The sequence below is a fragment of the Phyllostomus hastatus genome, unplaced genomic scaffold, assembly GCF_019186645.2.
Source record: "Phyllostomus hastatus isolate PE091 unplaced genomic scaffold, TTU_PhHast_1.1 phas_contig_40, whole genome shotgun sequence".
Lineage (NCBI taxonomy): Eukaryota > Metazoa > Chordata > Mammalia > Chiroptera > Phyllostomidae > Phyllostomus > Phyllostomus hastatus.
Genome location: NW_025333872.1, coordinates 201,077 through 322,972, shown reverse-complemented (window position 1 = coordinate 322,972; position 121,896 = coordinate 201,077). Strand labels below are relative to the sequence as shown.

The following is a 121,896-nucleotide window of genomic DNA, read 5'->3' as shown; positions in this document are numbered from 1 at the left end:
CTAAACTTACTTCCTTTTTGATGGATCTGCACTGACCCATTTGGGTTTTCCCACAGCTTTCATGTTGTCCCTCTCAGTGTTGTCTCTGATGTCCAGGCATTTCTCATAAGCTATGCATCATTTATTGTTAGTATTGGACACTGTGCTAGGCACTGAGATTACATAAAGAAAAACCCAAACAGGGTTCCTACCCTCATAGAATTTGCTTCCTGGTGGGGAATAATTTCCCAATTCTGGGATTTTTTCTCAGCCTCCAGCTCTCTCCTGTTTTTCCCAAACCACGTGTGGTTTTCCTGAGTTGGCAGAATCCTCAGACTCCAGGGCTTCAGTGTCTGCTCCAACTCTCCTCTGTGCTCACATGCAGAGTGGGGAGGAAACTGGGTTGCAGTTTTCCTTGGCCAACAGGTGTTGCCCGCTTTTGCAATATGCCCAGAAATGCTACAATTCAGGTTCCATGCAACAGATGTTAATTAGCTAATTTTCAAATTTGGCAAACCTACATTTCCAGCCTCACATTCCACTTCATCCCTTTAGTCATTACCAGCCCCAGCCCCTGCCCATAAGTTTCCAAGTCTGTGCCTTTTTGCTCAATTGATTTTCTCATTCAGGAACGCCAGACATCTCTTTCTCCACCTTTGGAAGTCCTACACATGTCCCAAGATCCAGCTCAAAAGCTGTCTCCTCCCAGACTGGATTGACTTACTTTGCTCAATAAAATCCCACCCAAGCCCCCACACTTGACTTGTGCAACACTATTGTACTGTCATCTTCCTTTCTCAGTCAATTAGTTACTTGTCTGTCTTGCCCACTGGAGTCCTTGACTTCTTCGAAGGCAAGAGTCTTTAGAACTCCCATCCTGTCCAGCTACAGCACTTACAACTGGAGCTGGTAAACTAAGGCCTAGCCAAAAATGGTTAAAATAATTGAAAAAAAATCAACAGAATAATGTTTTGTTAAAATTACATGAAATTCAAATTTCAGGAACCAAAAATAAAGCTTTGTTGTAACACACGGCCTCTCCTTTCTATGACTGCTTTTGAGTTCCCGTGGCAGAGCTCAGTAGTTGAAAAAGAGATTTATGGCCCACATACCCTAAGAAATACTATATGGCCCTTCACAGAAAATCTTTACTTTACAATAAATAAAGATTTTACAATAAGGGTTTTATGATTGAATCACTGGGTCCAGACACCAAGATTCTAAGTACATATCCTCTCCAAGTTTTCCTTTCTTTGTGTATTGTAGGGAATAACTATCTTGCCTTGAAGTTGCCATGAACATCAAGTGAAATAATGCACTTAGGAAAGTATACAAGCATCCTATAAAGACAACTGTGTTTATCATGTACTAAAAAGATGATACAGTGATAAAATGGAAAAAAACCCATTATTTTTATTCTCCCCTTCTTTCACAGCCTTCATTTAAACTTGAAATTATAAGAAAAAATCAATTTTTACTATTTTTTTAAAGTTTATTTATTTATTTTTAGAGAGAGGGAAAGGGAAGGAGAAAGAGGGAAAGAAATATCGATGTGTTGGTTACCTATCGCAGGCCCCCAGCTGGGGACTGGCCTGCAACCCAGGCATGTGCCCCAAGTGGGAATTGAACCTGGACACTTTGGTTCACAGGCCAGCACTCAATCCACTGAGCCACACCAGCCAGGGCTAATTTTTTTTTTTTACATTCAATATAGTATTAGTTTCAAGTTGTGTATTAGTTACAGAATAGTGGTTAGACAATCATATAGTTTACAGTGTACCCCCTGTATTTCAAGGACCCACCCGGCACAACGTGGTTATTACAACATTACTGACTATATTCCCTATTTAAGTGACAACAGGGTTACAGGTTCCTTCCTTCCAATCTTTCTTTCGTGTTGCTCCCACTTCCTTTACTTTCTCAGTTGTAACTTCTCCCCTCATTTTCTTTATATAGTATCTCAATTGGTCCTCATAATCTGCGAAAGCAGTGGGACACGCCTGATTAATCCATTTTACAGACCAGAAAACTGAGGCCAATTCCAGTTGGCTGCGGAACTCTGACTCAGCACGCAGGGAGACCTCAAAGGCGCGCTTTTCGCCTTTCCTAAGGAGCAACCGCTCAGCAAACAGAACAAATCTCACCCTGTTGGGCTTCCAAGCTTCGTTCTCTAGCTCCTCTTCAGTGTTCACGTTCCACATTCTTTTCTCCCGGCTCCCCAACCCCATTCTTTACTGCGCCCCCCTTCTCGAGAGCAGGTGGTAGGCTCCGCGCTCAACGCGCAGGCGCGCGCCGTGTAGGCGGGGGCGGGGCGGGAACTTGGGGGGTGGGGTGTGCGCGGGCTTGCTTTCGGGTCGCGGCGGGAGCAGGAGGCACCGCCACTCCAGTGCGCAGGCGCCTGGCGGTTACCGGTCTCGCCATGGAGCGGAAAGGTGAGCGGTGAAGCGGCCTTCGCCACGAGGGGCAACGGCCGCCGGGGCGAGGCCCGGGTCAGCGCCGGGAGCTTGGCCTAACCGCCGCAGTCGGGTACCAGGGCGTGCGGCGCCCCTCCACTGAGGTGGCGCCGCCCCTCAATCCCCGCCTCTGGGCTGCTGGTCCGCGCCCCTCTGCCCAGGCGTCTTTCCACGCCGACAGCCCTCGCCCCTTGTTCCCCACCAGGCCGGCCCGCTTCTTGAGGCCACTGCAGAGCCCCGCTCTCCGCGGGCGAGGCAGATACCCGGCCGCCGGCCCCCTGACCTGGACCGAGCACCCTCCAGTGCACCCCGCCTGGGTGCTGCTTTGCGCCCCGTGGGCCACCAGCCCCCTGGCAGGCTGTCTCACCGAAGCCGCGGCGCTCGCCCCGGAGCCGCCCCTTAGGCAGGCCCAGCACCCGGGCCTCGCGCCCCTACTAGGTCTCCAACCTCACCTTGGTCACCTCCTTTCCTCCGCATTCGCCCTTCAACCATCCCTCTCTCCTGCAGTGCTTGCGCTCCAGGCCCGAAAGAAAAGGACCAAGGCCAAGAAGGACAAAGCCCAAAGGAAGTGAGTCTTGAACCCCAACATCCCGTTCGTTGGATTTCCTCCCACACCTCCTGTTTCACGGGCACCGGGTTTGGGCACCCTGCGGCCCAGCCACATGGCCTCGGGGCCGCCTTGGAGAGTCGCTCTCCATGAACCTAGTGGAAGGGAGCGTCTGTTGCCGAAGGCCAGGCCTGGGTCTCAGCACCTCCATCCCTGCTGGAAAGGGCTGTTGGAGGAGGACCAACCAGAGCTCGTCCAGTCATTACCTCCCCAACTCCGGAGGAGGCACCGCAGACTCCTCTAGTTTGGGCCTCCCAACGGAGCTGGTGGATCATTACCAGTCTGTCCGTGAACTCTGGTCTCTTTTCCATACCTGCTGCCCAGCGTCTTAACTTGCCTCCTACGTCTGCACGGTAGGCCATCAGGGAATTCTTGAATGAATTTGCCGTTTGGTCTGCCAGGCATACGTCCCCTTTTACAGAGGAGGGCAAGGACCTTTCCCCTGGGTTAGTCAACTTCCTGAGCCTGCGGGGCGCGTTGCCCTTGCCTTGCCTTGCCTGCATGAAGTGTGCAGGCAGACCACTGTCTACACAGTTGGTTTCTCTTACTGCTTCGCTTTTTGCCAAACCTCAAAGTCCTCACTCAGAATGCGACTGTTTAACCAACACTGTTGATGATTCTAGTTCGGTGTATGCCACATGTCCGGTTTTATCAGCAGGATGCATAACCTTAGCGCTATTGTGGGAAACACAAAAGTTGAACACAGCCTAGTAGAAACGCCCAGTAGAGGGCTTCTGCAAGTGAGGCTCAGTCTAAAGAAGTTTTCTCTTATACCAACGTTCAATTGCATAGAGTCTTCGAAATTGGAATTTAGATAGTTCGTATTCAGAAGAAAAAGTTATTTTCATGACACTTTTCCATTTTCTTGATGTTATGTGGAGATGCATACCATCTAATTCTGAGCCGGTAAAACGTATTTCAGAGGCTTTCCTAGGTTGCTCTTCTGAATGACAATACCAGATAGGGGTGTATGTTGTTTTGGTGGCTATCTAATGTTTGAGGAGAGCACACAGTGACTTCTATCAATAGAGTTAAGTGGTAGGTGATCTCACCTCTTGCTCCATTTCTGTCATCTGTCTTATGAAATTTTTTATATTGTAAAGTGGTAACCAACACATTTAAATGTGAGCTCATATGTGTCTGTGTTTTCCTCCTGATTATCCATGTATGGATTAGTCATAACCTGGTTTTTAATCCCAGATTGGTTTAATGGAAACAGCAAGGAGCTAACCTGGTTCTAGCATGCAGTGGGAACTTAAACATTACTCATTTTCTTTTCATGCCTCTTTTTTTATATTCTCTGTGGAGCTGATAATGTGTTTTAAGTTATGTTTTATAATCATTTTTCGCTGATGTAGGGAGATGGTGATTTTATTATTTACTGTATTATTTAGCAGTCCTCTGTCCTGGTATCTCCACATGGAAATTAACTTTGATATTTACCTGAATCGACCTATATATTTGGGAGTGTATGTATAGGTGATCATGCACTTTAACATACATATTTATTACTTTGGAGTACCTATTTAGACTATATGCCTTATTTCTAAAGCCAGATTGTATGTACTTTGGACGATCTGTTATTCATTTACTACTGTGAATAGCCTACTTATTTCTGTTCTTAATTATTTCTGGACTTGTACAAAAGCAAGCAAATAGTACAGATAATCTAGCAGTTATTTTACTGAGTATTTAATCCCTTGCAACTTTGACTCCTGAAATATATGTGAATGAACTGACCCCGTTTACTTGTAGTGTCAAAGGTGCTTTATTTTTTTGTCTTCAGTTAATACCTTTTATGGATGACTTTTTTTTTCCTTCCTTTTAAGTAGCTGAAATGTCTTAATTAACTAACTTGGTTAGCCTACTGTGTCAGAAGTTCAGCCCCATGTGATTCAGGTAACTTGACTCTGTTCCATGACTCCTGACTTACAGTCATTCTGTAAAGGCTAGATGTTAGTTACCAGGGGATTGATCAGGGAGAAGGTCTGAAGAGGAAGCATGCCATCTAGTTTGGTTACAGTTAGTCAGATCTGGTTTGAATTTTGATTTTGCTTCTTTTTAGCAATCTGACCTTGGATAACTTAGTTAAGGAAATAGTCTTACGTTTTTAATGTCTGGTAGCTCAGTCATAATAAAAACTGATCAGGATCTGAAGTTATTAAAACCAAGTATTTAAGTGAAAAGTTTTAGAAACTTGAAAGTACAACAGTAGTAGCATCCTGGTAATATTTTCCAGACACTGTACTCTACTAACATTAACTTGGTGGTAATCTGTCTTTTACTATACAGATAAAGAGACTGAGATTTGTACATCACTCTCCTATAAAATTGTAAAGATAGGGTTCCAACCCAGGTATGACATACCCCAGAGCCCTAGGTACTAACCACTGCTATCAACCAAGTGATAATTTCTTTTGGTGTTTCTGAGGACAAATAAGATAGAGGCTGAATGAACAGAGACTTCTGAATAAGGGACCTCTGGGCACCTTAGGTAGCCTTTCATGGCCCACTGCTGAAGGCTCTAAAGGGGCAGAATTCTCTGTCTCCTTTGAGCCTTCAGTTTTCAGTATGTATACCAATAGCTGGACCTTTATCTGTTTGTCGTAAGGTTTTATAACTTATCGCAGTTGCATTGCTTTTAAAATTGTTTTATGGAACATAATTCCAGAATGAATTCCATATTAATTTATTACTTAGGAAGTTAATTTGGACAGTACTTTTCACTGTAGTTGCAGTTGAAGAACTTTGTGGTTTAGTGTAGATTTGGTAGTAAAGTTATTTGAACTGGAGAAGAGCTTTTGCTTATTCTAGTACTTAATTGCTGTATGGAGGCAGAGGGGAGATGGTTTTACTACTTCATTTTCCAAGTGATTGTTACATTAAAAGTTTAGAGGGAAAAATAGTTACAGATTTCCAACATCTTAATCTGGTAGTGAGCAGAATATATAACCTTGGACCAATTTTTAAAAATTAAATGTTTGTTAAAACTACTAGATACTTTTAAACACTGAAGAGTGTACCTTGGAAATTGGTTCTGCATCAGTTCCATATAGTGCAGCATTACTTTTTTTTGTCTTTTTTAAAATACATTTTATTGCTCATGCTATTACAGTTGTCCCAATTTGTCTCCCATCTGCCTCCCACTCCACCAAGTGCTCCCCATTCCCTGCAGCAATACCACTCTTCCCTTATTTCATGTCCATGGGTCATGCATATACCTTCTTTGGCTTCTCTATTTCCTGTACAGTTCTAACATCCCTTTGCCTTTCTGTAACCACCTATTTGTACTTCTGTTATCCCTGTACCTTTTCCCCCACTTTCCCCCTTCCCCTCCCAACTGGTAAACATCCAGATGATCTCCATATCTATGATTCTGTTTCTGTTCTGCTTGTTTGCTTAGTCTGTTTTGTTGTTGTTTTAGATTCAGTTGTTGATAGTTGTGAATTTGTTGCCATTTTAATGTTCATAGTTTTGATTTTATGTTTCTTAGACAAAAGTCCCTTTAACATTTCTGGTAATAATGGCTTGGTGATGATGAATTCCTTCAGATTTACCTTGTCTGGGAAGCACTTTATGTGCCCTTTGATTCTAAACGATAGCTTTGCTAGGTAGAATAATCTAGGTTGTAGGTCTTTGCTTTTCATCACTTTGAATATTTCTTGCCAGTCCTTTCTAGCCTGCAAAGTTTCTTTTGAGAAATCAGCTGGTAGTCTCTTATGGGAGTTCCCTTGTAGGTAATGGTCTTTTTTTCTTATGCTGCTTTAAGATTCTCTTTATCTTTAACCTTTGACATTTTAATTACGATGTGTCTTGGTGTAGTCCACTTTGAGTCTAACTTATTTGGGACTCTCTGTGCTTCTTGGACTTGTATGTCTATTTCCTTCTCCAGATTGGGGAAGTTTCCTTGCACCATTTTTTAAAATAAGTTTCCATTTCTTGTTCTTTCTTTTCTTCTTCCAGCACTCCTATGATTTGAATGTTGGTAACTTTGAAGTTGTCCCAGAGGCTCCTTACCCTACCCTTGGTTTTTTGATTGTTTGTTTGTTTGTTTTTTTATTCTTCTTTTTCTTCTTGCTGTTCTGAATATTTTTTCTTCCTTGTGTTCCAAATCATTGATTTGATTCTTGGCTTCATCCCCTCCAGTGTTGATTCCCTGTAAAATTTTCTTTATTTCACTTAGTGTAACCTTTATTTCTGCTAGGGTCTTTTTTTACGCTTTTGAAGACTAGAATGAGTTTGATTCCCTCATAACCAGTGTTTTGAACACTACATCTGATAGATTGCTTATCTTCATTGCATTTAGCTTTTTTTCTAGCATTTTCTTCTGGTCTTTCCTTTGGGCCATATTTCTTCATCTGTTTGTTTTAGCAGCCTCAATGTGTTTGTTTCTGTGTATTAGGTAGAGTTGTTTTGACTCCATGTCTTGGTAGTGTTCCCTAATGTAGTAGGTGTCTCATAGGGTCCAGTGGCGCAGCCTCCCATCACCCAAGCTGTATTTCAGGTACACCCTTTGTGTGGGCTGAGTACACCTTCCTCTTGTAGTTGAGCCTTGTTAGCTGTTGGCAGATGACTGGGAGGGATTTACCCAGGCCAGTCAGCTGCAAGGACTGGCTGTGACTGACCACTGACCACCAACCTCTGCCCTCTGTGGACGATCCGCTATTTCGGGTGTGAGTGGTGGTGCTCTGAAGTGGTCTGTAGCTCTCCATTGGGGGTGCTGGCCCTTGGGTTTCCTGGGTGGTACAGGCCAAGGTCAGCCCCCACCTGTGTTTTGCCTGAGGCACACCCAGCTTGAGCTGTAAAGCAATCTGAAATGTCTGCTAATTGTGCTGAGCTTGGAGAGTCCCAGGCAAGGCCAAGCTGTGACTCTAACCTGGCTGCTGCTCCTCCCCGGCCTGGGCCTTCCTGAAGCCAGCTGTTGCTTGTTTGTTAGGATTTAGGAAGTTGTAAAGCATGAGCCAAGACCAGCCATTCATATGGAAAAGCAGCTTGGGTGGACCCATGAGTTCAGTGGGGCAAAGTCTCCTAGGTGGGTCAAACAGTGTTAGCCAGGTTGGTGGAGTCTCAGACATGGCACTGGCTTGCCGGCTTTTTGATGGGAGGAGGGTTTAGAAAAGGGATAATGGCTTCTGCTCACCTTAATGGCAGACCCTTCAGTTTCTGCCTGTATACCACTGGTGACTTTCAAACTGCTACCTGGTGCTGGACCTCAGAGGGAGTGAGTCTGAGTAAGTCTGTGTGTGGGTTCTTTAAGAGGAGCTGCCTGGGGCTCTAGCAGTTTCTTCTACTGACTCAGTCCCCACTGGTTTTTGCAGCAGTTTTGGGGACGTAAACATTTTGCCATGTATAGTGTATTCCCATGCACAATGTGCACCCATGTTTTTGGCTCAGACTCTCAGGAAAAGAAATCTTTTGTTTTAATTTTTTAATTCAATTTTTTATTTATTTATATTTAGAAACAAAGTGAATTATCATATCCCAGGCTATTATTTTGTATATGGATATTGTTATTGCTTTCTAGAGTTACACGTTTAATACATAAGCATAAATAAAAGAATTAAAAACATTTATATATTTATGGAATTAGTACTACCCATGCATAATGCACATCCTTATTTTCCCCCTCAAAAATTTGGGCAAAAAAGTACACATCATACATGGCAAAATGTGGTCTCTTCCTGGCACTGGAACCCTGGGCTGGGGGTCTTGGTGTGGGGGTAGGACTCCACTCCCAAGATATCCCTCCCGAATTTTTAGCCACCACACATGGGTGTGGTACCAGCCTGTTCCACATCTGTGCCCCTTCTACCAGTCTGCATGGATGTGGTTTCTTTAATTCTGTAGTTGTCAGACTGCCATTCAACTTGATTTCTAATGGTTTTTCTATATTTTAGTTGTAATTTTGGTTCGCATCCCACACTCAATCCACTGAACATTTAGTTGTAATTTTGATGTGGTCGTGCGAAGAGGTGAGCCGTGGCTGCCTCCGCTACCATCTTGACCAGAAGTCCCTGAAATTCTCAATGTCAACTGTCACATCTTTTAAAAAACTTGCATTTTCAATTTTGTAATTACATTAGAAGAAGGTCCTTGGCAAAATTGCATTTCCAGGTTTGCCCTTTTCAAAACTACTTTCTTGTCCTCTTTTGTTCCTCAATAGGTTTATATATGTTAGTAAATTTTGTTATAGAGGCATAGCTGTGTTTGATTTTTTGAAATTTAGTAATTCCAATGATCCATAGAATTAGAATTATTCTTTTTCTTTTAAGCTTTATTGTGGATTTTTTCAAATATATACAAAATGAGAGAAAATGACAAAATGAGAGAAAATGGCAAAATAAACTTTGTGTGCTCTTCTCAACTTCAGCAATGACCAATGCAGCTAATGTTTCATCTACAAGATCTCTCTGCTCCCCTCCATCTTATTTTAAAGCAAACCTCAGACATCATATCATTTTGTAAGATATGGACCCTTAGTTTGTAAAAACATAACTACAATATTATTATCACACCTAAAAAGTTTTAGATAAGTCCTTAATAGCAAATATCCAAACAGGCATCAAATTTTCTTGCTAATTTTATGTTTGCTTGAATCAGGATTCATAAGGTCCTTACATTGCCATTGTTGGAAAAGTCTTTAGTCTATACATTCTCCATGGGTTTTACTTTTGCCAGATGACTTCATAAGTGGTGTTGTATACCTCTATTAGATGGCACCTACTGTCAGGTTGACTTTTTGTATGTGTGATGTTAGTGTCCATTGATAGTGTGATTGATCTAGAAACTTTTCTAGATCCATTATTTTATTTAGGGTTGCAGAATGGTGATCTGTTATTCTTGGATTTATTAACTGTCATTCTTCTGTACAGGGAAACTTTACCTCATCTTTTTGGTTACCTAAAGAGATGCTTTGTATGTCTGGGAGACAGGAGAAGTACTTGGTACTTTGCAGTTTTCAAAATAATAAGTTGGATTCCTAGTATCCTCCAAAATGACCAGTAAAACTTTGAGTGTAAGTTCACATTTGTGGTTCAATCAGTTGCATTTGTTTTCTTGTATTCAGCTTTATGGAGCCATAATTTACATAAAATTCACCTGTTTAAAGTGTGTACAATTCAGTAATTTTTAGTATGTTCACAGAGTTGTGAAACTATTGTCAAGATCTAATGAGTTTTAACCACTTCCATCTCCTCAAACAGAAACCCTTTACCCACAATGCTACCCCACTAACCCTAAGCAACCACTAATCTACTTTCTGTCTCAATGGATTTTCCTAGTCTGGGCATTTCATATAAGTGGAATCATACGATATGAAGTCTTTTGTGATCAACTTCATTTACTTTGCAAGATGTTTTCATGGATTTTGTAGCATGTGTAGTTATTTTTATTGATTGTCTTGTCCTGTCTTTGGCCAGTGGAGTCCCTTCATAATGGCCCCCTGAATCCATTTGACTAAATTTGAGGCATTTTTGATAGCTTTGTGCATCTGATATGAGTTTGTCTGAATTTACTTTCGTGAGTTTTGTCCTTTTGTACCCCCCCCCCACCCCCCACAGGAAATAGTGCTTTGTCTAAGAACCATTCTGGGAACTTAAGACGCTTATTCCTACTGAGTTAGTCATTGTTTATAAGACTTTTCTGTGATTAGAGCTAGGAAATAAATTGTGTTCTCTCTCTAAAAAAAATGATGCATTTATGTTATACTTGAACATCAAGTGACCCAGGGACTTTTCTTACCCTCAATTTTATGTCTCTATTTCCTTTTGCTTAGACCGAAAACCCCAGTTCTCAACAACAGCATCAGCATGGTTACTTGTTTTCTTTTTCCCATGGTATAAATACCAAATAATCTCAGAATGATGTTGCCAGTACTATCACCAACAATATGATTACTGAAGAAAGTTTATGACTTTTGTTATTGTTCTCATCCTTATGGTATATACTTTCTGGTTGTAGAGTCAAATTACTGAATTTTAAAGTTACATGGGCTAGTTCCTTGCTGAGTACTTATGTTACCACCTAGTTACACACATTTATTTGTTTCATTTTGCATAATCTTTGGCCTCCTGAAAGGTACCTAACCTTGCAGAATTTGGATCATTTGTATTATTATTTTAAAATGAATAATGTATGTAATTTGTGATTGTGTCGATATATTCTTAAAATGTGGCTTATGAAGCATACTGTGGTAAGCGAAAGGGAATGGTGATCTTTAGAATGTGCTGAATGGGCCTCCTCTTTTATATCTAAAGAAGAAAAGACTTCTTAGCTCTTATTGCTTGTCTAGTGGGAAGATGGGCCCAGTGTTACCAGGTCATCAGATTTTTTTGAGAGATTCTCCAGATTGTTTAGCGTTGGCAACTACTTAAAATTTTTTTCATCCATTGTAAACAAAAGTTTAGGTGCAAGATTTGGCTTAGAGCCTGCACTCTGTAATTTCTGCTGTAGAGTCTTCAGGGTGAGGGTCAGGCATTAATAGGCTTAATACTGTCTCAAGCACCCTCTCCTAGAATGACAGAAAGCGCAGTTGTAGAAGATCCCTGTGCTTCCCATGAAAGGATTAACTTTGGGAATTTGAAAAAGATGACAAGAGATCAACTATGAAGATCAGAGTATCCAGTTTTCAACTACTTTAGCAACAAATGATTTCAGAAAGTTACCAGAAACCACAAAATAAGTTAAATATACTTGGTTCATTTTCAGAGAAGTATGGTAGCTCTGGACACCAAAGACAGTTGGCAGGAGCTAGATAAATAAAAATCATGTTGATTTGCCATGACGTGCCTCTAGTTGTGCCGGTGAAGATTAACGCCAGATGTCATTGGTAACTATTGGTTATTCACACTTTTGGTGGCATAAGTGCTTTGGTCAATATTGATATGTATTTTTAGGATAGCTTACCGAGGAATTTGAGAACATTTAATATACATTTTAATTACTTTATAAGAGTTGTCACCAATAGTAGTGAACAAACATTAGTGTCAAAGTTTGATGCTGGTGCCATGAAACATGTTGGTGATTTTTTTTAAAGATTTTATTTATTTTTAGAGAGAGGGGAAGGGAAGAAAACCAAGAGGGAGAGAGGCATCAGTGTGTGGTTGCCTGTCACGTGCCCTCTACTGGGGACCTGGCCCGCAACCCAGGCATGTCCTGACTCAGAATCGAACTGACAACCCTTTGGTTCACACGCCAGCACTCAATCCACTGAGCCACACCAGCCAGGGCATGTTGGTGATCTTTACATATTATTTAATTTACTCAAATTTTAAATTCCTTTTTCTGAGTGAGTAGCCATTTTAAACAAGGCTCCCAGTCCTTGTAAACTTTTGTTTCCTAAAATACTGGTGTAGGCTCATTTTGTAACTGATTATAAATGTAATTTATGGGCAGCAGTATTGTATTTTCTCATTCACTTTGCTTTTAATTCCATTGCTGCTCTTCAGCCTGTGAATGTTCTCGAGTGTCCTTCCTTTCAACAAAGCAGTTTGATCAAAGATGTCAGGCTCTGTCTACACATGAGCTTGCTCCCTTGATTCTCTTATACTCCCTTTCTCTCTCTCTCTCGATGCCTTTGAGAGTAGATTTAACAGGAATTACATTTTGCATTTGTCTTTGCCATATGAAAAATGTGATGAAGTGTCGCAGGTTCGATTCCCAGTCAGGGCACATGCCTGGGTTGCAGGTCATGACCCCCAGCAACCGCACATTGATGTTTCTCTCTCTCTTTCCCTCCCTTCCCTCTCTAAAAATAAATAAATAAAATCTTTTTAACAAAATGTGATGGGATAAATTAGGTAACTTATGCTCAAGCTTTGAGGTGGAAGGATAATATACTGTAGGTGTGCCCTCATGTGCTCTTTACCAAGAGTTTTTTCTTTGAATCACAGGGTCCTAGGTTCTGTTTTGCTTCCAACGCTATTGTTGGTTGAACTTGGACACTGTCATTTGACTTTCTTGAGTCTGAGTTTCCTTATCTGTAGATGGTGAGGTTCTGAGGATGAATTGGGTGTGCTGAGCTGGAGTAAAGTGCCCTGGTGACTGCATCCTTCCGCATGCTTTTTTCCTTACCTTTGATAGGTTTGCCTTTAAATTTTATGTGGCATTTCTTACTATTAGTGATGTATCAAACTAATGGTTTTAACTTATCTGTTGGTATTATCTATTTATGTATCTGTATCAGGTGTAGTTTGGAGTATAGTCATCTAATGATCAGGGATAGTTTATATTTAATTATTTGTATATAACATCTGGTAAACTTAGGCATTCAGATTTTTATTTTGATGTTGCCAAATCCTAGCTGCAGTTTAGAATTACTAAATTTATATTTTTACTTGAGTATGTCTCAGAAGTTAAGTTCAGCCCTGGCTGGTGTGGCTCAGTGGATTGAGTGCCAGCCTGCAAATCAAAAGGTTGCCAGTTCGATTCCCAGTTGCAGCACATTGCCTGGGTTGCAGGCCAGATCCCCATTAGGGGGCATGTGAGAGGCAACCACAAAAGAAACATTGATGTTTCTTTTTCTCTCTTTCTCCTTCCCTTCCCCTCTCTCTCAAAGTAAATAAATAAAATCTTTTTAAAAATTACCTTAAAAAAGAGGTTAAGTTATTTGTCAGTTTGCAGAAGAAAGAAATTGTCCATCGGGAAAAAGTATATATGGGAAAGGTAGTAGGGAGAGGTTTAGCCTTTATGGAGCTCCACTGTCTGTAGGTACTGGAACTTAAAATAATATCTTACTAGATTTTTGCATGAGATCAGGTGTTCCGGAAGGGGTACAAAGATGACTTAAAACAGTCCTTCCCTTCAAGGTATATATGATTTGTTTAAGGAAGGTAAGTATACAGATCTGCTTTTCTTCCAGTCTTAATTTCATTTGCTACGGTTATTGTAGCAAAGTCCCACAAATGGCTTAAACAACAGAAATGCATTGTCTCACAGTTCTGGAGTCCAATAGTCTGAAATCAAGGTGTCAGCAAGGTTGGTTCCTTCTGAGGACTGTGAGGGAAGGATCTTTCTCTCCTTGACTTAAAATGTCTGTCTTTTTACATCCCTCTGTGTTTTTCAATCTGCTTCCAGATTTCTGCCCTTTTTGTTAGGACACTAGTCATAATTGGGTTAGGGCTCATCCTAATGAATTTATCTTAATTTGAAGATCCTGTCTTCAAATAAAGTCACCTTCTGGGTTCCTGGACATTACAACTCCAGTATATCTTTTGGAGGGAGGACACAATTCAACACATCACACAGCCCCTAGAAGACAGTTCTCTACATTAGGAGACCCTACAATTCTTCATTCCTCAAGGTAGAAGGAAACAGAAGAATGAGTTTACATGAAAATTAACTAGTTTATAAAAGTAAGTTGCATAAATGAACAAATACTTGCTTGTTCCTTTCCCCTTATTTACTACATGGCAGTGCTAAAAATTTATGTGTCAGGCAAGCATAACCTTTATAGTCCCTATGAGGTAGATATTTTTCCTACCCTTATTTTACACACTAGGCAAAGAGCTTCTTGAATTGACAGTTTACTTAAAGTTGTGGAGCTCTGGTGAGCTGTGGAGCCACAATCAAACCTGAATCTCCTAACCCCAGAGACCTTGGCTGGAACTACCTCTGCAGTGTCTTTTGTATCTAAAATGTCCTGCTACATTTCACCACCTCTTGCCAAAGGGATTTTTCTAAAGTACTGCTTTTGGAGGGTCACTTGACTGCTTAAATCTCTTGATGACTTCCTTTCACAAAAAATATTTCAATTGTTAGAAACTCTTCACAGTCTAGTTCCAGTAGGGTACTAGTGGGGGTTGGGGGTGTAATGGATTTCAATTGAAGAATGATGAGTAATAGTGAAAGATGAAAGAGAAGGTGGCATGCCTTGTATGTATCCCTTTTCTAGGCATTTGGGTTACCCCAGTGAGCAAAATAAAGTCTGTCCTTGTGAAACTTACATTCTGGGAGTATGGGGAGGAAGATGATACCATGTCTAGTGCTGAAGAAAAGTAAAGCAGGGTGAAGGAGGTAGGGGATCCATGCAGCCAGCTTCTCTTTTAAGATGTCAGGGTCAGGGAAGTTCTCTGAAAAATTAACACTAACCTACACCTGAAGAGAGAAGGTCATAGATGGGTTTGGGTGGCAATGAAAAGTCAGATCATGTAAGGCCTTGTGGGCTATGGTGAAAACACCTGTTTTTAATGTAGTGATTGCCTAATTTTGCTGCTTTATTATAGATCACCAGTTTTTGTTTGAAGTGAGTCTAAAATGTTGCCTGTGGAAACAGGCTGCTGGGATTAGATCACAGAGTGCCATCTAGTGGCCATATACTATAAATGTGGGTGAGCCTTCTAGAAAATAAGCAGGCTCTACAGTTTGTGTTGCTAGCTCAGTCACATACAATAAATGGATAATATGGATGCCTGACAAAAATCTTCATTTATAGATGAAGGTTTCAAATATGAAAGCAAGTTGCAGACATTGTGCCTCTTGACCCCTAAATATCTTGTGTATTCCCTTAGAACAAGGACATTCACTTATATAATCACAACATAGTTATTAAAATAGAAGATAGATTTTTTCCAGATCTGCTGCTTCTGTTGCTACCTCATCCCAGGACCTTTTGTTATGAAGAGCTGTTAGTTTGCTGTAGGCCAGATGTCAAGAAGTCAAAGTAAGCAAGGAGATTTCTAATTCCTTGTCTTTGGATTAATCCAGAGATAGTTTTAATTCTTAAAAATGGAAGGGAAAATAGCAGTCCCCCTTACTTGCAGTTTTGCTTTCTGCAATTTCAGTTACCTGCAACCAACCATGGACTAAAAATACTAAATTGGAAATCCCAGAAATAAACAATTCTTAAGTTTTAAATTGGGTGCTATTCTAAGTAGCAGGATGAAATCTCACCCTGCGCTGCTGCATCCAGCCTTCTCTGCCCAGCGTTTCCAGGCTGTACACCTACCTGCCCCAGGAGTCGCATAGTAGCCATCTTGGTATCAGGTCACTGTTGTGCTTGTGTTAAAGCCACCCTTATTTAATGTAATAATGGCCCCAAAGCCATTCACATAACTTCTATACAGTATATTGTTACAATTGTTCTATTTTATTATTAGTTATTATTGTTAATCTCATTGTGCCTAATTTGTAAACTTTATCATAGGTAGGTATGTGTAGGGAAAAACATAGTGTATATAGTGCTCAGTACTGTCCACCGTTTCAGGCATCCATGGGAGCTCTTGAACATATCCCGGTGGATAAAGGTGAACAACTGTACCTTATATTTGAAACAACTCTATTGAGGTATAATTTACAAACAATATAATGAACTCATTTTAAGAGTGCAGTTTAGTAGCCCTGGCTGGTATAGCTCAGTGGATTGAGCGCGGGCTGCGAACCAAAGTGTCGCAGGTTCGATTCCCAGTCAGGGTACATGCATGGGTTGCAGGCCATGACCCCCAGCAACCGCACATTGATGTTTCTCTCTCTCTCTCTCCCTCTCTCTATCCCTCTCTCCCTCTCTCTCCCTCTCCCTCCCTTCCCTCTCTAAAAATAAATGAATAAAATATTTTTAAAAAAAAGTGCAGTTTAGTGTATTTTGACAAAAGTATGCATTCATATAACCAGCACCCCAATCAAAGCTAGAACATTTTTATCACTGCAGGAACTTCACTGTGTGTGTTGTCTTTGTATCCTGTCTCACTCTCCCCATCCTGGCCCTGGCAACCACTGCTTCTGCCAGTGATCAGTTTGGCTGGTCAACAATTTCATATAAGTAGAATTATGTGTACTCTTTAGTGTCTAGTTTCTGTTCAGCATAATGGTTTTGAGATTCCTTTGTGCTGGTCGCATGAGTTAGTAGTTTATTTCTTTTTATCACTGAATGCTGATCAATTGTAAGAATATACCTGAGTTTGTTAATGTCATTTCTATTGATTGGTTGACATCTATGGTTTTTTTTGGGGGGGGGGTTTCCTTTCTCTTTGGGGCCATTATGAATGAAGTTTGTATTCTTGTGTCAATCTATGAATGGACATATCTTTTCTTTCTCTAGGATTTGAAGTGCTGGAATGTGGTTGAGGTCTGTTTAATTTTACATAAAACTGCCAAAGTTTTCCAAAATTACTGCTATTTAACATTACTACTAACAGTGTATGAGAATTTCAGTTACTCCACTTTTGATTTTAATTTTTATTTATTTTTCCTTGTTGACTAAATGCTGGCTGTGACAAGTCCTTTATCAGATATTTTGACAAAGTCCAGTTTATTTATTTTTTCTTAATTTTTTTTTCCATCAGTGTATTTTTTTGGGTTTTAGGAAATACTTGCCTACTCTAAGGTTGTGAGGATATTTTCTTAAGTTTTGGTCTCGAAGTTTTAGAGTTTTAGCTTTTACATTTATTTCTGGGGCAAGAGAGGTAAGTATATCTTTTTTGTTTTGTTTTCCCATAAAATACAGAGAAGTATATTAAGATTAAAATTTTCAACCCCCATGCACATGCCCTTGAGAAATCAAAGGCATTATATAAACTCTGTTTCAACATATTTATTATAGATGTCTCCTGAATCTACATGTAAATCTTTCCCAGTTGACTTAATTTTATTTTGGTATACTTTAATAAAATATTGACATTTAAGTTATCTTCAATTTTATAGTATTATAAGTAGAGTTGAAATAAATACTTTTGAATATACTTTTACCTACATTTTTCTTTTACGCAAATATTTTTATAGCTTTCTAGTAATAAAATTTCTAGTCAAATGTTTTACCCATTTAATATCTTGCGTTTTGATCTAAACTGCGAAATGCCTTCAAAATATTAAACTTGTTTACTCATATACTGTGGGTATTAGTATTTGCTAAAACTTCATATTGTTAGCATTTTTAATGTTATCTTTAATTTTTGTCAAATGTCAGAAGGGAAAATTGTCTGTTTCTCATTTCCTATAGAGCTTTTTTCCCCCTCTTATTAGCCATCTTAATACTGTTAAAACAACTACCTCTAAAGTGAGGTAGTTGTTAAGTACCTCTAAAATTTTAATTTTGAAGAAAAATTTAAAAGTTAACTTTTAGATCTGAATTCTGAGTACTAAATCAGACAGAAATTTTTAAAGGCTTCTGATGCCCTGCCTCATGCTGTTAATATGTTAGTTGCTATTCCTCTGGCCAGGAAAACTGGGCCCAGATGATGGGAAGTGGTTGCGGGTATGACTGTCTTGCAATAGTGATGGCCAGCATTGGGAAAGCAGCCTCTGAGGCTGAAGCACCCATTCATTTGGTGGAACTGGAAAAATTAGATAGAGAGATGATGGGCCCTAGGAGAACATAAAAATGAAGTCAATAAGAAAGCATTTGCTTTTCATCAAATCAGTAGATAAAATAATTTTGATGTAAAATTGAAAGATGATTATAAACTTATTAATGGCGCCACAGAATTAAGTCTGTCCAAGTCAGAAAACTTCTGAATGCCTAGGAGTTGTCAGTGTGTAAAACAAAATGAATAAGATGCAGTTTGTGTCCTCATGAAAATTATAGTGTAGTTTCAGGTGATGGCAAAGAAAAATTAATGTTGTTACACAAATATTCTGCCTAATAACTGAATCTGACTGACCAGATGTCAAACAAAAACAAAAACAAAAACAAAAACCCCCCAAAAACTCCATTCTTGAGCAAATGTCTACTTTATGAAAGGAAATCTCTGCTTTGGTGGTTTACAAGTAGAATTAGTAACTATACCTTTACTAGATTTTCATAAGCCACAGGAAAATCATTAATCATTTATTTCCATGTCAAGAAAGTATGTTTAATGCCTTTTTGTGTATCTCATTTTTTTAATGCTTAAAGTTGTTAATCACAGGAGCATCCTAAATTTCCAACAAATTAGAAATAACAATACAACTGTGTAGAATATTAATGTTTTTAAACATGACTATAAAATATTTAATAAAATAGATATATAATAGAAAGCACAAGAAGGGTTTCTTTCTAATCCTTTTTCCTAATTTTTTTTTTATCATGAGAAATTTCAAAAATACAGAAGATGTGAAAGACTAGCGCAGTAAACACTTCTATACTCAGTCATTTGGTTGTGTTAGATATGGGCATACACTTTTTTCTTTTTACAAAACTATCTGAAAGTAAGTTACAGATCCCATGACACCCTGTACCTGAAAACTTAGGCTTCCCCTTGCTAACAGCAAGGATGTTCTTTACATATTTTTCTTAGCTGTGATAATAGTATTATTATTAACAATAATTGTTCACTATCATTTTACAGCCAGTTTAAATTCATATGTTGCCAGTTGCCTTATAAATGTCTTGGTGGTTTAAAGATTGTTTCAATTAAGGTTTTTTTAAAAGTATATTTTATTGATTATGCTATTATAGTTGTCCCATTTTTTTTCCTCATCTTTATTCCCCTCTACCCTGTACCCCCCCTCCCATCAACATTTCCCCCCTCTTAGTTCATGTCCATGGGTCGTACATATAAGTTCTTGGCTTTTCCATTTCCTATGCTATTCTTAACCTCCCCCTGTCTATTTTGTACATACCATTTACGTATGCTTCTTATTCCCTGTACCTTTTCCCCCATTCTGTAACCCTCCATGTGATCTCCATTTCTATGATTCTGTTCCTCTTCTACTTGTTTGCTTTTGCTTTTTGTTTTCTAGGTTCAGTTGTTGATAGTTGTGAATTTGTTGTCATTTTGTCATTGATATTTTTTATCATTATCTTTGTCTTAGGTAAGTCCCTTTAACATTTCATGTAATAAAGGCTTGGTAATGATGAATTCCTTTAACTTGACCTTGTCTGGGAACCACTTTATTTGCCCTTCCATTCTAAATAATAGCTATGCTGGATAGAATAATCTTCCATGGAGGTCCTTGCTTTTCATAACTTTGAATACTTCTTGCTAGCCCCTTGCCTGCAAGGTTTCTTTTGAGACATCAGTTGACAGTCTTAGGAGAACTCCGTTGCAGATAACTGTCTCCTTTTCTCTTGCTGCTTTTAAGATTCTCTCTAGCCCTGGCTGGCGTAGCTCAGTGGATTGAGCGCGGGCTGTGAACCAAAGCATTGCAGGTTCGATTCTCAGTCAGGGCACATGCCTGGGTTGCAGGCTACGGCCCCCAGCAACAGCACATTGATGTTTCTCTCTCTCTTTTTCCCTCCCTTCCCTCTCTAAAAATAAATAAATAAAATATTTTTTTAAATGTTGTGGGGGGGAAAGGGTAGCAATTATTAAAGAAGAAATGAACTGTTTAAAAAAAAGATTCTCTTTATCATTAACCTTTGGCATTTTAATTATAATGTGTGTTCCTTTTTGGGTCCAACTTCTTTGGGACTCTCTGAGCTTCCTGGACTTCCTGGAAGTCTGTTTCCTTCTCCAGATTGGGGAAATTTTCTTTCATTATGTTTTCAAATAAGTTTTCAATTTATTGCTCTTCCTCTTCTCCTTCTGGCATTCCTGTGATTCTGATGTTGGCACTTTTGGAGATTTCTTTTTATACTCTGTTCATTTTTTTGGAATTATTATTTCTTCATTCAGTGCCAGTTGAGTGTTTATTTCTTCCTTATGTCCCAGATCATTGATTTGAACCCCAGCTTCCTTCTCTTCAATGTTCATTCCCTGTGGATTTTTTTTTTTAATTTCATTTAGTGTAGCCTTCATTTCTTCCCTTATGGTTTTGCTGTACTCAATGAGTCTCTGAGCATCCCGATCACCATTGTTTTGAACTCTGCATCTGAGATATTGGCTGTCTCTGTTTCATTTAGTTCTTTTTCTGGGATTTTATTCTGTTCTTTCATTTGAGTCATATTTCTTTGTCTACTCAATTTGGCAGCCTCGCTGTTTTTATTTCTGTGTATTAGGTAGAGCTACTTTGATTTCCTGTCTTAATGTACCTGTTAAGTTGTAAGGAGCAGAGCCTTAGGTATTTGTCAGTATGGGGCAACCTGCTTCCCTACTTTGTGGCTCTGTGTGGGGGTAGGGGTCAAAGAGGGGACAGTGCCACTGCCTGGCTGCCCCATTTCCAGTCTCTTTACCCACTCCCCTTATATGACTGTTACCCTGCTAACTGATACCCTGGTGCTGGTTCCCAAGTGGGTGGGTTTGCTTATGTTCTAGGTCTGTGCGGGGCCCTTTAAACAGAATCTCCTGAGAAACCAGAACTTTTTGCCGCTACCCTAACCCCCACTGGATTTTACATTCAGCAGTTATTAGGCTTTATCTTTCTGGTGCTAGAACTCTGGGCTGCAGGTCTGGCCTAGGGCTGGAATCACTTTCTCCCAAGGCCTCCCTGCCTGTTTTTATCCACCATGTGTGAACGTGGGACCACCCCTTCGGCCGCTGCTGCCTCTCCAGCACCACAATGCGGCCTCTCCACCGTGGCTCCTGGCTCCACCGTGGCTCCTGGCTCCACCCTCCTACCTGTCTGGATGAATATGACTTCTTTAAATTCTTGGTTGTTGGACTTCCATACAGTTGGTTCCCTGGCAGTTTTGGGTGTTTTTTATTTTGAGATTAGTTGTGATTCTAATTGTTGTTGCTCAAGGAGGCAAAATCTGTCTACCTAAGCCTGCATCTTGACCAGAAGTCCCACATTTTGGTTTTGATGCCACATTTTACTTGTGTATCCCTTAACCAATTCATAGATAGTTTTACTTTTTGTCTTTTAACCCTCACACCAACTTTATAAGTGATTAATCCACTACCTTTATATATTTACCATTCTAGTGAGATTTACTCTTTTATATGTTTTCTTGCAATCAGGTAATACCCTTTCTTTTTAGCTTAAAGAAGTCTGTTTAACACTTCTTGTAAGGCTGGTTGAGTATTTGCTTGTCTGGAAACAGTTCTGTCTCTTCTTTAATTCTGAATGATAACTTTCCTTGGGTAGAATATTTTTGGTTGGAACTTTTTTCTTTCAGCACTTTTTCAAATTGTGATTAAGTACACATAAAATTTAGCATCTTAAGCATATTTACATGTAGATCCAGTTTATTGGTAGTATATGCATTCCCATTGCTGTGCAGTCATCTCCACCATCCATCCTGTGACTCTGTTCATCTTGTAGGGCTGAAACCCTGTACCCATTAAACGTCTTTGTGTCCCTGCTTTCATTTCTTTTAGGTATATATCCAAAAGTAAAATTGTTGAATTATATAGTAATTCTGCTTTTAATTTATAAAAACACCATACTGTTTTTCATAGTGCCTGTGCCATCCTTAATGTTCTCACCAACAATGAACAGAGGTTGCAGTTTCTCCACATCCTCACCCACCTAGTTATTTTAATCATATGTATTACTTTAGAATGCATTGTTAACAGCTAATATTTGTTAAGCAGTACCTATGTAGAATTATGCTAACTACATTAAATGTCATTCTTACAGCAACTGTTACACCCATTTTGTAGATAAGTCATTTGCGAAGCTAGGGATCTCAAGTGACTCACGGTCACATGCCCTATAGATGATAAGAACAGGGGTTCATATTCAGGTGGTCACCCTCCATAATAGTTGCTTTCTGAAGGCAGACTTACTGAATCAAAGGATGTGAATATTTTAAACTTTAAACTGCCAAATTTCCTCTCAAAAAGGCTTCACCAATTTTAATGCCATCCATAGCATAAAAGAATGTCTACCCAGTCCCTCCAAATCCTTGTCAACATGTGAAATTAATCCTTTTTAATTTCTGCCTCTTCACTAGGCATTAAAAAGACCCTTGTTTTAATGTTTCCCTGTTTTTATTGATTTTGAGGTCTTTTCATGTGTGTACAGATCACTTGAATCTTTTCTTGAATTGACATGTTAGTTTGAGTAAGGTAAACTGCTGTGTGTGAGTTTTGTATTGCTACTATAAGAAATTACTACAATTTTAGTAGCTTAAACGGACACAAAGTTATGTGTCTTCTAAAGACTAGGGGAGAATCTGTTTCCTTGTCTTTTCCAACTTCTAGACGTCATCTGCATTCCTTGGCTTACGGCCCCTTCCTCACATTGTTATCACATCTCACTCTGACCTCCTGGAAGGGACCTCTTCTCAAAAAGCTAGTTTTCCTCCTGATTATTATAAACAGTTCATATTTTTCTTATTGTTTTGAAATGTAGTGTTTATCCATTTCTTATTGTTTTGAAATGTAGTGTTTATCCATTAATTTGAGCCTATGGCTAGATTTCATTCTAAGCCAGTTACCAGTGCTACAGCATTTTAATTACTATTAACTGTTTATTCTATCCTGCTATCTGGACTCCAAGTTCCCAGTCATTCCTCTTTTTTAAAAAATCCTTGGTTATTTTTGCTAATTTCCTTTTCCAAGGGAAGTTTTACAAAATATCCTGTTGATTTCCATTGAGATTACTTTGAATTTATAGATTACTTTCTGGAAAATTGACATGCTTCTTTTGATTCTTCCCAACTAGGAATATTCCGTAGCTTTCCTGTTTGTTTGTTTGTTTGTTTGTATTTAACATACCCTTCAGGTGGTGGGTCTTATTACATTCTTACAGTTTTATTGTGATTGGTATTATAAATTTATTGCCTTTTATCCATTATATTTTTTCTCTTGGTTATTGCTGATATGTAGAAACACTGTTGCTTTTTAAATTTGCATGATAATTTGTGATCTCCTTATTACCTAAAACCTTGTATTGGTTGTACTGATTTTTCAGTTATTTTTATCAAATTTTCTAGGTAAATAGCCATTTTGCAATGGTTGCAGTTCTGGTTCTTGCCTTAAAACTATCAAAGACTGCAAGTATAACTTTGAAAAGTAGCTATGAAACTGTGTTATTATAATGAAGATCTGTCTTTTGTGGGAATGTTTCTATGGGTTTCTAGCAGATATGTTTAATTGAGTGAGTCTCTCAACTTAATTAGTAAGTTTCTTCCTATTTACCAAGGGTTTCAATCTTGAATTTTATCATATGTCTTTATAATTTTTGTATGGTCTTCTGTATGTATGAGGGGGGACCTTTCAAAAACCAGAATTTATATATTTAAAAACTATGTACTTATTCTTATATGTTTAACTTCCGTCTCCTTCAAAGTGCTCTCCATCTGATGGAATACACCTATCGAGATGTTTTTATTTTCCACTGCTCAAAAAAAATTTTGAATTCGTCGATTTTAGTGCTTCTGCCATTTTTTGTTTCACCTCTTCCACATCGGCAACACATTTCCCTCTGAGGACTTTTTCATCTGGAAAAACAAAAAAAGTTACTGGGGGCAAGATCAGGTGAATAGGGAGGGTGGGACAGGGGGTTGTGCGGTTTTTGGTCAAAAACTGCTGAACACTCAGTGCTATGTGGGCAGGTGTGCTCATAAATCACCTATCATGAAATTGGCAAAGTCACTGAAAGAGTCTTCCAAAAAAAAAAATTCACAGAAGCCAAAGGCAGCCTCTCACAGTGCCAGCTGATAAACTGAAACAGATGGGTTCCTAGAACACTCGCCTAGTGGGGGAAGCCTCTGCAAGGGGCTTCCTCCAGAAGATAATTCTGGTTTTTGCGGGGTACCCCCTTGTGTATTAAATAGTAAATAACTTTACTAGGTAATTCTAAGTTTGAATTATTCTTTTATGTTTGCTTGTGACTTGAATACTCAGTAACTGTACCTGAAGTTCATTGGTGAGACTGACGAATAGCTTTCTGTTTGTTTCATGTGTGCGTGTATGTGCGCATTCTTCTGTGTTTTGGATGTCAGCGTTGTAATAGTGATCACAGATTAACTGGAAAGCTCGTTCCACTCTCAGGGTGTACTGGAACAGTTCATAAAAGGAGAACTACCAAATTAATCCTTTTGAAAAATAGTAGTGTTTAACTTAATACCTGTCTGGACTTAATTTCCTTTGTTAGGGGTAGGTCTTCAGTTTTTTAATCTCCATGACTTATATCCTTTTGGGATTTTAAAAAAGTTGTTTTTGGTAGAGACTTGTCTGTTATTAATCTTTCTCATATAATGAACTTTTGATTTGGAGTTTTAAAATTTGTATTCCTTCTATTATTTCTAGCTCATTATTTGTTCATTTAATAGCTTTTCTTGTTTTCTAACTGGCATATGCATGGTTATAAATTTTTCTCTTGAGTAAAACTTGAGTATATCACAGATTGTGATACACACATCACAACATGTAATACACTCACTTTGAAATTTAAAAATCTCATTTCTGCCCTGGGTAGTGTGGCTCAGTGGATTGAGTGCTGGCCTGCAAACCTAAGGGTCGTCGGTTCTATTTCTAGTCTAGGGCACTTGCCTGGGTTGTAGGCCAGGTCCCCAGTAGGAGGCACATGAAAGGCAACCACACATTGATGTTTCCCTCCCTCTCTCTAAAAATAAATAAATAAATAATTTTAAAAAATCTCATTTCCTCTTTAAAACAAATCTGCTGGGATATTTTTATTTTATTCTACAGTATGCCCAATTTAGGAATTTTTTGGGGGTGTGTTTGAAAAGAATGGATATAAAGTTATACACACAAATATACTGATTTAGAACAAGCTTGTTTGTTATTTAAATTATCAACACTTTTCATTTATTTGAATTGTTTATTCTTCATAAAACAAACAGATAAGTAGCTTATAGAAAAGTTTTGTACAGGTACAGATTTTTTTTTTTTTAATGAATTAAAGCATGCAGTTGAATCTTTTCTGCCCCCCCCCCACTCATATTTTATGGTAATGCGCAATTAACCTCAGGCAGTACAAAATTTCTTTTTGTGACCATTTGATGGATAAGGTCAGTAAGATTCCTAACTGTAGGATACACTTCAGCAAAATCTCAAAACAAAATTTCATTACAAGCCATGTGTTGAATTCATGCTTGAACCTGAAAGTAACCAGTCAATATTTTTAAATAAAATATTTGACATATAATGATAAAACAATAGCTCCTACCCAGCTTAAGAAATAAAATCTCATTACTATACACCAGATATCATGTGTTTCCTCTTTGATCATATCCCTACGTTCAGTTCCCCTGTAGAATATTGAATTTCTTGTGTTTTTTTCCTCAGGTGTTTTTTTGTTTGTTTGTTTGTTTGGTTGGTTGGTTGGTTGGTTGGTTTTTTGAGGTATAATGAACATAAAATAATTGTAAGTTTAAAGTGTGCAACATACTGATTTGATACATTCATATTACAGTACAATTACCCTTGTGGCCAATAGTAAACATCTCTGTTGGGACACATAATTTCTTTAGTGGTGGGAACAATTAAGATCTAGTCCCTTAGAAAGGTTAATGCTTGTAGTACAGTTTTGTTGTTTGTAACCACTGTACTGTGTATTAGATCTCCAGGAATTATTCATCTACTTGCAGTTCTGTATTTCTTTATATTTTAACTTTATTTGCCATTTTGTATGTTTTTTAACTGGTTGAAATGATAAATTGTATATATTCTGCAACTTGCTGTTTTTACTTCATCTTATGTTTGTGCAGTTCATTATGGTTCATGTTGCTAGTTCATTTTCACTGTTGGGTATAATGTTTCATTGTGTCAGAATACTGCAACTTATACATTCTCCTCTTAATGGACATTTGGTTGCTTCCCGTTTTTTGATTATTACAGATAAGATTGCACACTTTTCTTCTAAGGCATTCGTACCAGGATGATAGTAACAGCCAAAAAGTATACATAGCCCAAAAGCCCATCAGAATTGGTGAATGGATAAATAAAATGTAGTATAATCCTATAATGGAATATTATTCAGCCACAAAAAAGGAATGAAGTGCTGATATACCCTACAAAATGGATGAACCTGAAAAGTGTGCTGAGTTAAAGAACTCAGTCTTAAAAGACTACATATTGTGTGATTCCATTTACATGACTTGTCTGGAATAGTCGAAGTCATATAAGCAAGAAGTAGATTGTTTCTAGAGTGTGAGGGGAAGGGTGTAAGGATGACTGACTGCTAGTGGGTTTGGGCCTTTTATGGGGTGATGGAAATATTTGAAATTTAGACTGTGGTGTGATTACACAACTCTGTGAATATACTAAAGCCACTGAATTATATACTTTAGATTGGTGAATTTATGACATGAATTATATCTTACTAAATAAGTTAAAAATAGTTTCTAGGGCAGTGTTTTTCAGACCCAATCCACTAGTAGGTTATGAAGCAATTTAGTGAGTCAGTAAAAGAGTTTTTTTTAATGAGGTTGCTAATGTAACTAATTTGAATACATAGATTTATGAAATATGTAAGTGAAACCTCGTAAGTAGCATATTCTTCATGGTAGTTATGAATATACAATATTTAAAAATGAATACATTTTTGTTAGAGACTTTGGTTTTACTACTTATTTGGGTAATGAGTGATTGGGGTGAAGGATGGTTAGAGAGAGGGTTATACCAGAAATGGAATCTAAGTTGAAGGATCCTTAGAAATAAGAGGAAATGCTCCAGTTTGGCTTTATCATCTCTCTGTTCACACTCTAGAGTTTCTATGTCAAGTCTAGCTTGGAAATGTAAGAACAACACTGTCAAACTTTTATGCTGCTTTCTGCTTTCCCAGACATTAGCTTTGGTTCTATTCTGTACCCTAGCCAAGTATATTCCTATTCCTAACAATACTGGTATTTTGGTGAGGTTATTTGATTACTTTGAAAGCATACTGCTATTAAAATTTGATATCTATTTTAGTTTATATTAGATTTTGTAGATAGTACTAGGTCAAATTTTATATGCTTTAAGAGCTTTAAACTACTGGCAATTTTTTCTTCCAAACATGGATAGAAAATATTTGAGACATGAAATAAGTGTGAAGGAGACATGAAATAGGTATGAAGAGTTTAAAAGTACAGACTGAAATATTATTTTTTAGAAGATTTTTTAATTTATTTTTAGAAAGAAAAGGAGGGAGAAAGAGAGGGAGAGAAACAATCGATTGGTTGCCTCACAAATGCACCTTAACCAGGAACCGAACCTGCAACCCAGGCGTGTGCCCTGGCTAGGAATCAAACCTGTGGCCTTTTTCTTTGTGGGATGACACCCAACCAATGGAGCGACACCAGTCAGGGCCAGACTGAAATCACTTTCGATCTCTCCTTCTGTTGTTCAGAGAGTAGTTTTTAGTAAATAAGTTGAAATTTCTGTAGCATCAATGTTTTTATACTACTTTTAACACATCAAGGTTGTGGTGATTTTGAATTCTTTAATTATATCATCTTAATCAGCCTCATTATTTAATATTAACTGTTTCTCTTTTCTAAAAATTTGTCTTTTTGTTTTTGTTTTTTGTCCCTTTTTTAAAGATTTTATGTATTTTTTACTTTTAGAGAGAGGGGAAGGGAGGGGGAAAGAGAGGGAGAGAAACATCAATGTGTTGTTGCCTCTTGCACGCCTCCTACTGGGGACCTGGCCCACAATCCAGGCATGTGCCCTTACTGGGAATTGAACCAGCGACCCTTTGGTTCACAGGCCAGCACTCAATCCACTGAGCCATACCAGCCAGGGCGTGTTTTTTGTCTTTTTAGACAAAGGTTTTTTGTTTTGTTTTGTTTTGTTTTTCTCCCATTTGTTTGATGTTCTTTAATGGACATCATATTTAAAATAAAATATAGCATTAGTAAAACATGGGCAGTTTGAGAAAGCCAAGGCAAAGCAGTGATAAGAAGGAAACTTAATAAATTGTATCCTTAAGATAAAAGAAGACAAAGCACATCATTGAAACAATGTAGGAGTCTGTAAAAAAAAAAAAAAGAATATTCAAGAGCAAAAAAGTTGTGGGAAATTAAAAATATAGTAGAAATTTAAAAGACAACACAAGTTAAGAAGGTCACTCTAGAAAGCAGAAGAGAAGAAAACAAGAAAATCAGTGAAGTTGGCCAGAGAGAGGTTCCAGGTTCAGTATCTGAAAGAATAGTTCCAGAGAGAGTAGACAAAATGAAGGGGATTAAGTTTTTGGTGAAATACAAGAAATTCTATCAGAATTGAATGAGTCTTTAGTTTGAAACTACACAGAAAGTACTTAGGAAGATGGATTTTTTAAAAAAGCCAGTCAGGAAATTTCAGAAAATGGAGGGTTAAAGAGATGATTCTTTAAAAAGAAAAAAGTGCCTTATTTTGAAGCTCAGAAATCAGAAGGCATTGATACTGGATTTGTCAACACTACCACAGAAAGCTAGAAGACAAAAAAGCCATTTATTTTATAAGGATGAGGATAAAATAAAGGCATAAGACATCTTAATAAATTTACCTCCCCTGAACTCATTCTCCAGAAGTTACTGGTAAATATGGGCTATGAAAAAAAATGAAGGATTGCCCTGGCTGGCGTAGCTCAGTGGATTGAGCGAGGGCTGTGAACCAAAGTGTCGCAGGTTTGATTGCCAGTCAGGGCATATGCCTGGGTTGCAGGCCATGACCCCCAGCAACCGCACATTGATGTTTCTCTCTCTCTCCCTTTCTCTCTCCCTTCCCTCTCTAAAAATAAATAAATAAAATCTTTTAAAAAATGAAGGATTAAAAATTAATATTCAGTCAAGTCAAGATGCAGCATAGGTAAATGTGGTACTTTCCTCCTCCTACAGCCACATCAAAATTACAACTAACCTGCAAAACAGCTATCATGCAGGACCACCTGAAATGTACAATTAGAGAATTAAAGAAGAAGCCACATCAAGTTTGATAGGAGGGGCAGAGATGCTGAAAGAGCTGATCCTACACCCATGTGTGACAGATTAAAAACTGGGAGAGATATCTTGGCTGTGGAGGTCCGGTCCTATACCAGGCTCCCAAACCCAGGGTTCCAGTGCCAGGAAGAGAAGCCCCCATAATTTCTGGATGTAAAAACCAGTGGAGATTGAGGCTAAGGTAGATGGAGGGCTACTATAGTGCCAGGCAGTTCCTCTTAAAGGTCCCATGCATGGACTTACTTGGACTTACTCCCTCTGAGCTCCTGTGCTGGGGCAGTAGCTCAAAAAGCACCAGAGACATATGGGGAGTCTGATATCAGGGTGAGAGCTTGGGGAGACTGCTTCCTCCCAGACAGAAGTGCTAGCAAAGGCCATTGTTCTTTTGATGATCCCTCCCTGCACAGCCATCAGATGGATGCCAGATCTGAGTCTCCATCAACCTGGCTCACACTGTTTGCCCTGCCCTTGTGATTCCCTGAGCCCCGCCCATCCCAACTTTTAGGCCCACCCAAGCTGTTTCCAGTGGCTTTTCCATATAAATGGCATGTCTTGGCTTGTGCTTCAGATTTTCCTAAAGTCTCTCAAACAAGTAACATCTGGCCTCAGTATATCCTGTACCTCTTGCTTGGTGGTTGCAGGCCTGACACTAGTAGCAGCCAGCCTTGATTCACAGGTTGGCCTCATCTGGGCACCTCCAAGCCCAGCAAAAGTAGCAGACATCTGCAGATTGCTTTGTAACTCATGCCAGGTGTCCCCAGGCAGAACACCAGCAGTGACTGTCCTTGACCTGCACCTCCCTGGAGGCTCCAGAGCCAGTCTAACCAGTGGACAGCTTCAGACCATGTTGAAGCATCACCACCCAACCACTTCCAAAAGTGACATATTCAAGGGGCAGACTCAGCAGGCACCAGAACCCCACTGAAGTACATCATGGTGTCTGGGGTGGGCCCCTGCACAGCTGATCCCCCATGGTGGTCAGAGGTTGGTGATCAATAGTTGCTGCCACTCCTTGTAGCTGATTGGCCTTGCAGTAAATTCCTCCTGTTGACCAACAGCAATCAAGGCTCAACTACCAGAGGAGGGTATACACAGCCAACATGGTGGGTGTACCTTGAATTCACAGCTAGAGTGATTGGGAGACTGCCACTGGATCGTACAGAACACCTACTACCTAAAGCTACTCTTCCAAGCCTTCAAGACGTAGCTACCCTACCTAATACATACAAGCAAACACAGGGAGGCTACCAAAATGAGACGAAGAACATGGCCCAAATGAAAAATTAGAACAACGTGCCAGAAAAAGAAGTAAACAAAATGGAGACAAGCATTCTACTAGATGCAGAGTTCAAAACACTGCTTATGAGGATGCTGCATGAACTTAGGGGAAGAGTAGATGAACTTAGTGAGAACTTCAACAAAGAGAAAGGAAATATAAAGGCAGAACTAAAAAACATAGAAAGGAACCAGTCATCAGAAAGAATATAGTACAGGAAGTCAACAGTAGAGTGGATGAAGCAGACGGTCAAATCAGAGATTGGGAAGAAAAGGAAACAGAAAACACCCAATCATATAAAAGCAAAAACAAAACAATCCCCCCCCCTTTTTTTTTTTGAGAATAGTGAAAGGAGCCTTTGGGACAACTTCAAGTATACTGATACTCGCAACATGGGGGTGCCAGAAGGAGAAGAGAGTGCAAGAAATTGAAAGCCTATTTGAAAAAATAATGACAAAAAACTCCCAATAAACAAAAGCCCTGGACCAGATGGCTCCATATGTGAATTCATTTTTCATTAAATCAATTGTTAATGATTGAGAGTAGGTATGTCTGTTTTTATCTTGCCATTTCCTTTCTATTAAACAGTTATTCCCCTCCACCACCCTCCACAATGACAGAAAACTTCCTAAGTTGGTGAAGGAAATAGACATACAAGTCCAGGAAGTGCATAGAGGCCCCAACAAGGCCCACACCAAGGCACATCATAATTAAAATACCAGTGTTAAAGACAAAAAAGGAATCTTAAAAGCAGCAAGAGAAAAGCTGTTAGTTACCTACAAGGGAGCTCCCATTAGACTGTCAGCTGATTTCTTAACAGAAACTTTGCAGGCTAAAGGGGTTGGCAAAAAATATTCAAAGTGATGAAATACAAGGATTTACAACGAAGAACACTCTACCCAGCAATGCTATCATTTAGAATTGAAGGACAGATAAAGAACTTCCCAGAAAAGAAAATCTAAAAAGTTCATCACCACTGAACCAGTACTATATGAAATGTTAAAGGGACTTATTTATGAACAACAAAATGGCACTAAATACATATCTATCACCAATTGAATCTAAAAAGCAAAATGAGCAAGCAGAACAGAAACACTCATAGATACAGAGAACATTTTGATGGTTGCCAGATGCACAAGGGGTGGGGGATCGGTGGAAAGATAGAAGTACAAACTGGTTGATACAGAATAGTCAGGGGGTGTAAAGTACAGCATAGAGAAAGTAGCCAATAATATTCTTTATTTAAAAAGGCATGATGTAAATTTCTTTAAAAATATTAATACTTAAATATAAATTAAGTATATTTTAAAGAAATTTAAAAGTTAAAATGAGTTTTTTTTCCTTAGGTGTTGTTTTTCTGTTCATTTTGAATATAAAGATTTTCTTGTATACCAGCATGTGTCAGGGTAGAGATTTGCAGTATTTCACATTGTGGCTTAAAATTTATAATTCAGTTTTGAACCATTTAACTGAGACAAATACTTGTCCAGTTTTATAACTAAAAGCGAAGATAAAGGATCAGTAATAAATAAAATAAAGGAATCAAAATTCTTTATAAATATACAGGGTGTGGTACAAATAATGCCCCCTTTTTATTTCAAAACCATTTATTACAAAATTATAAGCATATAATTCTGTAACATAACTATCACACTCAAGCATACATTATGACATTTTAGATGAAATGTTCAAATTAAAACTATAAATTATTACACCCATATTACCCTACCAGTCATATCCAGTTAGGCCTTATTTCTGCCAGATCCTGTATTTGCTTCAAAAAAAACATTTCAGATATTAAAAACAATAATTTTTAAACACTACTACTCTCATGATACTTCTGAAATTCTAATATTCCAACATTTTCATGTCTGATTGTCATTACTTATATTTCACTGCTTTTCAAAATTTTCACAGTTGTATTTCTTACAGTCATATTTTAATCCTAAAAGGCAAGAAGCCTGAAATCAGACAGTCTATTTTAGAAATTCATCTTAATCTTAAATTTGGGAGTGTTCACTTAAACTTAACTAATTTTACTTAGGGAAGTGGGCCTGGTAGTTCCTTACTAAATAAGTTTCCCAAAGTCATGTTTTTGCTAGGAAGGAACCATGCAGTTTTAGAGCTACTTTTGTATTCCCTGGTAGACCAGAACAGTACCAAGAATTGAGACAGGTTGGAATGGCCACCAGAAATCGGAATCTGAGTCACTAGTCATGTTTGCCAGCGTATTTCTTATGTTCTAATAGCCTTTATAACTGGTTTTGCTGTTATTGTTGCTATTATTTTTTTTGTTTCAGTGAATCTTTTGGAAAGAAAAATAGTGATCAAACAAATTGATGAGAAGATAAATAGAATATTGAAAAATGGGAACTACAACTACTGATAGAAATGCTATGTACCCTGTTTCTTTTGCTTGAAGCTCATCAAGCAGGCAGCTAGCAAGTGTTAAAACCTGAATGTAAATCCAACCCTTTCTGTCTCCTGAACTTCTCAGCATGCAAACATTTTGATGTAACTAAAGATTGCATGTGGAAAAAGGAATCAATAGAAATTTTTAATGCATAATAAAATGAGATAATCATTTTTGCTAAGCAAAAAAGCTGTTCTTTAAACTTTGTAATACCAGAAGCCCATGTGTGGCTGGAGATGCAACTCAGTGTAATACAACCCTTGGCCACAGACTGGAAGGAAGTTGTCCAAAATGTTCATTAGTTCAGAGTGGATTTGTTTTAAAACAAAAATTCTTTCCAAGTTTGCTACATTGAACATGCTATTTTTATAAATAGGGAGAATATTTGTCTTTATCTTGTAGTTTGACTGTAGGAAAATAATTCTAAGTACAGAATAAAGGTTATTCAAAAATGAATCAACAGCTTTATTTTTAGTAATGAAAAATTAACAAGTTATGTATCCGGCTGAACAGAAGGTGCCAAAGTGGTGATACTTCTAAGGGAAATATATAAGATTTAAGAGATTGCATAGAAATGAAGAGAAGGTTACAATATAGAAGGAAGAGCAGGATACAAATTTTTTATGTAGTGTGTAATTACAAATAATATTTTTAAATGAAAGTGCAGCAAAATAATGAAGAAAACCTAATAGTGTTATCAGCAATTATGTTTGGATGTTGTGATTCAAGTACTTTTTTCCCTTTTACTTTTATATACAGTGAGTGGCAAAAGTAGGGTTATGGCCGTTTGTGTGGAAAAAACACTAATTAGTAAATACAAATATAAGAATAAACTGTTTTGCATACTCACAACTGTAAACTTACTTTGCCCCACCCTGTATATTTTCCAGATTTATTTAAAGTCCTGTTTTCTTCTGTCAATTTAGATTGAACATGTTTGTATTATTTCTTAGATCTGAAACTCAGCACCGAGGCTCTGCTCCCCACTCTGAGAGTGATCCACCAGAACAGGAAGAGGAGATTCTGGGATCTGATGATGATGAGCAGGAAGATCCCAATGATTACTGTAAAGGTAAGGCTTTCTGTAAGGAGAGGCTAGGTAAGGCATGATCCATATATATATGCAGTTTCTCATTTGAATATTTGCTCTATCAATATAAAGTACCCCCCATTTTTAATTAAATTATTGGGGTGCCCTTGGTTAATAGGATCATATAGATTTCAAATGTACATTTCTATGATACAAGAACTGTATGAGTATTGCACTATGTGTCTACCATCTGCTTTCTGCTTACTGCATTTTTTCTCTAAGTATAGGAAACAGTATTTCCTTAGTTTGACTTAATTTATTTAAACTTTGTTTTATATTAAATCTGTTTTTACCTTTTATTCTCCTTAAAAATAATAGTTCATATTTCCTTGGAAAATTTCAGAAATAGATTAAAAAGAAAATGCTATCACTCAGAAGTAACCAGTGATAAGATTTCCTTTGTAGGCTTTTGCAAAACACCTTTTTGTTACTTGTTTCTCATAGCGATGATTGCTAAGATGAGTTAAACTGGAGTTATAGATATTGAAACTGTGTCATAAGATTGCCTGTTATCTTCTCTGTTTCTGTGTGAGACTTTCTAGTATTCTTTGGTAGGAACTTAGAATGTATCTTACTATCTAGGAGAGCCTGGTTCTTATTCTCAGCAGACAAAGATAGATGTTAAAATTTCTTTGATTCCTGCCACCTTAGGAAGCCTCTTCAGGCCTTCCTGGGTTTTGTTGTGTTTTAGATAAGCAAATCCTGTTTGTTTAAGTTAAATAAATGGAATTCCTTGATGTCCTTCTTAAAATCCTAAAACTTCAACTGTAAATAGATTTATATGTTTAGATAAATCTATTGGATTACTGAGGGGCAAGAATATTGTGACACATACCTTATTTTTGTTTGAGGTTGACTTATTTTTGTAAGTAGCTATTGGTTGTCTGCAAAGCATCACTTGCTCCCTCTAAATCATTACCCTTATTCACTAAGATTTTTTTGTAACATGAGCTCAATGATGCTATATGGCAATTTGAGTCAAATTTTTCTTCTGTTAAATTGATAGTATAGAAGAAGTTATTTTTTATTTTATAAAAGGTATATAGTTGTTGAAAAATAGGATATGAGATAACCTTTTCATACTACTTAAGTAACTGTTTTCCTCCTGTTATTTCTTCCAGGAGGTTATCATCTTGTGAAAATCGGAGATCTATTCAATGGGAGATACCATGTGATCCGAAAGTTGGGCTGGGGACACTTTTCAACAGTGTGGCTATCATGGGATATTCAGTAAGTGTCAGGGGTCCTGCAAAAGAGTTAGGTCATGGCTAAATGTTTTTATCTGATTTTCCAGAGCCAATCTACCCTCAGTCTAACTAGACTGATTTCTTGATCAGAATTTTGTTGTGGGTAATCTTTGTGTTCTTGATCAAATGACTTTTCTCTGGAGAAGATGACCTTAGAGACAAGACATTGATTAAATTAGTATCAGTACGACACTTAGAACTTCCGTATTCAAAGCATTCAAGTATTCAAGTGAAAGTATGGTATGTAAATTCATAATTTTTCTTACCGGAGTACAGTTGAATTGATTTTTTGATTTACAAAAAAAAAAAAAGATAATAGTAATTACCTACCCCTTTTGCTCCAGAGTGACTTTTTAAAAAAATCAGTTGCCTGTGCTTTTATATAAGGATTTCTGGTACCAAGAATTAATCAGTCAGGCTCAACCTTATTATGCAACGTGGCCAATAAGATGCAACTCTGTTATATGACCCATATATTTATGGGTCAGGACAGGACATTCACACTGGATGGCTGTTGTTGTGTTGATTGTCATTTTTTAATTTGACAAACGTAAGGGAAAAGACATCAGTGCCCCTGACTAAATTCTTGCTGCACACCAGTTGAAAATGGCTGTTCCAGACCAAGCTGTGTGAACTTTTCTTGTGTTTTCTTTTGGTAGCAGATTTGCTCAGCTATCCAGTCTAAAACTATCCTCTACATAGAAAATCACAGGAAGTTAGTTAATACTGAATGTTTACCTAAAAGTGTACCATCTATTTTTGATGAGACAATTATTGCTATATATGCACTTTTTTAATCTTTTTTTTTTACCTGAGTATTTCTTCTGGCTTCTTATAACAGTAAAGTATTATGGCTTTTAGCCTTTTAGCTTTTGCCGGATATACAGGATACTTCAGATTTGGTGGGGTTTCTCCCCTTATTTATTCCCTTTTCATGGTTTTATTCAGATTCATAGAGGCATTAAGAAGGTAGATTTTAACTTAGAGAAAATGTTTGGTTACTGGCATTACCCAAGAACAGATTTTCCTTCTGTCAATTAAGTCTGGCCAGTTAATTGATAGGTACAAGTGATCCCATAGAAGTAGCCTGTGTTTCAGTACAGGGAAATAAGAAGTCAGTATTGCTACTTTTATCACTGTCTCCCAGTTATAGTGAAATTTTAGCTTCCTAGAGTAAGGGAGGACATTTATTTAACCACCTATATTTGTTTCTTAGGGGGAAGAAGTTTGTAGCCATGAAAGTGGTTAAAAGTGCTGAACATTATACTGAAACAGCACTAGATGAAATCCGATTGCTGAAATCAGTGAGTATTATTAGATCATATGTGTGAACTGCAAAGCATTCAATAAAGTTTTAATTGAAAAGATAAATGAAATGCAAATTGTTTAACTTGGCTAAAATTTACTACAAAGTTCCAGTATCTTGTACTGGCTGGTGTGGCTTGGTTGGTTGGCCAGTCATGTAGCCAAAAGTTTGCAGGTTTGATTCCCAGTCTGGGTACAGACCGGAGGCAACCAATCAATGCTGCTCTCTCTTTCTTCCTCTCTACAAGCAATTAAAAAATGTCCTCAGTTGAGAATTTTTTAAAAAAACTTCCAAAATCTTTAAAGATGTAAAGGGAAACAACAATATTTACACATTCTGTGCATGTGGTAGGGAACTGATGGAATATACTGTCACAGAAATTCTGCCTACATACATATCAAAAAAACTTCCAAATACAGCTGTTTATTGAGCATGTTTTATATGCTAAATAGCACAAAGAATGTTTTTCTTTCCTACTGTGGTTAGAAGGAAAGTTGTGCTAAGAAATATATGTATTTTATGTTTTAAGATGTTATAAAAATAAACATTGTAGTTATTAATTCTTTTACACATGGAAACTTAGGTACATTTATCAAGAACTTACTATTTTATACCCTTCAACTTATCATTTTATTTCTTTTGAGCCTTAGATTTTTCATTTGGAAGGTGGTGGTTTAGACCAGGAGAACTCTAAGGAAGTACTTTTCAAAATGCCAGTCTGTGATGGAATAAGGAGCTTATGCCCAAAAAGTAAATTAATGTACTGCTTCCTTCATTGAGAAAGTCTTTCAATGAAAAAAAAATCAGCTGAATAAACAGTGTGGCTGATGCTATGGTTGGTTTGCAGCCTGCAAAAGCTTTTTAATTCCTCATGGCCTGGTTACCCTCAGTTAACTTTGGAGTCAGACCTTGAGTGGTAAAATGGTCGATTTAGAACAGTAGTCTGTTGGATGCATTTCTTTGTGAATTAAGTTCTTTGCCTATTTGAGTTATTAAAATTTTATTGTTTTTCCTAACAGATTTTTATGAACTCTTTCTTGGAGTAATCTTTTGTTACATTTGCTTCAGGTAGACATTTGGTTTATTTCATTGCTTTCCTATTTACCAAATACTGTCTTCCCCACTCTAGGTTCGCAATTCAGACCCTAATGATCCAAATAGAGAAATGGTTGTTCAACTACTAGATGACTTTAAAATATCAGGAGTTAATGGAACACGTATCCTTTTAAGGACCTATTTGAAAATAAATAAATCATGAATTAACTATCCGAAAAAAAAAGAGCCAGATTTGTATAAACAGGATTTCTCTCCCTTCTTAAGGCAAACTGTAATTAAATTCCTTTCCTTTGTTATAAATTTCTGACCAGAGATGTGAATCATGTCTATCTTCATATGTCGTGATTATTCCAGATATTGCTTTCAGCTTTTTTCCCTTTTCAGCCCAATTAAACCAAACCAAAGTCAAAAGAAAAGAACTTTTTCAGAAAATAGCCTTGTATTACTAAGTAAAGATTCTGTTACTTTTATCAATTAGCACAGAAATTTTAATGAAACTAATTTTTCTTGGTAAATACTGGGTAAACAAGAATTTAACATATATTATTATCTATCTAACAGGCCCCAACATGGAAGAGGTTGTACATGTAAGTTAATGTTTAAAAACTAAATCGTTGTGATTGATCACATACTATTATAATGAAAAAACTGACTTGTTTTATGTTTTTATTTGGATTCTTAGGAAGCTGAGCTGGTTTTCTATATATTTTCAGAGCGATATGCAGTGAATAATTGAAAGGTTGTTGTGACAACTAGACTGATAAAGGCCTATCAGATTTTTCAGAATGAAAGAGTTCTCACTCATATTGAAGAGGCTAAAACTGCCTATTCATAAACTTTTAAAACTATAAGGAAAAGACATTTTATATCTCATTCTATTTTCCTGCATGTTTGGCTTCTCTTAACATTCTCACTTACAAGTGATGCTCTTTTTTTTTTTTTTTTTTTTTTTAAGAAGGCCAGCTACACATGGCTCTAGCACTAAGTGGACTATATGGTAAGGGATTGAACAGAGAAGCAAGAAGAGAAGATGAGAAAGCAGAACAGTTAACAATGTGAAAAGATTTTATCATTCTGAAGTTAGTTTTGAGTTATTTCCCTGAAAAAGTGAAGATCGTATCCCCATTCTCTAAGGAAAACTTGCAAGAATCAGCCCATTTTAAAGCCATATGTTTGTCTATGATGGTCACTTTTTAGATGGATGACTTACTGTGTGTTTGGCAGGGGTGGAGGGTGAGGGGCATCAAATAAGGCTAACAAAGAAATAAAAACACACATAGGATCTCATGATGGCCGTTAGTTCTGTTTTCCTATTATTTGATCTTGCACCACATTTCTCTAATTTGGGGAAGTTACAGATAAAATGGTAGAAACATTCTAAATAGTCTCCTTTGTAATACTGAGTGGCTTTATTTGACCCAATGCAAGGTGGCTTTTTAAAAATTTTTTAAATATCTAGTAGATTTGAATTTCAGCCTTCAAGATATTTTCAAAACATTACCAGGTGGTTTCTCTACAGTTTCTGTCCACTGAATTCCTATTTTACTCATTTCTCCCTTTGTCCTCAGTCATTTCTCTCTGCCCTTCCTCATAATTGTCTCTTTGATATCTTGGCTACTGTATAATCTGCTGCTAGAGATTGCAAAGGGTAAAACTCAGAGCACTGAGTTAAGAATTAAGGGGTTCTCTTCTCATCTCTTTTCTCAACAGGCATACTTGCATGAAATTATATACTTAGGGTTTTTTGTTGTTTGTGGGTTTTTTGTATACTGCTTTTTCCCTGGACTAGAAAGTAGACTTCAATATAAACAGGTTTGTTCTATTTCCAGTGGGTGGTGAGGGGAGAGAAGAGACAAAGAAGGAACAGCTAGCTGGTCTATATGTAATATGGGGTGTCAGCCAGTGCGTGTCTTTATTGGCCACCTGTGTGCCCTACTGTGTCTTTAGGATATTTTTTTGCCTCTTTTGCTAGCTCCTCTTGTTTGAAATGCATTCTAAATGTGGATCTTACTTATTTACTATTCAGCCTTTTGTTTTTTCTTGACACCATCCCCCCAAAAATCTTTTTTCATCCATCCTTTTGTCTTTAAGTATATATTATTGATTATTCTGTTACAGTTGTCCCAGTTTTTTTTCCCTTTGCCCCTCTCTGCCCAGTACCCTCCTTCCCTCCAGCATGTCTCCCCCTGGCCCCTTCTTAGTTCATGTCCATGGGTCATACATATAAAAGTTCTTTGGCTTCTCCTTTTCTTATACTGTTCTTAACATTACCCTGTCTGTTTTGTACCTACCATTTATACTTCTTGATTCCTGTCCCCCTTCCTCCCCCTTCCACCTCCCAGCTGATACCCTCCAAATGATCCCCATACCAACGATCCTGTTCCTGTTCTAGTAGTTTACTTAGTTTGTTTTTGTTTTTTAGATTCAGTTGTATATAGTTATATAGTTTGTTGTCATTTTAACGTTAATTGTTTTTTATCTTTTTCTTAAATAGGTCCCTTTAACATTTCATGTAATAATGGCTTGGTGATGATGAATTCCTTTAGTTTTACCTTATCGGGGAAGCACTTTATGTGCCCTTCCATTATAAATGATAGCCTTCTTAGATAGAATAATCTTGGTTGTAGGTCCTTGCCGCTTATCACTTTGAATACTTCTTACCAGCCCCTTCTTTTCTGCAAAGTTTCTTTTGAGAAGTCACCTGACAATCTTATGGGAACTCCTTTGTAGGTAACTATCTTTAACCCTTAGCATTTTAATTATGATGTGTCTTGGTTGAGTCCTCTTTGGGTCCAACTTGATTGGAACCCTCTATACTTCCTGGACTTGTATGTTTATTTCCTTACCAAATTATGAAACTTTTCTTTCTTTATTTTTTCAAGTAGATTTCAAATTTTTTTAAAGATTTTATTTATTTATTTATTTACTTATTTATTTATTTATTTTAGAGAGGGGAAGGGAGGGAGAAAGAGAGAGAAACATCAGTGTGTGGTTGCCTCTCATGTGGCCCCACTAGGGACGTGGCCTGCAACCCAGGCATGTGCCCTCACTGGGAATCGAACCTGCGATGCTTTGGTTCGCAGCCGAGCTCAATCCACTGAGCTACGCCAGCCAGGGCAGATTTCAAATTTCTTGCCCTTTCTCTTCTTCTGGCACCCGTATAATGTGAATGTTGGACCTCTTGAAGTTGTCCCAGAGGCTGCTATACTATCCTTACTTTTTTGGATTCTTTTGTCTTCTTGTTCCACTTGGTTGTTTTTTTGCTTCCTTATGTTCCAAATCATTGACTTGATTCTCGGCATCATTTACTCTATTGTTGTTTCCTTGTAAATTGTTCTTTATTTTTAATTAGTGTATCTTTCATTTCTGACTGGATCTTTTTATGCTGTTGAGGTCTTCATCGAGTTCAGGTTTTGAACTCTGCATCTAACAGATTGCTTATCTCCATTTTGTTTAGCTCTTTTTCTGTAGTTTTGATCTGTTCTTTCATTTGGGCCATGTTTCTTTGTCTTCTCATTTTGGCAGCCTTCCTGTGTTTTTTCCTACGTGCTAGGTAGAGCTGCTATGACTCACTGTCTTGGTAGTGTGACCTAATGTAGTAGATGTCCCGTAGGGTCCAGTGCCACAGCCTCCCCTGTCACCCAAGCTGTGAGTATTTCAGGTACACCCTTTGTGTGGGCTGAGTACACCCTCCTCTTGTAGTTGAGCCTTGTTAGCTGTTGGCAGATGACTGGGAGGGATTTACCCAGGCCAGTCAGCTGCAAGGACTGGCTGTGACTGACCACTGACCACCAACCTCTGCCCTCTGTGGACCATCCGCTATTTAGGGCCAGGGTGGTGGTGCTCTGAAGTGGTCTGTAGCTGTCTACTGGGGGTCTGAGGGTCCTGGCCTTGGGGTTTCCCAGGTGGTACAGGCCAGAGTCAGCCCCCACCTTTGTTTTACCTGGGGTCACCCTTCCTGAGCAATCTTAGAAGGTTGCTGCTTGTGCTGGGCTTGGAGATTCCCAGGCTAAGCCAGGCTGTGAAAGTAATCTGGCTGCTGCTAGTGCCCGGCCTGGGCCTCAACTTAGGCCAGTTGTTGCTTATTTGATAAGATTTAGGAAGTTGTGAAGCATGAGCCAAGACCAGCCATTCATATGGGAAAGCAGCTTGGGTGGGCCTGTATAAGTTGGGTGGGGCAGAGTCTCTGGGAATCTCCAAAGCCATTTAAACTGTTAGCAGGTTGATGAAGCCTCAAATATAACACTAGCCTGCCAGCACCATGGCTATGTGGAGGGAAGGCTCAGAAAAGGTACAGTGTCCTCTGTTTACCTTGATATCAGACACTTCAGCCTCTCCCAGTATGCCACTCTGTCCTACAATTTGCTGTCTTGGTGCTGGAGCTCAGAGGGAGTAAATCTGAGAAGCTGAGTCTGTGTGTGGGTTCTTTAAGAGGAATTGCTTAAGCTCCAGAAGTTTCTTCCACAACTTCAGTCCCCACTGGTTTTTGCAGCCAGAAGTGGGGACTTAGCTTTCTGGCACTGGAATCCTGGGATGGGGGGCTGGGCCTGCTTACTCCTCAGATATCCCTCCCAAATTTTTATCTATCACACATGGGTGAGAGACCAGCCCATTTTGCATCTGCACCTCTCCTACCAGTCTGGATGGATATGGTTTCTTTAATTCCACAGTGTCAGACTTCCATTCAACTCAATTTCTGATGGTTTTGAGTGATGTTTGTTTTATATTTTAGTTTTAATTTTGATATGGTTGTGCAAAGAGGTGAGCCATGTCTGCCTACGCTGCCATCTTGACCGGGGGGTCTCATCTTTTTACACAATTATTTTTGTAAGGAATCTGCATTTTTATAAATCCTGTTGGTATGTTTCACATGTACAAAAGTAGAATAATGAAAAAAAAAAGAAGTAGAATAATGAATCCCCACAGTTCCATTACCCATTTCAGGCATTGTCAACTCAAAACCAATATTGTTTTGTCTATGCCCCCTAATAATTTTGTGACCAATATTAGATATATTATTTCACCCATAATTATTTTAGAATGTATGTCCAAAAGACAGGGACTCTCTTAAAATACAACCTTAACACAATCATCATGCCTAAAAAAAAAATTGAGACCAACCTTTCAGTCATTTGGTATCTACTACATGCTTCAGTATCTCCAAATGTCTCATTTTTTCTTTTCTTTTTTTTATATTATTATTATTTTTTTTAATCATTGTTCAAATACAGTTTTCTCCTTTTTACTCCCAATCCAGTCCGCCCTCCCACCCTCCCCACTTCCCTCCCATTACCACCCTCCCCTTAGTCTATGACCATGTGTCCTTTAAGTTTGTTCCTGGGAACCCTTCCCACTGTCCCCTTAAATTCCCTCTTCTCTCCCCTCCGGTCACCATCAGCCTGTCCTCTATTTCAGTGTCTTTGGTTATATTTTGCTTGTTTCTTTGTTTTCTTACTTAGGTTCCTGTTAAAAGTGAGATCATATGGTATTTGTCTTTCACTGCCTGGCTTGTTTCGCTTAGCATAATGTTTTCCAGCTCCATCCACGCTGTTGCAAAGGGTAGGAGCTCCTTCTTTCTTTCTGCTGCATAGAATTCCATTGTGTAAATGTACCATAGTTTTGTGATCCATTCATTTACTGATGGGCATCTTGGTTGCTTCCAGCATCTAGCTATTGTAAATTGTGCTGCTATGAACATTGGGATGCATAGGTTCTTTTGAATTGGTGTTTTAGTATTCTTAGGATAGAGTCCCAGCAGTGGAATTGCAGGGTCAAAAGGCAGATCCATTTTTAGTTTTCTGAGGAAGTTCCATACTGCTTTCCATAGGGTTGTACCAGTCTGCAGTCCCACCAGCAATGCACTAGGGTCCCCTTTTCTCCACAACCTCTCCAACACTTGTTGTTTGTTGCTTTGTTTATGATGGCCATTCTGACTGGTGTGAAGTGGTATCTCATTGTGGTTTTAATTTGCATGTCTCTGATAGCTAGTGATATTGAACATCGTTTCATGTGTCTTTGGATTTTCTGTATGTCCTCCTTGGAGAAGTGTCTGTTCAAGTCCTTTGCCCACTTTTTAATTGGATTCCTTGTCCTCTTAGAGTACAGTCGTGTAAGTTCTCTATATATTTTGGAGATTAAACCCTTGTCTGAGGTGTCATTGGCAAATATGTTTTCCCATACAGTTGGTTCTCTTTTAATTTTGATACTGTTTTCTTTAGCTGTGCAGAAGCTTTTAATTTTGATGAGGCCCCATTTGTTTATTCTTTATGTCCCTTGCTCTAGGGGACACGTCAGTAAAAAAGTTTCTTCGTGAAATATCTGAGATTTTCCTACCTACGTTCTCCTCTAGGACTTTAATGGTGTCATGTTTTATATTTAAGTCTTTTATCCACCTTGAATTTATTTTTGTATGTGGTGTAAGTTGGTGCTCAAGTTTCATTTTTTTGCACGTGGCTGTCCAGTTCTCCCAACACCATCTGTTGAAGAGGCTATTTTTCTTCCATTTTATGTTGCTGCCTCCTTTGTCAAATATTAATTGACCATAGAGACTTGGGCTTATTTCTGGGCTCTCTGTTCTGTTCCATTGGTCTATGTGCCTGTTTTTATGCCAGTACCAGGCTGTTTTGATTACAGTAGCCTTGTAGTATAGTTTAGTGTCGGGTATTGTGATCCCTCCTACTTTATTCTTCTTTCTCAAAATTGCAGCAGCTATTTGGGGTCGTTTATAATTCCATATAAATTTTTGAAGTGTTTGTTCTATGTCTGTGAAATATGCCATTGGTACTTTAATAGGAATTGCATTGAATGTGTAAATTGCTTTGGGTAGTATGGACATTTTGATGATATTAATTCTTCCAATCCATGAACACGGTATATGTTTCCATTTGTTTGTGTCTTCCTTGATTTCTTTCTTCAGTGTTGTGTAGTTTTCTGAATACAGGTCTTTTACCTCTTTGGTTAGGTTTATTCCTAGATATTTTATTTTTCTTTTTGCTATTTCAAATGGGATTTTTTCCTTGATCTCTGCTTCTGCTGTTTCATTGTTGGTGTACAGAAATGCCTTTGATTTCTGGATATTGACTTTGTATCGCGCCGTTTTGCCAAATTCATTTATTAGGTCAAGCAGTTTTTTGGTAGAGTCTATAGGATTTTCTATGTATACTATCATGTCATCTGCAAACAGTGACAGTTTTGTTTCCTCCTTTCCGATTTGAATGCCTTTTATTTCTTTTTCTTGTCTGATTGCTGTGGCTAAAACTTCCAGTACTATATTGAATAGAAGTGGTGAAAGTGGACAGCCTTGTCTTGTTCCTGATCTTAATGGAAAAGGTTTTAATTTTTTGCCCATTAAGAATGATGTTGGCTGAAGGTCTCTCATATATGGCCTTTATTATGTTGAGGAATGCTCCCTCTATTCCCACTTTGCCGAGTGTTTTTATCATGAATGGGTGCTGTACCTTATCAAATGCTTTTTCTGCATCAATTGATATGATCATGTGGTTTTTTGTCTTTGCTTTTGTTTAATGTGATGTATTACATTTACTGACTTGCGAATATTGAACCATCCTTGCATCCCTGGAATGAATCCCACTTGGTCATGGTGTATAATCTTTTTAATGTATTGTTGGATGCGGTTTGCCAGTATTTTGTTGAGGATTTTAGCGTCAATGTTCATCAGTGATATTGGCCTGAAGTTTTCTTTCCTTGTTGTGTTTGGTTTTGGAATTAGGATGATGTTGGCCTCATAAAAAGAGTTTGGGAGACTCCCATCTTTTTGGATTTTTTGGAATAGTCTGTGAAGGATAGGGGTTAGCTCTTCCTTAAATGCTTTGTAGAATTCTCCTGTGAAACCATCTGGTCCCGGGCTTTTGTGTGTTGGGAGTTTTTTGATTACTGCTTCAATTTCTTTTGTTGTTATTGGTCTGTTCAGACTTTCTGTTTCTTTTTCATTGAGTTTTGGAAGATTATATTTTTCTAGAAAGTTGTCCATTTTATCTAGGTTTTCAAATTTCTTGGCATACAGCTCTTTGTAGTAATTTCTTACAATCCTTTGTATTTCTGTGGTATTTGTTGTAATCTCTCCTCTTTCATTTCTGATTGTGTTTATTTGGGTCTTCTCTCTTTTTTCTTGATGAGTTTGCTTAAAGGCTTGTCGAGTTTGTTTATCTTTTCAAAGAACCAGCTCTTGGATTCATTGATCCTTAGAATTGTGCTTTAAGTCTCTATGTCATTTAATTCTGCTCTGATCTTGGTTATTTCCTTTCTTCTGCTTGCTCTGGGCTGCCTTTGTTGTTGTTCCTCGAGTTCTTGTAGACGTAGGATTAGGTTGTTTGTTTGGAATGTTTCTAACGTTTTTAGGTGGGCCTGTATCGCTATGAACTTCCCTCTCAGGACTGCCTTGGCTGTGTCCCATAAGTTTTGGGTTGTTGTGAGTTCGTTTTCATTTGTTTCCAGAAACCTTTTGATTTCTTCCCTAATATCATTCTTGAGCCATTCATTGTTTAATAGCATGCTATTTAATCTCCATGATTTTGAGTGTTTTTGTTTTTTTTCCTTCAGGTTGGTTTCTAGCTTCAGTCCCTTGTGGTCTGAGATAATGCTCGGTATGATTTCAATTTTCTTGAAATTCTTGAGGCTTGTTTTGTGTCCTGTCATGTGGTCTATCTTTGAGAATGTTTCGTGTACATTTGAAAAGAATGTATATTTAGCTTCTTTTGGATGGAGGGCTCTGTATATATCAGTAAAGTCCATTTCATCAAGGGTATTGTTCAATGCCACAATATCTTTGTTGATATTTTGTTTAGAAGATCTGTCCATTTTTGATAGTGGGGTGTTAAACTCTTCTACTATAATTGTGTTGCTGTCCATATCTTTCTTGAAGTCCTCTAAGATTTTCTTTATGTATTTTGGTGCTCCTATGTTGGGTGCATATATATTTACAATATTTATGTCTTCTTGATGGATTCTTCCCTTGAGTATTATGAAGTGACCTTCTGGGTCTCTCTTTATGGACCTTTTTTGGAAGTCTATTTGGCTGATATGAGTATTGCTACCCCGGCTTTTTTTTCCTGTCCATTTGCTTGGAAGATTTGTTTCTAGCCCTTCACTTTCAGCCTGTGTAGGTCTTTTATCCTGAGGTGGGTCTCTTGTAGACAGCAGATATGTGGGTCATTTTTTCTTATCCAATTAGCTATTCTATGTCTTTTGATTGGAACATTTAATCCATTTACGTTTAAGGTTATTATTGATAGGTACTTATTCATTGTCTTTTATGTATGTGTGTTCCTCCCTCTCTCTCTGTCTCTCTCTCTCTCTCTCTCTCTCTCTCTCTCTCCTCTCCTCCTTAAAGCAGTCCTTTTAGAATCTCTTGCAGAGCTGGTTTGGTCGAGGTGTATTCTTTTAGACTTCTTTTGTCTGGGAAGCTTCTTATTTGGCCTTCTATCTTGATTGAGAGCCTTGCTGGATATAGTAGCCTTGGTTGCAGACCTCTGGTTCTCATTACCTGGAGTATTTCTTGCCATTCTCTTCTGGCTTGAAGTGTTTCCATTGAGAAGTCAGCTGTTAGCCTTATTGGGGCTCCCTTGTATGTTACTTCCTTTTTTCTCCCTTGCTGCCTTTAAGATTCTCTCTTTGTCTTGAAATTTTGTCATTTTAATTATGATGTGCCTTGGGGTGGGTCTCTTTGGGTTCCTCTTGATTGGGACTCTCTGTGTTTCCTGGATTTGTGTGACTTTTTTCTCTCATCAAATTAGGAAAGTTCTCCTTCATTACTTGTTCAACTAGGTTTTCGATCCCTTGCTCTTCTTCTTCTCCTTCTGGTATCCCTATTATACGGATATTATTATGTTTCATATTGTCTTGCATTTCTCTTAATCCCTCTTCATTCTTTCTGAGCCTCTTTTCCTTTTCTTGCTCTTTCTGGATGCTGTTTTCTACTTTGTCCTCCAGCTCACTAATCCGATCTTCTACTTCATCAATCCTGCTTTTCATTCCTTCTACTGTGTTCTTCAGTTCAGAAATTGTATTCTTCATTTCCTCTTGACCTTTGTTGAGAGTTTCTATTTCCTTTTTTCATGTTTATATAGTTTGCAGTGAGATTGATGTAGTTTCCCTCTAATTTCTGAAAGCTCATTGTGAGCTCATTGAACTTCCTGGTAATCATTGTTTTGAACTCACTATCTGATAGTTGAGTTGCCTCTATTTCATTTAGCATTTTTCCTGAAGCTTCCTCGTTTCCCTTCAGTTGGGGGTTGTTTCTTTGTTTTCTCATTGTTCGTGGGTTTCTTCTTTTTTCTTCTTGTTTGTTAATTTGAACTGTTCTGATTCCCTGTAATTATGGTGTGAACTTCTGTGGTAGAATATTTGTGTGTTTCAGTGGTGCAATCTCCTTCCTGTATCCTGGTGTTCACAGCTTCCCCCTACTCTTTTTTGGGATCAGTTGGAGGAGTAAGGCAAAATGGTTTAAAACAGCAAGACAGTATACTATGATATTTACTTTAGCAGCCAGTAGAGAAGAAATGGGTTATCCTTTGGCTCCTTATAGTGTTAACCGTGATCCTCCATCCCACTATCCATGTTTTAGAAAGGATGGAAAGAAGGTAAGACTCTGATTGGGGCCGAGAGGATTGTTAGTTGGATCTAGAAAGCTGTGAGGCTGTGGGAGGTCAGCTTCTAAGGTAGGGTTGGACTAAAGATTAGTATATAGGAGTAGTGAGTTCAAGAATAGAGACAACCCCCACAATAGTATAGTTCAGAAAATTGCAAAGTGGGCTGAGATCAGGTAGGGGGCATTGAGAAGCATTTACAATTGTATAGACTAGGTCTTACTAGCAGTAATAGTAAAGTGACAGTCTTGTGGCAGAATCGATGAGGTCTAGATAACAAGAATAAAGAGTATAGAAGCTTGAGAGGTGTGTTAATGGAACACAGATGAAGGATAGTAACTTATCAACACCTTGTGACTGAGATACTAGGGGGAACCTATCAAATGACAGTATAACCAGCCAAGCAAAGAAGATTATACAGAAAGAAAAAGAATACCAAAATATTATTAAAATAAAAAATGTCGGAAACGTGAGAAAAAGATAATACAAATTTACAGTAACTTGCAAGATTGAAAAAAAAGGAAAGAAAAGCAGAAGATGTAGTGCAGGAGAGAGAAATTTGGAGTGGAAAGAATAATATTAGGTTGAAAGGAAGAGAAACATAAGGGATTGCGAGATAAAAATAATAAGAATTGAAAAAAAAGTCACATAAAACACAAGATAAAATAAATCAACCAACAGCCAGAGAAACCAAACAAAACCAAAAAAAAAAAAAAGAAGAAACAAACAAACAAAAAAAACCTCTTGTTGGTTTTTAACTGGCCAGACCAGTTTTTCTGCTCTTGCTGGCTTCAGCTGGCTGAGAGGCCTTTGAAATGCTTCTCTCTCTCACAACCAGATCTCAGCAAGTCTGTCAGGTACCCTGGGCGTGTGCGGGCCCCCCACCCCCCACACACACACACACAGGCGCGCCAGTCAGTCTTCTCCACGACGGTGCGCGAGCCCAGCCGTTTCCAGCTCCGTGTTCCCCGCTGAACCGCATTCCGACTGGATGTTGGCACCTCTCCCAGCTGCCCCGGTCGGGCTGGCTGGAAATCTCAGAGCCACCACTGCAGTTACGCACCCAGCACCACGTCCCTCCTGGGATCGCAAGGCGAGATTCCGGGATCGCAGCGCGCCATTCCGGCCTCCCTGTGGGGCGCGAGCCTAGCGCGGCCGGCTTGTGCTCTCCACCGATCTGCACTTCCGCCGGGCTCTCATTTTTTTCTTTCAGTTTTTTTTATTCTTACTTGAGTCAGGGTCCATGTCAGGTCTTTGACAGTTTATTATTTGGCACATCAAGATGTTTCAGGGTCATTTTGTACATTTCCTCTCCAAACCTAAAATGATCCATTTCTCTAAGAAGCCCTAATTCCATTTAGCAGGAAATGGTGAACAGAATCTAAACATTAGGAGGAGTACACTTTGCTACTGGTTTGATCACTGCCATTAATTACTTTTGTGATTTCTTGATCTATTGTGAAGAGCAATGCTGTTATTTATTTTCTCTCCTCCCTTTTCTAGTCACTTAAAATTGACCACTGCAGCTTACTCCTGTGGGTTGTGTGAGCTGGTTGGTTGGTTTTTATTTTTATTTTTTTTCTGTTTCTTACTTTGGATAGTTTCTACTGCTATACCTTCAAGTTCACCAATCTTATTCTGCAGTTCCTTACGTGCCATTTATCCCATCGAGTATTTTTTTCATCTCTCACATTGTGCTTTTTATCTCAGAAGTTCAATTTGGGTCTCTTATTTTATACTTTCTGTGTCTCTACTTTTCAATAGAATACAGAAACCCTGGCTAGGTAGCTCACAGTTCATTAGAGCATCGTCCCAGTACACCAAGGTTGCAGGTTTGATCTCTGGTCAGGGCACATACAAGAATTAACCAATAACTGCATAAACATGTGGAACAACAAATTAATGTTTCTCTCTCAAATCAATAAATTTTTTAAAATTATATAATACAGCTATAAATTAAATTTTCTTGTCTGCTAATTCTAATTTCTGTTGATAGTCCTGGGTCATTTTCAAATGGTCGAATGTACTAATTTTCAGATAACATTTTCCTGCATCTTTGCTACCTGGTAATCTTTGAGACATTGTGACTTTTTACTTCCTGGCTGCCAGATGCTTTTTATTCCTATATGTCTTGAGCTTTGTTCTAGGAAGCAGTTATGTTACTTGGAAAAAGTTTGATCCTTTTCAGTTTTACTTCTATGATTTGGTAGATGGATCTGGACCAGGTAGATGAATCTTTGGTAGATTGGGTAAGTCTAATCACTACCCAATGCTCCATGACTACAAATTTTCTAGTTTGTTTTTTTTTTAATAGAAATATATTTGACATATAATACTGTTAGTATTCCTCTACTGCTATGTTAGGTGTACAACATAGTAATAATACACAGTACAGCATCATGTTAAAACTGGAAATTTGTACCTTTTTTTTTTTAAGACTTTATTTATTTATTTTTAAAGAGGGAAGGGAGAGAGAAAGAGAAACATCAATGTGCAGTTGCTGGGGGCCATGGCCTGCAACCCAGGCATGTGCCCTGACTGGGAATTGAACCTGTGATGCTTGGTTCGCAGCCCGCGCTCAATCCACTGAGCTACACCAGCCAGGGCAAGTTTGTACCTTTTGACTACCTTCACCCATTTCCTCTAACCCCACCTGTGGCAACCACTGATCTGTTCTGCTGTCTATAAATTTGGGGGGTTTTGTTTTGTTTAGATTCCACATATGAGTGATCTTTCTCTGTCTGACTTTCATTCAACATAATGCCTTCAAGACCTATACATGTTGTCACAAATGGCGCAATTTCCTTTTTATTGCTGAATAATGTTCCATGCTGTGTATATACCACCTCTTCTTTATCCATTCATCCTATTCATTCCTTGATGAACCTTTAGATTGTTTTCTTTTCTTGGCTGTTGTGAATAATGCTGTAATGACATGGGTGTGCAGATATTTCTTTGACATATGTTTTCATTTCCTTCAGATAAATACCTAGAAGTGGAATTGCTCATTCATATGGTAATTTTTTTCTTTTTTAAGGAAATGCCATACTATTTTCCACAGTGGCTGTACCAATTTACATTCCCACCAATAGTGCACAAGAGTTCCCTTTATTCCACATCCTCACCAATTCTTGTCATCTCCTGTCTTTTTGATAATAGCCTTTCTATCAAGTGGAAGGTGATATCTCACTGGTTTTGATTTGCATTTCCCTGATGATTAGTGATGGTGAGCACCTTTCCATGTACCTGTTGGCCAGTTGTGTATCTTTGGGAAAATGTCTGTTCGGACCCTCTGTTCATTTTTTAATCATATTGGGGGTTTTTTCTGTTGAGATATATAACTTTTTTAATATGTTTTGGACATTTGGCCTCTTATCAGATGTTTTCTCCCATTCTGTACATTGCCTTTTCTTTCAATTGACGCATACAGAAGATCTTTAGTTTGGTGTAGTCCCACTTGTTTATTTTTGGATTTTTTACCTTTGATTTTGGTGTCAAGTCCAGAAAAATCATTGTCAGACCTATATCAATGAGCTATTGCCTATGTTTTCTTCTAGGAGTTTTATGGTTTTAGCTCTTATTGGTTAGGTCTTCAATTTATTTTGAGTTAATTTTGGGATATGATGTGAGGTAGATAGTCCAGTGGTTCTTTGCATGTGGCTATCCAGTTTTTTCAACACCATGTATTGAAGAGACTGTCCTTTCCACGTTGTATAATCGTCTTCAATTATTTGACCATGTATGTGTAGGTTGATGACAGTTTTTCTAGTCTGTGTGATGAGAACACATACTGCTGGCACCCTGTGAGAATGCTGGGCGCTGTTTCTTCTGATCCTTCCAGGTGATTTCCGTCTACGTCTGGTAGTTTCCTCCTGTACCTGTTCTGATGAATGCACTGCTAACTATGCGACGGGGTCCATCTCCAGATCACCAGGGTTCTCTTTTTCTGCGGCTCTCTCATCTCTGGTACTGGTACCTTGTTTTATGAACTATAGCTGCCTTAGCCTCTCAACTCTGTATGTTTAACTTAAGGGGTCTGCATGGAAAATCTCAAGGCAGTAAGATGGGACAATTATAGGCTTCAGCTCATTTTTTACCTTCTCCCAGAGATCACGGATTTCATTTCCTGATGTCCAGGATCTTAAAATCTGTTGTTCTATGTATTTTGTCTGATTTTTGTTGTTTCAAGCAAGAGGGTAAATCCAGTTTCTGCTACCCTGTGTTGACTGAAGCAGACGTTCCTAGTTGTTTGTATGTTTAATTCCGACCAGTGTTCCAAAGTGGCAGCACCGTTTTACACTTCTGCTAACATTACACTTCTGCTAACATAGTATGAGAGTTTTAATTACTCCACATTCTCACCTACATTTGGTCATGTTGGTCTTTTTATTTTATTCATTCTAGTGAGTTTGAAAGTATTTTACTGTAATTTTGATTTATGTTTCCCTGAGATAGTCATGTCCCTTCAATCTTTAATTTAGAACAGTTCTTTCTTTTCAAGGCATTAACTTTTTAGGAATCCAGGCCAGTTGTTTTGTCTCTTGATTTGGATTTGTCTAATTGTTGCCTCATAGTTAAATTCAGGTTAATAATTTTTGCCAGGTGCACTATATGGAGGTGTTTTTGTTCTTCTCAAAGGGCACATGATGTGAATTTGTGCTTATCATTGGTGGTAAGTTTGATCAGCAGGTGTTAAAGCAGTCATTTCCAGATTTCCCTGTGTAAGTGTATCTTTTTCCTTAAGCAGTCCATGGGGTGATACTGTGACAATTTTTTCCAACAGTCTTCCCTTTAGTAGTCTTAGTGCCCACTGATTCTTAACCCGAATCAGTTATTACTGTAGTTATTATAAAATGGCAATTTTCTATTTCTGTCATACTTTGTATATTTATTATATGACTTTTTCTCTAAAGAGGATATTTCTCCTTTCCACTTATATTCACACTTATTTTAGTATCTATTTGGACTCATTCTGTTTTTAGTTTTAAGTTAATTTATAACCTCACTCTTTAAAATGTTCCCAACTTCGGCTAGTGGTATCCTATTTCTTCTTGAGATTTTTCCTCTTGGTACATCAAGGGTCACCCTGGATTTGGCCATTTCCTCAAGAATCTGGGTTTTTCTTTAGTCGAGAATCTTATGTAAAACAAAAGTCTGGGACTAGATCATTATTACATTTTCATGTTTTGATTTTCCAATTTATGTAGAAACTTCTAGAGATGGACGATACCAACTTCTTGCTACTAAAATCCCTGCAATGTTCTGCATACTACTAGACTTCAGGCATTCCTGCTGTGTGCCGATGCTCACATGTAAGGACCCGTAGCGGCACCGGACTCAGACAATTTTGTGAACTACAGAGCATAAAGCAAGTCAGTTTCCTCTGTTGTTTAAGATGTGGACATTTCCGTTTTGAGGGTTAAGTTTTGGTACATTAACTTTTGTAGTTAAAGCAGAATTTCTTTTTCCTTCCATAGTTGTATTGATAAACTAACCTACAAGAATTTTTCATTTCTTGGATGTTTTCAGTTATTGAAGCATTAATTAACCTTGGGATTTCAGAATACTGGCAGCTAGATTTTTTTTTTAGTCAAACACTAAGTTTTTATACCTGAAGAATAATATAATAACAATTTATTTGGTGTGGGACACATTTTGCTTCCCTTTTTCCTCCTTAACAAACATCCAGATATCTGCATGGTGTTTGAAGTTTTGGGCCATCATCTACTGAAGTGGATCATCAAGTCCAATTATCAAGGGCTTCCACTGCCTTGTGTCAAAAAAATCATTCAGCAAGTATGTATCTTAGTATTGTCTGTGTGCTGATTGTTTTATATTCTTCAGTGTCAGGAGTTTCCTATTTCCAATAGATGTTTTGTTTGAAAAACTAGGGTTTTTTGTTTTAATTGCTAAAATCATTTTATTCAGCCCCTAAGGTTAACTGTATTTATTCTGTTTTTGAATTTTTTATTATAACCATTTTCCCTCCCATTCATCTTCTGTAATAATTATCAGAGGGGAAGCTCTGTACAGTTCCTGATTTGGGGGAACTTGGAGCCCTTATTCAGAAGTTCTGGTTGCAAATATTGATTCTATGTTAATAAAGAATTGCTGTGTCAAATTGTTATATCTTTTTATGTAACATTATTCATGTGCACTTTCTAATATTATAAATACCTTTCAGTGTTCAATAAAGACGTTCACTATCAGGAAATAATCAATACTTCAAAGGGTAAACAATTTGGATAATGTGTTTTGGTGGAAAGAGCTCCAGACTGGGAAGCAAGAGACCTCAGTCTTTATCAGCAAGGAAATTTGAATTAAAAGATATCTAAATCTCTTTCATAACCTACATTTCAATACTTAAAGGGCATGTTGACCGTTTATTCTTAGTCTTTGTAATGTACTTAGTTAACGATATCTCTGAATAGAATTAATTAGCTTTGTAAAACTTGGAAGAGCTTTTTATTATAAGTAAACTCTTGCCTTCATTCATAGTTCCAGTAATCTTTCTGAGAAAGTTCCTTTGTGCTTTAAAAAATACTTTATCCTCTGTGGAAAACTACCACATCATTTTTATATTTTTATTTTTTAAATGTTACATTGTGATTTCTTCCTTCTCCAGAAGGACTTATATTTTGTGTTCTCGAGTCTCCTGCTCTATTCCCATTCAGGTGTTACAGGGTCTGGATTATTTACACAGCAAGTGCCGGATCATCCACACTGACATTAAACCAGAAAACATCTTGTTGTCAGTGAATGAACAGTACATCCGGAGGCTGGCTGCAGAAGCAACAGAATGGCAGCGGTCTGGAGCTCCTCCACCTTCCGGGTCTGCAGGTAATAGCTGTGGGGCTTTGCTCTCATTAGAAGTTAAGTTTCTATTTATACTCTATTATCAGGCAGTTAATTAAAGTACCACTCATTCATTTAACAGTAAGATACAGTAAGTGCATATGTGGAAGAAGTAGTCCCAGCCCTCCAAAGACTTTTTTCATTCTCAGGATTGCTCCCATATTAGGAGAAGACTGTACATATTTTTACAGTTGACCCTTGATCAACCAGGGAGTTACACATGCAGACCCCCATACATTCACAAACTCACTATGTTAAATCACGGCCAAAAGCTTTTCTAAAAGAAAAGCTTTATTGAGCCATATGTTAGCCCGAAAAAGGACTGCGTACTGGGCCATATGTGGAAACCCCCAGCAGCAGGTCTAGATGAAGAAGACATGTCCACCATCCTGGGATTGACAGAGCTCTTTTATGCAAACGGATTAGGGGAAAAAGATGTAAATTGTTTTGAAAAAATTTAGCTGTAGACCCAGGCTCAGTTGAAGCATCATCCCAGAAATTGAAAGATCACAGGTTCGATTCCTGGTCAGGGAACATGCCTAGGTTGCAGGTTCAGTCCCCAGTCAGGGCACATGTGAAAGGCAGTCAATAGATACTTCTCTCTCACATTGATGTTTCTCTCCTTCTCTTTCTCCTCCCTTCCTCTCACTCTCAATAAGCATGTCCTCGGGTGAAAATTTAAAAGAAAAATGATTTTAGCTGTAAAGGTTTAGTTCTGAGATAGGTGCATAGCCCAGAAAGAAGAATTGTTTGCTCTTTAAGATCTGTTGTGTGCGACTGTCCGGAAAGAGCATGCTTTAGTAAGGTTCAGGATGCATGGTGCCTGGTGGTCAGCTAGCTATCAGGCTGTTCTCTCAGAAATAGCCGCCTGGAGGTTAATTGCAAGTTAAAGCATACATTCAAGAATGTCACCAGTCTGTTGGTTTGGGCTTGCAGTCAATGATTAACCTCTCGTCTCTTCCTTTAACCCTCCTGCCTGCTGTAATTAAATCTGGCACATCTTGGATTTTTTTTTCTTGCAGTTTACCACTTTTGACTCCCCCAAAACTTAACTGCTAATAGTCTACTGTTGACCAGAAGGGTTATTAATAACATACAGTTGATTAACATGTGTGTTATATACTATACTATATCCTTATAGTAAAGTAAGCTAGAAATAAGAAAATCATTAGTAAGAGAAAATACATTTACAGTATTTATTTTAAAAATCCTCAAGTATGTGGACCCATACAGTTCAAATCTGAGTCAGCTGTGTATATATAAGCTGATTCATATTGTTTCAAAATGTTTTCTCTTATTATTTGGTGGCCATTTTTGATGTATTTACCTCTTACCATGATGGTACATGCTCATTTATGGATCAGGAGCAAGATAATGTTGCTAGTAAGGACTTGAGCTTAAGCACTGACATGAACAGACCTGGTTTGAATCTTGGCTTCATCATTGGCTGGGTCACTTGGCTTCATTTTTCCCCCATGCAGCAATTACTGGGTTTAAATTTCATGTGAAAGCAGTTGACAGTGTACCTCACAGTGTTGTGTGGTAAATATATATTGGCTACCATGGTTATGGTAATTTTTTTCCATTCAAGGTACAGATTTCAATTTTAGTAGTTTAATTATGTTGAGGAGATTTCTTGGTCCTCAAGTTGAAGTATCAGTTATCACAGGCTTCCTTTAAAAAGGAAAACTCAGGAAGGGGGAAATGGGGAGTTTTTGAACATAGAGCTTTTGCGGGGGCTTTGTTTTTGTTTTTTGTGTGTGGTTTTTTATTTTTTATTTTTTTCAAAATGAAAAGATTCTAGAAATTTTACACAGCAGTAGTGCATACAGTTACCTCTACTGAACTATACACTTAAGAATGGTTAAGAGGGAATTTTACGTGTTTTTATCACAATTTAAAAAAATTTTGAAGAGAGATATAGATTCTACCACCTACCCAGGCTAAACTAATATCCATGATATGCTGTGTAACAAACTACTACAGCTCTTGCTGCCACTCTGCTTTTCAAACTGACAAGGGTTAAGTGGAAACATAGAGATGAGAGTCCTGCATGAGGGGTTGTTGCCTGTCCTACTCCATTTTAAGCATTATGAAGGAATGGGATTTTAGCAGCTTTAATAGTAGAAACCAGAAATAGGGACTTGACTCTCCATATATTTATGCTATCTGAGGAAATTAGTTTACTTAAACTTACTTTGTCAACTTTTTATGCATTATTTTTTCTTTTAAAAAGGCAATGTTGTTTCTACCAAAGTTGCTTAAGTAATTGTTGCTACAATATAAACTGTAAGTTTTGGTATGGTATCTATATGAGCATTGGTTTATATTGCCTGCTGAATGCTAGGAGTCTTACTTGGTTTTCTTTTCTTTTCAGTCAGTACTGCGCCCCAGCCTAAACCAGTAAGTATAAGGTGTTTCCATATTTAATTCTGATCTATGGGCAATAGGCAGGGGTTCTTCTGTTATGGATAATCACAGTTTTAGAATTTGAAAACCAAAGAAAAAATATTCCTGCGCTTCTATAATTTTCTTCAGTAAATTCTCATGCATCTTCCACAAATTGGTAGTGGTTCAGTGTCCATAAATTTGAGTGTGTCTTCGAGTACACCAGCCCCACAGACTGCTCAGAGGACCACTTTTGTTGTTGATTTTGTTTTTATTTACTTTAATAAGAGTGTACACATATTTTAAGTTAATGAAAATGTTAAGTACTATGTTAGGGAAAGAGTGGCATTTGACTAGGAAGTAATTAAAGTTAACAGTTATCTCCAACTAGGGGTAATGGATTAGCCACCTGAAGGCTTTATCTGTTTGTAATCTCCGCCCAGGCTGACAAAATGTCAAAGAATAAGAAGAAGAAATTGAAGAAGAAGCAGAAGCGCCAGGCAGAATTACTAGAGAAGCGAATGCAGGAAATTGAGGAAATGGAGAAAGAGTCGGGCCCTGGGCAAAAAAGACCAAACAAGCAAGAAGAATCAGAGAGTCCTGTTGAAAGACCCTTGAAAGAGAACCCACCTAATAAAATGACCCAAGAAAAACTTGGTATAAATAGAGCATCACAAAAATTACTTTATAGCAAACTTTACTATTATTATTGTTATATATAGTGGTTTCATGCATACAACACATCTCTGGGGGTGTCCTTATACAGTAAGAATACAGAATTTGTCATAAATGTTAGGCAGGGGATATTCTAATGTAATTTCTAATTTTTCTCAGGAAATGCAGTATAGACTTCATTTAGCAATTGGGTAAGGATAAGAGGATCTTTGTCCTTCCATAAATAGGTTTTAGATGTTCAGTCATGTTTTTATGTAACCATGTGTAAGTTCTAGAAAGTGTTTTGATCTCATGGTGAAATTTTTCTGTTCTTTCACTCCTACACATACATATACACCCTTTTTGTCTGTTTGTTCCTTAGAAGAGTCAAGTACCGTTGACCAGGATCAAACACTTACGGAACGTGGTGTAGAGGGTGGTGCAGCAGAAATTAATTGCAATGGAGTGATTGAAATCGTTAATTATACTGAGAACAGTAATAAAGAAACATTGAGGCTTAAAGAGGATCTACATAATGCTAATGACTGTGATGTCCAAAATTTGAAGCAGGAAACTAGTTTCCTAACCTCCCAAAATGGAGACGACAGCACATCTCAAGAAACAGACTCTTGTACACCTGTAACCTCTGAGGTGTCAGACACCATGGTGTGCCAGTCTTCATCGAATGTAGACCAGTCATTCAGTGAACAGGACATCAGTCAACTTCAGGAAAGCATTCGGGCAGAGATCCCCTGTGAAGAGGAGCAAGACCAAGAACATAATGGACCATTGGACAACAAAGGTACCTATGCAGACATACTTCCCCAGAACTCCTTCCCTGCATAACATACTCATGAGTTTCTAGACTAAAAGTACCATGGTGTTTGTCAATAGCTTTGTAGCAGGTGTCCAGGTTACCTTCAGTGTGTAAATCTGTAGATGACTTCAAATATTATCGGTGGTGTAAATAAATGCACAGCATTTCAACTTGTTGCTATGAAGGTTTTAATTCTGGAAACTCAAGGCGTTACTATACTCCTTTTATCTTAGAAAGGTTGTTGTAGGTTCCCATTGGGATCCTGTGTGTTACCTCAGAGTTTTATTAACCTTTAGGTAGTTCTGTGTTTGTTGAACAGTCTTGCTGATGATGCCTGTTGTCTATAGGAAAATCCACTGCTGGAAATTTTCTTGTTAATCCCCTCGATCCAAAAAATGCAGAGAAGCTCCAGGTGAAGATTGCTGATCTTGGAAATGCATGTTGGGTGGTAAGTTAAACTTGTCTCAGTGCTTTGTGTTGAAGTGACTAGTAATGGCTGAGAATTTGGACTTAGTTATGCTAACAGAAGAAAACATCTTCAGTTCTATCCCAGATTTCCAACTAATATTTTAATGAATTTTTTTCACCTCTTTCTTTTAATGTTTTTTTATGGAAAAGTTTAAATATATTTACTGAGGTAAATATAGAGAACAGTATAATGAAACAATCCTGCACAGGTTGCATTTGTGATCAGATCACCCTGTGAGGTTATTTTTGGTCCCTGGACTTGTCAGGTTTGTTACGTTAGAGGATCCCTTTTTTATCCACATGTGATTTTCAAATAGCTTGATTTTTTTTAAATACTTTTGCTTATCATTCATGCATGTGTATAGTTTAGAGACAGTTATATAGGTTTGGGTTCAAAAATCTGCTCTGCCTTTTCCAATTTTTCTCTCTCCACATAACAGTATTTACCTTCATGTCCCTAATAAATGACTTGGTTGTATTGCTCCCAATTCTCTTTTTCAGCCTTAGGTATTATTTCTTCCTCCTGAAAAGTAGGACTAAACTACCACCACCTCACCCATTTCCAACTTCAATATTACTTTTGGCTAGGTAATCACTCCATGTTTACTATTATTATTATTAGGACTCTAATGCTATGCTCAGCTTAGCGGAGTATATATTGTGTTACAATTCCTTTTGCCTTTCTGCCTAGCACTATATTTCATTGCTTAATTGTCTTTGTACACTTAATCGCTTTGTTCTTCCCCATTTTTACACCCAGTGTTGTAAATACTTACACTTTAATACATATAAATACCATGATATTCTTTCAACTTCTTTTTTCCTAAAGAGCTCTATCCTGGAATTTAGGAGTCTTCTAATCTGTGTTCACCATTTGGGTTGCCGTATAGGCCTGCTGCATTTCTGCCATTTGGGATTTTCTTCACTGTCATCTTGGAGATTATTGTTACTCTTTCTTCATATCCTGTTTCCTGTCTTTCTGATCTCTCTTGGTTTGGTTTGGTTTTGGAGTACATACAATTTTAGTAGCTTTCTAAGAAAGGGTGTGTGAGATTGGGCAGGCAGAGTGGGGAGCCTTGAATCAAATCTGATAATGTTTTTATTCTGCTTTTACAGTCAGTCAGCTGGGTGTAAATTTTTAGGTTGAGAATCATTTTCCCTCAGAATGGTTGTCATTTCTCCATTCATTGTTTTAGTTTCCATCTTGTTGCTGCTAAAGACCAGTGCCATTCTGGTTCTTGACTTTTTTGTATGAAACCTTTCCCCCACGGAAGTCTGTAGGACCACCCTTTCACAGCAGTGTGCCTTACAAGGCCCGTTTTCATCCATTATGCTAAGTACTCAGTAGTGAAACTGTGGTTCTTTGGTTTTTCCTCATTCTTGATTTTTTTTTTTAAATTTTCTACTCCTTGGTCTCTGTTTTCTGGTTCTGAAATCTCATTAGTCATATGTTAGGTGTCTGTGCAGTTGCTCTCACTTCTTACCTTTCTGTCCTATTTTCTGTAATTTCGTTTTTTTTGCTGGGAGATTTCTCAAATATGTTTTCAGCCTTTTTTCTCTCATTTCCCTGTTATATTTTTACTCTCTAAGAGTCTTTTGTTTTCTCTGGTTGTCTCTCAGAGAATATTAATTATTTTTCCAATTTTGACATTTTCTTCCTGTAAGGTTTCTTGTTGCAAGAAGTTATTGGAAAGCCATTTGGAGGCTCTGCCTATGTCAATCTTGTCGACTGTTACTCTTTGTTTGTTTTAGTTTTCAATTACAGTTAACATGCAAGATTATATTACTTTCAGGTGTACAACATAGTGGTTGGACATTTGTATAACTTATAAAGTGATCACCCTGATAAGTCTAGTCCTACTTGGCACCATACATAGTTATTAAATATTATTGACTGTATTTCCTCTACTGAACCTTGTATCCTGTGACTGTTTTTGGAACTGGCAGTTTGTACATCTGTCAGGGTGTTTCATTTCATCCAGTTAGTATCTCTATCTTTCCTCACTTAGAGTCTTCCTCAAATCTCCTACCCAGAGAGTAAATGCCTGGCTGCTACCATTCTGGAAGCTGAGTTAAGCAAGAAAATTCAGGATTCAACATAAAATACATGCAGTTACTTAATTTCCCTGTTTTCAGAATGCTGCTGTCCCCCAACTGTGCTGCTTTGTGTCCTCCAGAGACCCTGTTGTACCCACTCCAGAGAAAACCTCCAGGTGGTCTGTAGGACAGGGAAGGGGCTGTTAGAATACATCAAGCCCTGTGTTCTGGAACTCCATTTCTTTAACAGATATTTTAAAGTAGTATCCCTGTATTGAACCCACCTTTATTTCTACTTCCAGAGGTACTCGATACCACCAGATCCTTAGCCTTGGAAGAGGTGTACTATGGTATATATCACATGCTTTTCAGCTTTTTTTGTGGCTTATTACTCAGCTTTCTTGGATCCACTAAGACATTCACCAAAAATCTCTCTGCTTTCCAACTTTTAAATTTTATTGCTCTTCTTTGTCACTTTCGGTCTTTGTCAGTTAATGCCTTAAAAATTAGCGCTGGAGAGTTTCGGAATGAGTGGAAATGTGTGTATATACCCAATTCACCTTCTTTATTTTTGCTAATACTTGACCTCAGTGGTTACTTCCAGGTTCTTTAAGGCATTAGTGAGGCACGTGAAAAAAGACAACCACTTTAAGCAGCATGTCCTTGTTTTGTAAATGTGTCACTTACAGTTCATTTCCACTTCAAACTCAGTGTCAGAACCCTTCATTTTCCTTTAAAACCATTTCCCTCTCTTAAGTCTCTTCATCTCTGTTTTTGTCAACAGACAGCTGACTGTATAGGCCTCTGCCACAGAGTTGCTTTTGGCTTTTCCTACTCTCTCCCACATGTAGCCATTGAATATTTTTAAAATATATTTTATTGATTGTGCTATTACAGTAGTCCCATTTTTTCTCCCCTTTATTCCCCTCCTCCCTGCAGCCCCCATCCCACCAGCATTCCTCACCCTTACTTCATGTCCATGGGTCGTACATATAAGATCTTTGGCTTCCCTATTTCTTACATGATTCTTAACCTCCTTTTGTCTGTTTTCTTCCTACCATTTATGCTTCTTATTCCCTGTACCTTTTCCCTCATTCTCCCCATCGCCCTCCCTGCTGATAACCCTCCATGTGATCTCCATTTCTGTGATTCTGTTCTTATTTTAGTTATTTGCTAAGTTTTTTTTTGTTTCTTTTTTGAGTTTGTTTTTTAGGTTCAGTTATTGATAGTTGTGAGTTTGTTGTCCTTTTACTGTTCATAATTTTTTATCACCTTTTTCTTAAGTCCCTTTAACATTTCATATAAGAAGGGTTTGGTGACGATGAACTCCTTTAACTTGACCTTGTCTGGGAATCACTTCATCTGCCCTTCTATTCTAAATGAAAGCTTTGCTGGATAGAGTAATCTTGGATATAGGTCCTTGCCTTTCATGACTTTGAATAATTCTTTCCTGCCCCTTCTTGCCTTCAGGATTTCTTTTGAGAAATCAGCTGATAGTCTAAAACTCCTTTGTAGGTAACTGTGTCCTTTTCTCTTGCTGCTTTTAAGATTCTCTCCTTCTCTTTAATCTTGGGTAATGTAATTATGATGTGCCTTAGTGTGTTCCTCCTTGGAACTCCCAACTTCTTTGGGTCTCTCTGAGCTTCCTGGACTTCCTGGAAGTCTATTTCCTTTGCCAGATTGGGGAAGTTCTTCATTATTTGTTCAAATAAGTTTTCAGTTTCTTGCTCTTCTCTTCTCCTTTTGGCACCCCTATGATTTGGATGTTGGAACATTTAAAGTTGTCCCGGAGGTTCCCTAAGCCTCTCCTCAATTTTTTTTTTTAAATTCTTGTTTTCTTCATTCTATTCCTGTTGAATATTTATTTCTTCCTTCTACAAATTGATTTGAGTCCTGGTTTCCTTCCCTTCACTGTTGGTTTCCTGTACATTTTCCTTTATTTCACTTTGCATAGCCTTCACTTCTTCCTCTATTTTGCAGCCATACTCAGTCATTTCTGTGAGCATCCTGATTATCATTGTTTTGAAATCTGCATCTAATAGGTTGGCTGTCTCCTCATTGCTTAGTTCTTTTTCTGGAGTTTTGATCTGTTCTCTCATTTGGACCATATTTCTTTGTCTTGGCACATCTGTTATGTTGCAAGGGGCGGAGCTTTAGGTATTTACCAGGGCAAGGCAACCCTGGTCACTGCTACATTGTGGTGCTGTATGTGGGGGAGGGGTCAGAGAGGGGACAGTGCCTCTTGCTTGGTTCTCGTTGGGTTTTCAGTCCTTCCCCCTCTTCCCACAAGCAAATTGGGCCCTTCTGGTGGTGATTCCTGGGTGGGTGGGTTTGTGTATGTTCTGGGACCCTATGGGCCTCTCCAGCGAACTCTCCTGTGAGGCTGGGATTTCTCCCACTGCCACAGCCCCCACACATTTTTCCAGTCAGAGGAGACTTTTTTGAGGCTTTTTTTTTTTCCTGAGCTGGAACCCTGGGTTGCACAGTCTGTCTTATTCCCCAGTTGTTCCTCCCAGTTTATCTGCATTTGAACGTGGGACTACCTGGTGCGCCAGCTGCCATCCTGCCACATATGCTCTCTGCCTCTGCTGCCCATGTCTGCCTCTCCTTCTAGTCTGAGTGAATGTTTCTTCTTTAACTCCTTGATGGTTAGACTTCCAAACAGTTGATTTTCTGGCAGTTCTGGTTATTTTTTGTTTTTAAATATGTTGTCCTTCTTTTGGTTGGGCAAGGAAGCAAAGTGTATCTACCTACACCTCATCATGCTGGAAGTCCCTGAATTTTTAAATTGTGTGGTTTTTTTTTTTGTTTTGTGTGTGTGTGTGTGAGAACATCCTTGGATTTAATTCTTCCCACTCCAATTTCTACGGCCTTGTTCAGATTTGCATTACTAAGCCTATGTCTCACTCTCCACCAATAACAAGATTACTAGAATGATGTTCTCAGAAGGGTAGGTATTAAGTCTTTGACTATGTGGTGGATTCACCAGTGGTGCATGTTATCCTGGACTTGTTTTTTGAGAGATTTTTGATTACTGTTTTAATTTCTATACTAGTGATTAGTCTATTCAGATTTTGTATTCATGATTCAGTCTAGGAAGGTTGTATGATAAGAATTTATCCATTTCTTCTAGGTTATGCAGTTTAGTGACATACAGCTTTTCACGAGCTTCTGTATTTTTCTGGTATTCATTGTAACTGCTTTCATTTTTTATTGTATGTATTTGAATCTCCTGTCTCTCTCTCTCTCTCTCTCTCTCTCTTTAAGTGAGCATTTCTAAAGTTTTATCTTTTCAGAGAAATAGCTCTTAATTTCATTGGTCTCTTCAATTGTCATTTTAGTCTCTGTTTTATTTTTTTCTGTTCTGATTCTTATTATTTTTTTCCTTTAGGTTTAAGGTTAGAATATGTATTTGAGATTTTTGTTTCTTGGGATAGACATACCTCATTTTTCTTAGCTTCATAAATGTCACATTTTTTACAAATTGAAGGCAAGACCCAGCACCAGCAAAAAGGTTAGAATTTGTTTTATTGTGGTCTGGAACCAAACTCACAGTATCTCCAAGGGATTCCTGTGTTGCCATAAACTTGCCTTTTATTGCTGCTTTTGCTGCATATTCCATAGATTTTGGTATGTCGTATTTTCAGCTGTCTCGGTGTTTTTTGTGATTTTTCCTTTGATTCTTTTGTTGCCCAAACAAAAGACCAAAGTTGCTGAATAGCATGTCATTTAATCTCCACATATTTGTGATTTTTTCCAGCTTTCTTCTTGTAGTTTATTTCTGTTTTCATACCATTGTGTTCAGAAAAGATACTGGATATGACATCACTCTTAAATTTATTGCGACTTGTTTTCTGTCCTAACATACATTCTATCTTTGGACTGTTCCATGTGCACTTGAGAAGAATGTGTACTTTGTTGCTTTCGGATGGAATGTTCTGTCTATATCTATTAAGTCCATCTGATTTATGTGTCATTTAAAGCCAGTGTTTCCTCGTTGACTTGCTATCTGAATGCTTTACTCATTGGTGTAAATGGGGTGTTCAAGTCTCCTACCACTATTATGTTTCTGTCCATTTTTCCTTTTAGTTTGTTACTTGCTTTATATATTTCAGTGCTTCTAAGTTTGGTGCATATATGTATTGTTAATAATTTATTTGGTGCATATTGTCTTTTTGATGGATTGTTTCCTTTATTGTTACATAATGTCCATTTTTGTCTCTTGTGACTTTTTGTAGCTTGAATCTATTTTGTCTAATGTAAGTGTCACTACATTGTCCTTTGGATCCCATTTGCTTAGAGTGTCATTTTTCACCCCTTTGCCTTGAGTCTTTGTTTCTCTTTTTCACTGAGGTGAGTCTCCTGAAAAGGCAGGATATAGTTGGGTCTTGTTATTTAATCTATCAGGCTACTCTGTGCTTTTCGATTGGTGAGTTCAGTCCATTTACATTTAAGGTGATTGTTGATATATGAGAAGTTAGTACTGACAAATTGTTCCTTGTTCAGTTGTGTGTTGTTTGCCGTATTGAAGTAGCTATTGTTTTTAATGATTTTTCCCCCTGTAACCTTTATGCTGTAATGAAGGTCTTCATACCATGTTCTGTATGAGAGTTGCAGTTTTTCTGATTCTGTCACCTTACTTGATATTTTATGTATGTTTGCCATTTTGTTTCTAGTAGAAGAGGTCCTTTTAACATTTCTTGTCAGGAAAGTCTGTGGTGATGAACTCCCTCAGCTTTTGTTTTGTCTGGGCAAGCCTTCCTTTTTCATGTCTACAGGGTAACTTTGCTCCATGTATTATTCTTGGCTGGCAGTTTTTGTCTTCCACTGGTTTTGATATGTCATTCCACTCCTGGCCTGTAGAGTTTCTGCTGTGAACTCTGATGACAGACTGATGAGAGTTCCTTTGTAAGTTACTTCCTCTTTCCCCCTGGCTGCCTGTACAGTTCTTTCTTTACCATAGACTTTTGACAGTTTAATAGAATGTGTCCTAGAGAATGTTTCTTGCATTGAGGTAATTAGGTTTTCTATGACCTTTATGTATGTTCAGCTCCTCCAGATTTGGGAAGTTCTCATCTGTTATTTCTTTAAATAGGCTCTCTGTCTCCTTCTCCTTCTCCTTCTCTCCTTTTGACATACCCATCATCCTTACACTGCCTTTCATGATGAAGCTGGATAGTTCTCATAGAGTTTCATTTAAAAAAAATCTTAGTTCTTTTTGCTCTTCCATATGAATTATTTCTAGATTTTTATCTTTGAGCTTGCCAGTTCTCTCTTCTACCAGGTCTACTCCATTTCCAATGTATTCTTTATCTTATTTTGAGTTTTGCAGGTCCAAAGCTCCTTTTTTGTTTGGTTCTTTTTTAGAGTTTCACTGTCTTTTTTTAAAGCACTTCTTTTGCTCATTAATTTTATTCTTGAGATCATTGAACTGCCTTTCTGAGTTTTCTTATATCTCATGTAGTTTCTTCATGACAGCTGTTTTAAATTCTCTATCATTTAGATCACAGTGTTAACACGGTACTGCGTTTGGTTTCTGGACAAATGTCATTTTATTTTTGTAATACTGCGTTACCATGATTATTCATGGTGCTTGGTCCCTCTGCTGATGCATTTGAAGTAGTGAACACTTTTCTTACTCAGTACAACTTTAATTTTAGCAATTCAACGTGTTGGTAATTAGAGGCCTTTTTTGTTTTCCAGTAGGTGGTACTGTAGCACAAATTTTTGGTTTCTCTTACGTGAGCAGGCTCTGGCTATATATACTAGCATCTTCCACCCTCCACAGCTTCTGCCAGAGCTGTCACAGTGTGTCTTGGGAGGTATTTCTTTATAGCTGCTTCAGCCTCCCAGGTCACTGGTGCCTTCCAGAGTTGTCTCAGTCTCAGACACTGCCACTATGCGGGCAGAGCCAAGGTCGCAGTCACTGCTGCAGCCAGGGGAGGGAGCCAGAGTTGCTTGTGCTAATGTTGCTGCTGCCTTTCCCTTTACTGGAGGCAGTGGGCATAGTCATGAGCCCCTTCCCCACTGCTCACTGGGGTTGTGGACTCACCTGCCACTGCGGAACAGGGTATCAGGCACCATCCCTCCTGTTACCCCAGTTCTGCCTTTCCTTGCATTCCGGTCCACAAAGATGTACAGATGTGTGGATCTCATGCATCCTAGTGCTCTGATCAGAGGAATCTTTGTTGAGTTACAAATATTCCACTCATTGTAGGTTAAAGGGGGAAGACCCAGGGTATGCCTTACTCTGTCATGATGCTAGTGTCGCTCAAGAATTCTGCATAGGTGCTGTTTTTTAAGCTTCTTGAAATTTGAAACCTAAATCTTAAAAAAAATTGTTATTCTCTAATCCATGTATATTAAGTTTAGTTTCATATATTTGCAAAAATAATTTGGAGTAGACTGTTAAGCAAAGTGCTATTTGGAGCTATTAGCTTCAAAATGATACTTTAAAAAACTACCTAAGCCCTGGCTGGTGTGGCTCAGTGGGTGGAGCACAGGCTGCAAACCAAACGGTCACTGGTTTGGTTCCCAGCAGGGCACATGCCTGCGTTGAGGGCCAGGTCCCCAGTTGGGGGTGTAAGAGAGGCAACTACACATTGATATCTCTCTCCCTTTCTTCTTCCCTTCCCCTCTCACTAAAAATAAATAAATAAAATCTTTAAAAAGAAAAAGGAAAGAAACTAGCTAAATAAAAACTTTGGGTCAGGGAAAACTTCAGAGAATTTACTTTAATCTCCATTATTAAGCAATACTGACTTGTTACTTTTTAGAATAAATAAATTTTTTAAATACTGTTTCCTTCTCCATTTACTCAGCATAAACACTTCACTGAAGATATTCAAACACGTCAGTACCGCTCTTTGGAAGTTCTGATAGGATCTGGCTATAGTACTCCCGCAGACATCTGGAGCACAGCGTGCATGGTAATGTTTCCACCTTGACCTTCACTTGCTATTTTGGAATGACATACCTTGTGCTGTTTGTTCGTTTCAGTAGACCAGCATATTAACAAAGCGAAGTTTTTTTGTGTGTGGCATATCACTGGTACTCTTAAGTACTGTGTCTGGAGAGGTCTGAATTCAAAAGCTAGTTGTAAACATTTAGCTTTCCATTTGGTTCCTGCCAATTCCTGTTAGGTGAAGAAACCAAATGCTTCTTACCGCAGTTTGGAGATTAGGGATTGTGTGGAGGGGGATTGAAAACAACTGCTGTGAGGTGGTGTTGCTTTTGATTGGGTTACAGATGCCCTTGCCCTTCCACCTCTGCTCTTATTTTCAGATTAGGGAAGCCCCTGGAAACCATTTCCATCTGTATAGTTCAGCAGTTACTCAGAGATCTTTGTACCTCATTACAAGTGAAGCTCAGTCATCAGTGGATTCATAAATTACTGCTTTGTCCTTGGCAAGCAACTACTCAAGTGGAGTAAATTTAGTTGATGCCAAATGATTTCCAACAAATAGCTTCATGGTGGAACGTGTTATATTGTTCACTGAGATGGAGCGTACTCTTCCCTTGTTACTGTGTGTTTACTTGTCTCCGTTCTGCTGGGCTGTAAGTGCCATGCCGGCAGGAATCATGTGTGTCATATGTAGCAAAGTGTCTGGTCAAGGCCCTGGCACATTCTGAGTGGATGTTTACAGTGCAGTTCTGGTGCAGACTTCACAAGTTAAGGGCATCGTTCCCCACAAGGCTGTGTCAATTCAGATACAGCCAAAAGCTCTGAGTTTCATAAGCCACCTGCACTTCTAACCAACTGGCTACAAATTTGGGGATTCCAGTATCATTTCAGATTCAGTGATTTGCTAGAATGACTGACAGAACTCGAGCTCATCATGAGTCACGTCATTAGCATAAATTTAAGTGTGGCCCAGGGTTCCACAATGAATAGCAGAAGGTACTCTTGTCACTTGGAAATTCTAAGAGTTTAGAGGCTCTGTCCAGGACAGAAGAAAAATAGACTAATTCTTTATTATACAACAGTATTTAATGAATATTTGCAGACCATCAAATAAATGCCCAGTAGAAGTCAAAATGGTGGCAGGGCAGGTGCCTGACCACAGAGGCCTGTCGGTCTAAGCTGGGACAAGGATCAGTTGGCTAGGAGGGTAGACCCATCAAAAGCCCACAGAAGCTGAGTGAACTGAGCAAAAAATAAACTGTCATTTTAATAAGTATGTAGTATTTATGTATTCATAGTCAACTCTCAGGAAAACTTGAAAGAGAAATGACAGGTTACAAGCCTCTACCTATTTGAATCATAGATTTCTTGACACCTGCATTCCTGAAATTCCAAAGGTAATGTTGTTGATGGTTGTGGATGGCGAGAAAGGCATTTCACAGGCCCACGCACAGGAGACTGGTGTGGCAAGATTTATCCAGGTGGAGATAGAAGACTGCCTTTGGGTTCCCATTGTCCCTTTCCCGTCCCTTCTGCCATGGAAAAGTCCAGCTGTGTCTGTAGCAAGACCAAAACGAGGCCAATGTGCAAGAGTTTCTGTTTCAGGCGGCTGCCAAGCAGTCTCGGTCCCTGTGTGGGCAGCTGAGTGCTGTTCCCAGCTGCGCTGCTGCACCCGACTCTTACCCTGAGCCTGTGTTTACACAGCAGCTAGACCCACATGGTTACTATGGAGAATGTGCAAACAGAGCGAGTGTATGTTCCTGATGAGGGGGGCTTCCTGGTTAAGGTGGGTTATATTATCTCGGGATTGGGATGGACCAGGTGCTTTTTCAAAATAACCAATCAACTTATTTATCAAGCTTCTGTGGGCTTTTGATGGGTCTACCCCCCTAGCCAACTGATCCTTGTCCCAGCTTAGACCGACAGGCCTCTGTGGTCAGGCACCTGCCCTGGCACCATTTTGACTTCTACTGGGCATGTGCTGTGCATGTGCTTACCTTCACTTGCCCCCCCAACAAACTGGTACTGGAGTGGAGAAGGCCAGGGTGTCAGTCCTCAGTGGGGCAGTGCTGGGATCACCCAGAGTGTATGAAGCTGTAACTTCCTGGTGGAGCGCACAGGCTCATGCTCCCCAGCCCATTAGACTCAAGAATGTCTGATTCCCATTGCTGCCTTCCTTAGTAATAACTAGCTACTCATCTACACTAACAGTAATAGAGTTAAAACCATGTTGTTGATATGACGTGAATTTATAAATCATTTTGTTACGGCATATCATTGACTTTTAAAGTGGGCTGCTGTTTGAAATAAAGTGAGGTTTGGTATTGCACACACAAGATGAAGGAACATTGGAATAAAATCTGATTTATTTTGTGCCATATTTTAAAGCTTTGAATTCGAGGGGTTTGATTTGAATTGATTCATTAGAGTAAATAAGTGAGAGATACCACCAGCTACAAAATGCAGCTAGTTTATAGATGGTATCTGATCTATTTTGATAATAACTGGTTCTTAATAGTAGGTTGTTTGAAGGCAGTAGGTCCTGCTTGCTAGTTAACATAGTTTTTACTATGTCAGGTTTAAGAAGTGAGGCAAAAAACGATAAAAGAGGTATTAGCCTTGCTCCCTGTTTGGACCAGCGCACATGCAAGAATTTTCTTGACCAGGGAAGGAAAGCATTTATTTGACATGAGACAATTAATGAGAACTGGAGCGTCATTTCCCGCTCCGCCCCACCCCACCCCAGGCTTCTCTCATTCTGGTGATGTAGAAATGTTGCCTTAAATTTGGCCACAGCCAGAGAATAAAAATAAATTGTGGAATATCAGAAGTTCCTGGAGAGATGGATCCTTCATCCATTGTAATGAATTGATAGGTTGGGACCCTTTCTGAGAGGTAAAGGGACCAGTTGTGAGATCACCTACACCATTGGAGACTACAGAGTTTAGAAGGGCAGTTCTGTGAAGAAAATCAAGAATCAATAAAGAGTAGGTGTTTTTAAATTTTCCAAACATTCTGTGAATCTTTAAGATAGAATATTTCACTGCCCTAAAAATCCTCTGTGCCCTGCCTATTCATTCCTTTCCCTCCCGCCCCTTCTCCTCAATCTCTGGTCTCCACTAATTTTTTTCTGTCTCTATAGTTTTGCCTTTTCCAAAGTGTCATATATGTGAAATTATATAGTATGTAGTCTTTGAGGTTGGTTTATTTCACTTTGTAATGTTCATTTAAGCTTCTTCCGTGTCCTTTTGTGACTTGATAGCTCATCTCTTCTTAGCACAGTATAATTCCATTGTTTGGATGTGCCAGCACACTGGATTTTATAACTGATTTCGCCTGTGTCTTTCACTGTCACTGTCACCCTGAGTGATGTAGAATGTGGAACAGGCTCCTCTTTGATCAGTGTGAGACGGGCACAGGAGTGGGGATCGGGAGCCCTGGGTTTTGGGATGGGCTTTGCCTTTACACTTGGTCCCAGTTTTCTCATCTGTAAAGGAGGGGTGTTCAACTAGGTGTTTTATTATCCAGAGGTTCTGCTAACTTTTTGATTCTAAGGCGATCGTTTGGTTTTGTGTGGGTTTTGCTGTTATCTTGTTTGTAAAATTGTAACTACTAGCAACTACCTTATGTTTTGAAAATAAAGTTCTCCTAGAGAACTTTTGATGTAAGTACCTAGGTGGAGAAGATGAACAATTTTAAGGTTTTAGAAATGTTTCTGTATTTTTTTATGAATTTTAATTTCAGTATCTTTACTTGAACTCTTACTACGAGATTTTTAAAAATTAAAGTACTAGTTTCCAAAGAGATTAACAGATTTCGAGGAATAAGAATCACAATTTGTGCCCTGGCTGGTGTGGCTCAGTGGATTGAGTGCCAATCTGCAAACCAAAGGGTCGCTGGTTTGATTCCCAGTCAGGGGACATGCCTGGGTTGCAGGCCAGGTCTCCAGTGGCGGGGGGGCACATGAGAGGCAATCACACATTAATGTTTCTCTCCTACTCTTTCTCCCTTCTTTCCCCTCTCTCTAAAAATAAACAAAATTTTTAAAAATCACAGTTTGTTTCTGTTTGCTGAGGGACTGTAAACCTCAGGATGATTGGAGGGTAGCACAACTCTGCTCTATCAGTGTGGTTCAGTTTCACAGTGACCTACTGGAATGTAAAACAGGCTAAGCCTTGCAAGAAGCCATAGAATCCCTGACATTTTAGAGGTAACCCTAAAACTTCTGGTTTTATGGCTCTGCTCTGGGTGGTAGTACAGCCCAGGTAATACCATTTTGAGAAGGGCTGTCTTGTTGTGAAGCTGCAGAGTCTGACACTGGCAAGCCACCGAGCCCTAAATGTGGGTCTAGACTAAGACTGTGCCCCGACTAAATCCCCCCACTGCTCTTGAGATTGTCTGGACTACTTAGTGCCATTTATTCAGTCAGAATTAACCCACAACTAGCACTTGACTTATAACTACACTTGTATATTAATAAGGTTCTTTTAAAACTATTTTGCTGATTTTTTTAACCCATTATAATTAATGAAAAGTTAATATAGTTCTGTCACTCAGATGCTGTCTTTTCATACTGCTTGGCATTTATTCCACAGGAAACCATTTTTTCAGACATTCTTGAACACTGTTTATATGAGGTTGTCTAGTGATGGGAGACGTGTGCCTTTCTTTCCTGGTTGGTGAATGCTAACCTGATGGTCACATCAGTGATGAGTGGCTCCTGATTCCATTTACACTTGATTTTTTTCTGATATTGTGTAGGAATCTGTAGGACTAGGAATTGGGAGCCCTCTATCTGGGATAGTTTGAGGAGTGCTTTCCAAAGCGAAACTTTCAAGTGTACTTTTTGCCAAACACTAATGAGTCATAGCTAGAAAAGCATCCAAATTTTTTGGTTTCGATATTGGATATAAAATCTTAATTTCTAAGCTATGTAAAATTATAATGTAAGAAAATTAAACCTGCTTTTCTCATGAAAATTTAATAACTTAAAATCACCTTATCCAGATGTGTCCCCTCCAAGCAGAAGGAAAATTCAAGATATGAATTACTGATTTGGCACAGGGGTGAGGCTAGAGGGTATGGAATAATAAACACATTGGTATTAACTGAGTTTTTGCTATTTTCCTGCTCCATTTTATTAAGATACAATGTAGAAGGGAAGCTCTTTAGGAATAATTTCCTAGATACTTTTTAATGATTATCTGCAGGTTACTTAATATTGCCAAGTAAAAATAAGCTTCCCAAAGGACTTTTTTTTAAATGCATTCATACACTGTCCTCTTTTTCTTAGGCCTTTGAACTGGCCACAGGTGACTATCTGTTCGAACCTCATTCGGGAGAAGAGTACACTCGAGATGAAGGTGAGTCCCCTTAACCGGGGATGTTTGTGTGTGGTAGTTACACTTCCCGCATGTGGCTGGTAACATCAGTAGTTGGTACTGAAGGACCTAGTCCTTTTAGTGGGCTAAGTATATATAAATCCCAGAAAACATAGAAATATAAGATGTTTTATATTAGATATTAGGTATACTAGAGATTGTATAGTAGATATTAGAGTACCTTATAATAGGATAAGAGGAGGCCACAATTAGTTAAACTAAAATTCATATTCTTCTAAAACATCTAGTTATCAGTAGTGATTCACAATTTACTCTGTTTGAATCTACCTCTTTATCAACTTGTTGCTTAGTTATACCACTAACTTTATTTAGAAATCAATAATTTTAATATATAAACCTACTACTATTGAATGCAGGGACTATATCTTACTTTGTGTATATAAATTCTGCAACATTTAGCACTCTTTTGTCCCCTTTTTGAAAATACAAGCCATATATTTTTCTTTGTAAATGCTACTAACATTTAGAATTCCATTTTAAAACAAAATGTTATATCCCTGGCTGGTGTGGCTCAGTGGATTGAGTGCCAGATGGGTTGCAGGCCAGGTCCCTGATTTGGGGACATGTGAGAAGCAACCAACCGATCAATATTTCTCTCCCTTTCTCCCTATCTTCCCCTCTCTCTGAAATTAAATAAATAAATAAAGTCTTTTAAAGTGATCATTATTTCCATTTTGTGGTAGCCAGTGGGAAGAGCCGAAGCAGTCAGTTGCTTTGTCTGGGAGGCTGTGAAAGCCTACAGCTGAGTGTGTGGGTTTGTTTTTATTTTTTGTTTGTTTCTTTGTTTGTTTTTTCCTATCGTGGTGGCATCCCAGTAACTAGAAGAGATCATGTGAATGAAAAACTATTAAATATTTTATCTTTCATAGAATTTAGGCAGCTTTTGTTTTCAGGATTAATGGGATTACTTGAAGAGAGTAGTAGCAATGTACCCTCCCATTGTAGAAAATAAGTCCTTTGCTTTCTGTGCTTTCCTTGTTGCTTTGGGAAATCAGGTTTTATGCTCTGTAGGACAGGTGACAAACACAAGGCCCGTGGGCTGAACGGCCCTCCACTTTGTTTTATCTAGCCCAGCACCTTGTTTCTACCCGGTGGCAGCCAAGCTCTTGCTTAACTGTTAAGGAATAGTTACATTTATACAGTTGTAAAATTACACTCAGCCCTTTGAAGTCAATCATGAGGCTCATGTGGCCCCTGGTGAAAATGAGTTTGACACCCCTGCTCTGTAGGAACAAGAATGCTTTCTATTTCTCAGACTGGGTCCTCTGAGATAGTAATTGGCCGCATTGGTAGGGCCTACTGATATTCCCAGCAAGTACTCTTCAGAAAATGCTGCACTAATTCCCATAGCCAAATGCCTGTTACAGTGGATGGGGTTTGGACATGTTTTCTGTACATGAGCTCTGTGTAAGAAAATACTGTGATTATGGCCTCTGTATGCATTTTACTGTCCCTGTTCTCTGCTTGCTTTTTTCCTGGGTTGTAGGTTTAGGACTGTAGATTTATATTGTTTTAGAAATACCCTACTATACCTGTTTGGAAGGAAAATTAATTTTTTTTCTCTTTACTTCCCTAGACTGTAAATAGGGTGTGTGGTCCAGAAACACATATAGTGGCTAGAATTATATTGTGTTAGGACCTTGTGCTACCAAACCTGAAATTTGAAATCTGTAAGAAAAGTCTCAAGTAAGGTACAAGGGGGAACCCCATCTACCCTAGATATTTAGATCCTAATTTTTCCTTCCTATACCAGTCAATACTAAGTCTTTAGATGAAACCTCAAACTACTACAGTTTGGTCTGTAAGAGCAAAAACCAAAAGTGAACCCTTATTACTCCTGACTAGTATATGCGGTTTGTTGCAAATTGCAATATGACTGGGGCCTAAGTAACATGTGCTCTGTTATCAGTGATGTTTCACAGCCCTGGCTCTTCGAAGAATACTGGATAATCATTTTGCCTATAAAATATATCAATCCAGTGTTTAATTGATAAGCCAATTAATCCAGTAAGTAATTGACAGGTTGTTGGAATTAAGTGTAAATAACAATTTCAAGGGAAAAATAATTCCTTGGTATAGGGAAAATATTAAAAGAACAAAGTTTTCACTTGGAAGTTTACAGTAAGATAAACCATAGTCTCACAATGAATTTATACAAAGATGCTTACTTGTAAGTCCTGTCTAAAATTGGCAGAAATTTCTTGGTAGCCAAGTGCTTGTTTACCAAGCCATAAATTTAATTAAAACTGCCCAAAGGTTATAGGGAATTCATATAATAAAGCCCTTTTAAAAAGACACAAGTTATTTACATGAGAAACATGACCTGAAACCTTCACAAATTCCCAGCTGTGTAGCTGTCCAGCATATTATTCCCCTAGAAGATACATTGTTAGAACTTTGTAAGTGATTTATTTTTGACAGTGATGAATCTATAACTACAGGATTAAATTCATTTATAAAGCTCTTATGGCTAGGAGCCAGCACTTTTAAACCCTCTTCATATCCTTGTTTCTGTCACCTGCCTGTAAGCGTGGCTGCTGGCTGGTCGCAGGCTCTCTTCCCAATGCAGACTGCACGTGTCCCCATCGGTGTTCACAGCCCGCAGGTATGCTGTGACCGTTACCGGGCACTGCATGGCTTGGACATTTCAGTGGCCTACAAATAGTCAGGTGGCTGTGCTTTAAAATATTGGTGCTTGGCTTACTTAAAAAGCATGATTTATTTTTAAAAACACGCACACAACTCTGTGCTAGACTGAGATGTGGGTTTTTATTTGCATTTGAGCTCTCCTTAGCCCTGTAGCTTCAAGGAGGCCATTTATTCTCTGAAGTTCCATTTTCTCATCTTTAAAATGGTGTATAAATCTTTTGCCTGTTGTACAGGGTGATTGTGAAAATTCATATAATCGTATGTTAGTGCTTTAATCATCATGAACATTTTATAAATAATAGTTCTAGAATGTCTAAAAGCACATTGGTACATTTTTTACCTTTCCTAAAAATCCCACCTGAACTTAGGAATATAGACAAAATAGAAATAAAAGTGTAGATAAGCCTCTAAACTCCAGAAGGGACATGCCAGCAGCTGTCAGGTAATCGGCCACCTGAAATAATTCTTGGCCTTCCCAGTCTCCCCTTGAGCCACCTTAGTTTTATTTGTAGTTACTTTTAAACAGCTAGTCCTTGAAAAGCTATTCATAGAAAAACCTCTTTTGCAGCCTGTCCTTGATCCTGTTCTTCTTACCCTTCTATTTTAGACCACGTAGCGCACACTAGAGAGCTGATAGGCAGAATTCCAAGGTGCTTTGCCCTCAGTGTGAAATACTCACAGGACTCATACAGCTGCAGAGCCTCACACCAAAACTGTTTTCACTTACTGTTCAAATGCCACTGGAGTGGGCACCTGGTTTTTTTTACGGTTTTTGGGATTCTGTGTTAGATGGATAAAGTCGTCTTTGTCCCACTTAGGACAGAAAGCAAGCCTGAAATGCTTTACAAAGAGGTGTGAGTGCTGCACTTGCCGCCAGTGTCTAGAACTGTATTTGTTACTCCTCTTATGTATGTCTTTTTCCCCCCTCTTGAAATGTTTAAAACACAGATCACATTGCATTGATCATAGAACTTCTGGGGAAGGTGCCTCGCAAGCTCATTGTGGCAGGAAAATATTCCAAGGAGTTTTTCACCAAAAAAGGTAAAATAAATGTGTACGTGTGTTCCCAGACATTAAGGAGGCAAAAGTGTTTAAAATTCAGAGGTAAGTACAGCTGGGTACATGTTCCCGGGACCTACAGAAGGATGGTCTGTTCAGCAGAGAGATGAAGTAGTGTGTCCAAGAGCGGAAACTGGAGCCAGACCGTGTGGCTCAGCTCCCGGCTGCTCCAATGGTTAGGTGTGGCCATTGACACACCTCAGCTCTCTGATTTCTAAATGGGGACACTAGTAGGGTTTATGTCATATTAAATAAGTTATTCTGTGGATGGTACCTGCACAGAGTTGGTTGATGATGCCTACACAGCACTTCTGGAAATGGGCACATTTTCGCTAGCCTCTGGCCTAAGCACTGCCTCTGTCAAAGGGCAGGCAAGGGTTTTGGTTTAAGCTTAAGGGCAGGACTGCATCTCACTCACTTTGTAGCCCCTGACACCCCCACAGCCACTTAAGCGTCAGTTGTGTGAATTAATTTGGTGCCTTGTGGTTTCCTAAGTTTGTTATCGCTTAATTAGTGAAGGAAACAGATAAAACTCTCACTTCAGATTTTTTACTCGATAATATGTGTTGGCATATTTAAATACGTATTTCTTCTCCATTTCAAATAATAAGTTTAAAAGCTGAAATGTGGAAAACCTGACTTAGAAGGGACTAGAAAACTGGCCTTCTTTTTCTCTTTTTGCCGTGGTTCCCTTTTCCTCATAACTTGTGCAGTGTTGCTGAGAAAATTATTTTTCTCAACACTGACAACAGGCATACTCAGAAATATTTCTTAATGTTCCTCTTTTGGGAAGGAAGACAGTGAAGTGCTTCATAAGAGTTCCTGCTTGTGTGCAAAGTCAGAGTAATGCCGTGCCTGTCCCTGGTAGGGAATTAAATAGGCACGCACTGCCCACAGAAGAGGCTTGGGTAAGTGTTGTGTAAGATGAAATATTAAAGCAGCATTTACCTTAATAAGCCACTGATAATTGACTTAATTTTCTTAAAAAATTGTTAACATCAAAGACGTGAAAAATAATTGATGTTCTGGAATATTCACTTTAGTAAATACCTAGCTCCTGACAGCCCTACCCAATTTGACTGGGGCTAAGATCCTGGAATAGTGAAGTGAACAAATTTTCTTACATTTTTAGGCCATCGTGAAAAATGGAGGCACTTATGTCCAGGACATGCAGTAGGAGGAGAGGTGCTTTGTAAATGGAGGGTTAGATTCTGATGGCAAAATTTGGTTCTTTATAGAGTACCTGGATTTCCACAGTCTTGTCACTTATCAGTGTTGGTCAGTTTCTTTTGTGCTGTTTTTAACCATAGGTGACCTGAAACACATCACGAAGCTGAAACCCTGGGGCCTTTTTGAGGTTCTAGTGGAGAAGTATGAGTGGTCTCAGGAAGAGGCAGCTGGCTTCACGGATTTCTTACTGCCCATGTTGGAGCTGATCCCCGAGAAGAGAGCCACTGCCGCTGACTGTCTCCGCCACCCTTGGCTCAGCTCCTAAGCCCCAGCCCAGCACTGCAGCAGAGATCACAGGCTGACCCTCAGGCCCACCGCCCCACCCCTCTGAGCATTTCCCCCTTCCCTGTTCAGGGTGAAGCTCTTCCTTCAAGGGTTTCTAGGGGGTTTTTTGTTTCTGTTTTTTAATCTGACATGTTCATTTGGGTTTGCTTCCTTGACCCTGTGGAGATTCCCCCACGGCCATTGGGCATCCTAGATGAATTTGGCCTTGATTGGGCTTTGCCAAAGACTAATGGACTAAAATACGGAACAGCCTCTCGCCCTGTACCCTTGTCTTTCCATTAGGACATCCTTTAAATTATAAGCAGCCTTTTTAAAAAGAGCTATGAAGATGTATGAGCTCATCCTTTTATTCACTGACTCTAAGAGTCTAATTTTCTAGTGCATATCCTGCTGCCAGCATAAGGATGAGAAGGGGGAAGGGGATATACCTCTCTGTTCATCAGAGACATTAAACGCGCTGTGTCTGGGCTGCATCATCTTCCTGGATTGTTTCTGTTCTCTATGTTCACGTTTTTTCCTGCGACTTTTAAGCTACTGTCTTTTTTAAATGAGCTGTCTAAACACCAAATTTGGGTACCATTTTGTCACTGTTTGAAACACTTGTCATGTTCTTTTCACTCTTTAATAACTCCAAGAGCCTTGAAACTTTGTCTGCTTTTCGATGGAAACCAAAACAGAACCATTGACTAGTAATTTCTTCAGAACCTCAGATGTTCTGCAAACAGTCCTTTCCTATGTGTCTCCTATTACCCTAACAGAGTTATTTTGTTGGGCTGTTTGGGTGTTTTTGTTTTTGTTTTAATCCCTGGCTGGCACTTGACTCAGTTCACTTGTGTTTCTCGCCCCATAACAGAGGAGTGCAGGCTGACTCCAGAAAGGAGATCGGGACCTCAGAGATTTCCCATCTGAGAAGAAAACGTCTAGAGTTCATTTTTTTTTTTCCAAGCAATCCCAGACTTTTATTTACAGCTTTCACTTTGTCTTGTCTAAACTTTAGCTTTGAAGCAGTCTCCCTCTGTGGCTTCGCCATTTTGGTTTTCTCAGAGGCCTCAGGTCCTAAGTAAAATCCCAGGATAAAAGAACTGAGGGGAGGGGTGGGATGGCACTTCCTATTTTTCATTATTTTGGGCGGGGGGGGGGGGTCTGTTTTTAGGTTTTTGTTGATTGGTTTAACATTAGCCATTCTCTGCTGCTATTTCCTTATATAATGTAAGTTTTTAACTGCAATTTTGAAATGATTGAGATGTACTTGAGGCTTTTTCTTCTTTTTTTTTTCTAATGAGAAAAGGCTTTATGAATCTTAGGATGAGTCTCTCTCAGGCTTGCCCTAGACTACATATTCCTTGGGTCATATTGAAAATCAAAAGGGGCATGACAGAGGTCACAGCCACCTGTTCAGCTCGGACCACGTGGGCCTTGGGGGTACAGTGTTCCCCAGAAGTGGCCACAGGACTCTGATTCACAGAAGGCCAAGGAGGTGCACCTTGAAGCTCTACTAGCAAAGCTACCAATGAGACTTTTGTGTAGCCAACTTTCCATACAAGAATTAGAATGTAGATTCTGTCAGTCATCCACCAACGGTGGCAAAGGAAAAAGTACAATTATGCAATCCATTTAACTCAAACACGTTACCCTGAGTGACTGGCCAGCCATTCATCGGATCCTTGATTGGGTAGTCCCGAAATCAGACATGTTCCTATAGAAAGAATTTTAAGTGAGGCTGTCTATGCACCTATCAAGAATAAAGAGAAAAAAAGATTGCATCAAACAACGGCAGGGAAAATCCTTCAGCAATTCTAATCCACTTAGGGTTTTCAGTGATATATATATCTGAATATATATATATATATTCCGTACACACACACACACACACCCACCCAAAGCAATAGCAGACCAGAACTGAATTCTACGCCATAAAATCACAATTGTGGAATTACAGGAATTATGGGGATGATATTAAGGTGAAATAACCAAAACACAAATAGAAGGCCCCATTTTAACAATTGACATGAAGAGAACTTTTAGAAGGAGAAACAATAACTTCATTTTGGAACCATTTCTCATGAAATAAGGGCTTTCCCCATCATTTAAAGAGCCAGATGAATTAGAAGGCGTAGAAAGAGGCAGCTGTAGAATTTGATCTTCCAAGCACCCCATGTACCTTTATTGAATTTAATCATAATACTGTCAAATTGCCATGATCTCACTAAAGGGTTTCTATTTGCTGTCAGTTAAAAATAAAATCCTGAATACATTTTTATTCTTTCTACTGGATGCATTGTCTGTTTTCTTTGTAAATGCAATACAATAAACGATTTAATAACCTACATGTTATCAGAAGCTTTGTGTTCACTTATTGCCCAGTTTGGTCTGGCCCAGGTTTCAGAGTAGAAGGCATTGGTTCAGTGTGCTTTTTGGTCTTAAATATGCAATGAAACTATACAACCTGAACACATGCTATCTTGTGGGGTTTGTAGTGTCTCTTGTCTTTTAAGTTGAGGTTGGGTGGACTAACAGTACATTTTGGGAAATTCTGAGAGAATTGTTATTCCCTACATCTGGCAGCATTTGTCCCAGAATATTTTTGGTATTTTTCCCCCCTCAGGTTACAATCACTGTATGTACAAAATGGCCAAAATGTGTGAACTCTGACTAAGTCACTGGCATGGTGATCACGTGTACACAGGTTTCATACATTCGTCTGATTCAGTCCTTGAGGTAAATCCTTAGAGATGCAATGGCTGGGCCAGGGGAGTAAGCACAGTGTAAGGCTTTTAATAAATGTTGCCTAACTTATGTGGAGGAGAGTTGGACTACCTTGCCATGACCAAGGGTGTTTGAAAGGGCCTGTTGTGACCTTGCTCATTTTGTTCCTGATAGCAAATTTGCCCAAAAGGACTGTGTGTGTCTTGCAGCAATTTTCATGTTGGGTCACTAGTAAAGTCAGAAACTTTTTTTGTGGGTTTTATTGCCCATTTGCGGGGTAGTGGGGGGGGGTTGTTTGTTTTATTCTGGGTTTTTTTGGTGATTTACCCAGGTTACCCGGCTTTCTTTTGGTGTGCTTCCCTATTTGGTGACTTGGCAATGCATTTTTGTCTTTCTCCATCATATTCTCTAGTCTTTGCTTTTCATTTGTATTTGTGACTTTTTTAGTGTTACTCACAAAAAAGTCCTTCCCCATCCCTGAACTACATAAACTGTTCTAGTTCATTTGTTTTCATTATGCCATACTTAACACATAGTGTATTCATATTACAGTGTTGACCATAATGGAACCTGTTTTAAAAACAACCTAAAACTACTAAATCAGGATTTATTAAACCAGTATATTCACCACACTGACAATCTAGCTTTGTGGTAAATATATGGGCACAGAATTCAGAGGGTTTTGGGAAACTTAAGTGCTGTCCTGGGAGACTTACCGCTATCCCTAAAGAACCAGCAACCTGGGCTGGAGTGACAGACCCTTTTGCCTTTTCATCTGCCCTGCGTGTCCATGCAGAAACCATTTAGTCACCCCGGAAATGGCCGGGTAACAAAGATTTCATTACTGCCCATTCCTTTTTTCTTTTTTAATCCTCACTCAAGGACATTATTTCATTACTCTCACAGAGAGAGGGAAACAATGATAGGCTGCCTTCTCTGATGCTCCTTTACCTACCAGGGATTGAACCCGCAACCTTTCAGTCGAGAACGATGTTCCAGCCAACTGGGCCGTACCAGCCAGGGCCATTCTTTTATTTTTGAAGCCTGTCAAGTTCCATTTTGACCTTACAAGGCAAATGATTCGCTCTTAGACTACTGTAGCGCAGAAAATTGGTGATTTGTTGATAACTTGTATTTGCTCCCAAAATCGGGTCTTTTTAACATCGAAGAAGCTTTGTATTTTGCCCACCAATTTGGTGCCTTCGGAGTTATCAAGGCGTTGGTAACAGCTCTTCAGTTTTCAAAACTGTATGAAGATAACATACGAACCTTTGGCCCTACTGCGGAGGGATGTTTGTCACTGCTGGTATCTTGTTTTTAAGAGTTGTAATTTAAAAATGTATGTGATTAAAACTAAATGTACAATAGGCAGTTTCTTAGTCTTTACACAAATATTAATCCACACCCACTCATGAAATCAGAAATATCCCAGTGTAAAAGCCAGAAAACTTGAGATGTTAAGTGTTTTAAAAGTTTTAATTAAGCAGGTTTACATCAGTACCTAGTTCTGTTACCCACTGCAGCATTCCTTATAAAGGGAGGTGATCAACTTGAGTTTATACCCTCCCAAGTTCACTTTTATCACAATCTTCTCTCATCCATAATTCGGATCTAACTTTCGCCCATTTTAACACAGTAACAAGTTTTGTCCTCCAATTGGCAGAACTGGACTGTGTTACACAAGGTACATCAGCTGCCTACAACTTGAGCTGTGTTCTTAGAAATTATGCCCCTAAGATACTGCATTGGTAACTTTGGATTTGTTTAATATAGAGGAAGGTGCGGTCACTGGAGAACTAGTGGACCCTCCTGTAAATCCTCTTGAGGTTAGATAACAAAAGTAGAGGGAGTTTTGAGGGTTAGGGCTCTTCTTTCATTTTCAGCAACTTTATTGTAAAACAAACATCCATCAGCGGCATGTGAGGATATGAGGATCTAACATTTGTTCCAATAAAGCATTATAGTAAGTGGCCATTCTAGCAGAAAATTAAAGGAGTTAATTATGACACAAAAAATAAGTTACTTGAAAAACAGGACCCCACTGATCCCCACCTGTTACACACTTGTGTAAGAGCACTTGTAATTCCCTTGCCTTGAATGTGGGGTTTATCCTAACAGGAAGGTAAACATGACAGGATGTCACTTCTGAGATTGGGACATCCAAGGGCTGTGGCTTCGGCCTGCACCCTGTTGACTCGCCTCGGAGCCCTGGCTCTGGGGCAGCAAGGTGCTGTGTGAGTACCACTGTGGAGAGGCCCCCAGTACAACCTGTGAGAAACACCCTGCAGACAACCACTGGGCTCAAAAACAAGCAACGCCTTAATTGCAGCCCTGCGAGAAACTTTGAGGTAGAGACACTTGGCTGAGACTTGCTGCATCCTAACCCACAGAAACTGATATGTTTTAAACCCACTGCATTCTGGGTAATTTGTTATGCAGCAACAGTTAATACAAAGATGTAAGGTAATGAAAGCATTTGGGGTATCCTTCCAGTTCACATTTCAGGAGTAAATGACTAGTCCTTCCTCTCTGGGCCATATCTGCTCAGGCATGGTCATTGTTGATAAGACGGGTATCAGAACCATCCCTACCCCCCAGCCCAAGACAGGCAAACCAGAAATGAATAAGGAAGGAAGGTAACTTGGTTAGAGGAGTGCTGGTTTTATTGAGTTTCTATATACTTCAAAAATGAGATGTGAGGTGCCCTTTAGGAATTTATTTAAAGGTAAAGCCACTTGAGAGAGCTGAGAGTATCAACAAAAATCATTACTATTATAGGACAGGTTGAATTCCGAGTTTCCTTGAACATAAAGCTAAGGGGGAGACGTTGGGTGGTGACTCACTTGCATTTCGTTCCCCAGCACAAAGCAGCTCGCTGTTCCCAGCAAGAGCAATGCAAGCTGCTGGCAGGTGCACCTGAAGCCCCCAGAAGCTCCTGTGAATCACCATAGTTGCCATTTCAGTGAGAAATATTTTGACAGTAGAGAAGCTTTTAGAAATGTTTTTATTTCTTGCCTTCTATAAAAAGTAAAAGAAATAAATGAACAAATATAGCTAGAAACTCACCAAGCTATAGAATTTGTGAAATTCTGCTGTTTATCAAGCTTGCATATAGTAGGTGCCTGGCTCTGAAATAATCTTAACAGCACAAGAAAATATGAATAGACTCATGGATATGGACAAGCGTGGCAACTATAGGGCGGAGAAGGGTGAGTATAAGGATAACACATGGTAATGGAAAAAATGCAATAAACTCACTGAGCCACTTTAAAAAGATGAATACAATTATTACACCTCATGCTAAAAAGTTCCCATTGGCAACCGGGACAGCGCTGGGAGGCTCTCGTTTCTCGCCCATCTGAACGGGAGCAGAAACCCTGCACTGACTGGACGTATGGTCAGAGGGTGTTGGTTAAAACATAATGCCCTACGGCCCCAGAGTAAGACACCTACTGTGTGCCATGCCCCTGACTGCTGCTGGGTGAAGCTATCAGATCCATTACAGCTTTGTTCGGCATTTACCCCCTCTCACCCATGAGAGAACAGCGCCCACGTTTTTTCTCTCCTGAGTAAATGACTGAAGACCAGGAAACACCTGTTCCTCAGGACCGTTCACTGCAGACAGTGAACAAATCCCTGCCCTACCCACCGTCCCCCAGGGAGGGAAGAGCCTGGAGAATGAGGCATCTTGGCATTTGCTACAATGCGGTATTATCCAAACTGAGTTCCCCTCTGGGTGCTGGCAAAGACTCACCATTTAGTGTGCCAAATCCAAAGTGTTTTACAAGAAATGTTTTCAATTACTGTAACAAACTACTTGAACACATGTAACAGATTTCTGAATCTGGTAGCCAGTTCTGATTGGGTCAGTGTGGGCACTACACAGAGGTGTGATTTTGGGTTCCAAAGGGAAAGAAGCCAATTTAGTCTCAAGTTTTTAGACTCTATGTTCACCCGATCTTTATTAGACTTCCCGATGGGTTCAGGTTCTGGTGGCTTCTCTCTTCCTTACCCACCTCTGAGCATCAGTAAGAAAACAAAATGTGAGAAAGGAGAAGCAAAGGAACCCCTAAACCTCAACCTGAAATGATCCACCTTGCTTAGCTGCCTCTCGTTCAGACGCCCTGCAGAGCCGGTGGCCGTCTTTGGTGTGCCTTCAAAGGACGTGTCCTCGGTGAATTGGGCTGTGGGAGTCTCAGACCCGGAGGGCCCTAGGCTCGGACTCATTCCACCTCCTCCTTTCACAGAGGAGACCTCAAGAGGGAAAAGCGATTTGCAGGCATGAAGGGATAGGAAGAGAACTTGGGTCCCCAGTCAGGAGAGAGGGACCTGTGTCTGCATATCGTTGATGGGGGTCTCTGCACTTCGGCTTCACCTGAGAGTTCTCTGTGGACAGTAGGCAGCCTCGTCCCGGAGAGTGCCAGGCTCCAGTCCTGCAGCGAGGGCTTCGGGACTTGCTCTAGCAGCCAGGGTCAGGGATGCTGGGCAGGAACTAGGTTCATCTCAGGAGAATACTATTCCCTCATTTTCCAGTGTCAGGGAAATAGACGACCTGTGATGTTTTTTTAAAGCCACAAAAGAGTTTAAGATTATAAAATTTGATACTTTTAAAGCCAATAAAAATGAAAGACTTCCCTATAGATGATGCTCACATTTTGATTCATTTCCACTCAGGCATGCAATCGTCCTCACTAGTGTATAAGACAGTTTTCAATGTCCCTCGAGAAAAAAAATTCATGTCCATTATAATGTAAATAAAATGTAGAGCAAAAAGGGGGAACTCAGTAATTCCACTCCAGATTCTGTCAGAAAGTTATCTATGGCAGCAATCCAAAATAGCCAATAACCAAGGTCTGGTTTAACAATTAAATGGCACATGAGTGCTGTGGAGTTGGCAGCTTTTAAAAACTTTCATAATGAACATCGGGAAAATATCTATATTCTAATAGTTTGCTACTCAAAGTGGGACCCCGGTTCCAGCACCCATCACTGCCAGTCAGAGCCTGCACTTCAACAAGATCCCCAGCTCTTCGGGTTCTTATTAAAGTCTGAGGAACATCTTGGGAGGGGGGGTGCACTGCAATACTGATTTATAATTATCCAAAAAAAAAGTATATCTATGTGGTCACAGATTGGAAGTTAATTTGCAAAATTTAAAATAGATTACAGTGAGATACTCCTCCCTACCCACACAAAGTGCCTGGCCTGCAGTATGTAGATCCCTAATCACTGACAGCTATCAAGGAGTTGATACTTTCCTGGGCTTTACTTTTCTTTCTTTTGTTTTTCTGTTTTTAAGATTTTACTTATTTATAGAGAGAGGGGAAGGTAGGGAGAAAAAGAGGGAGAGGAACATTCATCAGTTGCCTCCTGCATACACCCAAAAACAGGACCAGGCAGGCAACCCAGGCGTGTGCCCTGGCTGGAATTGGACTGGCGGCCTTTTGCTTTACAGTACGACCCCCCGACAGAGCCATGCTGGCCAGGGCTGTCCTGGGCTTTTCTTTTTTCAAAGTGCATTCCTTAATTTTCTGGTTAAATCACATTTTGAAAACTTAAAAGACTATAAGGATATTAATATGTTGTGCTTCTTTTTCAACCATACATTAAAGCTGCTTAAATCTTGTTTTTCTTTTTGCCTCAGCTATCAGGAAGCATAGAGCTGAATTTAATAACTCAGTGCCGTAATTCTATTAGCCTTGCTTTCTGGAATACTTGTTTTCCTTTTATGACTTTTGTTTTCTATTTTATTAGGTTTTTCTAGTATATGTCTTACAAATCACTTCAAATGCTTTCTGAAAATCAGGGTGCAAATGACAGTAATGAGTTCTAAAAGTTGTTCTTTTTTGCCAAACTCCACAGAAAGATGAGTTTATGAAGCCACCTGCCCGTTTTAAAATCTTTCTTCTCTCCCTGTTCTTTTTCCACTTCTCAGGACACAAGTAAAACTCAAGCATTCCTGTTAGCCCCTCAGTGAAGGGCTCAGATGCCAGCTAGCTCCTCCCATTCCCTAGGTCATCCCCAGGCCACCTCATGGCCCCTACAGCTCAGTCTCATGAGTCTTTCCGCCTGACAATTCAGTAAGGAAGCAGAAGCCACAGCCCATCCAAGGTCACGCAGACCACCCCACAGTGGAATTACTCACCGACCCTGCAGCTGCCTCAGACTTCCTCTGCAATGAAAAAGAGAAGGAACAGTGCTTGTTTACAACCAAGCCTTGTTTTCAGGAGAATTCCCCAACAATTCCTCTTATTCATTCTCAAGAAAGCTTGCACTCTTTGTTCACACCGTTTATCAGGTTGTAATTCCATGTAGCTAGATTGTCTCCATTATCAGAACCTAAGGTCCAATTTAGACTTCTTCCCTCACCACTGCACCCCCAGGGCTGGAAACTGTCGGTGGGCAACTGAGCACAGGAGCTGATATTGGTTGGGCAGATGGATGATGTAAGAAGTGGAGATACTAGAAAGACAGATGGGGGGAGAACTAATATTGATTAATCCCCTATAATATGCAAGCATTGTTAGTGTTTTGTGTGCACTCTCTAATTTCAGCACAATCTTTTATTTTTCTTGAGATATAATTCACTAATATAAATTTTATTCCACTTGGTTATTTTAAGGATATTCACGAGGGACTTCGGGCAAGATGGAGACATAGGTGGACGCACCGTACCTCCACGCACAACCAAGATTAGAACAACAACAATTTAGAGCTAGAATAACACTCAGAACTGATAGAGAATTTATCTGAATGGAAGTCGGACAGCCAAGAAGTTGAAGTAGACCCGTTCATCCAGACCAGTAGGAGGGGCTGAGAGGAGGAGTGGGCGCGCGGCGCAGCACGTGGAGGTCAGGGAGAACTGGGCACATAAGGCAACCGGGAGCGCGTAAGCCTTCTGGGACACAGCGGTGGGCCCTGAGTATGCAAGTGGCGGCTGGCAGACCCAGTGAGGTGGCATTGTGGACCAGGGCAGAGAGCACAACCCAGGATCCCAGAGAAGGGACTGAAATCCCAGGAGAACAGAGCTACTGCCATTGTTCCCTCCCAGCTCCACCCCCACATAAACGTCACAATCTAGCGACTGGGGTGCCCAGCCCCGGTGAACACCTAAGGCTCTGGCCCTCACCATAACAAGAGTGACCAGACTGGAAAAAAAAAAAAAGGGGAGAGAGAGAGACATGTCTCCAACAGAAGAACAGATCAGTCCCCCAGGACTCATCCTTTTGAGCGACCAAGAAATAGCCAATCTATCAGATGCACAGTTCAAAACACTGGTGATCAGGAAGCTCATGGAATTGGTTGATTTTGGGCACAAATTACATGAAAAAAAATGCAGGTTACCATAAAAGAGATGAAGGAAGATGCACGCAGAACCAATAGTGAAGGGAAGGAAACTGGGACTCAAAACAATAGAGTGTACCAGAAGGAAGAAAAAAACAACCAAGCAGGAAAGAATGAAGAAATAAGAATTCAAAAAAATGAGGAGAAGCTTAGGAACCTCCAGGACATCTTTAAACGTTCCAACATCCAAATTATAGGGGTACCAGAAGGGGAAGAGGAAAAGCAACAGATTGAGCACATATGTGAACAAATAATAAAGGAGAACTTCCCCATTCTGGCAAAGGAAATAGACTTCCAAGAAATCCAGGAAGCTCAGAGAGCCCCAAAGAAGTTGGACCCAAGAAGAAACACATCAAGGAACATCATAATTACATCAGCCAAGGTAAAAATGAAGGAGAGAATCCTAGAAGAAGCAAGAGATAAAGGGACAGTAACCTACAAAGGAGTTCCCATCAGACTGTCAGCTGATTTTTCAAGAGAGACCTTACAGGCAAGAAGAGGCTGGAAAGAAATATTCCAAGTCATGAAAGACAAGGACCTATATCCCAGATTGCTCTATCCAGCAAAGCTCTCATTTAGAATGGAAGGGCAGATAAAGTGCTTCTCAGATAAGGTCAAGTTAAAGGAGTTCATCATCACCAAGCCCTTATTTTATGAAATGCTAAAGGGACTTATCTAAGAAAAGAAGATAAAGAAAAAAACATGTATAGTAAAAGGACAGCAAACTCACAATTATTAACAACCACACCTAAAGCAAAACCAAAAGAAACTAAGCAAACAACTAGAACAGGAACAGAACCACAGAAATGGAGATCACATGGAGGGTTAGCAAGAGGGGAGTGGGAGGAGGAGAGAGGGGGAAAAGGTACAGGAATAAGTAGCATAGAATGTAGGTTGAGAATAGATAGAGGGAGGGTAAGAATAGTATGGGAAGTGTAGAAGCTAAAGAAATTATAAGTATGACACATGGACATGACTAAAGGGGGGGATATGGGTGGGAGAGGGTGTACAGAGTGGAGGGGAGTGAAGGGGGGAAAAAATGGGACGACTGTAATAGCATAATCAATAAAATATATTTTTTTAAAAAAAGGATATTCACTCGGTTGTGCAAGCATCACTGCTACCTAATTCAAGGACGTTTTTGTGCAAGGAGCTCTGTGCCCATTAGCAATCGCTCCCAATTTCCCCCTCCTCCTAGCCCCAGGCAACTACCACCTTGTGTCTCTATGGATTTGCCTGTTCTGAACATTTTTTATGAATGGGATCATGCAATATATGGTCTTTTGTGTCAGGCTTCTTTCACTTACTGTAATTTTTTCAAGATTCATCCATATTGTAGCAATTTTCAGTCCTTCATTCCTTTTTATGGCTGAATAATATTCCATTGTATGGATTTATACATATTCTTTATCCACTCATCAGTCGATGCACATCAGGGTTGTTTCCACGTTTTGACTATTGTGCTTCTATGAACATTCATCCACAAGTTTTATGTGAACATGCATTTCCAATTTCCTTGCATATACACCTAGGAGTGGAATTCCTGGGTCACATGGTAACTCTATGTTTAGCTGTTTGAGGACAGCCATTCTGTTTGCCACAGCAGCTGCAAAATTTTACATTTTCACCACCAGTGTATGAGGGTTCCAAGTCCTCAAATGCTCACTAACACTTCCTTATCCTTTTTATTATAGCCTTCCTAGTGGGTGTGAAATGCTATCTCATTGTGGTTTTGAATTACATTTTCCTAATGACTAATGATGTTGAGGATCTCCATGTGCCTTTGGACATTTGTATGTCTCCTTTGAAGAAATGCCTGTTCAAATCCTTTGCCCATTTAAAAAATTATGTTATTTGTATTTTTATTTTTGAGTTATAAGAGCTCTTAATATGTTCTGGATACTAGAATTTTAATTATGATTTGCAAATAATTTCTCCCAATATGTAAGTTGTCTTTTCACTTTCTTTTTTGAAAATATATTTTATTGATTATGCTATCACTTTCTTGGTAGTGTCCTTTGAAGCACAAAGTTTTCAGTTTTGATGAAATCCAATTTATCTATTTTTCTTTCGGTTGCTTGTGTATTAGTTCCTATATCTTAGAAACCATTGCCTAATCCAAGGTCATGAAAATGGACATTTATGTTTTCTTCTAAGAGTTTTATAACTTTATATCTTACATTTAGATGTTTGATCCATTTTGAGTTTTATATATGATATAAGGTAGGTAGTCCAACTTAATTTCTTTTGCATGTAGATATCTGGTATCCCCACACCATTTATTGAAGACTGTTATTTCCCCCATATATAGGTGTTGGCATCTTTGTTGAAAATCAGCCCGAGATGTTGAGTTTATTTCCGGACTATTTATTTATTTATTCCATTATCATTTATCCCCTCTATGGACTCTCAAATGCATTCCATTGGTCTGTGTGTCTGCTCTTTTGCAGGTACCACACTATCCTGATTACTGTAGCTTGGAAGCAAGTTGTGAAATCAAGACATGTCCACCTTCTCACTTTTTCTTCTTCAATACGGTTTTGGCTATTCTGGATCTCTTGTATTTCCATATGAATTTTAGATCAGCTTGCCAATTTCTGCAAAAAGCCAGCTGGGATTTTGATAGTGATTGCACAGAATCTGTAGATCAGTTTGGGGAATATTGCCATCTTAACTATATGAAGTCTACTGATCCATGAACATGAATATTTTCATTTATTTAAGGCTTTAATTTTTGTCAACAATGTTTTACAATTTTCATGTATAGGTTTTGCACTTCTTTGTTACATTTTTTCCTATTTTATTCTTTTTTATTCTTTTTTATGCTATTGTAAAGGAAATTGTCTTACTTTTTTTTTAGATTTCATTTATATTTTAGAGAGAGGGGAAGGGAAGGAGAGGGCGAGAGGGGGACAAACATCAATGTGTGAGAGAAACATCAATCAGCTGCCTCTCGCACGCCCCTGTCTGGGGGCCTGGCCCACAACCCAGGCCTGTGCCCTGACCAGGAATCCAAAAGTGACCCTTTGGTTTGCAGGCTGGCACTCAACCCACTGAGCCACATCAGCCAGGATGAAATTGGTTTTTTAATTTCATTTCAGATTGTTCATTGTTAGTGTATACAAATCCAATAGACTTTCAATATATTTTTAATTTATTATATTTTTAGCCTCACCCTAGGACACTTTTTAATTGCTTTTAGAGAGAGGAAGGGAGAGAGAAACATCAATGCAAGAGACAAGCATCGATCAGTTGCCCCTGCAAGTGCCGAACTGGGGATTGTACACACCCGGACCAAAGATGGAACCCACAACCCAGGTGTGTGCCCTGACTGGGAATGGAACCCACAGTCTTCCTGTTACCGGACGACCTTCCAACCGAGCCACACCAGCTGGGGCACAAGTCCAACAGATTTTTGTATGTCGCTCTTAAATCCTGCAACCTTGCCAAAGTTGCATATTAGCTTTAATAGTTTTTTTTTCACGGATTATTTAGGATTTTCCATATACAAAACCATGTTATCTGTTAAAGGGTATTTTTACTTCTTCCTCTCCAAATGCAGCTTCTTTTGTTTCTTTTTCTTGACTAATTGCCCTGGTTATAAGATCCAGCACAATCTTAATAGAAATGACAAAAGCAGACGTGCTCATCCTGTTCCTGAGCACAGTCTTTTGAAGTAGGTTACTGAACTCCATGGAAACAAGGCTCAGATCAGGGAACTGAGAGTCAGAGACATTAAGTAACTTCTGCGAAGTCACACAGTTAGTTAACAAGGGGCCAAAATTTAAACCCAGCTCTGACTCCAAAGCCCGTACTCATTTTCCATTGCTTCCTTAACCCCTAGAGAGTAGATTAACAAGTACATACTTGTGCATGGCTCATGTCCACCTTCATTGTTTCATTTACGCCACACAGTAACTGAGGCAGCAGAGCAGCGGTGAGTGCCCCCATTTCACTGGAAAGAACACTGAGGAAAAGCGACTCCAAAGAACTAGGATTCATACAATAGTTAAGATTTGGAAGCAGCCCAAGTGCCCATCAGTAGATGAGTGGAAAAGAAAGCTGTGTTACATTTACACAATGGGATACTACTCAACCATTAAAAAAATAGGAAATCTTACCCTTTGCCATGGAGTGGATGGACCTGGAGAACATTATACTAAGTGAAATAATCCAGTCAGAGAAAGACAAATACCTTCAGAGTTCACTCATATATGGAATCTAAGGAACAAAATAAACAAGCAAAGTAGAAACAGACTCAGAGAACAGACTGACAGCTGTGAGGGGGAGGGTTAGGGAGCTGGGTGAAAAAGGTAAAGGGATTAAGAAAAAAAAAAAACCTTCAAGACACAGACAACAGTGGGGTAATAACCAGAGGTGGGGGGTGAGGGAGGCAAAAGAGGGTGAAGGGGGATAATGATGATGGAAGGAGACTTGACTTGGGGTGGTGAACACACAACACAACATACAGATGATGCATTACAGAATTGTGCACTTGAAACCTGTATAATTGTATTAACCAGTGTCACCCCAATAAATTCAATTATAAACAAACAAACAGAATTGGGATTCAAGCTCTGCTCTCCTGACCCAACTTTGTGCTTTGACAGAAGCAATAACTACTTCATTGAGTAGCCAGATGTGTTCAGGAAGATTATGTGGGTGTTTTCTAACAGGTAATAAAAAGAATAAATTGAATTCTGTATGATAGTGAGAGGACTAATGCGTACAGAGGAGGAAATCTGAAAAGATCCAAGGCAACATACATGGGGTACAGAAGGAGAGGAGGGAAGGGAGGAAAGGAACGTGAATTGACATTTTGATGAGTGAAGAAAGTGTCAAAGGAAGAAAGCCAGCCATCTCTTTATAAGAAAGCACTTTAAAGAGAAATTAATATGAATAAAATTTCTTTCTAGCTAAAAGAATCCCCTCTGAGAAAAAAAGAATACAAGTGAGTAATATAAAGATGCTCCACACACGTGTCCAGGCGGATTTAAGGGTGGCCCTCGAGGCCCAGAGCCAAGCAGCCCCCTGTGGAGCTCCTGGGAGAGCCCCCTTGACGCAGAAAGTTGTGCAGGTTGCTGGGGTCCCCACCTCCATCCTTTCCTCACAGGGCTGCTGTGAGGGTTACGTAAAAATGTCCTCTAAGAACAAACCTTACATCACTCCTGCACACAGAGGAGCTCCACAAACACTAGTTCCATTTCCCTTCCCTTTATGGGGTCAGCAAGGGACCCAGGCCTGAAGCATCCCCAGGACCCTCCAGTAGAACTGTATCTCTCTCCTCCGTCCACCTTGGTCCAGCTCATTCTGGTAATTTGGTTTCCATCTTTAACCACATAACAGGTTTGTGAATCTCTCTTCTCCAACCTCCAGAGAAGGGTGAGATGTTTCCAGTTACCTCCCTGTGGAGAAGTGGGCCCCGGGCTGAGCCACAGAAGACCTGAGTGCCATGCTCCTCCTTGCTCCCACCTTCTGGGAACCTGTAGGTGGTCTCCCTTGAAGGCTTCAGGTGCTTCCCTGGAAAGCCTTTGGTCACAGGGGAAAAGGGAGTTTGGCTGTGTCTTCTTGTTCAGGTTCAAGGGTGATATGAAGACAACTCTGGGGAATGGAGACTGGAGAGGTCTCTGGGGTGTGACAGGCCCCTCATAGTGGCCACCTGCATTTCGGGATTCACAGGGTGTGAGACGGGCCCAGCCCTATGACAAGGTGATAAAATGTGTGCACTGAAAGGTTAGTGCCTCAAGATAGAGGAAGAGCCCGTGAGAAACAGGAGCCCTGGAGGAAGGGAGGCCATTGGAAGCGGTCAGAGGAGGCTTCCCAAAGGGTCTGCCAGTGTGTCCAGGGTCAGCTGCATCGGACTTTTATGCTTGAGGGGTAGGATTTGGAAGAGAGGAAACTGAAACAGGATGGGCACATGGAGAGCCCCAAAGCTACCCTCACCCCAGGGAGTGCAGTCCAGGAGCTGTCGCTTCTGTACCGTAACCTGCCTTTCTCCTTCCCCCACAAGTCATCCCTTCTGCTCACCTGTCATCCCCTTAGCAAACCCCCAGGGTTACTTCAAGAGCCAGCCTCTGGCCCGCTTTCTAGGGGGAGGCCACACCTGGCTCCCCAGGTGGATCAGGACTCGCCCCGCACACCCAGAGAATGCAGGGGACAGGAGAACACCCTTTCACCTGGAGCAGCCTCTGCCCCACAGGCCTGTCACCTGCCGTATTGCAACCCTCCACTGGACTTTGGCCTTTGAGACAAGAGCTGAGTCCGATTGGACTTGGTGTCCCCACCTCTTGGCCAGAGGCGAAGTCTCCGGGACTGGCTGAGAGGAAGCCCCACCTCCCTGGGGGAGGACGGGTTACCTTGTCCATCGGCCTTGTAGTCGTCAGGGAGCAGCTTGTCCTGCCGGTAGCCCAGCACGAAGGCCAGGAAGGAGAGGATGAGGGCGTCTCCAATGCTCAGGATGGCCAGCATGAAGGCCCAGCGGATGGTGCAGTGGCCCAGCGTGTACTTGCCGGTCTGCTCCCCACACATGCGCCGCACCTCGCTGGAGTCCCAACCATCTGGGTAGACCAGGCAGCCAATCATCAGGCCTGTGGCTGAGGGGGTGGGGACAGATGTGTCAGTCCAGGTGTGCTCAGCCTGCCACCTCCCGACTCACATTGCTGCCATCTTGTCACCTCCCTTCTCCTTGTGCTAACAGCCTTGAGAAGCACGAGGGGCAGCTCCCACCATCCTTCTTGTAGAACACAGGGGAGAAAACGGAGGCTCCAAGAGCTAAAGCAGCTTCCCTGAAAGCCAGCGGACGGAGAAAGAGAACAGAGCCAGGCCCCGCAGCCCCGGGCAGGTTCTGCCTCAGTGACAAGGGGTCCGACCAGGCCCTTGGCCATGCTCCTCACTTTGGACTTAAGGAGGCGCCACCTACCCTTGCTTTGAAGCCCCCAAAACCTGGTCCCGGCCCAGAAAACCCATCACTCCTAAGATGTATGTAATCTTCTTCATATTTCAACGTCTCTGAAACAAGTGTTAACGAGAAAGTTTCAGGCCATAGTTTAATTACGAGTATTGGGTTGGCCAAAAAGTCCATATTTTTTTTACATAAAATTAAAGACACAGTTTTCATTTTCACCAATAATTTTATTGATTTGGATATTCTGAGTATGTTGACTATCTCCCACGTGGTATGATTCTGATTGTTCTCAATTAATGTCTCAACAATTTGATCACTATCTGCTTCAACTGGTCTCCCCGACTGTGGAGCATCGTCCAGTGAGAAATCTCTAGCACAAACCTTTGCAACCCACTTTTGACACATTTGATCAGTCACAGCACCTTCTCTGGACAGCCTCTGCCCTACAGGCCTGTACAAATATTTTTTTGTGTTTCAGTTGTGTTTTTACCTTTCTTGAAATAATGAAGCATAATATGCTGAAAATGTTGTGTGTTTTCTGCCATCATCAATATTAAAATGGCTACATAAAAATTCACCAATTTTGCCCTGGCTGGTGTGGCTTAGTGGATTGAGTGCGGGCCTGTGAACCAAACAATCACAGGTTCAATTCCCAGTCAGGGCACATGCCGGCATTGCAAACCAGGTCCCCAGTGGGGGGTACACGGGAGGCAACCACAAATTGATGTTTCTCTCTTTCTCCCTCCTTACTCTTGCTCTAAAAATAAATAAATAAAAATCTTTTCTAAAAATTCACCAATTTTGATGTTTTTTAAAATGCATGCTGATATGACAGCTGTCACAATACAATCTAACAACATTGTTTCAAATAAAGTTAAAGACAACTAAGCATCTAGAGCCATCTTATGGAAAAAAAACAAACAAACTTTTTGGCCAATCCAATATTTTCCTTTTTACAGCACATAGAGTACCGGTGTGCCCTGCAACCCGGGTATCTTAGAGTCAGTGAGCACAGGACTTATTCCAGCCGAGTCTCTCACTGCTTTCTTGGTGAACCTTCCATTCAAGCCATTGCATCTCCTCATTCTTACCCAGGACAGCACAGCACAGCTGCCCATGCTTTCCTGAATCTAAGAATCCCCTGGAAGGTGTGTTTAAAAATGCTGATTCCTGAATAGGGGTGGGATCAGGAACCACTTTTTTTTATTCTCACCAAGGACACACCCACTGATTTTAGACAGAGTGGAAGGGAGGGGAGAAACATCAATGGATTGCCTCTCACATGCGCCCTGACTAAGGACCAAACCCACAGCCCAGGCGTGGGCCCTGACCAGGAATCAAAACCACGACCCTCCAGTTTATGGGATGATGCTCCAACCAACTGAGCCACACCAGCCAGGGCAGCAGCTGCGATTTCAAAAGCACCACTCCGGGTGGTTGTCTCAGAGGGAGCAGCCAGGAACTCTCACTTCAAGCCCTGCTCTTTGCTAACTACCTATGTGACTGGGAGCAAGCTACTTACACTTTTTTTGTCCCTGTTTCCTCATTTGTAAAATAGGGATAATGACAGTACCCATCTGTTTAGACTGCACTGAGAGTCAGACGAATTAATATTGGAAAACTGTTCAGACCAGTGCCTGGCACACGCCTGGCACTCGTGAGTGTTACTCCCATAGTGCCCCCCACGCTTTCATTGACTTGGTATTCACAGCCACAAAGTCCATTTCCCCCTCCCCCACTGCTCTCATGCCTCGTCACCAAACCACCACCCCAGCCTCGCTACACAGACAGGTGACATAATCCTGGGGTGTGACTGCAGGAACCCTGAGCACAGCCACCATGTGGCTAGGGCCGCCTTCTTTCCCTCCCAGGCCCTGCTTCCTCAGGCAGAAGGGTCTTTAGTCTTGAGGCTGTGCCTTCCCAGGAGCCCCTTGGAGCAGCACCTCTCAGGACCCAGAGTTACCTAATGGGGGCTTCGCTGGCTCCTGTGAGGAGGGTCAGCAGAGCACACAAATGCTCAGGGAAGTATGACGATCAGGGTTCCGTCTTCCTTTCAAGTCTATCAACCCTCCTTTGATTGTTTTATAGGAGGAGCTCATTTATATTGTTCTTTTATAGATCACAAAGTACTTTGTGTAGCATTTTGCTCTTGACCCTAACAATAGTCCTGTGAAGTAGGCCATACACAAATGTCCCATTTTACCGACTACAAACTGAGGTCTCAGAGAAACTGTGACCGGCCCAGTCCTCCAGCTATGGCAGAGCCAAGACCTGAGCTTGGGACTCCTTTCTGGACTTCAGAGTTAATTTCCTCTACTCCCAGACTATGACATCTCTCCAAAGAGCTGAATGTGTTTAGTGGTGACACTTCAGACTTAGTGACAAGCTCAAAAGTGTTTCAGCAAGATACTCAGGTAAAACCTGTGGGCTTCCCCTCTTGGTATGAGAACAGCCTTTGGTGCCCCGCATGGCCCCTGGATTAACTGGGGTGGCGGGGGATGGGGGAAGACACACACACACACACACACACACACACACACACACACACACATGCTCGTGCACAGGTGAATGTGGACAGGAGCCACCCTCTAGACTTTTCTCCCCAGCGCTTCTCCCCTTGGCCCCTTCCCCTTCCACACTGTCTCCCTATGGCGGCTCGGGGAAAGAGCCCAGGGCCTCGGACTTGGAAGCAAGTTGTCACTATGGGCACCACAGCCCTCTGTAAGCACCCCACCCTTCTACCTCTGGTCCTGGGCACTGTGGGGTCAGCCCCATTTGTGGTGTCTCGGGGCTCTAAGTAGAGGCCAGCATGGTATAAGGTATTAGGCAAGTTTACTTACCCTTCGTGACTTCCATACTCTCCTCTGTAAAATAGGGATAATAACACCTGACTCAAAGCAGGGTTATGAGGATTCAGTGTGATTATGGAAAGTTTACTACAGTGTCTGGTACATGGTCAGTGGCCAACTAACATTAGCTGTTGCTCTTGTTATTGGCATTGAAGTCAGATGGACACAACCTGGGTGGGTGTGGATGTCATCGGGGCTGTTCACACTATTCCAGGTGCACAGGAGGATTCCACTTCCTTGACCCCCTCCCTCCCTTGAAGTTAGGCAAGGCCATCTGACTTCCTTGGCCAATGAAATGTGTGCATTTCTAGGCCGGACCATCTGACAGGTGGGGAAGACCTTCTAGAGCTCCCTGTCCCTCTGCAGTGACAGATGATGCTCTGTGAGCCTGGGCTTCAGTAGAGAACAGTGAGGGCAGAGCCCCCAACTGACCCTCAGGGAGTGCATACCATGAGGGGGACATAAACCCTAAACCTTAATTTTAAGCCACTAAGATCTGAGAGTTGTTGGTACTGTGGTATCACTACAGCCGTCCTGACTGATAAAGTTGGGTTTTGTGATTGTTATATTTCCTGAGCACCTGCCCTGTGTCAGGCACTGCACAAAATGTTTTGCATGCATTACATCATCCCAACCTCACAAGAACCCTGTGAAAGGAAGTGCTGTTGCTACGTTATACAGATGAGGTCGCCAAGACTCCAAGAGACAAGCAACTTGCCCTGCCAGTGTTTGTAGGAGCTGGGACCATCCTCGGCCTGCCCCTGGCATCCAGAAGCTCATCTGTTATTGGTAAGGCACAGCCCACACGGGTCCAGTCATCAGTCCTCTTTCCCTTCTCCTGCTCCCTTTCTTGGTCCCAGGCTTCTAGCAAGGTAGAGCTAACTGGTTAAGGCCTCTTCAGATAGATGCATCCCCCAGCTGCTGGCTGTGGGACACACCACCTCCTGCTCCCTCCCTTGGCTCATCTTCCCTTCCCCAGCGTGGAACAGTGGAACATGACACCACCTTCGCTCTCCCTCAATGTAAATGTTTCATGCGATGGTCCCTGGCCACCCCGGCTAACAGTGTCTCCAGTTCCATGACCCAAAGTCTGGCTCATATGGCCAGGTGACCCCTCCCCCACCCAGGCCCTCCCAGTACTGCCTGTTTGGCAAATGACACCTGTTGTGAGAGGTTGGGGGAGGGGCAGTGCAGAGAAGGAGAGGGATGGTTGTGTTCCCAGCATCCTACAGCTCTGATGTCAGGGCCAGCTGGCAGCTCGCCAGGGTCTGTTCTACCCCACTTCATCACGGAACTGCTAAATCTTCATTCCCCTTCTTCCTCCCACTGCCCACCAAGGCTCGTTTCATCCCTACCCCAGCCTTCCCCTCATCGTACAGAGAGACTGCCGAAGAGAGGGTTATGGGGATGCGGGCAGCTCTAAGGCTGGTGAAAGGCTTGGGTACAAGATTAGAAATCAAAGGTTCTGTCCCTCACTACCTGTGTGCTCAAATTAACCCCCAGAGCCTTATGTGTAAAATGGAAGGAACGCCCACTTCACTGCTTCGTGACGAGGCTGCTGACACGTCCAGGTGACATGTGCGAAGGCACCCAGCAAATCATCACACTACATCAGTGTGCTGCGACTCTGCCTCCGTTCTCCTAGGTGCTTGGTTGCCAGCTGATCTGCTATAGCTTGGCCAAGTCTTACCAGCTCTCTCAGCCCCAAATTCCTTATCTATAGTTGCGGGGGGGCGGGAACTGTAGCTCTCTGGGGTTTCCTCCAACTCAGACATGGATCTTGAGATTATATGTTAATTGTCTGGGATTCTGATCCATGTTTCATTCTGCCAGTTCAGGATAGCACTGCTTTTCATTCTAGTCAACCGCAGCGAAGCAGTTCCACTCTTGTCTGCAGTCCCCAGCACTGCCTCGGACATCTCCCTGGTACGGACAGGCTATGCACAGTCCTTGGGGTGGGGAGGGACCAAGGGCTGCATGACAAAGTCTTAGGCCATCTCTTCCTGGGCTCTAGAGAGTAGGACCAGCTGGCCCACTGAGGCCTGCCTGGGGAAGGAGCAGGAAAAGGGGGCTGCGGAGGTCTTTCCTCTGCATACAAGTAACCACCCCCTACGTGGTTTTAAAGACCCTAGACAGTACCCACCTCCTCATCACAAAATGTCTCCCCCCTACAGCCTCAAGTATGGAACCCTATAATAAGGGACAAAGACTTTCCTTCCACAATAAAAGAGAGAACTTAAATGCAAGTTCCCGTGGGAGAGGTCACATGCAGCAGAACATCCTAAATCAGTGACTGACCTTACAGTCTTCCTTGAGAGCAGTTTGGAGGGGGAGGGAGGGGGTGAGGGCAGGACCCTGGGGATCCTTAAAGGAGAAAGGACAAATGCACAGAAGTGGGTGATGTGACATCCAAAATGTGCTTGACTGGCATCACTATTTTGCCACGTGGTTGGGTCGCATTCCCACATAGCTGATAATGGAAGCTTTCTTTTTCCTTCCTCCCAGAGTAGCAACAGCCTCTGGTGTAATAACCTGGGAGTCAGGACACCTGACTTCTTCTACCAATTAGCTGAGTGCTCCTGGGAAAGTCACTTGCCCTCTCTGGTCCTCAGTTCCTCAACTGCAAGATAAGGCAGTTGAACAATTTGGTCTCTAAGGTCCTTTCCATCACAGCCATTCTAAGAGTCTCTGCTCCTCAGAAGCTTCGGCAGAACACTGAGTAGAGCCGGGCTAAAGGAGGACAGCTGAGTAGGAGACCCAGAGCTTCCACAGAGGACGGGATGGTGCAGCTGCACCTGTGGCCTGGGGTGGGCCCCCCACCTGCCCGCCCACTATCCCTGCTCACCTGCAGCCAGCTGCATCCACGCGCAGATCTTGTAGACTGTGGCAGTGTTGCAGACGAAGAACAGGCTGAAGCAGATGATGGAGCCAATGATGAGGAACATGCCCAAGGCCACAAAGAACATGGCAGTCTTGAAGGCTCTAGAGGGGATGGAGGAGAAGTCCAAAGGGCCACCCTTGCAGATGAGCTCAGAGGAGAGCACGTTGCCCACACAGTAGGAAAAAAGGCCGAAGTAGCCTGCCTGGGGTGTGTTGACGCTGTCCCCGATCCAGTAGGGCTGGATGAACAGGGCCATGACCAGCACGGAGAAGCAGATGGTGAGCGTGCCCCACATCACGCCGACAGCCCTGGCGTTCCGCACATAGTTGGTGTGGTAGATCTTGGCGGCCTCCTGGGCAGGCAGCAGCTTCACCATGGTGAGGGCACGAGCGCCTGGGCTGAGGCCTGTGGGCTGGAAGTCGGTGTCTGTGCAGATGGGGGCCCAGAAGCAGGTCACCCTCAGCCGAGTTTGGAGAGGAGGCTGAGGTCTGGGCACAAGATGAGAGTCCCTCCAAGGTAGAGGAAAGAGAATAAATAAATGGGACAAAGATGATCTTGGCTTCTTCAGGGAAGCTTGCCCAGGTGCCTGTGTCCGCTTTAGCCGGCCTGTCTCAGATCTCCTGTCTCCTCTCAAGCCCTTGGGGGTTTCGGGCCTGCAGGCACCGCCCCGCCCCCATTTTCTGCTCAGGGCCCGGGAGAGCTCCGCCCCCTTGGGCCGGCCCCGCCTCCCTCCCTCCCTGACCTGAGCTGCTTCAGCACCGCGGCCAGCTCCCCCACCCCACCCCTGACCCCCGGAGGAGGGGCGGGCTGGGCGGCCTTGGGGTGCAGGGCGGGGCCGACGTGGAGGGAACCGAGGCCCCTCTACACTCTACCGAGCGAGAACACGAGTTGGGAGGGTGGGACTGCAGCTGTCCTGTTCCTCCCGCTAATTCCTGCCGTAAAACCGCTTCCTGAGCGTTGTCCTCATCCCATCCTCTCCCGACTCCGCCCCGGACTGCTCCATGGTCGCCCTCCCAGCACCTCTAATCCCCCCGGAGGCCAGCAAAGCTTCTTCTCATTTTATCTTCAGGTCACTGGTTTCTAGTTCCTATCTTTCAATAAACATTTCTAAGAGTCTACTGTGTGCTAAACCCTATGTGAGGATATCATTCCTAAGCAAGAACCACAGAGATAAAAAGGTTAGGGCCCCTGCCCTCAAATACTGCGAGATATTTACGTGTAAGTAAATATGCATGGTATTTAAATCTATATTATTTAGGAATACATTATTTTATAATAATTTATAAGCACATTATATATTTGTATTTATATATAAATACATTACTATATTATTTTATAATTATTTATAAATGCATTATATATATATATTTGTAATGCAGGTTGATAACAGAAGCAACTACAACATACACTTTCCTTATGAGATTTCTCAGACCTTAATATATGCTTTTTGTTTGATATAATGTCTTTCTCTTCTTGTTTATGTTTTTGTTGCATATTTCTTCCCCTTTTTTTTCAAAACATACATCTTTCTCCCGATTTTATAGGCAAGTAGATAGTGTACAGAACTAGGAAAATTCATGAAAGTTACAAAAAGTAAAAATCACTCAAAACCCCAACAACAGGAGCAAAGGAGAAAAAAGGTGATCCTTTTAAAAAAATAAGAAAAATTATTTATTTCTGCTCTCTTCATACACCTTGTTGTTCAGAAAACAATCTTACATGCACATGTGAGGTAACTCAGTCTCACATGCTCTGTTTAAAGGCAGAGCACCACAGGTGAAGCTGATTGGCTGTCCAGAGTTCTCAGCGTATGGGATCTAGCTTCCTGATTTTACATTAATTTCTGAAACTCAGAACTGTTATCTCCAAAAAGTGTTAAGAGAGTTGTAAAACAATAGTCACTCTATTCAATATTATAACTGTAGAAATGGAGTCTATTCTCTTTAAGAAAGTAAACGCTGAGGAGAGCATGCCACTGAGCTTCACTGGGGTGTCGGTGCAGGGTGCAAGTCAGCAGGGAAAAGCGCTGTGTTAAGCTTGTCTCTTTTATACCAAGAAGACACTTTAGTCCGAGCTTTCATGTGTGTCCCATGTTGTCTACTAGATGCTTCTTTTCTGCTGCTTTCATCCTTTTCCATATTTCATACCAGAGGATTGGTACAGCCTTTAAAACGACATTGATAAGAACAAATCCCACATCCACAGATTTCTTTGCAAAATGTACTCTAACCCATCAGAGAGCCTGGCAGTTTCATTCTCATCAATACTCCAGCCATGGGAAAACTCAATAGGACACAGACAAATCCACTGACTAGAATAAGAAACCCACTGAGTTTTGGAATGTTTGGAGCATTGGATTGGTCTAAGATAATGAAACCTAAGCCTCCCATTGTAAACAGGAAGCTGGATGCAAGTCCTCCCGTAATATATTGTCCATTGCTCAGTAGGCCAAGAAAGCTACTGGTCTCTTATGCCTGTGTTCATCAGTCACAGAGCCAACATTTGAGGGTTCAACAATAACATTATAAATTATTCCTCCAGTGATGAGGAAGTAAGATACCACCACCAGAGCATACACGGTCATGGCTGAGGGCATGTTCACCCAGGGCGGCTTCTTCAGGTTCAGGTTGGGGTATTTCAGCACTAAGAGTTGAACTCAGTACAAAGTCTCCATGTTGGTGGTGGCAAAGGCAGCTCTCAATCTCAAGCCACAAATGATCTTTAAAAGATAGGCCCTGGCTGGTGTGGCTCAGTGGATTGAGTATTAGCCTGTGAACCAAAGGGTTGCCAGTTTGATTCCCAGTCAGGGCACATGCCTGGGTTTCAGGCCAGGTCCTCAGTAGGAGGGTGTGTGAGAAGCAACCACACATTGATGTTTCTCTCCCTCTCTTTCTCCCACCCTTCCCCCTCTCTAAAAATAAATAAAAATATTTTAAAAAGAAAAAGATAGACTTTGACTTTAGAAGATTGGATTTGAATCAGCTCTTATTAGCTAAGTGACCATCCCTGGATGTAGATTCTTGAGCCTCAGTTTCTCCATATATAAAATGGGGATGATAATGTTTTCTGTCACATAAGGACAGGTAAAATATTATGTGTAAACTCTTTAGCCCAGGCCTCACATATGAAAGTGCTCAAAAATGTTGTTATTATTATTATTACTATTACCTCTGTTAACATTTTTATGTATTTCCCTCCGTCTACACATATTGCTTTACACAGCTGGATGATAATGTATATACAATTTAGTATCTAATTTTCCCATTTAGTATTACATCATTAACATTTTCTTATATTACTATTCTTTTCAAAAACATTTTAATGTTTGCATAAAAAGGAAAATAATAATCATTTCCCTTTTGGGGAGGTGTTTTGGTAATTTCTGGTTTTTCACCATTAAAGCAAACCCTGCTGCCCTGGCCAGTGTGGGCTCAGTTGGTTGGAGGGTTGTCCTACAGAGCAAAGGATTGCAGGTTCTATTCTCAGTCAGGGCACATACATGCCTGGGTTGTGTGTTCAGTCTCCGGTTGGAGCACATGCTAGAGGCAACTGATCAATGTTTCTCTCTCACATCAATGTTTCTTTCCCTCTCTCTCTCCCTCCCTTCCTCTCTCTAAAATCAATAAGCATGTCCTCAAGTGAGAATTAAAGAAGAAAGAAAGAACACTGCTTTGAACATATTTATGCTGTTACCTATGTTTCCTCTTTCTCTTAAATCTCTGGTTTTGTGGCCGGTCTTCACCATCAGACTGGAAGTTCATCAAGAGCACAGCCAATGTCTCTGCCATTAGACTGGGAGCTTCCCCGGAGTAGGGGCTATTCCCCATTTAGAAAAGGCCTCAGGCTGTAGCCAAGCTCTTCATGGCTGGTGGACGCCCTCAGTTTGTCCTGCCCAGCATCACTCCCTGGCCTCTGACAGTAGCCTCTCCTGCTTCCTGAGGTTTGGGAAGGCAGCCGATCATAGGGCATGCAGACCTAGGCAGGGATGGGGAATCTGAATTAGTGGTGAATTGACATAAGGAAAAAAGCTGTTGCATAGCCAAATCACAGCAGCATCCTCAAGAAACAATCCATGAGCTCCTGCTACTGGGAGTTTCAGGCCTAAAGTAGGTCACCCTGTTCCTTTTTCAGCTCTGTGATCCACCCAGTGTCCTTCTATTCCCTTCCCTTTTGCTGTCATTAGCCAGAGTAGGTTTTGATTGTGCCTGATCCAAATATTGGCACCAGAGAGCGGGGTTCAGGCCCAGACTTCAGGCCAAAAGCTCTGAGATTCCCGTTTAGGTTCAGCATTGGGAAAACAGCAGCCCATGGCACACAGAGGGAAAAAGCTTATCAAGTTGTGAGCTGCTGCAAACACCAGGGATCACGCACCCTCTGAGGTTCACTGTGTGGACTTGGCCATGGACCGACTTGTGGGGAATGAAGAAACCAGGAACACAGAATGGGATGGCTGCTTATAATGGCACTGAATAATGTCCAGCAAGACAAGCTTTAATGTCTAGATTATTGATTCAGGGAGTTAAATGAACTTCAAGACCTTTATGTGATATGGCTCAGAGAATCTGTTAAGACTGGTTGCTGCACAGTGTAATGTTATTAAAATATTATAAGGCTCAGGGAGTGTTAGAGTATGAGCAGCAAGGCCTCGAACCCATCCCATGTTCCTGAACAGTTAGACCAGGTCACCTGAGGAACTGGGGGATTCCTTACCTGGCCCCCTGACTCCTGACCAGGGAGAGCTAAGCCAAAGCCCCTGGTGCCCCTCTTACTCTCCAAATAATAAATCAAAAACAGTGTTATGTCCCCCCAGGGAATTGTAGAAATTAGTCACTATGATTCCTGTGGTGATTCCTATTTCTAGCAGGCATTTGTCACATTGGTTGTTTTTGGTTTTGCTTAATCGGCATCCTAACCTCCTTCTTATGTGAGGGTGATACCCTGCTGTGTGAGTCCTGGGGGGGCAGGTGGGCCACTTTTCTCCCTGAGGAAGCTCCTTACTCTGCCCACTCTGGACAGTTCTGATGGCATGCTGGCACTAGTTAGCAGTGGACCTCTGTGGCATGACTCCACCCCGCTCAGATGGCCCCGAGGACAGCGGGGAAGGGAAATCTGCATGGATGGTAGAACTTCAAGCTCTCTAACTACCCACCCCCAAAGATCCACATCCTGTCCCGCAGAACCTGTAAAGTTTGCCTTATTTGGAAAAGAGTCCTCTGCAGACACAACTAAAGATTTTGAGATAAGGAGATCCTACCAGATTATCTGGCTGGGTCCTAACCAAGGACAAGTGCCCTTCTAAGAGATACACAGAGGAGAAAACAAAGAAAAGATGACGTGACCATGGAGGCAGACACTGGAATGGTGTGGCCACAGCCAAGGAAGCTAGTGACTGGCAAAAGTTAAAGGAAGCAGGGGATGATTCTCCCCAGGACCTCTGCAGGGAGCATAGCTCCAGAATTGTAAGAGAACAAATTTCTGTTGATTCAAGCCACCAATTTGTGCTAATTTGTGGCAGCCTCAGGAAATACGCCACCTCTCATGTAAGGAGAGTGAGCCTGAGATAGATGAACGCCACTTTGGACAGAGCAAATAGAGTGAGTTAAGTAAGAGTTTAGGGAAACGGTGTGTGGATGGAGCTCTTGGAATGGGGGTGAAACCAGAAAGGATTTGGGCCCTTTGAGAACTTTCTTGAGAGGCCTGGCACTGCAGAAGCTTTAACATCAGGGGCAGGACCACTCACTCCACAGAGGCCAGCCTCTTTTCTCAGCGCACCCACCCAAGCCCCACCTGCACTGCCCTCGGGACTCATAATGAAGACATCAGTCTTGGGGCAGATGGAGACGGTGAATGGATCTTCTGCCGGGGCCAACACAGCCAGCCACTACTATCTCCCAAGAATCTCCACAAACTTGGAGTCCCCTAGTGCGACTTCTATAACTGTCAAAAGTCAATAAGAAAACAAACAACCCAGTTAAAGATTGTCTGGCAAAAGATTTGAATAACCACTTCATCAGAGAGGATATACGGATGGCAATTAAGCACATGAGAAAATGCTCAGCATCATTAGTCAGCAGGGCAATGCAAATCAAACTGCAATGACATAGAACTACACATCTATTAGAAAGGCTAAATTAAGGATTGTAAGAAATTACTACAAAGAGCTGTATGCCAAGAAATTTGAAAACCTAGATAAAATGGACAACTTTCTAGAAAAATATAATCTTCCAAAACTCAATGAAAAAGAAGCAGAAAGTCTGAACAGACCAATAACAACAAAAGAAATTGAAGCAGTAATCAAAAAACTCCCAACACACAAAAGCCCGGGACCAGATGGTTTCACAGGAGAATTCTACAAAGCATTTAAGGAAGAGCTAACCCCTATCCTTCACAGACTATTCCAAAAAAATCCAAAAAGTTGGGAGTCTCCCAAACTCTTTTTATGAGGCCAACATCATCCTAATTCCAAAACCAAATACACAACAAGGAAAGAAAACTTCAGGCCAATATCACTGATGAACATTGACGCTAAAATCCTCAACAAAATACTGGCAAACCGCATCCAACAATACATTAAAAAGATTATACACCATGACCAAGTGGGATTCATTCCAGGGATGCAAGGATGGTTCAATATTCGCAAGTCAGTAAATGTAATACATCACATTAACAAAAGCAAAGACAAAAACCACATGATCATATCAATTGATGCAGAAAAAAGCATTTGATAAGGTACAGCACCCATTCATGATAAAAACACTCGGCAAAGTGGGAATAGAGGGAGCATTCCTCAACATAATAAAGGCCATATATGAGAGACCTTCAGCCAACATCATTCTCAATGGGCAAAAATTAAAACCTTTTCCATTAAGATCAGGAACAAGACAAGGCTGTCCACTTTCACCACTTCTATTCAATATAGTACTGGAAGTTTTAGCCACAGCAATCAGACAAGAAAAAGAAATAAAAGGCATTCAAATCGGAAAGGAGGAAACAAAACTGTCACTGTTTGCAGATGACATGATAGTATACATAGAAAATCCTATAGACTCTACCAAAAAAACTGCTTGACCTAATAAATGAATTTGGCAAAACAGCGGGATACAAACGTCAATATCCAGAAATCAAAGGCATTTCTGTACACCAACAATGAAACAGCAGAAGCAGAGATCAAGGAAAAAAATCCCATTTGAAATAGCAAAAAAGAAAAAATAAAATATCTAGGAATAAACCTAACCAAAGAGGTAAAAGACCTGTATTCAGAAAACTACACAACACTGAAGAAAGAAATCAAGGAAGACACAAACAAATGGAAACATATACCGTGTTCATGGATTGGAAGAATATCATCAAAATGTCCATACTACCCAAAGCAATTTACACATTCAATGCAATTCCTATTAAAGTACCAATGGCATATTTCACAGACATAGAACAAACACTTCAAAAATTTATATGGAATTATAAACAATCCCGAATAGCTGCTGCAATTTTGAGAAAGAAGAGTAAAGTAGGAGGGATCACAATACCCGACACTAAACTATATTACAAGGCTACTGTAATCAAAACAGCCTGGTACTGGCATAAAAACAGGCACATAGACCAGTGGAACAGAACAGAGAGCCCAGAAATAAGCCCAAGTCTCTATGGTCAATTAATATTTGACAAAGGAGGCAGCAACATAAAATGGAAGAAAAATAGCCTCTTCAACAAATGGTGTTGGAAGAACTGGACAGCCACGTGCAAAAAAATGAAACTTGAGCACCAACTTACACCACATACAAAAATAAATTCAAGGTGGATAAAAGACTTAAATATAAAACATGATACCATTAAAGTCCTAGAGGAGAACGTAGGTAGGAAAATCTCAGATATTTCACGAAGAAACTTTTTTACTGACGTGTCCCCTAGAGCAAGGGACATAAAGAATAAACAAATGGGACCTCATCAAAATGAAAAGCTTCTGCACAGCTAAAGAAAACAGTATCAAAATTAAAAGAGAACCAACTGTATGGGAAAACATACTTGCCAATGACACCTCAGACAAGGGTTTAATCTCCAAAATATAGAAAGAACTTACAAGACTACACTCTAAGAAGACAAGGAATCCAATTAAAAAGTGGGCAAAGGACTTGAACAGACACTTCCCCAAGGAGGACATACAGAAAATCCAAAGACACATGAAACGATGTTCAATATCGCTAGCTATCAGAGACATGCAAATTAAAACCACAATGAGATACCACTTCACACCAGACAGAATGGCCATCATAAACAAAGCAACAAACAACAAGTGTTGGAGAGGTTGTGGAGAAAAGGGGACCCTAGTGCACTGCTGGTGGGACTGCAGACTGGTACAACCCTATGGAAAGTAGTATGGAACTTCCTCAGAAAACTAAAAATGGATCTGCCTTTTGACCCTGCAATTCCACTGCCGGGACTCTATCCTAAGAATACTAAAACACCAATTCAAAAGAACCTATGCATCCCAATGTTCATAGCAGCACAATTTACAATAGCTAGATGCTAGAAGCAACCAAGATGCCCATCAGTAAATGAATGGATCACAAAACTATGGTACATTTACACAATGGAATTCTATGCAGCAGAAAGAAAGAAGGAGCTCCTACCCTTTGCAGCAGCATGTTTGGAACTGGAAAACATTATGCTAAGCGAAACAAGCCAGGCAGTGAAAGACAAATACCATATGATCTCACCTTTAACAAGAACCTAAATAACAAAACAAAGAAACAAGCAAAATATAACCAAAGACACTGAAATAGAGGACAGGCTGATGGTGACCGGAGGGGAGAGAAGAGGGAATTTAAGGGGACAGTGGGAAGGGTTCCCAGGAACAAACTTAAAGGACACATGGTCATAGACTAAGGGGAGGGTGGTAATGGGAGGGAAGTGGTGAGGGTGGAAGGGGGGACTGGATTGGGAGTAAAAAGTTTTAATCATTGTATTTGAACAATGATTAAAAAATAATAATAATAAAAAGAAAGGCTAAATTAAAGAAATAGCAACAAAGAACTGGACAATGCCAAGTACTGGTGAGGATGCGGAGCCACCGGAAGCTTTACATCGGTGATGGGAGTGCATGCTGGGTCAGCTGCTTTGGAAAGCAGTGGGCCATCTGGAAGTTGAAGCAAACATTTGCCATGAGTCTCAGCATCTCACTCGTGAGTGTTTGTCCCAGAAAAATAAAACTTTTTTGTATCAAGATTTTATTTATTTATTTCTAGAGAGGGAATGGAGGGAGATAGAGAGAGAGAAACATCAATGTGCGGTTGCTGAGGGTCATGGCCTGCAACCCAGGCATGTACCCTGGCTGGGAATTGAACCTGTGACACTTTGGTTTGCAGCCTGCGCTCAATCCACTGAGCTATGCCAGCCAGGGCCAGAAATAAAACTTTTATTCATGCAAAAACCTGGCCACAAATATGTGTAGTATCTTTATTCATAATTGCCCAAACTTTTCAGAAATAACCCAAATGTTCTTCATCAGGGAAATGGATATGTACCCTGTAGCTCCATCCATACAACGGACTCAGCAACATAAAGTAAACAAACCTCTGAAACCTGCACCTCATGTGCAGACCTCAGCTGTACTGTGCTGAGTAAAAGCAGCCAGGCCTGCCCTGGCTGGTGTGGGCCAGCTGGGCGGAGCATCGCCCTGTAACCGAAAGGTTGCAGTCTGATTCCCGATGGGGCACATGCCTGGGCTGTGGGTTCGATCTGGTCCCAGTGTATATGATTCCCAGTCAGGGTGGATACAAGAAGCAACCAATCGATGTTTCTCCCTTTCTCTCTCTCTAAAAGCAATAAAAAATGTTCAAAGATTTAAAAAATTAAAATATTAAAAATTTAAAGAAGTCAGCCCTGGCCAGTGCCTCAGTTTGTTGGAGCATTGTCCTGTGCACCAAAAAGTTTGCCAGTTTGACCCTGGTCAGGGCACATAACTAAGTTGCAGGTTTGATCCCCTATCTGGGCATGTACAGGAGGCTACTGATCGATATGTCTCTCACATCGATGCGTGTGTCTCTCTCTCGCTCTCTCGGTCCCTTTTTCTCTCTCCAGAATCCATAAACATACCCTTAGGTGAGGATTATTTTTAAATTTTAAATAAAAAATAAAAGAAGCCAGACTCCCCAGAAGTTCATATTGTGTGATTTCATCTACATCACATTATGGGAAAGGCAGAACTAGAGGGAAATAAAACAGATTGGTGGCCTCCAGGATTTGGCGGTGGGATCGGTTACAAAGGGGCGGTACTAGGGAATTTTGAGGAGTGGTGGAAGTGTTCTGTATATCGGTTGTGGTGGTGGTTACATGACATATGCGTTTGTCAAAACTCATAGGACTGCAACTACAAAGGGTGGATTTCACTGTGTCAATTGTACTTTAACTTCTTTAAAGGAGGATTACTAATGTTGGTTGTTGGTGGGGTGCCAAACCCTGACTACCCGGAGGAGGAGGTGCTGATACACAGAGGGCGCAGAAGGAGCATGTGCAGAACTCAGAAATGCCTGGGCTGCCTCCTGCTCCTGCCAAGTCCAGTGTAAAAATTAATGGAAGGGGGAAACGTATTAATGTAGACTTCAGCCACCCAACACAGGGGCAGGACCGTCAAGGGCCCAGATAGATCGGGAATATAAGGTCTGGGTCACTGTCTGGCATTAAGAACCCCAATCAGCAGAGATGCCGGCCGAGGGTGCGGGAACGTGGGATGGGGGAAGTCGTAAGTACTACCTGCAGCCAGGTGGCATCTGCAGGAAGGACTCCAGTATCTACCCAACTTTCTTCCTTGCTGTATCATGTATATATTTTTATATCTCATAATTCTCTTCTCTTTCTTGTTTAACTTTACAATTTAACCTCTAAGCTGCAGAATGTTGAGATGTGGTCATGACCAAAGTAAAAGGACAACCCTGGGGCAGTGACTGCTGAGACACCAGGCCAGCCACTGGTCTTACAGAGGATGGGTGTGATGTGTTTGAAGGGAGCTCTGACGAGGAGTGGGAATTACAAATATGGAAAAATGGGTTATTGGCCAGCTGAAGGGAGGGACCACACTAAGAGAACAGAGCACAAACTTCACTAGGACCAGGAGGGTGAGGTAGAACAAGAGACACCTTCACAGCAGCCACAGAAGACCCAGAAGGCCATAAAGACCTCTACCCCTGCTTCCTCAAAGCTACATAAACTTCACTCCACACTCGGTACAATCTTGGTCAGGAGCATGGGTGCTGAGAAGAACCCAAAGGCTGAGTATTGAATTTAAAAAAGACAGGCAACCTGGAAGTCCCTATGAGTCTCGCTGCCTGTCCTCACCTGAACACGATGGAGACTGGAGAGTCAGAGGAAATTTAAGTTACAATTATGCTGAAACCCACTGTAATCTGAGCCTGCTTCTTGGGGAAGAAGTGCTATCTGGGGGCTAAACAGGCTACAGTGGAGTAGAGGAGATATTCATTGTTGTTTGCCCAGAATCCTTCCCCTTTTCTTTGGTAACAAAACCCACTCTATTTGGAGAACTGCCCCTCCCCATTCTGTGAGGCCCAGGTGGGGCTGTCCTTCCAGGGCTCTGCCCAGGGCAGACCACAGCTGGGGGCTGGAGGACACACAAGCTAAGTCAACCAGAGTCTCTGGACAGGGAATCTGAATCTTGAGCGGATTCCCTGTCTGCTCCCTGCTCTGACTCCTGGGTTGTCGCACATTTGACCTTAATCCAGAGCTATGAGCTCTTCCCCAGAACTGAGATGTCTGTGTCTGTGCCTTAAGCAAAGGGGATGTGTTATAGGAAGATGGAGGAGTTTCAGGCCCTACAGGGGCAGGAATGGGAATGGTGTGTGTGTGTGTGTGTGTGTGTGTGTGTGTGTGTGTGTGTGTGTGTGTAACCAGGACCCAGAACTCCATCCAAAGTCAGGGAATGGCTGCTGCTGCTTCTTCCTGAAAGGCTAATCTATCCTTCCTCCCCTCTGCTAACCAGCTTTTTCGTTTTCCTCATCAGCTCATCAGAAAATTGCCTTCCTGGGCTTCCCTCATTCCATGTTTTAGACCAGCTCAAGGGCAAACTGTTGGGCAGTATACCCCCTGGGAGAGGCATTTAGATTGGCAGCCCACCCCCATCCAGTCTGTTGGGGTGGGGAGCAAAGAGCTCATTCCCTAGAGGGGCGGCCAGAGGCCCACCGCATGTGTCTGGGGCACATCTTGAACAATGGAGACTGGGAGACACCCAAGAGGAGTTGGCCACATTCCTAGGTCTATAGCCACCGCGTCCCAGCCCCACTCCGCAGGAAGCGTGGCACCACCCCAGTCCCCAGCATCCCAGGTGGCAAAATTCGACCAGGGCAAATTTTTTGCTTCATTTTTGTTTGTTTTTTAATTGAGGTGCAGTATCTACATTACATACAGTAAAATACTCAAATCTGAAGCAGGCACTAGGTGGATTTTTACATGTGTGCTACCAACACCCCAGATCCAAATTTAGAGCGATTCTGACACTCCAGAAGGCACCCCCAGTCACTATCCCTCCCAGATGCAACCCTGAAGATTTTTATCACCATAGGTTACTTCTGCCTCTCCTTGAACCTCATGTCAGTGGAATCTGTATTCACTTGTCTATGGCTTTTCTCACTCATGCCTGTGAGCGACACCCATGTGACTGCTCGTGGGAACCAGGACTCAGTTCTTTCTTGAAAGGGAAATGCAAAGCAAAATACTCCTTAGACTGGGGATTGGGTGATTACCCCTTATGAGATTTCGGTACAGAAAGTGCTTAATTCTTACTTCACATTTTGGAAGCACGAACATTGCCATCATTCTCTTTGCCATGCTCTTCATTTGTAATGAGAAAAACTCCATTCTCTCTCCTTGGGAAGTTGGCAGTGACCAGCTGGAGATGGGACCGATGCGTTTTCACAGCTTCACTCACAGCTAGAAATAGCTCCTCCATTCCTTCTTCCTTCCCCGGCCTTCTAGTCTCGACTTGTGGGAGCGGAACCATAATTAGCTTCCCTGTGGCTCCGGCTCTGGCTCCGGCTCCGCTCACAGCGGTGTTGGGGTGAAGCGGGTGGAGGGAGCAGAAGGGGCCAGGATGAGCTCATGGGAAAAGTGGTTTTTAACACTGAGTTCCATAAAAATGAGAGAGGACAGTGTTCTTTAATCAATGGTATTTCTGTGTCTCCAGAATCGGGTAGGTTTCTCTCTTTTTGAGAGGCTCCTGGCTGGTTCCTTCAGCTGCTCCCTTACTGTGTATTCTGTCCTCTGGTGGTGTCATTGGGGGGGCGGGTGCACAGGACCAGGCTGAGTACCTGGACGCTGGTCACTTCCCCAGAGGGTCTGCATACACTGTGCTTTTATAATGTTATTTTACTTTTTCAATTCCAGTCAACGTTCAATGTTATATTAGTTTCAGGCATACAGCATAGTGATTAGACATTTACATAACTTACAAAGTGATCCTTGTGATAAGTCTAATACCCACCTGGCACTATACGTAGATTTTTCTATATTACTAACGTATTCCCTGGGCTGTACTTCACATCCTGTGACTGTCTTATAACCGCCAATTTGTACTTCTTAATCCCTTCACTTTTTTCACTCAGTCCTTCAACGTCCCTCCCGTCTGGCAACCATTAGTCTGTTCTCTGTATTTATGAGTTTGTTTGTTTGGTGTGTTTGTGTGTTTTATTTTGTTCTGCATAGATTTCACACAGAAGTGAAATCATGTGGTATTTGTCTTTCTCTGTGCAACTGATTTCACTTAGCACAGTACCTGGCAGGCCCATTCTTATTGTCACACCACATACACTGTCTCATTCGATCCTGACCTAGTGACGGAGCCCTCATCCTCCTTAGGTAGATGGAACAGACTCAAGGAGCTTACAAATTTAAATAACTTGTCCAAGGTCATGCAGCTAGTTAGTGCTGAGCTTGGAAGCCAAGTCTGGATCGAAGCTGTGCTGGAAACACCCCAGTCTGGGGCCTCCACAGCGGAGCCATTTCCCACCACCTGGGCCAGGAGGCCATTCCTGGCTGCAGTGGCCAGTGTCCTGGGAAGGCTGCTCGGGTCCCACACCTGAGCACACCCAGGCAGCTGCGCCCTTCCCAGCCTCCAGCCCCTGGGCCACCTGAGGCTCACAGACCTCCTCTTGCTCACATATGGCCTTGGGGAGGGGGCAGGGTGAGTCTTAACTGAAGGGGTGATTCTTACATGCTGGAATTGCAGATATTAAGTAAAATTTTAAAAAAGAAACTAGAGAGAATCATTTGAGGATTTCCTAAGGGCCTCTGAAATTACTCTTGGAGACAGCGCCGCCCCCCCCCCTCCCCCCGCCACCAGTGCAAGGGCGGGAGGAGGTCCACCCAGAGTGAGAACACAGCCCCTGGCCATGAGGCTGCAGGGCTGGTCCGCAGGGACCTGGGCCTGCCCTAAAGTCCCCAAGGGGGCCTGGGAAGGTTGAGGAGTGGGGAGGCTGCGATCCTCCTCCCCTGAGCCTGACATTGCCAGACACCTGGGTTTGAGTGAGGACAAAAGCAGGGCCAGCCTGGAGTGAGACAGGAGAGGTGCTGAGGGTGAAAATTTAGGGAGGTGCTTACACACTGGGTGCCTCCCTTGCCTCACCCTAGTCCCAGCCCTGCCGAGGAGCGAGGGTACAAGAGGTGAGTGACAGCAAAAATAATAGCAGCTAACACACACTGCTTACAGGTGCCAAGCCCTGTCCTAAGCTCTGTCTGTCTATTAACATGTACTGTGTATAACATATATTAATTTGCTTAACCCTTACAGCTCTTGAAATTATCCTTATTTGACAGGTAAGAAAACTGAGACTCAGAACAGATAACTTGCCCAGCTACTGTTCCAGAGTCCACACTCTTAGCCACGTTGTGCTCTCACCACCGCACCATCCCCCCCAGATGTGAAAGGTGCCAGGTGCCCAGTTGCCACCCACTCACTTTATCAGGCTCCCCCGCCCCCTCCCCCAGCAGCATGGCCACAGCTGGGCCTCTGCTCACAGCAGGCCCTGAGAGATGGGGAAGGTGGGTCACATGTGAACAGGGCCCCTTTTATATCCCTACCACCCCAGCTGGCTCTGTCTTCTGTCACTTGCCCTGCTGGCGACTACCTACACCAGCTGTGCCCACTCATCATGGAGAAGATCCTTGTCCTTCTGCTTGTCACCCTCGCTGTGGCCTATGTGGTGCCTGACCCCCGGGGAATCATTATGAACCTGGTAAGAGGCTCTTCAGGGGAGGAGTCATCTGGATCACCCTGTGGGAATTTTTTTAAGCTTGGTTCTTGACCTCTGATGTCCCCATGTGGGGCTGCCAAAGGGCTGGGAGGTGACGCATCTCTTCCTTTGCTGCCTGTGCCCTGCCCTGTGCCTCTGCCCAGGGGCCCCAGAAAAGGCTGATCAGCAGGGCACGCGCTCAGCACAGTGGTTTGATCTGGCTAAGGGAGCTTTTAAAAACCCAGGGCCCTAGGTGTCCCCCTAGAAATGCCGGCTCAGAGCCCAGTGTTTAAAAAGCTCCCCCAGTGATTCCAGCTCCGACCTGCAGTGCACACTTCCTGCGTGCCAGACACAGTTCTAAATACCCCACGAATACTTACTCATTCAGTCCTCACACTGACCCCCTGAGACAGGTACTGTTATTATCAACGCTGTTTCCAGATGGAAAGCTGACATAGAGGAAGGTTGGGCAACCTGCCTGGGGCCACACAGCTGGAATGTATTGAGCAGGGGTGGAGCACGGGCTCAGCTCCAGAGCCATGCTGTCCCCACTGCGCCACACTGCCTCTCGGAGGGTAGACCAGGGAAAGCCCTTTGGGGCCACCCGTCCTGTCCAGAGGTCCTTAAATTGGTCCCATGCCTGGGCCTGGTGGACAGAACCTCCCTGAGATTATGTGCAAAATTCTGTGACGGGAGGGAGTTTTCCAGGGAGATGGTCCTTAATTTTCACAGGCTCCTTGCTCAAAGGGTGTGGACCCAGAGAGGTTTGAAGCCCCTGTTTGGGGCACATGTGCACCTTCCAGGGGAACACTGAGGCAGAGTGTGGGCCAGCGACTTTCCCGGGGTCACCCAGCAAGCGGGTGTCCTGCTCCCACAGCCTGGGACTGCTTCTGCTTGCCACACTGCCAGTTTCTCACGAGGGTGGGGGGACCCCGTGAGGGAGGAGTCCTGGCTGACGGCTTCCCCCGCAGGAAGAGGGCGAGCTCTGCATGAACAGCGCCCAGTGCAAGAGCAAATGCTGCCACCGGACAAGCGGACTGAGCCTGGCCCGCTGCGCACCCAAGGCCAGCGAGAACAGCGAGTGCTCTGCCACGGTGGGTGTAGAAGGAGTGTGTGTGTGTGTGTTGGGGGGCAGCCCAGAGCAGGAGGGCCCTGGAGGCTTGGGGATGGGATCAGGGAAGAGGTCAGCCTGGATCTTGAGACAAGAGAGGAAGGTCAACAGGCTTCAAACCACTTTCCTGTCCCATGGTTTCTCACAACTGACCAGAGATGGGTGGGGGCAGGGATGCGTGGGGGCAGATGGGTTGGTGTTCCCATTTCATGGATGGATAAATAGGGGCTCCCCAGAGAGATGTAGTTAGAAGGAACAAATGAGCCAGAGTGGGAGCCAGAACCTGAGTCCTCCAGGCCCACGAGTCCCCTGGGGGAGGCAACCGGGTGGAGAAGCACCATCTGAAAAGACAGATGGCCCGCTGGTTCCTGGGGTCAGGCCCAAAGCAGGTGATGCCCAAAGTAGCCCCCAACAGCCTGTGACTTCCCTGGCTCCACGTCTCTGCAGACACTCTATGGGGTTTACTACAAGTGTCCCTGTGAGCGGGGCCTGAAATGCGAGGCAGACAAGTCCATCGTGGGCTCCATCACCAACACGAACTTTGGCGTCTGCCAAGATGCTGGACGCTCCAAGGAGTGAAACCAACCACCCGCCCTGCCCCCAGCCCAGGACAGTTCCTGACCACCTCTCCCCTTCTGGCCTCCCCTTGACCGGCACCTGTTTCTGGTTGGGTTCTTGGCAATTAAAGCCCCTCCTGCAAACCTTCCCCAGCTCCTGCATGTTTTTGCTGAGTTGACGTCTTTCCTGATGTTCCTTCCATCAAGGCTCTGCCCCCCAGGTCAGAGGAAGGAGGGATGGGTCTGATGCGGGGCAAGATGAGTCTGCACAGACCGGAGACAAGGTGGTAAAGCAGATAATTCTCCATTGCTGGGGAGCAATCACACCTTCCTGAGGTGCCCTTCTCACCCCTCAAGTTCTCAGACAGAACAGACAGGCAAACATGGGGTGCACATAAACACACATGCACACACACAGCCCTTTGGTGGGGAGTTGTAAGGACCCATATTCTCTGCCCTGCGTCAAAGCACATCTGTCCCCATGCTGAGATCACGCCTCTTTTCTGGGCCCAGTGCTCAGATGTGACAACCAGCAGACACAACCCACGTGTGAAGGGTCAGAAGGTTAACACTGCTGTGGGCTCCCTGTGCTTGCACACCAAACCCTCACCATGGTCCTGGGAGAATCTATTGTCTCCACTTTAGAGATAATACAGACTAAGGTTTAGAGAGATTAAGGAACTTGCTCAATGTCACAGAATTAGAAAAAGTTGTCACAAAACCCATCTAACTGCATTCCTTTCTAACAATCCCCATCCTTTCTAAATTATCCATACCAAAACAATTGGGTGGAATTGCAGGGTATTTTGTTTTGGCTTAATATAAAAATTCCATACCCTCTGGAGTCATCTAACCTGGGAGCCCAGTCTCTGAGCAGAGGCTCACTGCCCGCCCCCCCCCACCCCGTGGGAAGGGCAGGGGAGAGCCACACCAAGACTGCGAGGAGTGAGCTAACTGTAACTGCGGTGTTCTCCCAGCCCCAGGATTCTGTAGTTCCGGGATCAATGAATCCTTTGAGTAACCATTAGATTTATGAATTAGAACTAGATTCAGCTGTAACAAAAAACCTAAGTAATTATGGTTTAAACAAATAGGGGCATATATTTCTCATGAATCAAGAAGTCTAGAGATAGAAGATGCTGGCATTTGTTCAGGGGCTGGCAGATCTGGCATTCTCTTGACCTTCTCACGGTTGGCAAATGCCTTCACAGCAGCTCCTAACATTTTATCAGGTCTGACTATATGCTGTTAGGGAGTACGAAGAAGAGGGCGGGGGGATGGGGGTGAAGGCAGAGTGTTTCTCGTGGCATACCTTCTTGCCTTGCCCTAAAGCTTCCAGGAAGATTTCTCCTTTTCTCCACGTCTACAACTAGGTCACCCAACCACCTCAAGCTGCAAGGGTGGCTGGGAAAGCAAGTATTGGGCAAAGGAATGGGATTGCCATCACTGGCTTAGACTAATCACGGTCCCTGTCCATGGGCTGGGCACACACTACCCAAATAATATTGGGGTTCAGTTAGCAAGGATGGGGGCAATGGCTGGTAACAGTGTTACCACGCCTGAGTTACTGCTCAACCAGAGGGGCTTTCAACACCTTAACCTAGTACCAATCTCAGGCTCTGAGGCAAGGGTGGGTCATATTCCTTGGTGCCCAGATTCAGGCCAGGGGGAGTCTGTACTTACTTCTTTACACAACTACTGAGTGACCACAGTGCCCAGCACTGTGTCACAGACCATGGGGGACATGAGGAAAATGTCCCTAGTTTCCAGGAGTGAGTAGGGAGTTGGGCTCTGCAGAAGATAGTGGCCCAGACCCCTGTTCCCCTGTATTAAATCTTTTCCTCTTGAAATGCCTGGAGTAGTGCTTCTTTTTCTACACTGAACCTGGCTAGTACAAGACTGTTGGACAAAGGGAGGCTTGGGTTATTATTGCTATTGTTCAAAAGTACCTTTCTCTCACTAAGCCTTAAGCCTAGAGGAGTCACTGTTTTCTAATTCTCATAAAGATGTTCTAGAGGGTCCTAACCAGTATGGCTCAGTTGGTTGGGCATCGTCCTGCAAATCGAAAGATTGCTGGTTCAATTCCTGATCAGGGCACATGCCTGAGTTGTGGGTTCAGATCCTGGGTGGGGTAAGAGGCAACCGATCAATGTTTCTCTCTCACATCAATGTTTCTCATCCTCTCTCTCCCTACGTTTTACTCTCTCTAAAACTAAAAAAGTAAGTAAAATTTTTAAAGAAAGATGTCCTAGAGGTTATAGCCTTGCCATCAACAATTTCCACATTAATAGCCTGCTTCCTGGAACTCTCCATACTGCTGTAACTTTTCTAGACCTGTTAGACATTCAGCAACAGAAGCAGAGGTGTTTGCAGCCTTGAGTCCATAAAACGTTCCTAATGCTGGACCCCGGAGGCCTGTGCTGTGTAATATGGAAGCTGTCAGCCAGCCACGTGTTGATCACCGGACATGCGGCTCATTTGAATGGAGAGAAGTGCAAAATACAAACTGGGTTTTGAAGACCTATTTCCAAAAAAAAAGTTAAATATCTCAAATAATTTTACTTGTTGAAATGACAACAGTTTTGATTGGGTTATAAATAAATTACCAAAACTGATTCTACCTGTTTCTTTTTACCTTTTACTATGGTTATTAGGAAATTCGAAATGACACGTGTAGCTCACATTTCATTGCCGTCGGACAGTGCTGCCAGAGACGCCTGATCTCTGCTGCTTCTCGGCATCAGCGAATTGCCTCTTTTCACCATGGCAGAAGCACAGTCTTACACCTCGAAGTATCTCTCCCACATTTTCTCTAGATTCTAGCAATTGTGGCCTCTACCACTTTTTCCACAGGAGTAGCTGAATATGCACGGCTTGTATAGTGATCCAGAATATGCCATGGTGGCATAAAAATTATCATGAAGTGA

The 121,896-nt window shown here is 41.0% G+C and overlaps 3 protein-coding genes and 1 pseudogene across 4 annotated transcripts; 2 read left to right on the top strand and 2 right to left on the bottom strand.

The window, feature by feature from the left end:
- Positions 1–2,330: 2,330 nt before the first annotated feature.
- Positions 2,331–81,711, top strand: SRPK1 (SRSF protein kinase 1). Its single transcript, XM_045842745.1, is given in 15 exon segments — positions 2,331–3,000; positions 34,287–34,405; positions 35,545–35,653; positions 36,887–36,974; positions 38,106–38,193; positions 54,326–54,432; positions 55,311–55,476; positions 57,869–57,894; positions 58,323–58,536; positions 58,916–59,335; positions 59,698–59,798; positions 68,677–68,784; positions 74,053–74,122; positions 77,759–77,851; positions 79,180–81,711. Coding segments are annotated over 15 exon segments (2,496 nt in total). The 5' UTR covers positions 2,331–2,398; the 3' UTR covers positions 79,365–81,711.
- Positions 81,712–84,605: 2,894 nt separating this feature from the next.
- Positions 84,606–102,753, bottom strand: LHFPL5 (LHFPL tetraspan subfamily member 5). 2 transcript variants are annotated; one of them, XR_006786160.1, is made up of 5 exons: positions 102,033–102,753; positions 95,791–96,027; positions 88,236–88,262; positions 86,743–86,809; positions 84,606–86,642 (listed from the first exon to the last, which is right to left on the bottom strand). XR_006786160.1 is itself a non-coding variant. In XM_045843475.1 (4 exons), exons 1-3 carry the CDS (start codon positions 102,442–102,444, stop codon positions 88,252–88,254), a joined length of 660 nt encoding a protein of 219 aa, XP_045699431.1. In that variant the 5' UTR covers positions 102,445–102,753; the 3' UTR covers positions 84,606–86,642; positions 88,236–88,251. The 2 variants fall into 2 exon arrangements, 1 of the variants encoding a protein (XP_045699431.1); XM_045843475.1 differs by lacking the exon at positions 86,743–86,809.
- A 1,540-nt stretch (positions 102,754–104,293) lies between these two features.
- Positions 104,294–104,742, bottom strand: LOC123822154 (annotated as a pseudogene).
- A 12,411-nt stretch (positions 104,743–117,153) lies between these two features.
- CLPS (colipase) lies at positions 117,154–119,117 on the top strand. The gene is made up of 3 exons (XM_045843458.1): positions 117,154–117,304; positions 118,273–118,395; positions 118,860–119,117. Exons 1-3 carry the CDS (start codon positions 117,221–117,223, stop codon positions 118,989–118,991), a joined length of 339 nt encoding a protein of 112 aa, XP_045699414.1. The 5' UTR covers positions 117,154–117,220; the 3' UTR covers positions 118,992–119,117.
- Positions 119,118–121,896: the final 2,779 nt, after the last annotated feature.

Excerpts from the sequence above, each read along its gene's own strand:
- LHFPL5 (XM_045843475.1), bottom strand. The coding sequence starts at position 102,444 with ATGGTGAAGCTGCTGCCTGCCCAGGAGGCCGCCAAGATCTACCACACC. Across the intron at positions 96,028-102,032 it reads GTGGATGCAGCTGGCTGCAG|CCACAGGCCTGATGATTGGC; the intron begins GTGAGCAGGGAT and ends CCACCCCCTCAG.
- CLPS (XM_045843458.1), top strand. The coding sequence starts at position 117,221 with ATGGAGAAGATCCTTGTCCTTCTGCTTGTCACCCTCGCTGTGGCCTAT. Across the intron at positions 117,305-118,272 it reads GGGGAATCATTATGAACCTG|GAAGAGGGCGAGCTCTGCAT; the intron begins GTAAGAGGCTCT and ends CTTCCCCCGCAG. Across the intron at positions 118,396-118,859 it reads ACAGCGAGTGCTCTGCCACG|ACACTCTATGGGGTTTACTA; the intron begins GTGGGTGTAGAA and ends ACGTCTCTGCAG.